We start from the raw sequence: 144179 nt of genomic DNA, 5'->3' as shown, positions 1-144179 counted from the left end.
TTATTCAGTGTCTGGTAAATCTGTTAAATTCATTGTCAAGGAAGGTTACCCAGACTAATATTGCAGCAGGACACTTTAAAGGTGCTGAATCATTGTATGACCACTAACACTTCTAACTCCTTAAGCTGTGTGAAATCTCAGACTTCAAATTGTACAAAGATAACAAACCACTTTTCACTGCTGTTTTCTTCCTTTATATCAGTGGCTACAGTTTGTCTTCAAGGTGCTTTCTGCAGTAAAGCACTAACCAGTGAGAGGATTTTCAAGATGAAAATCTTCAACTTGGTAGTTCCATAGTTCCTGTATATTTTACATGCACAAAAATTCAGCCATACTGTGAATTCTGTTATAGCAAAAGAAAGAGAAGAAGTTTTTTTTTTAAATTCAGACATTTTGACATGGTTTGATCTTCAATGTTGTATCAAAATCTGTAAAGGGTCAGTCCAAGTAAGCTTCTCACCAGAAAAATACACACAGTCTTCTTCTGGACTATAATGACACTTTCAGCTTGCTCCAAGAAATTCAGCCCTCCAAAATACAATTTTCAGCACTCTTTGATAGGAAGTAAAAAAAGGATGTTTTTGTACTACTTCTCACACAGCCACTTTCAGATAAAGTCAGGGCTTCTCGCTTCTATCAGCTTCTAAAAACTTTAAGTCTATCTGAAGACCTTCCCCTCAGTCAATGTTAAGTCACTTCTTCTCCTGCAGTCTTACGTGCACCAGACTTCTAAATTCTTCATTTCTTTCTAAATAGTCTTTTAAATGCATATTTGCTATAGAAATACTGTCAAGTTCTCATGTCCAGCCATGAAGGGTTGTGGTCATATTTCCTGTAGTAGAAGTTCTGAAAAATTGCATTCCAAGATTGTATTTTATATTAGGAATATGAATTTTCTTTTTTTTTGGAGGGGGCACTTACTATGGGGGGAACAGCATATAACTGTATTCTGTACAATTAGGTCACTTCACAACTGTCACTTGCATTTGCCTCTTCATCTCCTTTCCCCATAAACCAATCTACAACAGAGACAAAAGTAAAATTAGATGCATCTCAGAAGATGTAGAGATCTTTTAAGAATGGGGTAAAGGGAGGGTCCTGTCACTGTGTTATTTGTTGTCACAGGCATGAGAATCCCAGGATGGGATTCATGGCAAATGAAGATGAGGAAGGCAACTGTTAAGGAGAGTAAAGCTTTTGACAGTAGAATAGCTCGATAGCTATTCTGGATGCAGTGTAATCATCTGTAATTGTGGTTTTCAAAGAAGGGTTCCTGTGCCTACATCTGTCTTTCACTTTTCTTTGCTGTCCAGAGTGCTTGAAAGAGAAGTAATTTGGCTGTTGTTTTGTGTGGCCTATTGATTATACCCTTCAAGACTGGTCCATTTCTAGAAAGTTCACCATTGGTGTGCAATATTGTTACATCAGATATGTCCAGAAAAGGCTGCAATCTACTGCAGTTAGTAGCCATGTAAAATTAGCTGTGATTTTCAACAAGTAATGTCAAGTTCTGGAGGTTTTTAGGGTCTTATTTTTCATTAAAGTCCTATAATTTTTATATTTTTAGTGCTTGTGTCTCTAGGACTTTTCAAGTGGCAGTTACAGGCTTTGGATAGACATCTAGAATTACAGAAATTGGTTTGTTGCAATCAATTACTCTCTGATTTAATAGTGCAGACAGTTGGAGACAACATATGACTTGGTCAGGGTTGGCTTTCAACACAAATAGGAACATTAACTGACTTTGTTGTAATTCATAATACTCAGAAATGTTTGTCCTCTGCTTGTTCATTTTAAGAGAGTGGATTGATTTGTGGCCATGGTGTTAACTGAGAAAAGGGTAACTTTGCAATGGATTTGGCTCAGCTGCACTGGCTTACCTGAGGTGGATGAAAAGTTGTGCTGAGGTATCTAATTTTCTGTAAGGTAGGCCAAGATTTTTTTAGATGGGGGAGCAGAATTTCACTTTGTTACCATTTCATAGGAAATTCAGTCAGCATTGCTTCTTCCAGACTAATTTAAATCTAATGTCCAGAATTTTTATTGTGTTTGTACAAATTCAACATGAAATTAAGTTTTAAAACCCCACAAGGGTGTACAGCAGCACAGAGAACTTTTCTTTGCAATTTATCACTGCTCTGCCCTGATGATCTGGCTGTTCAGTGGTCAGACCACCGACACAATCTGTTGATCTAATTTTTCTGATCCCATCTCTTTCCCACCCTGCTTGGCAAGGAGCAGTTCCATGTCACCCAGTGCACACATGAGCTGACACTGCATCAGCACTCCTGGGAGAAGCTGCACTTTGGTTCCAAATACGGGCGCAGTAATATTCTTTGTTGCTCCCTTAAAGAGATGACTCTTTTAAATAATAAAATGACAATGCAAAGACTAGAGGGAAGAGCTGTCACAGCCTAATTGAAAGTTCGTTATGATGCTTACACCATTATCGTAAAACTCTTTATCATGTGTCTGTAAATGTGCAAATTAAAAACCCAGAGGTAATTTTGTATTTTATCTGCATTAAAAAAAGATTGTGAAATTATCATCTCTTTCATAGTTAAATAACTTTAACCTGTATGGTGACCTTTGAATATGCAAATAACATAGCTTTGTTGGATGGAATACATTTTGTTAATTGTAACAGGGTAAGTAGAGAAAATCTGAAGAAAACAGGAATTCATTTTAAAGTAATCATAGTGGAAGGTTTATGAGATAAGGAAAAAGGAAACATTTTATATTTATGTGCAGGCTCAGAAGAATGATTGTCTACTGGTGTTCAAATTTGTGACTCTGCAGCCGTAATCAAAACCAGCAGGAGAATTTCTAACTTACATCACCAGCAGCAAACTTGGTGAATACATAATGCATGCCCAGAGACTTGAAGAATTCCAATAGGTTCTTAGATAAGAGAGTGCTTTTTTTTTTCCTTTTTTTTTTTTTATTTTATCTTTTTTCCCTCAGTTTGTGAGGCATCTTTGAAAAAACTTGATGCTGTGACTATGAAACTGAGCAATAATTAAACATTTTTCTGCAGGTCAGAATGATCATTTTCACATAAAGAGGGAGAGAGAATGTAATGAACACAAGGAGAGAATAAGTTGCTCTTAGGCACAGTACAAGTTGGTTTTGAACAAACCTGTCTTGTCTCTTGTGCACACAAGCATGCTGCCATGCTATCATGCTGTCTCCAGGCCTGCTCCCTTCCCTGTGCAGGTGTGCCCAGGGACATTTTGAATGACTATGTCTTGATTTGGTGATCTCTGGAATGAAGTGGGCTTGTATTTCCCTTTCTATCTGTGACCTGGACTAGAGACACCAGTTTACCTCTCTAGAGGTCTCCAGTGGGACTCATGAGCTTCTACATTGCTGTGGCCATTCTGGAGGGCACCCATATCCCACATACCATTACACACCCAGAAGCAGCAAAGTTTAAGCAAATTTCACCACTGATCTCAACAGGAACAGTTGCAACCCCTCCATGTTATTTATGGCTGACTTGCAAGCAAAGGTTTGGAAAGAGCTAGTAATAAGGTCTGCAGAATACAAGGCTTTACTCAAGGGATCCTGGCTTGAAGGTATGCTTGGTAGTTAAGGCAGGGGAGGCTTGTGCTTCCAGGTCACTTACTGCTGGGCTTCCACTCACTGGCAGAGTGGCAATTCATGACTAGGCAGAGCAGACATCAGTGTTACTGTAATAATGGTGCTTTTTTAGGCAGCTTGAGCTCTGTTGGATTATATATAAGAAAGAATGACAGAATCAAATTCCAACTGTAAATCTGAGTGAATTCCATTAATGTATTTTTTAAAGCATTTACGTAGTTTCATAATTTCCATACTAACAAATGTAAATTACAGTCAAGTCTTTCTTTCATCTCTCATTTACTTTTTTGAGTGTATTTGTTCTCCATTGAGCTACACTGTGACCAATTCAGATACATTGCTTTGAGGCTAAACTGTTTTGTAGTACTGCTGCGTAAAATCAGAAGATAACCTCCTTTTGTTTCACTGGATCCTGCAAAACTGGCTCTTTCTCACAGTAGATCTTTCTGATTACTGCTTAATCTGTAAGTTTTGACAGGAAGTTAGACAGACTTGGAATTAAGGCTCCAAAGGGCTGCAAGCATGCTATGTTTTGACTGCTGTATATGGATATTTTTAAAGGCTGAAAACTATGCTGTCAGTCAAAAATACATATTAGCAAAATGTGGATTCTCTGGCTAAAGTGTGAAGGGCTTTATCAAGGGGCATGGACATTTTTAACAAGGAAAATCCTAAAAGACAGGGTTAATCAAAATGTCGCAAAAGAGCTGGCAGTAATGTAAATAATTCTTGATGATATTTTGCTGTAAACATTTTTTATAACATTCATATTCTCAACATCATAAAGAGAAACCTCTTAGGTTGTTATGTACCAAGAAGTGCAAGAAAGTATATGAAAGTAGAGAAAATTGAATTTTTACATGTAGGTAAATTATGGACTGCTGGTTGAAACAGTTTAATATTTGCACCTGCCCTGGTAATGTTTCATGAAGAAATTTCAGTGCTGCCATCATGCAGGTCAAAGCAGTTGAATTTTCTGTCATTTTCTCACAAACTCCTTCCTATAGGTTTTCATTCCAGAGCTCAATATTTCTGTTGTTATCTGGGTTTTGTAGGCATCCAAATCATAAAAATATCATTAAGAACTTGGGGCAAATTCAAATGGGCCAGACTTATTTCCTTTCAATCATGGAGTGCAACTCATTCTTAACATCAGCTCAGAGCTGAAATCAATGGGAATTGCATAGTTTATGCATTTCCTACTAAATTAAATCTCTTAGAAGCTATGAACATAACAAGGCCTTGAGGACTGTGAGCACAATAGTGCAAATGATCATCCCTGGAAACTCTCTGGACCTCCACAAGTTGGAGAGGCCCAAGAGTCTTCCTCCCAGCCTCCTCCTGCTGGCTGGGGACAGTTCCTGGGACATCACAGCTCGAACACCCACCCTGGGGCTGTAGGGGAGAAAGCTGTTTTACATGGGTCAGAAACATGCCAGAAACCATTCTGTCTGCCTAACTCCATAGATGTTCACATTCAACTGCCTACAAGTGCGTTAAGGGCATTATTTAATTCATTCCTGTGCTTCAGTGCAGCAATGCAGGGCCAAAGACCTGCCGTGAAGAGGCATAATCCAGCTACCCATCCACTGCTTTATGCACTCCTGGGAGTACAGGCAGAGTTGTCTGGGCAACAGCAAGCTGCAGGGGTTTCATGTGGTCTGAACTAGGATCCTGCAGGCATCTGCCTCAGGAACCCTTAATGGAAATTTATTTGCTGTGCTGGAAAAAGCTTTGTTAGATAAGTACCTCTGTGTCTTATCATGTATTTCAGCTTCCTTGGCAAAAAAGGTGATTGCAAAAGTGATTGTGGTGGTGTTTGGATTACTGGTAATGGAAAAGAAATTCTGTGTACTTTTATTTATTTTTGTGTTGCAAAGATAGATGACTGCAAAAGTTAGAAACATGAGCAGAATAGTAAAAAAACATGTTTGCTACTGGATTCTGGGGAGTATTCATATGCCAAAAGTTCATTTGTGCCCTCATACTGATAAGAGGCTTATCTCAACAGGAAAGTCAAAGTGCAGACGTAAGAATCTAAAAAATTTGAATTCACTAATGTTTCTACCTGCTGATTTCTAGACATGTTGAAGGAGAAAGTCAGCTGGGCCATTCCTAAGAATGTATGAAAGATTCAGTTGCCTATAGCATTCACTTGCTCTGACTTTATACTAGCAATAGGAAATCTATTTATTGTTGCTGTTCCTAAAATGGAGCTGAGCTGCTGAGGACAGAAATGCAAGTGACAACTTCCCACGCATCTTCCTGTTTCCTCTGTTACCAAAGAAAGGCAGACCTCATTTAATCATGCCTACTTGAGTATTCTTATCCATTAGGGTTAAAAAAAAAAAGGAGTGCCACCCTGTGAGAAACCAGGGTTATCTCTTCCCAGAAGCTTCATTCTACCAGTGGGCTCATTTACCTTTTCACAACAGAAGAGCTAATTGTACCTCTGAAAATGCAATGTTTTAATATTTGCCATTATTAGGTATAAAAGTGTAGCTATACATTAACAATTCCTGTGACAGAACTGAGAAGCAAACTTACTTGTCTTATGCCGAAAGGCTGCATTAAAAATAGGAACAGATTATTACAGAAACTTAATAGAAAAAAATCTTTCCCACCACCATATGGTTGTGATATAACACAAAGTGTTTTCCTGCCAAGATATCACATTACAATGGCAGGCTGCCAGTAGCTTCTCTATTCCTCATTTAAACAACAAAAATATCAAAAAAGAATTCTTTGGCTGAATGAGGCTGTTGCTTATAAACATATACTATTGGCTGGTACTCAATCTACATCTCAGTTTCTCTAGAGGGAGTCCATTTCAACTGTGTTTTATTCAGAAGAGTACTGGAAAATGGTTTATCCAGCTCAGATGTTCTAGGACATTTATTTCTATTCCTAGCCTTAGAAAGAAGAGGTCTTACATGGCTGCAATCATCTGTTCTGATTTCTAGCTCCTGCTTGAACTAATTTTGATGATGTAAATTTCAAGCCATCCTGGTCATCTCTCCTTGTCTCTACATTAATACCTGTGCAGCTTGAAGAGGTGTGAGGCCATTATTTTCCAGACAGTTTGGTAAGGTTCATTTGTTCAGTAGAGTTCAGACTCAGAAAAGGCTGCTGAACTATACCTTGTCTCTGGCAGGACATGCATTTGTCATGGCATCTGTAGTTGCTTCTTAAGGCTACTTTATGTGGTTAGTATATGTGGCATCAAATTGTACTTTCTGTGTGCTAAAATGAGGACACTGGGAACCTTCTTTCTTTCTTAATACCTACAAGTAGAAAAAGCATAGTGTTTTAATCACACATCCTAAGGTAGTCACTAATATCCCCAGCACCACAATGCATGACTAGCTGGCGATACTCATTCCTTACACAGCGATTGCCCGCGGTGGTGCTGCTGTATGTTCAGGAAGCACTGGATCTCTGTAACCACAGGTACCAGTTCCTCCACCTGAAATACCTCTGGGTGAGCACCTGAAGTCTTTAATGAGGACGTGGTTGTATGTTCAGCCACATCCTCAGACGGTATAAATTGCTTTTTTTAAAAAAAGAAAAAGCTTTTTTTTGGCCTTTTCAGACATCTCCAATTTTCTACTTCTGAGCTGTGTCTACTCTACTAAGTAAAATGCTGTTAGAACTGGTTACTTTGTGACCTGAAAGCATATCATCAGGACCACAGGATATCTGACTTCATTACTGTTCTCTCTGTCTTTATCTGCACCTTTGTTTCTGTGAAGTTCCCTGGAGATGATGGATATGTATCAAACCAAATAACTGTCCTTCAGGGGGCAAAACAATATTTGCAAAATATTGAACAATTTGTCTTTAGGCAAAATAATTTCTTAGTGTGTGTTCTTGCTGAGCTTTCAGCCTTTTTGTGCATAAGGGTCCTATTTTTTTGCTGTCCTCACCTCCAAACCAGTGAGAAACTGAGTGCAGCCCAAAGAGGTGCTTATATTGCACTACAAATAATTTTCCTCAGTTTCATCTGTGTTAGTATTAGTCACAGGTAATTTCATTTTGTGTGGACAGACTAAAGTGATTAGCCACATTTAGATTCATGTGGATGCTGACTTGAGCTACATTACATAGCTGGTTTTCAGGTGCAAATGGTATGGTGGATGATGTAATCTCATGTTCTAAGTGTCTTATCGTGGCACTTTGCTGCTTTTACTAATAACTACATTGCTTTTTAGTTCAGCCGATTTAGATGAAGACTGTTCACACATTCTTATTCTCAGACAACTAATGCTGGAAACCTTTGGAAAGCAATAATGAGTCATCTTGGATACTGCATAAATCTTTGACAATCAGCTTGAACAAATCAAGAATGATACATGGAATGATAGACAGAGGTCCCCATGGCTGTCAGCTGACCTGAGGGGTTTCCATTTCCTTGCTGCAAAGAATTTGAAGAAGTTGTGCAACCATTATGATTGGCTGTGAATTGTAACAGGTCTGATCCTGTCATGCTCTGAAAACCTCTGAAGTAGTTTCTATTTAGCACTGCTCTGCTGTGCTTCACACTGTATCTCGTAGCCTTCTAACACATGAACCAAGGGCACAGCAGAGACTCACGTCTCTGCCTGCAAGAGCCCCCCTCCCTTTGGTCACCTGGCTCTGCAGATGAAGTTCTGTGCTCTGGAACGGAGAAGATGCAGTGACCATTGTGTACAGAGCTTCAACAAGAATTTATGCTGGCATGCTTGCAACAAATTGGAAGACTGCTTGCTGGTAGAGGCTCAGGAGAAGGAATAACAGCACTTTTTTTATTTGCACTTGTAGTTTACTGAACACTGGGGGCCCAGGCCTAGACATGGTCTTCTCTGTGACAGCGCCGGCTGTCACAGAGATTGAGGGTGTTAGACCAAGTGCTAAATCTTGGTTCAGTAAATTGCAAGACAAAGAAATTTTGTTAGATTAAGCACAGTAAGTGACACATCCATTTCTTGAAACTCAAGTGTATGAAGAAATTAGCAAAAAATCTGTAGCCTCCAAAGGAAGAGTGATCTATTTGAAGAGATGAATAAAGATAATTGTAATATCAAAGTCTGCCAGAACCAGAGAAGTCGGTGGCTGAGACACACAACACCCTGTTCTTTATATAATTAATGACTGTCAGAAATTATTATTGATCTTTAGCAAAACTCATGTTTACCCAAACATGACTTTCCACTTGTTATGCTGTTGTAGTCATAGGGCAGCATGAACAGCAAACTGTCCACTACTGACTATTCTGCACCTATGGCCTGACAGACTGGGGTGGTTTTAGAAGACCCTCACTACACAGCTGTGTTTGTGCTCTTCATTTCTAGCCTCTATTATCTTCCTTTCACTGTGGCTGAAAATATGAATATAGACAAATAGAAAACTAGATGAATCACTTGATATTCAGGCAAGCTGTGGAGCCCTTAAGAACTTTATATCTTGCAAAAATTGCCAAAGTGGGGACTGTAAGTCACTGTAAAAAAAAACTCTTGAATCTCAGACCTCTCTCTAAAATGGTGATTTAATACCATTTTTTTTTTCTCTGCTCACAAGCCAGCTACAGCAGTACTAGTTATTCCTTGTTAATCCTTTTTCCAGACACATTTTAATTCAGTCAGAGCCCAAAGTGGATGAGGCCAAAGAGGTCTTCACAGTCATTACCATGTGGGATCCCAATCCTCTTTGATATTAAGGAAATAGAGAGACGTGAGGAGAACAATGGAAAACTGGCAGAGGTGCTGTTTTCTGCTGGGGGAAAGGGTTCATCTCTCTTTGGTCAATTCTCTACTCCATTTTCTCATCAGTGTCTCATAGTCTCTTGCTCCAGTTGTGAGCACTTATTTTGAATAAATTTGTTTTACTTAAACCATGAAAGAATCCAGCCACTGCTACTTGTCCTTCCTGGGACGCTTTCCAAGTGCAGGCAAATCAGAAGAGCTTTCTGCTGTTCTGTTATGCACTGGACAGAGATAGCCTTGGATAATCTTCCTGTCATATTGTGGGAGGCAGCAACAGAGAAAAGAGTTTCAAGTCAGTAATGATCCACTAAATGCAAGCCTCGTTGTTCAACAGTTAAGTATAGAAATAGTTTCCTGATCTGGCTCTTTCCAGTTAGGTTATGTGGATTGTCATTCATCAGGCAGTAAGGCAACACAGCTGAGTTTATGCAGCAATGCATAGCGCCTCCTTTTCCCTGCCTCTGCTGCTTGGTTTTCTGCTGAATTCAATCAAGGAGTTACTAATTGCCACCAGGTGAGCCCGGGGAGCTGCAAGGAGGAAGGGAGGGACTTGGGGAACTGGCAGCTCAGAGGGTATAAACTTCCTGTTGCAGGTGGGGAATTTGCTTAGGTCAGGTGCTTATGTGTCTGTATGTACTCTTGGGTTCTTACATATGCAGTGGACCACCCTGGCATGGTAAAAACATTTTCTCTTCTCTTGTGTTGATAATGAAATTGTGAATACAGGAGCTGGTTATTTTGTAAAGTTTTCCTATGCTCTTGGTCAAGGCAGACACAGAAGGATGTTAATCATAAGGTGTACAGTCCCACAGTAAAGGATGAGGGAAGACCAAGCACCATTTTCTAAACTGGATGATTTAGGAGGATTAATTTGTATCTTGAATGCAGTAGAGGGGAAGATAACCCCTTCTAATGGGACTTTGTCCTTTTAGAATCTGTCCTGAAGGTTTCCCATATTTACAGGACAATTGAAAGCAAAGGTATCATAGGTACAAGTGATGATTCCTACTTGTCCTTTCAACAGGGAAGGTGTGTGGTGTGAAGAGGTGTATGCTATTCCATGGCTGTGTAAAATTGTGTCAAAGTTGTTAAGGAAGGGTTTGAGTATGGTAACACTGGGGTTAACCAGGATCTCTGCCTGCTCCAGAGTAAGGTGTAAATGCATGCTCTGTTTCTAACTGAGTACCCTTCTGCTCTCCCTGCTTCCCTCCCAGTGCCTATGGCCTCATTACAATAGTTTTGTGTATATAAGAAAAGCACTTGCAAATGACATTTAATTTTATCTGAATTGTTACTGAGTTTTTGAAGAAGACATGCTCCCTCACTATTTCCTTGAAATATGCAGGCAGAGGGTTTAGCTGCATGTTTTTGTAGGAGCTGAGAACCAGTGGTGATATCCCATTTTCCATGTTCATGTGACTATTTGCTTCTCCTAACAAAGCAGTATCTCCAGTTACAGTAACACTGCATTCCACCAGGACAAGGGTGCCTATACAGCTTCTCTTCCCTTTAACTAATATTCCCAACTGCAGGGAGATGAAGTGGGATTTACTTTTATTTTCAGGGTTTTTTTGTAGTTTGGGGCCTATCTTTCAGAAAAGCAGTAACAAGGGATCCTTGTCCATGCAGCTCCTTGGAACCAAACCTGTATAGGAACAAGGGGATGAAAGGAATCTTGCAGGATGAAGAAAAAAGGTAGAACAAAGAGAATTAACTACTCTTGCTGCCATTATTACTCAGTGAAGGATTTTTTCCCTTCATTTTTTATATGTTTTCTTTTTTTAAACGCTTGTACAGTTCAAGATCTTACTTTCCATTAAACTATTAAGAATGACTCAATCTAGGATAAATTCCTTCATGCTGTAATTTGAGTGTATTATTTAATATTGTCTCTGCTTCTGCTTAGACCTCTGATCTTGCAATGTGCTTATGACACTCTTGTGGGATTGACCTCACCACACTGTGAAGCTGTGGATTATCTCTTGTGGGATTGGGTTGTCAATTCAACAATGGGTCTTTTTTGTTTTTTCTAGACACTGTGAGGGCAGTATAAATCTGAGGTAAGGAAGAAGTGCAAGTAGAAGCAATTGTTTTTGATGACAATAAAGTAACCAGAAAAGAGTCTGAAGCCTATAAATAGGACATTACACAATAGAAATTAAATAATGGGAGGGTAGGGAGAGTAAAACACTAAACGTGGAGAGCGCATGGTGTTTTATAACCACAGGACATGTTTTATGCTCTGTTGTGGCTGTATTGTATTTGAGATCCAAGAGTTACTGATATGCTTCAGACCTTTTAAGATCTAGCCATTCTGTGGGGAAAATACTGCTTTTTCTAGTTCCTAGTAGGCACCACTTTTCTTAGTGAAGCACAATGAAATTGCTTTTCTAAAAAGGTTTGGTTTTCATGTGATGTGAACAGTTGGTGTTATGGCGCATCTGTTGAAACCACAGTGCCAGGCCCTTTAAATAGCAAAATGGAAATTTGCTGAAGTTCGTTATTGGAAACACTTCCATGGAAAAGCCACTTCTCAAGAAGTAGCTTAGATGTGTAGTCAGTTCCTGTTGTGTTTCCTTACAGGCCACATATTTTTCCATTTTCACTGCTTTAAAGAGAACCTTGGCTGCAGAGCTGGCTAAAAGGACAACTTGGTCTAGCAAAGTTCTGTCTAGGATAAGCAGTATGGAGGTAGACACAAAAACATTTGGTGCAAATTAAAATGTCATCAGCTGGGGAATTTTTAAAAGGAGGTATTAAATAAAGAGGCTTCATGTGTGATATTCCATCTACCTTTAAAACACAAGCCTTCAAGTTTTTCTGGAAGAAATACTAGAAGTCTTCCCTTCTATATCTTTCGTAATTTCAGAAGGATACTATTTCCTGTACCCAGCTAACAACCTGAAGGGAGTGTAACTTCTGAACTATGATATTGGTAGCTATGTTACATGATATTTTCTGAGGAATTGCTCTGTGGCTTTAAGGACCTCAGTAAACTTCCAAGAGGTGAGAATAAAAACTTTTCCAAGGCTAGTTTTATGATGTTGACTGTTTCTAGGCCAGTCTACCTCTTGTGTTTCATGCCCTCTTCCTGCAGTGGAAAAAGTGATGTAGCTGGTCCTTTTTAGTAAGGAAATGGGCTTGAAATCATCTAAGAGTGTGCTGTTGAGGTAACACAGTCAGGAGAAAACAAAGAGCCCTTTTAAACCCCCTAATTGTCCAATTGTGAATCCTTTCTAGAGTCCTAGAAAACTGTATCCAAATGTAGTCTTAATTTCAAGTGGCTAAGTGTTGATTACTGTGATGCATAAACTGCAGGCACAGTGTGAAGCTTGAGTGTCTTCTCCAGAAGCAGCCCAGCCTCTTAGTATGCTCTTTCATAATGGTGTGTGTAGGGCAAGCTCGCTAGGCAGCCCCTTAATTTAATGGCTTTTCCTTTGTGCAGTGCTAGAGGCTGGGATTTCTGTCTGCATGTTTATCCATTACCTCACTGTTTGTTGGCCTGTGATAGACCACCACCATGGAATTTTCCAGCCTTCACATGGTTTGCCTAAGCTTATCTTTTGATGTAGGGTCTCTCTTTATTCAATTCTTTTCATATTTCAAAGGCCTTGTCCCACTTCAAATATCTCTTTTGAACTTACATGTTATTGTGGGTTATACTTGCTGCTTCTTTTAATTATAATCTACCTGTGAGGTTTTGGGGTATATCTTTGTTACTACAGTAAAGCTTAGAGCCTTCTGATATAGGAATTAGTGTTTCTTTATAATGTAACTTTAGAGTCAGCAATATTATATGAGTGAAAATACAGTTGCATCTGAATCCTGTGGAAAAGAACCCCCATACCTTTACTCACATAAGCTTTCACTCCTCAGCATTGTTCTTTCAAAAAAAGGGCATCAAAATCTAAATATCTCTTGGGTGCATCTATTTGTCAGAATACCCACTTGTAATTTCACAGTGTATATGTATGGATTTTAGGAGAAGTTATTGGGGGCTTCAAAGTATCCTTAGACTTCTGCATTCCTCTGTTGCTGCTTCTCCCATTTGAAGTTGTCTCCATGCCAGTTTAGATTTCTCTCCCAACCATGTGTTTTGGCAGGTTCATGCTACAATCATTGGCCCATCTTCAGTTGTAGTGAGCTTTAATTTGTCTCCCTGTGGAGCCATGGCATCTCTTCCTGTCTGAGCTCTTGCAGGGAACTGCCTGCCTCTGTGCGGTTTAGGTTTCTCCTCAGCACTTGCTCTATTACCTAAAAAAAGGTAATATTTTGAAGATGTGTAGGGGAAAAATTAAAAATGCAAAATATAAGGCGATGGAATTGTGATAAATATTTTATGGAAGGCATATGTATTTCATAAAGATTATTTGGGTCAGTTATCTTCAAACCTTTAGAAGAACCCTGTGGTGTTATTACAGTATTCTATATTTTGGAGTGAATTTTTATGCTTGTTCTCTGTGTCAGCAGTCCCTACAAGGTTATTGAGTATTGTGCTCAAAGGGAATACATTCGTTGTAATCAGGCTACTGCAGTGTATTGCTATTCTCTGAAAGCAATATTAGTATGAATTGATGGTGGTATAAGGGAGACTTCTGTCTAGCCCCATTAGTTTAAACTTGGAGGATGATAATCAAAAGGAAATGCAGTAGTGAAATCTAGGTTTCATTATACATGATTGCGAATAAAATTCTGCAAAATCGCTGGTTGATTTGTTTTAATGTTTGTGGATTGCTCTAACCTGGCATCTGTTATTGTCAGTTAAGAATTCCCAAGCCATCCTTTACAACCACACTATATTTTAACTCATTTTATTCGTCTCACCTTCTCCTTCTCACTGTTCTCTAGCTTACACACTGTACTGCAACACTGTAAAAGGTGCAAAAATTTACATAACAGAGTGGCAAGCGTGTTTGTCCTTCTAGAACACACTCTACTGCAGCACAAGTACCTTGTAGTGTAGAAATTGCCATAGTAACTACTCATTTCTTATTGATTAGGTGGATAAAAATTCTCATAATATACAAGCAGAGTAACTTGCTGGCATATGGCTTCAGGCTACCCCTGTGGCAAATCTTACTTATGCATTCTCTCATTTTTCTGCATGTAAGAGTTTTTAAAAATGAATTAGTATTCCTTGGATTAGACCACAAAATAATTTTCTTTTCTGCCACAATGGAGCTTAAATTTTAAGTTAGACTTGATATGCAGCTCCTAAGGCAGAATGTTAACTTGCACTGGTTTCTTACTAGATTAAGACAACTAGATTTCACCTCAATATGAAATCTGGATGGAGAAAGAAGCAAAAAAGCCACCTCCCAGAGTGACAGAGAACTCTAACTGCTTCAGAGCTGACCTCTAAAGAGTGAAATGCAGTATTTTAGTTTGGCAGTTGTGATAAATCTTTTTGGAAAGTGCTTTTTGAATGTTCTAATTGGTTGCCTGAGAAAATGAGCCCTGTCTATATGTTTCTCTGGTAATACTACAGCCATAGTAGTGCTCTTCAGCTGTGGAATTGTGAATGCTTGCTGAAGGCAGGATGAGGCCTGCAGTGAGTTATGGTGTCTGACAGCTGTCTCGGTGCATGTGCTGCGCTTGCCGAGCATCCCATTGTCTCTTGCAATCCCGAAAGATGCTCCAACAAGGCTTCTACCAGGTTTGTTGTGAAAGACAAGCTTTTTGTGAATTCTATCAGGGGAATGAAATTGTGAAGCACTTAGGCAGGATGTCAGATAAAATTAAGCCAAGCACATTCTTCAAATGTGAAGCATCAGTTTATTCACAAGAATATAAGATGAAAGAGCAGCAACACTCAACCAGTTTTTTACCCTGTAAATCCATTCTAATGTTCTTCTGGAGTCTTCTGTGAGGCCTAGGTATTCGTTGTGATTATACTCATTCTATCTGTTATTATTTTAGGATAATATTAGTTAGATGTATCAGAGACTGAAGATTTTAGAGCAATTTTTACTTCAGCTCTTCCAAGCTGCTATTACAGATGTTGTTCATGCAGACCTGTTTTACTTGGCTTGGAGGCCTTTCTCATCTCCCAGAATTAAAAATGCTGGGTTAGGTCATCACTCTTATATTGGACCAGCTTTCGACTCTGTTATCTTTACCTACAGCCTGACAGTCTCATTTCAAACTTTGGGTGACCTTACAGTTTGAAAGAGATAATCCATAGGGCTACAGGAAATGATGCTGCTGTTCCATTTAGTCCTCACAGAGACACTATTCAGGAAAAGATTCTTCTCCCTATAGTAGGCTAAAAACAAATGGAGGAAATGCATTGGCAGCTGAAGATAGCTTTCATCTTTAACAGGAAGAAATAGGCTTGGCTATTCTTAATCTTTGGCTTGAATTCTTGTGTGCTTTTGTAAAGACTTTTACAGGCAGCAGTGGGAGGTGCAGTGTTTAGCATGTTTTGTCTGTGTGCTGAGATCTGGAAGGTGGGCCCAGAAAGCAGGCAGAAATGTGGATGAACAAAGAGCAGTATGTAGAGGGTGAGGTAAGGGTTTAGGTAGGTAAATGTTTTTTTATAGTTACATTGCTTTCACTCCCATGCCTTTTACCCAATCTGAAGCGAAAAGACACAACGCAAAGGAGACCAAACTAGGAAAAATTTGCACAGAGGATTTCAGTGATACCTTCAAGACAGATTTGAGATCACTGAATTCCTGTCCTAGCACCTTGCTGGAGATATTGGAGTGGAGCTGGCTGTTGAGAACCCTTCCTGTGCTGTCACTGAAGGGCCAGGAAAGGTTTTTCAGAACACAGTTCATGTATGATTATCTCAGCCATTAATATCTGTTCAGTTAGGGGTCTGTACTGCTGTATTTCCCTGCTGGTGCAGTGACCAGTCTTGGGTAAACATCTCTGCTTCTTTTGCCACTGTGAGCCACTTTTGTTGCCTCACCACTACAGACTAGGAATGATGGTTTTTTTCCTCTCATAAAGGAGAGACTTGCTTCCTCATATAACAGCGTGAAAAAAGTGGAAAATTGAATCCAAAGACATAGGGGCCAGGGACTCTCCAACCTGCTGATTTCAAAGCTTGCCTATTTTCTATTGACACAGCATCAGTGAAACAGCATTGCGAAGTTTTAAACACCTTGTGCTGGTGTTATGTTCTAATGATTGCCTAAAAGACTTTATTTTTATAGGGCAACTAATTCTTGGGTAAATTTCATTCAACTGAGGAAGTTTGCATGGAAAGAATATATTCCAGGAAAGTTAATAGTTTGTTTTTTTTTAAATCAGTGTTATGTTCAGAGTATGGTATGCTTAGTATTTAAGTTTCAAGATACTTGTAATTCTTAGGTATTTTCTGTGAGTGTTTTGGAGACATCTGCAGCGTGTTCTTACTGGCAGTCTCACAGATTGCTACAGAAATAAAAGCTGCATATTGGGCATTGCCAGGTGTGTGTGAGGGTATCTAACTGCATGTATGCATTTGTGTGTGTATTTAAAATGCCTCCTGTGTGCAGATATTAAACGTGTCCTCTTGGGGATTGCAGTGTGACTTGCATACTTGGAGGCAAAGGCTCTGAATAAAAAACCTATCCAGAGCAGAGTGAAATTAGCTGCAGTAGCTTGTGGGTTTTCAAAGCAATGGCAGCAGTCAGAATCTGGCCTAAGTAATTAACTTACGAAGCATGGAAAGGAAAAGCAGCATGTGGAAGATATAATTAATAGGAACATATAACAGTCAGCTCTCACATAATAAATTGGCAGCTATGCCTGAGGTAACTGCCTTTTATTTGCAAAATGCTGTTGGAATTTTTTAAAAGTAATTGCACATTTTCTTCCATTTCCACATGGTCACAGAGAACATAGTACAGCACAAATACCAACAGGAATGCAATAAAATCATCGCTGTTGTTTGTTGTTTTTCCTGCTTAGGGCTATGATCTTATTTAAGCCAATGTCCAGAAGAAGGGAGGAATACATTTTAGCTCAGGAAAAGACAAGTGGTAAAACATTTTAGTGAGGTTAATATGGAATAATTTAGAAGGACAAGGCAGGAACAACCAGAATAAATAACAGTAAATGGTCAGATATCTGTATGCAGAACAGATTTATTAATATGTTCTCCTGACTTGAGTAAATAATGGTTAAGATAAATGTTCTGAAGTTCTTCCATTTTGGAGGCTTGAATTTTCCCCATCCAAAGGTTTACTGCAGCTTTTCCTGCTATGCAAGCTTGGCATCTTTGGGTGCACCACAGATTCTGGCAGATCTTCAGGTGAATCCAGTCTACCCCTTGCCTAGTGCAGATCTCTGGAAGGCTGTGAGATGGCTCCCCACCGTCAGCTGCTGCTTCAGCTGCCTCCAACAGCCTGCTGCAAAGCACAAAGCTGCAGTCCCGCTCCAAACATTTGCAACAGGAAACTGAGGAGGGCTTGCAACTGAGGTTTGCTGCTCTGCCCAAAACATGCAAGTTACTAGACTTTTTAATTGCCATTTCCAGGCTTCTCAGTGAAGTAGAGGGAGCTGCATGTCACTCCTACTGCTATCTGGTGTATGTGATTCCCCTCTGTACCCAAGTGGGAATTTATCATACTGCTTTGTCAGTCTGGATTTTCTTTTGGTTTTAAGCAGTCTGATTGCCATCGCTGCAATAGTGAAGAGGAAAAGGGAAGTCCAAACCTACTTTATTGTAAACATGAAGAGGATCTGGCCTCTATTGTCTGTCAGTGAATGAGGATGGGATCTTGTAACCACCTAACACTGGAGTGAGTTCTTAGCACCATAAACATAATTAGAAGCTTTACTGCTGTTTAAAATTGAACAGCCTGAAGACCAGGAAACAGAGTTTGCTGGGAAATATTCCTGCTGTAACCAGTCTCTGTACTGCTGACCCCAGGGGATCTTGAATGTGCTGCAGGCTGAGTCTAGTAGGCAGTTTGTTGCTGAATGAAGACTTTAAATAGCGAGTTTAAAAAAAGTACATCCTTGCAATTTTTGTGCTGATGAATTTAGAATGATGTTCTAGCAAGCTCAGTACACTCCAAATTAATTAGCAGTGATCCTTTTAACAGGATAATTACTATATCAGCAAGTGGTAAACTCAAAATGAATATGAGTAGTTCCGGCTTGCATCCACAAGGAAGAGCTGTCTGGTGGTTCTACCAAATGATTCTAAATTCATCCCAGTGTGAAAGGTTTTAGACAGCACAGATCATCATCAGAACTGTCACTTTTTTTACCTCTAGACTTGAATTAAAATCCAAAATGAAGTTGTGTTCCATTTTCCATATGTCTACCTCACAACACCATGGCAAGTAGTGATTGGCTTTTTAAAACTGCTGCTGGAAAAAAGGCTAAAAATAAGCAGAGAAGGTGTTGCACATTATTACTACTATATAAACGGTAGACAGGGCTATGAAGCATGTGATACTTCCTTATGGCTGTGCATTTTCTTCCTTCATAATGGAAGGGTCTTATCCTGCATAGAACAGTAAGAACTCACAAGTATAAACACATGTTCACAACTTTGGTGTTTGGGCTTTTTAAACAGATTCATCTTTCAAAAAATAAATGTGTCATTGTTTATCAGGCTGTGGATAAATTAGTGTATGACTGCTGCAATGATGGCAGAAACACTTCCATTCAGTCCTGAAACCAAACCCTGGTTTTCAGATAGCTGAGGCTTTAGATTATAAGGCTTAATTTGGTGTTTCAATATGGGAAAATACCTTAATTAGGTCACTCTATATGCTTTTCTGCTCTCTTTCAGAGTGGATGCAGGAATCTGTAAAAGCACCTGCCATTTTCTGTGAGAATATAATTTTCAGGCAGACTTTCAAAATTCACTTAGCTTAGAGAAGCTGAGAGTAAGATAAGTTGAGCAAATGATCTTACACTGATCTCAAGTGTGCTCTTGGGAGACATTGGGGCCCATGTTGTTCACTCCAAATGTGAAAGTAGTAAAGTATTAATAATTAGCCTTTTCTTAAAAATGGATCTTGACACTCACAGGCCAGACAATCTCTCAGGTTATTTCATGGGACCTTGTGGTGTTTTACAAAACATGAAGTGCATGCCTGAATCCTTTGGCTTAGATTGCCTTGAGCAGCAGTGCCATCTTCTTTTTACAGAGAGTCTGTGTCTGGGTCAGGCCATTTAAAAAATCATACAAAATGGAGACATTTAAAAAAACTGCCTCAACTGTAAAATCAAGAGGAAAAAAGTATTTACAAAATATTTTGGTGAGGTTTTGTCCATGTGTGTTGTATGTTCTAACTGGTAGAAATAGAAAGGCAAGCAACTCTGTAGTAAATGCCTGTAGCAAAAGCAGTTGACTTCTAGTGATCTGGGGGACTGCTTTTTTCTTTTTGTTAAGGTTTAGGTTATTCAGACCAGGCAGGTTATAAAAGTCTTTTGTATGTAGTTTCATGGTGTTGCATAGTTCTTAACTGAATCCAGCCAAAGATGAGGTAACATCTGAAGAAGGTTTCCTTAAATTTCTGGAATGAACAGTGTTCTGATGTCACAGTAACATCACTAACATGTCTGCACGGTTGTTGCTGCTGAAGTTCCTCCTGTACATGGCAAACATATTGTTCATCACACTGTAGTTATAGCCCTACCATTCTAGTAGAGCTCAATGCTTTTGTGCTTCCTATAAAGGACAACCTTGTCCTTCCACTTGAATACAGGCAAGTAGATAGGTCAGCACAGTGCCACCAACGGTAATAACCTATCTTGTTAGTGCTCCCAACCTTTCTTGATACTACAAACTATGGCTACAAAAATCCCTGTGAATAATATAATATGGAACTAGTTAAAACCCACCATATAAAGGAATTTTAAAAAGGTCCCATTTCTAAGAATTTGCTTGAGAAAGTTCCCCTACAATTTAGAAGAAATTAATATTCTCTTGATGGAAAAGATGACTTAGGCACTCAAGATGTATTTGATCATAGAAACTGATGGAGCCCTTCTGAAGAAGCTGTGGGAAATGCAACTTCTTCCAAGTCAGTAATTCCTCAGTGATCTTCTGATGGAGCTTGGGATTCCTCTTTTGGAGGAAAAGCAACAAACTCTTTCATTTCATTCTCTTGGCGACCAGTAGCATGAGCACGAGCTTCATAAGGCTCACATGGGCAGCAACAGACTTCTCCTTTCCTGCTCTTCTGCAGAACGGTGGTACGGAAGTCTAAGGTTATCACTGCCAGCCGATACAACTGCAGAGTCACAACTAAGATATTCTTAGCTGTAAAAAATACCAGCATCTGATTGAATATTCTGAAGTGGCCCATCAGAATTGAACGCACAATGAAGAAGGGGCCATCCTGTATGAAAAGGCTGACGCCAATGTTCCAGAGTTCCGCACTGTACCTGCACAGCAGCAGGCTGGGGATCCGCCTGGCCGATGCGCTTGGTTTGCAGCCAATATGTTGTACTGCAAGGAAAACAGTCATGTTAAAGCAACTTTGTGAATTGGAGCCAGGGTTGACCTAAAGGGCACTCACAATACAGGGTACTCTGGGTTATAAATGCATTCACCTGTAAACTGTGCAACTTATACCATACCTAGTTTCTGGGATGTTTTTCAGCAAAACACACTGAACTCTCCTGAGGCACTTATGTGGTCTGGCAAACAGGATTAAATACCACTTCCCCTTTTGTATGCCCCAAATACACCAGAATTTATACACGTCTACAACAAAAAGCAGAAAGAGATCACCTAATGATTCTTTACAGCTTTCCCAGATCTTTTATTTGGTAAATGAACATGCCAGACTGGTATGCATCCTTAAGAAAAAAAAACTGTGCTGAAAAGGAACAACCAGTGCTGTAGCACTTCCATTTTCTTGCACACTAAGACATTGCTTTTAAAATGTTCACGAGATAGCCTTTGCCTTTTTCATATGTTATAGTAAGAATAAGGCCTGTCAGTGCCAGGCAATATTGAGCATTATGTCGTTTCTGTCTGCCATGTGAGGCTTGAGGCACAGTTACTTGTTCTTGGCCTTGTCAATGTCACACAATGCTGGAACTTGCATGCATGGGTTTCCCTTGGCTGTAAAAGTGGTAATGGTGGGCTCAAATGCTCTCTATGGTGTAGTGGCCAGAGAAGGAGCATCAGAAGGGTTTGTGGGGGTAAATTTGGCTGTGTCTAATGGAAATACACAAAGCTTAATTAACCTGTCTCTTGGACAGGGAGATTTCATTGGTTTAAAAAACATTACTACTTGTGATACAGTAACAACTGCCAAACATTGCAGCTTGCCAAAAGAATTCTATTGTTTGAGTAATGCTGGGGCGGGGGGAGAAAGAGATGAGACTCAAATGGAAAATGAGTTGTAAAATGTAGAAATTTGCTAAATCCATTAGGCAAAGCTTCAGCAGCAGCTAATTTTTTTAATATGCTTCTGTGCCATTGCTGTTTAATAGTCCTAACTGCACTGCTGTAGTCTAATCATAAGTGCCTAAAAATTTCTTTTACGTCATGTTTGATGTAAATAAACATTCTGATGCTTGAACAAAAAGTACTATCTGTGCAACTGTATAGAATCACCTAAAATAAACTGTACCCATAGTAATTTCAGGGAAATAGGTGTTCAGTAATTTAATTTTTAACTGGTAAATGTAATTAAATAAGTGGAAAAGCAACAGCTAGAGGAAAAAAATGAACAGATTGTTTAAGTGCTATTTGAATTTATTTGTGTGGTGGTGATGTATATAGGATGTTTCTTATTTGGTTGGTTGAGGTTTTCTTAAACTTGACTGCTGTGCATCTTTAATAGAATATATTTTACTAGTAGCAGGAATTTTAGCTATGATAAAGCTGAAATGTGATTGCATCTGATTTTTTTGGAGGTGAGCTGCTGAGCTGAAATGCTGAAATATTTTCCTAACTTCCCTGTTGGAAACAAAGCCTAACGCTGTCCATGAAGAAAAGACTAATGAACAAAATAATATTTCAAGAATTGTAATTTATTATTTTAGTCAGTGTGTCAGCCTAGAAATCTATTTTGTATAGATGATACTGAGGATAATGCATTTTTGGACTGCTACAGTTGTTGCAAACTTGTTGTGATTGGACGCCAAAATGGTTGGAACAGATGATAATCCAGACAGATTTCATTGTTCTTTTTGGACAGGGAGAAGCCTTTTCTGCCCAAGAACAAACACAGCCCTGAGCTGGCAGAATGGCTGGCCCTTTTAGATTAAGATAACAGTGTACAGTCCCAACATCATATGGTCCTTTAGGTCTCCAGTGAGTAGGTAATTTCTCCTGCGCTTTTGCCTGTGCTGTTCGGCGGTTCACAAGTGCCTGCCTCTCTATAGGGTTGAGGACCTACCCAAATTTGAGGCATAATATAATAGACCAGCTCTGATGTGAGAGCTAACATAGTGAAGTTTAAGGCAGTAACAGGCAGCTGGAGCAACACAATAGTGTAATCATTTTTTCCTTTTCCTGAATGTAGACAGCTCTATCACAGAGATCAGAGGTTAGCCAGAAACAAGTGTTTCCTCAAAAGAAACCACAATGAGCTTTCTTCAAAAGATGCTGTCATATGAATTCCTCTCCACCAGAAGTCCTTGGTACAACCTGTAGTGTGTGCACAGCCACAAGATGTACCAGCAAAAACTTAAGAGCATTTTTTATCTATTCTTGTCTGTGTGCAAGTACTAACCTGCAAGATCAAGTGGAAACTGTAACATACTCCAGGTCCATACAGCAAGAATTGCATTTATGAGAGCGTAATTCTTCCTATGGGAGGGGAAAAAGTGGTAACAATGAAGATGCAGTTTCCTTATGAGATCACAAAAATGCTTCCTGTAGTGTTTGGAATGTCATTTGAAGGGTAGTTGAGTGAAACAGTGATTGGTTTATTTATGTGTGCTTTTACAATGCAACGCTAAGGAAAACAGAAGCACCTTTTTGTATGTGATTTTTGCTGTTAAGGCTTACATGTTCCAGCTGTGTAATTACACTAAAGAGCTGAAGCTAATGTTTTAATAATAAGCATATGAGAATAGACTCTGTGGCTCAGAGGGGATATTTTCACCCTTGTAGTGATTGCAAGCCTGAAGCTTCTCGGAAGGACTCTTTTCCTGCTCTAAAAGCCTTGCTATGACATTTACAAAAAATAAAATAGTATTTGTTAGAGAGGATGAACCTCTTCTGTGACTCTTTCTTTATGATGGATGTTCACAGCTCATCTCTCAGCAGTGTGAGGGGGAGGTGAGCTTACTTTCTCTGGGAGAGATCACAGTGTTGAAAATTCACACCAGACTGTGCCGTTCCCTTTCTTCTTATCTTTGAACACTTTGTCACTCTACCATGAAGCACACATGAGATAACCAAAGAAGCACCTTGGAAAATGAATCACTTAAGCCAACTCTAGTTGCTTCCTTGCCCATCTGAAACAATTCATTAACCTAATGGAGGCTTACTGTGTATGCAGTGTTTCAGCTCCTGTAGCTCCTAACTGCCTGGCAGTTAGGCTGCTCATTTGGCTCTCTGAACGCTTTCATTGTGATGATGTGACACGCTTCTCTGCTTGGCAACACATGAGTAATCCCTGACAAAGCTCACAGGACTTTGACAGGGGGAAAGGCAAGAGCAGACACACAGAGCCCTTCAATGTAGCCTTCTGTTTCCTATGGGAAATGCAGTTTTACCAGTCTGAACACTGCAGATTACACAAATATCGTCAGGAAAAAATCCTTACCGAACATCCTCAATGTCCAAGGTCTCACTAGCAAATTCAAGTATATCTGCTGCCGTTCCCACAAACATGAGAAGCAGCTGAGACAATTGATCCCGGGTGATTTCAACTCCAATGGGGAGAAGCCATCTCCCAACTACTAGTAGCAGTAGAAAAGTCTGGTGGAGGGCCAGTGTCCATACAGTCTCACAGATTGTGGAGAGCTGATTGACAAAGACTTTAGCCTGTTTAAAAGACAGCAATAATATACTGTAACTTCAGGTGACTGATGTTAGAGATACCATCAGAGACTGTATTTGTCTTTGAGCCTGCTTTTGTTCTCTTTCACATTGTATGAGAACAAACAATTTCCATCTGTCAGGCCTGGTTTAAAAAGGCACTTTAATACGAACTTTGGATTAGGAATATCAAATCTTTCTCTGTGTACTACTCCTCCTGTTCTCATTTTTCAATTGAGCTTTATGCTTTGCAGACTCATTACCCAGGCACTTTCTAAATTCAGTTACTGAGATTCACAAGAGAATGGTAGGGTTGCCTCTTCTTTACGCAACAATAGTATGCAGCATGCTGTATTTTCGCAATGTGGTTTTCTAAACTACAAATATATATAATATACAAATATATATAATATATATTATATAATATAAATACAAATATAATATAATATATGTCCTGGGTTGTTTAGTTTATTTTTGGGGTTTTGGCTTTTTTTTTTTTTTTTACTCACAAGGTGCTTATCTCTAATTGTCATAAGACCTTTACCAGAAACAGGAAAAGGTGCCCTACCGTCTGGATGATGTGGTGATCTGTTCCCTCACTTCCATGACTGCTCTCTCTGGATTGATTGAAGTCTTGATTGCTGACATTGACCTGAACAGCCCCAGGCTCATTGCCACAGTACTGTTGTGAAGAAAAACATGACACATGTGTAAACATCCTATCCAGGGAGCAGATGTGCTCTATGGCTGTGTCCTGTTTTGCTGAACTGCAGAGAGTTCATTTGTGAAAGATATCTGATATTTACAAAGGTCCTCACACTTAATGTAATTTCCCTCTTCTTCAGAAGGGAGGAATTCCTCTCACGAGGACAAGAGTGATGTGTTGGTAGGGTGCTGAGAAAGTACAGGGTTGTACTGCAGAAGAGGATGCAAATTCAAAGGCCACTGGAGTGGGTGACATCTCTGTGCTCTTAAGTCTGCACCCTGTGAATATGATCTCCTTGCAGCTCTCCTGAACTTGCTACTGGATTCCCTACATGGTCTCTCCTTGGTTAAAACAGCCAAATATAGTAAAAACTGGTCATGGTCAGGCCCTATATTCAAACTTGTTCTCAAAATATCTGCTTCTCTTTTCTGCTATCCAGGAAAAGTTCTCTGAAAACATCATTGTTTCATTTTTCTGTATGACTTCCCTCAAGGCTGAAAATGAGGTAGGATATTTGGGTTGTATTCTCCCCTCTCCTGCCCCTGCTGTGCCTCATTTTGTAAGGAAATTCATAGGATGAGGGGTGAAATAAAGGAGTATTTAAGAGAACTACACTTGTATTGTTCTCTATCCCTTTGAAATAGAATAAAGGGTATTTTTACTTTCTGCAAGTACACAGTGATCTGGGAAATTGAGTGTTGGCTAAAACACTGTTACTCCAACTACAGTAAACCAGTGGTAGGTCTATGTTCTGTCTGCAGCACTGTCCTGCCTTTCTACCTTCACACCCAAGGCTGGCCCAGGAGCAGTTGGGGGGCATGGCTCCAAAATGTGTCTTCATAACAATCTGTAACATCTCTTTCCATTGTAATAAAAAGAGGATAATTAGAAAATCAAACCATGCTGTTACTAAAGACTTTTATCCTGTCCTATTTTTGCTAGACAATTGCAGATTATTTGCATTTCTCCACTGGGCCCCCCACCATTTTATTGCATGGGGATTGATTTTCTGCAACAATTGGAATGTGTTCAAGAGCATACTGAGTAGCTGTGTTCAGCATAAAACCTGACAATATAAGAGCAACATTTTTCAGGAAATTTCAAATTCTACTTTGATACTTCGCTTGGTCTCTGATAATGTTGCTCAGTATCTGGGTAAATGCTGCTTCTTGTCTGACCTTATGGTAGATAAATTTCCTGTGACTTGAAAAATCTGGAAAAAATGTCAGTGCTTGTTGCTTTTAGAGTTGGCAGTAGACAGTCTTAAACTGAATGCTTGTTTTATTTGAACAGTGGGTGTGAGAGTCTTGAAAGATTGACACAGATGTGGGGAAGATGATATTTCCATTTAGTCTAAAGTTCTGGGTATGGAAACAGTGAGATGGAGAGGCTGGTACTCTCTGCCTGGCTACAGCCTTGTAGGGCTAATCTCCCTGGGTTTGCCCTTCAACTAAAGGAGAGAGAGGGAATGGCTTGTTCAGAGGATATTTTGGAAATGTAACTTAATTGGTGCTCTGGAGAGGCATCTGTATCTGCTGCCTACAGAAAAACCCTAAGGTCTGTGGAGACCCACCCCAAGGTCAAAGGCAGGCTGAATTACTTCCACTGGCTGTGTGACACAGCTGAGGAGACCACAACCTAAAAATTACTGCATAACTGTCCTAACCACCCTAGAATACTAAGAAGTGAAGATCAACAAGTAGCCTGGGTAGGGCCAAGGGATGACTCACCTGTGCAGGAGGAGGAAGGCTGACTCTGACAGCCTTTGGTTTGTCATTAAGTCTGCATTTAAGCTCACCCCTCTGGCCCCTTGCCTGGTCTGGCATGGTAATAGAAAAGCAGCCATGAACCTGTACAGAATTTCACATCCAAGGCTGAGAAGCTGCAGGACTCGGCAGCTTGACCGCTAGAAGAGGCAGAAGAAACCATGCCATGGCTTGCAGGGGAGCTCTTTTTCTCTTGTGGCACAAAGGTGCAGGAAATACTTCTAAGAAAATTAATTCACATTGTAGGTGTCTTTCCTTCTATGTCATTTTTGTGAGTACTTTCAGCTGAGAGGTGGGTTATTGTTTCAGAGCAAGGCTCAGTGATCTTGGACTGACTGGCAAGCTCAGGGCCAGTCCATAGCTCTTCTCAATTGCTTCCAGGCAGGAAATGGAAATCTGCATCTGCAAAGCCAGTCTCCTGCTTTTTTGTTTTCTTTTTTTTTTTTTAAGTAGGCTTCTGTTTTTTTCATTTAAGTATGTTCATATCTTGTTTTGGTTTGCTCTTCTCTGAATATTTCATAAGTGGTGATTGTGAAGTGATTCACTTGAAAATTTGGAGAAGAGCCTTTATTTACATCATGTATATGCATGTAAATAGGACTGTTAGTGCCAGGCATATTTACTTATTGATTTATAGATGTGCAGTGACTAAATGGGAATGTGGCAAGAAGCAAGTGAATACTGTTTTACTGTTTCATGGGCATTTGATAAACATGGTTTGCCTTTTTACTACTAGACCTCAGTTAATCCTAAGTGTTGACTGTGTACCAAGCTAAATAAAACTGGTGTTGTTTTAAGGTTTTTTCTGTCCAAAGATAAAACAGGAAGAAGCTGTACACATTTTGTATCAATTCTTACTTGTCTTACTTTCTTTTGTTTCTTCTAAGATGAAGCTTACATACCCCTGATTCATAAGCCATCTAATCAAAATGAAAACGCTGTTGAATGACATGGTGATGTCCCAGTGCATATCCTGCAGAGAAACTCACTGCCAGTGCATGAGGAACACCTGAAATGCCAAACTAATTCAGGCAATTTCTGCTAGCATCTTATTCACAATCTATTATTTTCAAATAAAGCTGAGGTTAGCTAAAACTTTTCATAATGGGGCCAGCATTGGGGTGTAAAATTGACACTTGAATATCAGGGTGGAGTACCCTCAGCCTATTAATGTGCATGGAGGCTGTCAGTCTGAGGACATTTTGGAAGAGCCTAGCCCTTCCCTGGAGCAGGCCCTTTGCCAAGCAACAGGTACCTGGCTTGCTGTCTGTGCTTTGCTGCAAACAGTGTGGCTGTCACTATGGAAACACATGTGATGTCAGAAATTCAAAGCACTCCTGACTGCTTCATTTTGCTCATACAGGAAAGCTGAAATGTAAAACATGAAAAAAAAGATTATCTAAGTTGTTTTCCAAATTGAGGAATATAATGGGTATGGCAAGGAAGGAATGGTGAAAGATGTAAGATCACTTTGAAACACTCATTATGGTATAATTTTAGCTGGTAAGAGAATCCCACTGCAGAATGAGGCAGAGGGAATGGACAGTAATATTCACTATATTCCCAAAATGTTCAAGTTAAGGCGGTTAAAAATAACTACAAGGTTTACCAAGCATCTGTCTTATTCCTGACTGGAAGGCCGTATTGACTACAGCCCTGGTAGTTGGGTAAGCCCTATAAAAGCTGGTCAGTTACTGCTTTCTGTGGCAGTGGCACACTAGACATTTGCAAAGGTAACAGAGCCCTGAGATCCTGAACATTATTATGGAAGAATGTTTGGGTTTTTTAATTGATTAAGTGGTTTCAATTTGCTTGACAGCAAACAGCAATTTTTTCCTCTCTGTACAGTTCAATTGACTTTATCATCTCTTCCCCCAAATACGTTCCCACAAAGCAGTAGTTTCTACGCAGTCAGTATTTCACCCTTGATATATGAATGGCATTATATGTCCAGTTCTGCAGTACACAGAGGCAGAATTGCCTCTGTCTTCAGGAAGAGAGCCTGCCTATTAGCACCTGCTTTAAATAACAGCACTGACACAAGCAGCTGATGCTTCCTGGTAAAGATTCAACACGAGATCAAAGTTCTACTGCCTTAAAGACCACACACTGTTTTCATAGTGTATATATTAAAAGTGTGGATCTAGTCATCACATAATTACCCATTCTGTTTGCATTTAAATAATGAAATCCCTGGAATACATCAGTATCTATAGTAGTGCTAGTCTGGGTGCTGTGTTTAATTGCTAGGAAAGCTGCTCCCCTTCTGGAGGTATTGTTTTTGAATCTGTTAGATTGTGTGTTTCCAGAACTCTCTATCCTATCTCTCCAGGTATAAACTAAGCTGTTAACTTGATATACTCCCTCTTTAATTCACCATAGCAGTACATCAATATGAACAAAGTATGACATGTTCTAACATCATTTTGGGAAATAAACTGCTGCCTTTCACTACAGAATTAGCCTGTTTCTTGGACCAGATTTAACTATGACAAATGTTCTCAATATCCACATTACCTGTCTGTGACTGTTTAAGGAGATTTGGGAAAACAAGAAGACAATAAATTCCTGCTGCTGTATTTAGAAAAAGCCTGAGGCATTTTTAGTGTAAACACAATTTTGAATATTTGATTATGGTTCTGTGGACTCTAACAATGTTTCAAAGGAGAAAATGAGGCACTAGGTCTTTTTAGTCTAATTTATGTATTTTCTTCTGTTACTTTTTGTTCTTGTTCCAATCAGAACCTTTACTGGTATGAATGTAGGACACTGTGTATATGCAAATACTGGCACAGGCAAAATTTCCTTTTCACTGCATGGAAGTGCTATAAGGGCTTGAAGCTAGCCTGCATGACGTTGACTCAATGAGACCTGTTGGGTGAAGTGGCTCTGTTCTGGCCCTAACTGGCCCTTAAAAATTTTACCATGTTCTTTAGTCCTGAATTGGAATCCAGCTCCCCCCTCTCCTAGATTATTACGCAGCACAAAGAAAGGAAGGATATAAACCCTATCAGACATATTTCCAGCTGTGGTAACAATCTGTGTGTTCTCCTGTGTTGCAGCAAACATGAGGTAACCTGAGTTTAAGACCCCTTTCACTGATTCCTGTCTCAATTTTGACTTGCTTGAAGTTGTGGCATTTGCTTTTAAACACTGTGAAACTCACTTTATTTTGCAAAGGCCTCTAAAGCAATGAAGATCTTTTACCCTACTGAGCAAGATTCATGCTGGTAACCTGGGGATGAAAGGCTGTGTTTTTCAAACTTGTAGTCCTCAGTTTCTCATATAAATACAAATAAATGGTCTCATTTTTAGCTAGAAAAGAGGCTCATTATCAGATAATTAGGAAGTGCACAATAGTCATAATATAGCTGTAGCCAGACTGGGACACCCACCAATATGAAAGAGAGAACTGGAACAAGGCTTAGCAGACTTCTGTCTGCATGCCTGAAGCCAAACCATCAAATAATGCATCCATTTCAAGCTAGTCCATCTTGTCTCATAATAAATACCTGAGTCCCATGATGAATTTCTAGTAGCCATAGTGATGGTACTATGCAAATCAGATATAAAAATATTGCGGGTGAAAACCTGTGAAAGAAAAGAAAAGATATCTTGGTATTATGATACATCATAAATGCTTTCCAACACAGATAATGTTTGGATATATGATATCTTGTGGCTCTACCATATGGAATATTAAGAAATAGGGTAAGTGCAAATAAGAATTGCAATTCTTGCTGGATTGCTGTGCTGTATGAGTATTATAAATAATAGGTTTACCTGTACCTCCGTCTAAGGTCATATATGGAAATTTATTAAAAATTTCTTTTTTAAGAACTGACCAAAAGAACTTTGTTGGCGTTTCTATCACAGCATTTTCTGTATTTAAAAAGCCTTTTGCTAACATGCTCTTTCTGATTTAATGAAGAGTGAATCAGTGCATTGAGTCACTTCACTGAGTGATGCTGAGATAAAGGTTGCTCACAATCCTGTGCATTGAAACAGAAAAGGTAGAAATAGCATCAGTTTGCCCAAAACAAGCACTGCTTTAGTAGGAGATCTTTTAGTTGCAGGATGTACATTTAAAATGGGTTTATGAAATTGAGTCTTGTCCTTGTTTCCCCACTTGTGCTAGTCAGTGGTAGAATTTTCTGGTTCTTCACTCCCTGCCAGTCTTTTATATAATTGTGATGGGTTGGTGCTGGCCAAATGCCAGTGCACCCACGAAAATCATTTATTCAAATAAAACTAGCACAATAACTGATGTTGATGAAGCTTTATTATCTTCAGCTTCTTTAGCTGGGTTTATTCAGAAGTAATGGAGAGGTTTCATGACTCCTGCAAGTAGTGGTTCTTGTGAGAGAGAATTGCTGCTCTTTTCTTATTAAGCACATGACATTTGATTGAGGTGGGCTTTTTTGGCCATTCTGTACTTCTGGAGTAGGAATGAGGTGCAGTGCCACAAATTTTCCATCTAGCTCTGCATGCTGCAGTACGGACTGTGCATTGCTGCAATGCTCTGGGACTGGGCAGTGGGGTCCAATTCAGGACATTTTCTTGGTTCCTTTTATCCTGCCAATGGCACATTCTGCAAGGAATTTCAGCTGCTTATAAGTATGCAACTGCAGCAACATTTTGGCCAAATGTCGTTGATTTACTGTTTGTCCCTATGTTGAATGTACCTTTATTTTGGTAATCATGACTTTTCCAGTGAAGATTAAGTATTGAGGAAAACAAAATATCCTGCTGCTTAGGGAAATTACTGGGTTGCTGAACTGCTCTGAAACGTTTCAAACTATCCCCTCTAAGATGGTTTGGGTTTTAATTGTGTTTTTTTGTTTGTTTTTCAGGGTTGAGGGGGTGTTGTGTGTTTTGACAGTGGGTTTCGTTGTTGTTGTTAGCTTTCCTTTTTCCCCTAAAAAAAAAAAAAGGCTAGTGATTGTGTGGGGTTTTAGCCTGGTTATTTTGGGAGAGAACACACCTCTAATTTGAATGGAAGAACTAACATTTTACAGTATTTCCTGTAAGACTTCAGCACATGAAAAATCCATCCAGCTGGCAGGTTAGCAATACTGAGCTAATGATACCACATCAGACCAAGAGACTTCAGGGGCTTTAACCCTGCCTTTCTTTCAGAAGGAGCAATCTAGAGGAAGTATTACATGGCCAGGCTCACAAGAAGACTTTTTTTCCACATGTGCTGTTAAATGTTTTATGCTGGTGTAATAAGTAACAGTTCTCTGTCAATAATGAACAGAGAGTATGAAGGTGTTGGAGGCAGGAGTCCTGCTGCACAGTCTGCCCCTTGCTTGGATTGGTGATTGCCTGTGGAGTTGTTTCTACAAATGCTGATGATGTTTATTCTGTGACTGTTTTCCACTGGAGCAGAAAATTATCCTGATGCAAATAGATGCTGGCCATTTGTCTACAGTTCTCACCTATATATGTACTTTTATTTTGCTGCTTAAAGTGTTGGACCACATCAATTTTCAAAATTTTCTTCTAGATTAATTTAGCCCAGTCTTCTGTGTATGCATCTAACATGGATCTGCTTTTGGTTTCTATTTTTGTTTGAATTTTTCAAAAGCTCCATTGCAAGTGCTCCTTCATGAAGATTCTGCTGCTGCCTCCTCTCCTAAAATAATTGTTTCTGCCTATCTCATAACTGCATTTGGGGCTCTGGTGCTGTTCAATTTTCCAGTGTCCCAGACTTTATCACTGCTTTTATGACATTCAAATTTAGAGCATTGAACTCGTGTGTGAATTGTCACACAACACTCCTTCTGTTATAATGACTTTCACAGGTTGCAATGGGCAGGATTTTAAGAACATGGAAATACTCCAGGGCTCTTTAGTCCTGGATTTGTCTCAAGGCCTGCCTGCAGTTTGAGTTTTTAACAATAAAAGGTCCTAGTGAAGTCTTGACAATTAGTTACACGACCGCCTCCTTTTCTCAGAGCATTTTATTTTGGCCGCCTGAGTGCTGATGAGCTGTAGATGACAGCAGTAATTCTTTAGATGCATGTAAAACCCCATGTGCTTGGCCAAGCTCTGCTATGACTAACTTTTTTGTTCATTTCTTGGGAAGCCTTTCACGCATCAAAGTTCCCCTCTGGAACAGCCTCTCAAATCCAAATAGTTAAGCCACTCTTGCTATATCAAAAGAGTGGTTGCTACTCATCTTTTATTTTTTACCAAGTTTAGCTTCATGCAGTAGCGTGGTGTTAGCACTGTTGCACGGAGGAGAGAAAGGGCATCCAGTCCTAGGGAAGGAGGTGCAATGCAGGGCACGGCAGGACGGGTGTAAGATGCGGGGCATTTGCAGGGTCCCTCGGCACGCTGTGCCCCTGCAGCGCGCAGCCCCAGCCCGCTGTGGCTCAGGAGGTGCCCCCAACCCACAGCATCCACCGCTTGACTGCAGCAAGAGGCGCACACAGCCGCACAGAGCGGCTCCCGCGTAGTCTGCTGTACAATTGCCCCTCCTGAAAGCCCTCTGTTTGGCAGTGGACTAGCCGAACTCTACCAGCTTTCCATCCCTGCCTCCCGGGAGCAGCCGCAGAGCAAACGCGATCCCTGAGCGCCGGGCAGTGCCGGGCCGGGGCAGCCCCTGCTCTCGGGGGCAGCTTCGTATCTGCAGCAAGGTACATGCAAAGAAGCAAGAGGGGCTCCGGCGGAATATGCTCACCATTTGTAGCCTCTGCCTTGCTTAAACTTGAGGGTGAGCCCTGTCTCCAGGCACAGGAGAAGATTGAGCAATGCCAGCAGCCAGTACTTGGGTTCCTTCTTCACGGCAGTCACTCTCCAAACCCCGATGAGTGAGTGCAACACGAAGAGCAGCCGAGTGACCAGGGCATTGAGCAGCACCATGAGCTCCATGCCGCAGCACCCCCTCCCTGCGCCCCGCACCGCGGGGGCCCGCCGCTCTTAGGAGCCCTGGCGAGTTACCTTGGCAGGCACCGGGCAGCCCGCGCCTCGCCGGCACACAGATCGCTTCTCCTCCTCCATCTCCACAAAGGGGCCCATTATAACAAAAAAGAAACAGCATCGCCCCTCCCCCAGACTTCCTGTAAACTTTTTGAAGGGGAAAAAAAAAAAAGAAAAAAAAAAAAGACACGCTTGCATGCTGCTCGGTTTGCAGGCTCGGCGCAGCCCTGGCCGGCCCGAGGCAGGGGTGGGGAGCGTTGTTTCTGTCTCCTCTATCATCGGCTCAAGGACCGAGCGCGGCGAGATTTTCCCTCTCGCCCATTTACCATCGCTCTGCAGCCCCACTTGCTGCTTTCGCCTCGTGCATTTCCAGCAAAGGCACAATGAAAGGCACGTTATTAATCTGAATCGTTTTTGCTGAAAGCTCCACTGCATTTCTGACAGTGCAAACCAAGCCCCTCTTTCTGCTCTCCCTGAAAGAGAATTCATGTTTGGGAGCTTTTAAAATCGTTTAATATTGCAATATAGAAAGCAGAACTTCTATGTTTAGTTCAATACTGTGTGAATCCCTTGTGCAGCACAAGTCAGAATCTGAAATCTAGTCAAACCACTCTATTGTATGATCTACACCCTGCTTCAGGACTATGAAGCAGGCCAGGTGCAGAACTCCAGAAACAGGGATGAAATCTGGGCTAACACTAATTTTACCGAATTGGTCAAGGCATATACAAAAAAATGCACTGAAGTTTGACTGTTGGGTCAGTTACCTCTAGATGGACTTTTTGTATCCTGTGGGAAAGTGTAAGAAGTATAGAATTTGTTTTCAAATTTCCTTAATGTTTCTCATAGAATATAAATTGTATCAGAATTTACACTTGGGTAATCAAAGAGAAATTTCATCTTGGTCAAAATTGGCACTGTGTTGTTTCAGTTTTGTATTAATTTACTGCCAAAGCACTTAAATTGAGACAGCCAATTATAAAATGCAAGTGGAGAATCAAGTCCATGTAAAGTACTGTGGTGTTTCAGAGGTCCTAATTTCCTAGAGTTAATTTTAAACAATCCTATCCTATTTAAACACAAGATATTCTTCTGAGAGTTGTGACCTTTCTAAGAAGGTATTTTTCCTCAATTGCTAAGATCCAAATTTTCCTTACTGCAAAGCCAAGCCTCTTCCTTTATGAAGTGCTGGTGCTGGCCTGCTGATATCCTTGGGGGCGGGGGATAAGGGAAGACTTCTTTACTTTAACCCTGCCCAGAAAAAAAAGGAAAACAAAAGTCCATTCCACAGTAGAGATGACTCGCTTGGGAAATGCCTGAGTAAATAAATGGACTGTGTAACATGCCTTTTTGAAGGAACAAAATCAAGCTCCTCATGCTCAGAGGAAAATGAATTTAAGTCAAGGACCTACTATAGATAATCTCTGCCAATAGCCACCCTGCCTTGTCGTGCCTTGGGTGCTGCTGGTTCACAGCCCTTCCGCTGGTGTTAAGGTCAAATGCAGTTAAAGAGGAAACCGGGAGCAGACACATTGAAGAGATTGTTTAAACAAGATATTGCTCTGTGGGAATGCTTCATGTCAAATGACTTGGGGGATTGGTATGTCCTATTGTTCATGGAGATCCTTACAGGGCAGACAGATGTCACAAAACTTGGAAAGATGATCAGTGCAAGATTCTCATGATACTGTGCTCAGGAAGGATGCAGAGAGCTTTGCTGGGAGCTAAGTAATTCTGCCTATTGAAGACATGTGGGACCTGAACTGCTTAACAAGGTAATTGTTAATTAACAAGGTAATCATGCTTAACAAGGTAATCATCAATGAACAATACAAACTTCATATCAGTGAAAGTCCCAAACTTAAGTAGGAAGGAGATAGAATATTGACTCTGACTACTTGGTGGTGGACCACAATGGCAGCACAACAGGCTGAGTAGAGGGGGAAATACTCATGGACATCTTCATTTCTTTGGCCTAGAAGAGGCAAAGATTGCATCCAGACTTCACAGAGTACATTTTTAGATGTTTCAGTGGCTGTTTTGTGGAGCAGCTGGTTCAGGAACCCATGAAGGCATTGTTTGACCTGAATCCTGAGTGGTTTATGGGATATGATGTAGGGAGTCACAGCTGAAGAGGTCCCCTGAAAGGGGGATCTAAACGTGCTTAGATTTGGCATCCTTTCAGGAGTAAGGCAAGCCAGAGTTCTCTACCATTGCTCTGCTCAGCTTCAAAAAAGAAAACTAGACACAGATCAGCAGGCATGTTGAAAATAAGACAGATGGAACACCTAGCTCTTTGCAGGGAGTGTGGATATTGCTTCTGTGAATCACATGGGAAGTGCAGAGATAATAACTGTGCATGAAGGGAAACTTGAGAAAGAGTGAGAAGAAGCCAGCATTTGCAGGGTGAGATTGCAGGAGCAAGAAGGCATTCTTCAAGAAGCTGAAATGCTGTCCCAGCTGAAGAAAACTGAAAAAATTATGAACTCTAGCATGGACAAGCATGGTAGGGCTGGCTGAAGGAGTGTGAGGGACAATTAGCAATAAAACACAGTAACTAAAATGTTTGTTATCTGTTGAAACATGTCATGACTAGGAAGTCTGCCAGGGAATTGTTTGGTCAGTGGACAGCCAGGTGGCACAGAAGCCCTCAGGGAGTGGTATTGCTGGGGGCAGTGGAGTCCTAGCATGAGTACTGATGTACACTGTAGTATGGGAAACCACTGACTCCTGCACAGAACCTTATAGAAGGGGGTTTTTAGGATTTTTTTTTTCTCTGACTCTTTATGTTCTAGTGTTCCATCAGTTAAATTCTTTCATAGTTTCTACTGATGTGCATCTTAGACTTGTCAGGCTAGGTGATCATGGGCTAGAGAATTCTTGAGGGAGAAACTTTGTTTACCTTGTTGTAGTACTCTTTCCCTGAGGATGGAGTTAGGTCTAAGGCGGAATGCAGACAGAGGAATTAGATGGACCTTTGCTCTGACCTGAAATGGCTGCATTAGTAGAGATTTTCTGATGTCTGAAGAAATTGATCCAGAGTGGGTTGTAGTTGGTTGGATCCAAGCTGAAAGCAAGACCTGTGTCTGTCTGTAGTGTTCTAGTAATGATATATTCTTTCCCTACCTTTTTTCTTTCTTTCTTTCTGTCTCTTTTTTTTTTTTCTGGAAACTCTGGTCTGTGTTTGGGAACCTTTGAGAGTTAATGTTTGCAGGAGCTGCTGTACTCTGGCAAAGCCTGGACACAGTGGTGTGAACATGCATCACACTATGTGGGATTTTCATCCAAGACACCTTGGCAAGATCTACTGCACAGCTCTGCCGCGTAACAGCCAATTGCAGCACGTTTAATGCATTTGAGAAATGTTAAACCTTACTGTGCCCCCAGCACCAGTGACCTTCTTTTTGCAGGAATAGGGAATCTGGCACTTTAAAAACTGTGCCACAGGATCTCTGTGCTTGCGTTGAATAATTCCTGCCTTTAGGCCAAGTCACTGTGCTGATTGCACTAAGCAGACTCCATAACTGTCAGAAATGTGAAATTGCACCAGTTCCCAAAAACAAACTAGACTTGGAGGTTGTTCACTAGCTGAACGTGAGTCAGCAGTGATGGAGGGTCACACTGGCAAGTAGATACAGAGCTGAAACCTGCCAGTGTCCATCTTGTGTACTTAGGAAGGCCTTAGCTGAAGTGCTGCCCTACCTTGGCTCAGTGAGGGAGGAACCAGTGGGGAAGGGCAGGAGTGTTTCTATAGTAGGAAACTACTTAAACAAATGGTTCTGTTTCAGATAGCTAAAGTGACATCCTTGTCAGGTTGCAGAGCTTATAGAATTACAAGACCCCTGTTCAAGCACCTGGAGGGACTCCAGTTTAAACTGGAGTGCAGGGCTTAGGAAATCTTGTGAGCAGGAATTCCAGAACAAAAGTTCTGTGAGACTTTGTGATAATATGCAGTGTCTTTTTGTTCTGTTTTAGGGTGTTTTGTTTTTTTTTTCCTCTTTGTGGGAGCTCTGAACAAAGAGTCTCAGAATTTACTTCTCTTGCTTACAAAATGGGATGTTTTAGGCAGTGAAATTTGGGGGTAATGGCTAGTTGCCTTCTGTTCAAGAGACTCTGAAGATTTGATTAACAATATTCATAAAGAAATAATTATAGGGTATTAAGCTGGAAGAGACCAGGGATGAGAATGGGTCATAAATTCAATGTGAGTCAGCAGTGTGTTCTGCTGTGAAGGAGGCACACTGGGATGTATAAACAGACCTGTAATGTTCCAAATTTCAGTTCTTTCTTCTGCCTTCCTTGGTGCTGGGGAAAACCTCACTAAACTGCCCTAATTCTAGTAATGCTTTTCCAAGGGAAAGCTGACAGGATAGAATGTCCAGAAATGGACAAGACTACTGAGGAAAGAATAAGATACATCATTCAGTGTAGAGAAAAGAAAAGTGAGGGGACATGGAAGTGGCCATGTGTTCAGGAATAGCCTGTTCACCAGTCCCAAAGCAGAGGGAAGGAAGTGAAAGGCTTAAAGAGGAAAAAAGGAAAAAATTATGCAGTTAGGTTTCTGGAGACATATCTTGCTAGGAAGGACAGTGAAGCACTGAAATAGATTGTGGAGAGAGATGTCCATGTCGCAGGCTTTTAAGCACAGTTTAGGGAAACATCTGTCAGGGATGACAGCAGTTTAGTTGATCACTTGGGATAGAGGGCTGACTAGATGATCTCTGGAGGTTTCTTCAAGTCTTACCTCCTAGGGCTCTAGGGTTTGTTTCTTTATTATCCAGTCATTGTCTTGAGTCTCTAAGGAAGTTTCTTGCTAAATTAAATCTGTTTAGTTTTATTTGCATAGGGTTCTTAAAGAAGAGGAGATTGTTCTGCTTTCTCAATGCTTGACTGCAAAGTGTGAATAATTATGACAGCCTTATAAAGAGATCACCACAAGTGGCAATTAACATACATGTTGAAACAAATGGGAATGATTTAGTCGTACATGTGAAACAAAAAAACCTATCCAATTCTGTCTTAAGTGAAAGCCTAACTATTTCTGATCAAATTCAAGAGGGAAAAGCCAAATCTTTCAAAATATGATATGCGATAGAAGGTACTAGCTATAGCTCAGTAAGGGTGTGAAGGAAATGGATAAAGGAGTGAAAAAAAACAGAGTATAAAAAGATTAGCTCTCTAGTAAAGAGCCAATATGATTGAAGAAGCATTAAAATCCCTGCAGGAGATTTACTGAAGACTCTGCCCTGGATTAGAATTTGATATAAAATAATTTAACTGAAGTCATACAATTTCTATGCCATTTGTAGCTGAGTTAATAGCATATGTTCCTGGAGGATTACAGTCAATGATTAAGGAAATTAGGTTTTGTTTGAATTTAATTTAGTTGTATAAAGCTGCTACAATAATTTACAGCTTTGATATTTAATATTTAATAACCCAGATCTTAAAAGAATCCGAGGTATAGCAATGTCATCATATATTGAAATATTATCCCCATAAGTCATTTATATTTGCTAGTTGAGAAGAATGTTCATCAACTAGATGGGCTAAAACAGAGCTACTTGATGAAAAACCAATGCAGTTTTATAGGTAGTGGTAGTGAAATTTTTCTGTATCCGTTATCCAGTAAATCATAATTCACTTAGAGAACTTCTCAATCTCAGTTTCAGTCTTCATAAGAATATAACCGTGATAGTTTTCTTTTATCTAATTTCCTAGCTTTTGGCTTTATGAACACTACAAATCCTGTCTGTTCTTTCTTATAAGCATGCTTCTACTGCTCCCTCCTTTCATTTAAAAGAAGTAAAATGCTCAGTCTCCAATTTAGCAGGGTACCCTGTTTCTGTTGAGAGAAAAGGAGGCATGTAAAAACACCCTCATCTGAAAAGCAAGCCCCGCTATTTTCAGACACCTTTCTATTTGCCACTAAGTTTATAAGAGCCACAAGACATGGTCCAAGTCCCCTCCATACTGAGGCCACCAACTGCAGAATCCAGTCTCAAAGTATTCATGTGTGAGCTTATCATCCAAAGTGCAAACATGCACCTATGAAGCAACAAAGCAAAAGGCTTCCAGCTGTCAGCCTGCTCTCTCCATGCTTCCCTTCTTGTGTTTGTAGCCCTTTCTCTCCTCCTCTGTACCCTTTCCTAGGAGGAGAGGACCCATCAAATGGTTGGCTGTTTTGGACAGCTGCCACCTGTTGTGGGCCACTGCCTTCCAAGACTCAGATCTGATAAAGGAGGGTGAGCTTAGCACAAACCTCAGCTCATTTTTAGTGCACTGTGAGTCCAGGCTTTCAGAAAGGAAGGTGGAAGCACTGGCAGCCTGGGAAGACAGTTATGAGTGGCTGTGGGTCTGCCACAAACACCGGGGTCCTGGCTGGAGTGTGAGGTGCTGTGAGCTGGCAGAGCTCCAGACATCAAAGCTTCTGCAGCCCTGAAATATGGCAAAGAGGGTGTGTTTTCCCCTCTGATTAAAGCTGGGAGAAAGCATATGAGCAGTTTATAGCTCCCTACAGTTATACATATTTTCTGTTGGTTTTATAGTTCAGAAAAAAAAAAAAAAAAAAAGCCCTCTGGAAGGATCATCTTTTTCTTGAAGAACAGAAAGAAAAAAAGGAAAAGGTTTCAGGTATTTTATTAGGATTTGTAATTCCTCCTTCAGCCTGGGCTCTATTTCTGGGAACAGTTCTGCGGCACTGTATATTTCAAAGAATAGAAGTAACCTTGTTCTGCAGGTACTGTTTCAACCATGACTGAAGTGGCAGACCTAAAGTTACAGTGAAAAACTGTAGCATTTCTCCTCAGCAAAGAGAAGAACTTTACGTTTTTTGCTAGGAATCCTTGAATTGTCTTCCCAATCATTCTCTCTCCTGTTTTCCCATGTAAAGATAACGTGATGAACTGACTGGAATAATATTGTTTGTGTTTGGGGCAGAAATAAATGGAGGCTGGGCACAGGTTCCTGGTACAGCTATTGCCAGTGAAAAGGCCAGGCTCCTCTCACAGATGGAACACAGGCTAAATATCTCAGGCTTTAGGCAATGGTTGTCAAGACAAGCTGTAAGCTGAAAACTGGTGGCACTGTTTTTGTTTACCCTCTGCATAGTCTTAACAATTAAGTTTTTCCTCCATGGTCTGAATTTATTGGAATTCCTATGAAAGTGTTTATTGTGGCACCCAGCCTAAACTAATGAGTCTGAAGTCAAGCCAATACAACCTTGTGTCTCCCTGCAACTTGATTTCTTGGGTGTGGTGTCTTGCTGATTACAAACATGTGCCTCTGATAAATTCAACAAGTAAGAGGTATGACAAAATGTATATAAAAGAAAATCCCCAAACCTGTAATGTTTGGGCTGAGTACCTGGGTACATGTATTGGGTCTGCTCTCACAAAACCAGGCTGTATCTCATCAGGAGGCTCATGAAGGACACTGGTTTCTATTCTTATCTGGGCCTGATAAAATGTCATTTTAAAAAAATTTTATTTTATTATTTTCAATGATGTACAGGTTGTGTGTAGGCCTTTGCTATGATCTGTGCTCAGAACAGTTAAACAATGGTACTTGGCTATGGTCCTAGCAAGCCACTATGTTCCCTGATGATATTGGGATCCAGTGATGATCATCTACATGTATTTTTATGTGTATTTTTATATACCTGTATAGATTTTGTCAGTCCCCTGACACATGTTCAGAATTTAATGAAGAAAATAGTCATGAAGCTGTGTGCAAAACTCCATAATATTTTTACAAGCTAATTAGTTAAGCTGACTTTTTAATCTCTGTGCTGGAAGGGGCTGAAAGACAGGACTGTACCACAAAATACGGGTTGGCAGATTGGGAAATTATTTCACAAGTGCAGCCAGGGGCAGGGGGGGGCATGTAAAGAAAACAACTGTACCATCTGCAAAAACTCTGCTAATCATATTCATCATCACTGCAGTAGGAGTATAATGACATGCGTCTTTTTCTGAGAGCAAGACTTCCATAAACCTGTCCAGATGCTTAATTATGGTCTGTTGCACTGGACTGCTATAACCTGTGAAAAGAAAAAAAAAAAGGTAGAGTAGATACTCCTTTTGAACTGGAATTGTGTGCTGACTTTCCTGTCCTCTTGTTATCACTGAAAACTTCCTAAGGACAAAAATTTCCACATCTTTGCAAAATATATTCAGTTTTACAAACAAGCTTCTTCCTAAAGGCTGCAGTTTCTGAACAAACCATCTGCTCCATCATTTTCTATCCTGGCAAAAAGAGAGGCTGAGTGTCAGATTTATGTTTTCCTGTGATGTTTACCCATAAGTTATTAATACCTATCTGACACCCACAGAGATCTTCAAACTTTTTTGTTGAGTAAAACAATATTGCTGACTTGTCTGACAATATCCAAAAATGAGTGAGCATTGTTTCTGATCACTCCCACTGTACAGCTCACGATGCCAGTTTGTTTATAAATAATGTCATCTGTTGTCTTCTCTTGAGTGTTTTATCCCATTAAATATACTTCCCTCATCCTTTATTTGAGACATCTGTCTATGCTGGTCCTGGTATGCATAATGACTTGAGAGATGTGAATAAAGAGAGCTTATATGGTGTAATAGGCACATCCCAATATCTTCTGGAATTTAGACTCAGCAATGTCACAGTGTGGTCCTAATGGTCTTTAAACTGCTTTGAAGTCAGATGTCAATTCTGAGTACTGCTGATGGGAAAAACCACTTAAGAAAATCCAAAAACCTACTACCCAAAAAAAAACAACTAATGATCCCAGCGAAGGGCTACTAATTCTTGTGGATTTGTTAAGTCTGATGAAACAGTCTTTGAAATAGCAAAATTTTTCTTGACAGGAGAATCTTCAGCATCTGGCAAGAAATAATGAGAGGTTTTAGACTGAGTTTTGTAACTAGTTGCTGACATTTCCCTATTTACTATATACTAGTAACAACATTACAGGGTTCAAATGAGATGGCAAAAGAAAGGGTCTGTAGTGATAGGTCTGGCATGTGTTTTTATGGCAGCTTTATCCTCAGACTCCTTCAGAGAAAGGTTTAGCACTATAACCAAGTATTTACCCTGCTAAATAAGTCATAGCGCATTAACCTCAAATTTGTTTGGAGTTTTTTCTTATGGTAGTGGTGATGGCTCAGTTTTGGGTTGGTTTTTTTCCAAGACCAAAAATTAACTGTTTCTATCCCACCAGAGTGGGATTTTAGTTATGCCATCTTCCTGTGAAGTTTCTCAGTGGGGCAAGGTAGTCCTGTTGCTCTTTGAAAAAGCTTGGCTGATTAATATTCTCCAGCAGCTCTGTGTTCTGGGGGTCCCTTTGGGATCTACTCACCTAGTGTTCTTTAACTTTGTAGGAATCAAAGTTTATCCGAATGCAAGATATTTTTAGAAATCCTACTATTGGATTCTTTTTGTCGGCAACTGAATTAGTAAACAGAGGCTATTTGAAAACAGGATTCATAAGATCCTTTCAGGGTCTCAAGGACAGACAACATGGTTTTTAATGTGCTTGTTAGAAGAATTGAGGGAGGTATCTTCGTCACGAAGGAACTTTTTTATTATTTTTGACTGCATCAAGTAAAACCAAAATCTTTTAGAATAAGCCCGTTACATTGTAGATCTCAGTGTGTCAGCCCAAAGACAGAGCTGCTATATTCACAAGTGCTACAAAATGGACCACAATTAGAGTTACATCAAAAAAACCTTTTGTTAGTAATTGCAGCTAGTCTGAGTGATTTGAGTTTTAGGGGTTTGTTTTAGGTATCTGAGAGGGGGGTTTTGGGTGTGTGTTTATTTGCTGAGAGTAGGAACCAGGGAAAGAGAGGTGAACAAGGATGGTGGAGGCCTGATCAAGCTATTCCACAGGGGTAGTATAAATCATGGAAAGGTACGTTATTGTGAACTGCAGCCCAAAATGCCCAGAAGCTCAGGATCCTGATTTACATCACTCTGAGCTAAAGACATTTTGCCAATTCTTTCATTTCCATGGTGAGTCAGGAAATATTTAGTACTTTTCTTGACCATATTTTGAAATCTTAGGCTTTTCTAAAAGTTTGTCTAATACTGGCAGGAGAGGCCTTTGCAAGTCAGATATTTGGAAATCTTTATTCTTTGAATTCACAGAACGTGTGGCTCCCAATTGTTGCAGCAAGGAATGTTGCCTTGTGTGACTCTGGATTGCCATGGCTGTTGTAGGAGTCAGATAACACACAGCAGTGGTAGATACAGAGAATACTGACCAAAGTGACCCAGTAGTGCTCCAGAAATGGAAACTGCCCTCAGTGTGCCAAACCTGAAGCATCAGTGTGACAGAAGGGCACATGAGCATAAAAATCATAAATTTAAATCATACTTTGAGGAAATGTAATACATGTGAATCCTGTCCATATTGTGAGATACTGATGTTGCAATGTAGTAGTTCTGGACTGGATCCAGTTTCTGCGTAAACTTTATAAATATATTTAACTCATCAACTAATCTTTGCCTTGACAGAAATTCTTTTTTTCTTGACTGTCTTATACATGTTTGATGGCAACAAGGAACTGCAAGTCTGTGAGCTGTCATGCACAAAGGAAACAGATTCTTTCCAAATATGCATCTCTGGAACAGGAAAAGTTCTACCAGAAAGTGACAGAGGGTTTTTTTTTATTTCTTGTTGTAATTATTTATGAGCATGTGTATTACATGGATAGGGTGGTAGTATGAGGAGTATCCAGGTATAGGCATTTATGGTTCTCTTTTTTTGTCATTGTATGTTAAGAGCTTTCCTGTGGCACCATTTATTTCTGCACAGTATGTTTAATGAAACTTAATCCAAACTGATCATCAATTCAAAGGAGTGAAAGGTAGTGGGACTGGGATTTGACTGGAAAATAAGATTCAAACTTGAATATGTGTGTTGCTGTGGACTCCAAAGAGCCAGGGAGAAAGCTGATGTACCAAGTGAAGAAAATAGGTGGTGTTAGCATGTAATGAGAGGTCTCCTGTAGGTAAATTAGTATAATCAAAATAGGCACAAGTTGAAAGAGGCTTCTGTAAAGGAAGAATTGATCTTGGACAATGAGAGTTAGACTTTGAAATCATAGAATGATTTGAGTTGGAAGGGACCCTAAAGATCATCTGGTCACCAGCTCACCACCACAGGCAGGACACCTTCCATAGACCAGGCTGCTCAATGCCCTGCCAGCCTGGCCTTGAACACTGCCAGGAATGGGCATCTGCAGTTTGTCTGAGGAGCCTGTACCAGTGCCTCACCCCCCTCTCAGGGAAGAATTTCTTCTTCATGTCTAGTCTAAATCTACTTCGCTTCAGTTTCAAGCCATTCCCTCTTGTCCTATTACAGCATGCTCTTGTCAAAAAGTCCCTCTCCAGACTTCCTCATAAAATGACTCATCTGCCGGTGCTCCAAGTTCAAGAATCTTCCAGTGTGCTGACTGGACATGCATTCCTGAACTTGTAATAGCAGTCAGTTCCTGAGCCTGATGAGGAACCAGAAAGGCAAGATGCAGCTGAGATTTCAGATAAGGCAGAGTTGTAGCTGTGTTGGAGATGTTGAAGGGCAGATTTACAAATGCAGCAGGGACTGAGAGAGGGCAGCATTGTATGTTATGATGTCAGTAGTGAAGCATGAGTTAATATAGCCAGTAACAAATGTAGCACATTGTGTGGTGTCCTAAAGGGACATAATGCATACTCTGGAGGATGTGGATGAACTGTCCACCCATTCTTGGCAAGCTCTTCAGTTTTGAAGTCCTACACACCAAGGTTACAAAACTGAACATTTAAAAAATGAGGCATTTGGGAACTGAAACCATAGCCGCATTATGCTGTACATAAATATGATTACAATCAGAGTTGAGTAAAATAGAGTAGAAAGAATTTGTTTCTTACAATCTGGAGTCACTGGCTCTTCCATTTGTATTTTGAGGAAGTTACCCAAACGAAATAGAGAAATCATGGGATTACTGATTCAGTGGTACCAGAGATGTTTTCCAAACTGAGCTGGGGTGGCGGGATTGGTATTTGATGGTGGTTTAGTGTTTTGTTGGTTGGTTGTTGTTTGCTAGCAGCTGTGCTGCAGGTTTGTGCAGGCTCTCAAACTCATTCCAGCTTTCTTCTCAGAAATATAAACAGCTTTTATAGTGTCAGCTTTTTATAAAGAAAAGTTATTTTCCTTCGTGCACCTGGCTTCTTCAGTCTGTCACTACCAAAACTTTGTGAGCGGGGAGGAGGTTATGTCCACACTTACCATTGATGCCTTTTACCTTTTAATTCGTAGGATTATTGTTTTCCAAGAGCAGGATTTTATTCGTTTTAAGAATAAGATATTTATACTCTGTTATCCATATATTGTACACTAATAAATTTGGAAGAGGAAAAATGTCACAGTAAAGCATATTTAATAAGGGACATTTCATGGAATATGGAAAATATCATAAGTCAAAGTAACTGGTCTTGAAAAACTGGCAACTGCTATTGCTATAAATACAGCTGTACCAAAGAGGTGGAAAAAGATGTCTCCATGGAGGTATTTAAAGGTATTTTAGTACTTCTGTCACTACAGTAACTATATACCATCCACAGGTGCAACTGTGAAATGTTCATGTGTGATAAAATAGCTAAATAATAAATACCAAATAATAGTACACAAAAAAGTATTCATTTTTCTTTTGCAATGTATTTATTATATAAAACATGCTTTAAAATAGTCTGCGACAAACTTGCAGGGACTTAAATTAGGATTTTGAATGGGTTCATTCCATTTCTTGCATTAGCCTTCAAGAGCAAGCTTTTAATGGACTTTTGACCTCTCTCGTACTTGCACATCAGCAGGTCTGAGCCCTTGCAGCAGGGTGGGCAGAGCTGGCCCTTGGGTGTTCTCAGGGACCTCTTCTAGACGTGATGTCTGTGTGAGCAAAGCTACCAGCACTGGCACGTCAGCTGTGTGCTAAAGCTTGGGCAGACAAGCCACTGCTGTGTTCTGATGCTGGCTACTGGATTAAACGTGGCTTGATGCATTGCTGTGTTCCTGTCTGAAGCCAGTGCAGAAGGAAGCTAAAGGTCAGACTAAAAATATATTGATGAATCAAAACCTTCTTCTGGCTCTTGAGGAGATGTCAGCCAGGAAATCCCTGTGTGTGTCTGGAGCAAAAGGAAAAAAGCATCTGGGGTGGCTTTTCTCCTTGCCATGGATGATGCTGTATCACTCCAGGTCTTCAAGGACAACAAATGTTACATGTAATGAAGTGATTAGTCAGTGTAAAATTAGAGGCTGAGCCTGCATTGCTAAGCCAGAGACCAGTTTTCAGACATTTCCTTAAAAAAATACTCCTGGTGAAGTTTTAGATAGTGTAATTGAAGCTTCATATTGCAGTCCTAGAAGAATCCTGGAGTTTGAGGAGCACCCTCCAAGCTTAACCAATACAGCTGGTCTGAGGTGGTCTTGGTGGGCACTGGTGAGAGGCTGTACTTCAAACTAGAGCAAACTCTTTGCATTCCAGTTCTTGTCCAGCTGAGGCCTGCAGAGCAGTGGATGCGGCAGTACTGTGAAGGTGATGGACACTGCTTGTCTCTTCTTCCATGTGGCCAAACATGGTGTCCCACTACCCTGCCATGCCACTGCACAGTTAATGGTGATGGACAATAGATGGGAGGCAGGGATTTCAGTTAGCCAGCAGGGAAATTTATAAATGCCCTTGTAATAAGCTCAGCAGTACCTCACCATAAAGCCTTGTGAATCTTGGAAACTCCAAAGAGCACAAGAGTCTCCTCACCCCAGGAGTTCCCAGAGCACATCAAGCCTATCTTCACTCTGCTGACTTATTACTTGGCATTGAATCAAGTTCTGCTCCTCATTCATTCTATTCAGAAACCCATGGCTTAGGCTCAGGCCTGGTAGACGGTAACTGACAGCTCTGAGTTTGACATCTTTCTCTTCAGACCTGATGGAGCATCCTTTTGATCAAGAGGTCAGTGCCAGAAAGTAGACTTTCCAAAAGGGGCGCTGTAAGAGCATGTTATAAATTACCCCAAGAGCTAAGGACCTTCAGAGATCTCATAACCTTTTCCACATGTAAAATACATCTCCTTGGTCTTGGTTCCTCTAAGATAAACATATAGCTGTGTGCAGTTTCTTTTCTTTTAATTTCCTACCAAAACAAAACTCTTCACAGCAAATGCTTTCCCCCTTGAGGGATGAGAGTACTAATGACACATGACAGATGTTAGTCATGGTTGCTTTGTACACTACTGGAAGGCACTTGGGTGCCACAGAGATGTTTATAGCATAAGAAGTTTTAGAATAATGCAATTGGAGCTTATGTTGGTATTTAATCACTGGCTTTCAGGTTTTTAGCCACTAAGGTGACAATTATTTTCAAGCCATGTGAAGGACAGGTCTCAGGGAGAAAAATTAGTTATTTCTGCCTTACATCAATGCATTAGTAATAAATCATTTAAGTTCAAGGAAACTTGAAATCCAGTCCATAATGGTGAGGTATGAGAAGTGAATGCATGTGAAGGGGGAAGAGCAAATTCAATGGTCTACTGATGTGAGTCTCTCATGTTCTTCCCTGGCCCACTTGCTGTGCTGATAAAGATGCTAATGGGCCTCTATTGTGCATGTATCTATTTTGATAACCATAATGCAGGGGAAAAAAAGCATTAAGTTGAAGTGCTGCTTCTGCAGAAGACAAGAATATTTATTAAGCTGTTCTACAAAAGACAGATCTGGGCTCCCAGCTAAACACTGGTTTCAGATGTTAAATTCTAGATATTGCACACGTGGCATGACCCTTGTCAGGGATGAGCTCAGGGCCTGTAATTTTCATCTGATTCTACAGTCACTGGACACTACCTGGGTGAATGCAAATGCAGGCAAGTTCCTTAGCATCCCAAAGGGAACTTTCCCTCCTAGTCACAAGGCTCAGCAATTCTTGTGTACAACCAAGTCCATAATGCATCTCTCTTTCCCAAAGCCTTGTAAAAGATGATGGCTCAACTGCTAGCTAGCAGATTTTGACTGTCATTTTAGTCAAAGACATACAGCACGCAGTTTTGCATGCCTCAGCAAGAACATCTGTTTGGCAGCTGCTTCTGGTTTCAAGTCAAACCTCCCCAGTTACTACGAGCTGCAGATGAGAGAAGTTAGCTGTGCCTTGCTTCCAGTTGTGTTGTGTGATCAGCTTACCAATGGGGCAGCCAGTGATGTGGAGAGCACTCACCAAGTGTGGCTTTTTAGCTGTTAGATAATCCACAATCTGTATTTCTATAAGAAAATGGAATATATGCAGAAAGTGTTTCCAAATATCTTTGAACTGATCACTTGTTTTCAGGTTTTGGGGAGAAAAGATCTCATCCAGTATCATGGAAGAGCCCTGAGTATTTTTGTAGTCCAGGAAATATCAAAGTACTTATTTAAATGCCTTGCAAAAAAATCTGTGTTCCACATAGAATATTACAGTCTTTGTTGCTATTTGTATTTGTTCTTTGTAGGAAGAGTTATGTCTATAAAATGGCATTGGAGAAAAGGACTTGTTGCAGTAAATATTTCGATTTTACCTTGTTATCACATCTACGAGGGTTTATCACATGATAAAGAGGTTTCCTGGATCCTGGCATACACCACAGTTTTCTTGCAAAGCACAGTATTAAATGGCTTGTGGAATAAATGAGGAGCTGAGATGTTTTTAGAAGAAGAGGAGTTGATATAGCAGATTTGCCCAAAGAGCAGCTGGGTAACAAATGCCATTGTTCAGTTCTTTGGCTGTTGTAAGAAGGTGCTTGTTTGTCTGGTTGTTGGCTAACTCTTGTTTGCCCAGTAGCCTGAGCTCATTTACCTCAATGAGCCTTCTGTGTGCACAACAACTGCAGAAATGGAAAACAGATATCTGAATGCAGCATCTCCCACTGATTTTCAGCCTTCAAGAGAAGTACTTGCTGCTAAAAGGGAAGTTCAGAAAAAAAATGGGGGATATAGGTATTGGGATTGGGATTCAAACTACATGAGATTAGGGTAAATGCTGTCATTAAAGGTACTTTAAAACAGTTTTCTCTGAAACTAATTAGCAAGGGCTTTTAATTGGTAGGGGCATATTTTTAAGGACCTCTTCTTTAATCTTTTATGGTAATCAGGCTCCCACATTTACAATTCAGCAGTGTTCTTCATACAAATAACTAGATAAAATTCTTAATTAGATTATAGTGACTGTAGGAAAAAGTTGTTCTAAAAGTGAAATTACAGACTGTTATGACTAATGCTGTAAAAATTAGCATAAAGTAGTTCAGACCAAATTATCCCTGAGAGTTTGCAATTAGGAGCACCTGCTATTAGTGCACTTGCTAAACTTTTATCAATTAATCATTACTTCCTTGAATAACAAGAACAAAACTGAATGTTGTGAATATAGTAAGAATGATTAATTGCTAGTTGTAAATTGCTGACTAGCTCCATTATTACTTCTACTTTAAAGACTTTCAGAAATGTGTCTATCAGTTTTATGAATGCATAAATTACACTAATGTACTTGGTATCATTTGGATTTTTTTTGTCCTACTTGGCTGGTAGCATTTGTTCTCAGATTTAGATAAGTCAGAGACTTTCCAAGTGTGAACTGTGTAACAGAACATTGTTTTTACCTTGGATTTCTTTTTCTTCTTTTCTCTTTCAAAACAGACCCTAAACTCAGGCTCCTAAATGCTGGGCATCTAAATCAATGACTCTATTAGTTCTTTTGAGTACTGGATATAGAGTAATTCCCTCACCTGAGGACATTGAACTTTGACATCTGGAAAGATATTTAGTGTTATCATCATTGCCTGAACTTACCTGTTGGCTCCAGCTTTGTGGTGCAGCATTGTCCTGCTTCTTTTTCAATACATAAATTAACACATGAGGGAGTATTACAACACTGGAGGATGTTTCAGTATTTTTTTTCAAGAAGCCTCTGTTTTCATGGGTCTTAGGCATTCTGAAAAGGTCAGTGAAGTAGAATACTAATTAATGGTTCAATAAATGATGTTATTTGAAGCATTTTTCTTTATATTAACTGGGGGTCGGAGTAGATGTTAAATTTTGCCATTTCATGAGTGCTTTTATTCCTGCGTAATCAGAGGCATTGCAGCTTTAATGTGAATTGAAAAAATCCAAACCAGAGACCACAGCATTACCACTGATGCGTGAAACAACAGCAGGTTGCCAAAATGCATGGTACTATGTTACCACATTCATAAGAAATATACAAAAATCTGGAACTGATCAAGAGTTCAAGATCAAAATAGCTAGAATTGTTTATCTTGGCTGTTCTGAGATGAAGTCACTACATGGATGGAATAATTCTAAAGTGCAGCTTGTAAAAACTGTCAGAAATTAAGATTTTACAAAGCTGGGAAAAAAAAAAAAAGAGGTTGGAAATCAGCCAGCAGGGGAAAAAAAAATCCAAAAGCCAGGTATTTTTGACATGCCTCAGAGATATAAAGGGAGATGTTATGGGTGAAAGACTTTTCTCATTCCCAGATCATCTGAGCTGTAAGGATGAACCACTTTCTAATAACCCTTTAGCTTCCTAGCATAAAATGTACCTGTCAGTTAAGTCTACGGGTTTCATTATAGTGCTGTGGAACAGTTAGTGCAGTTGGTGTAAATATTGCTTCAATTACTTAGTACCCAAATGGAGACAACACAGGAGCAGCAGAAAACATGTAGCTGTCACTTAACCTAGCACCTGAAATGTTCTCCAGCTTTAATCACGTAATAAATGAGAAAATAACAGCCTTTGTCCTAGGTATTGCAGTCAAGCTACTTGACACAGAGCTGTGGCAATTCCTCCTGGGAGCTCTTGGTGAGCCAGGCTCACTGCCTCTCCACAAAGCGCCCCTCTTTCAGAGCATTGGGGTTCCAAGCCCTGCTGAAGTGAACTCTCCTTTGTGATTAATTCCTACATTTCATGAAGGAATTTGAAGGCAAATACCACGGTTATGTGAGGCACTTAGCATGTTTTGATAATATATATATGCAGAATGTTCAGTTATTCCATAATACAGTTATAGAAGTTATTCTGAATGAAAGTATTTTACTGAGAGCTTAGACTTGAGGCATGTGAACCATGGAGGTGCAAAGTGGAGCCCTGTGGGGGAAGCCTGGCAGTCATCAGAGCAGAGGTGGACATGTAATGCAGAAGCACAGTGAGGGAGTCACCAGCAACACCCTCAGGAAATGCAGTTGTCATTAGATAATTTCTTCTATAATTGATAAATGGGCCAAACGTATAGTTTCAGCCAACAGCAATGAAAATTACAAAGCATCTAATTATGATCACGCTCAAAATCCTAAAGATTTTTGCCATTTGTCTTGCTGCTGTTTTCTTAGTTTCCACCTTAAAGGTCAGGTACTTTTGACAGATGAAAATTTTCTCATCCTATACCTTATCAAACATAAGACAAACTGAATTTTTGTTTTTAAATGAGCCATTTGTATAAGGTGGATGTGTGCCTGCCTTCTTCTTTTAAGTAGGCTCAGGCTCTTGTTTTCTGCCTTCCTCTCCCTGTATGGAGCTCACTCTTCCTCTGCACAGCTTGCACAAATGAATCTGGTTATCTATGATACAGTGCTGAAGCCTAAGAACAATCCCCTTGTTTCCTTCAATATACCTTGGATCCCACTCATATTTGCACAATGGTGCAAGTAAGAAATAGCTTTGGTCATGATGGGTGACTATCACCATAATTCTTACTCACCTGAAGCTCCTACTACACTATAATAAAAGAAATGGGTGCTACGGGCTTTGCTCAAAAGAAGAAAACAAATCCTAAATCCTTGGGACAGGTGCTGAGCATAGCAGCACTGATTTTAAAGAAGCTGCAGTGATTGACACGAGTGGAGTATGTAACCAGATAAGGATATCTAGGTCACCAGGGAGCTGATGTTTCAAACACTCCTGCTAGGCATCCCCTTTGGCACTTTGCTTGGCCTAGCTGGGGAGCAAATAATGAGGAAAACAGTGACTCAAGTGACCACTGTCTAGCACTTTTCTCTCTCTGCTTCTCTATATTTACACAAATCATCAAATATTTAGTTTTAGCCTGTTCAGTCCTTTCTCTTTGAAATATAAGGCAGGAAGTGTCACAAGAGTAAATGTCTCTCATGAGAATTTCAGCATTTCCCCACCTGGACTTGGTTGAAAGTTCTGCTACAAATCCTGTTCTTGTAATACTGCCACTTTACCAAACAAACTTACCAACACTTTACCAAACAAACAAGTATCTTAAATATTTCCCCAACAATTTGTAATACAATTTCATGTTATTTTAGTTTTTAGGCCAAAGAATGCAGCTGCTCTCCCTTTAGTAAGCTAATTCCCCATATTTTGACTACTATAGGCTTCTCTTTTTAAACTGTGCTGCCATGTGGCTGCATTTGAATTATGCTCATAGCTCATTTGGAAAATAGTACATGAGAACTGTCCCCAAAATGCAGTGCTAGAATATGAGTTGAACATTACTTTGTGTTTATGTTAGTGTGTGTGATTCATATTTTGGGGGAAAATCAACATATATGTTGGTGGGCACATATCCAAAAAACAACTTTAGGTGCCAATGCTGTTCTTGTTCGGTTCTGTTTCCACTGATCTTGCAGCAAGCAGATGGGTGAGTTCTTGTGCTCCCGCCACAGACCAAGGGATCCCCTCTCCTGATGCTACATCAGCACCTCCATTTCAGGCTGTGATAGGAATGTAACTGGAATCAGAGGTAGTGATGGTCCTCAGCTAGCTGGCTGTGCACTCAGATCAGAGCCACTTGGCAGAGGTCAGAACAGCCCCATCTGTGTGCTAGACTGCTCCAACCCAGTCTGCTGAGGAGGATGGGTCCAAACCAGCAAGGACCACTTCTGCTTACTCAGTATCAAGGAAAAATAGTTGTACTTTACTGATTAGTGGAGAATGTTCCTAATATATGTGTGTGTGTGTGTGTGTGTATATGCGTGTGTATGTATGTTAACGTTTTGTAAATCTAACCTTTGGAATTCTTTCAAAAATCGCATTGCTATTTGGATCAGGTTTAGATTTGTACAAACCTGTCTGGTTTTTATTGTTCTATACTAAATAACTGTTAGCTCATTTTGCCTAAATTTAATGGCATCATAGAAGTTGGAGATTATCAAATTTCTAGGTGTTTCGCCAACTAGGAGAAAAGCTATCATGTCACTTGATAGATACTATCGAAAGTCACAGAAAAGTAGGAGAATCTACAACCAAAGTTTGCACATTCCATCCCATATATTGAAGCCAATCAATTGCAACACACCAAACCTTAAAGAAATTTGTCTGTTACCCTGCTAGTTTTCCTTGGGGCTGAATGAGTTAGTTTCACAATACTACCCTTTCTGATCTTTTTCCTGTGATAATTTAATTGTTTTTTACAGAAGGTCTCTTGGAGATTGTCTGTTGTGCCGTTTCACTTTGTCAAAATTTGTGGGAATTTGAGGGGGTCTTTGAAATACTGTTATAGTCAGGGCACATTCCAAAGCCCTCAGTGACACGGCAGAGACTGAAGTACATGACTCACTGAGTAAATGTGGCTCATGCTAATTGTCTGGGGACCTTTGTTCTAGTAATACATTGAGTTTCCTGCTCTGAGATCAGTTTAGTCAATAAAAGTCTGGTTTCTTTGAATGCAGGAAATAATTGAAACCCAAAACAGATCACTGTAGTGGACATCTTAGGAACCTCACAGAACAAATGAAATTAGGTTATGGGCACAGGCCTTGTTAGAGGTGACTGACTCTATTCCCTTCTTGAAAAAATTGTTTCAGTTGCACACATGCAAGTGCTAATTGCTTTGCATCATTAATCCATTTTTCAGTACAAATTGGTCTCATTAAAATTGGCTGGTAAGAGTCAATATGGCAAACTCTTTTAGTGAAATATGTTGCTGTGTGCAAACAGGCAGTCTCAGACCTGCCCTTGCTGACTGGCAAGGCAGAAATTGGAAGTGCTCTGTTGCAGCAGTAAGGATTGCACTGCATACCATGCAACACTACATCATCAGTCCTTACAGACAGATACTGCCAGATCTCTGAAAATACCCTGGAAATGGTTAAATTCACAAGGACAAACTTTATCCCACTGTACCCTGCAAGCCATAAACAGCAACAATGCTGTAATTTCTCAGATGAGAGAGGTAAACTGTGGTGAGTGCCAGCATGATTTATAGATCTTGATTTGTTGTAGGCAAAGGGCAGCGTGTCTTTGTGTCATGTATAGGTTGTGCATATCTGCAGAAACAATCACTATTTGACTTTACCCTGTATTCCTGAGTAGCTCCATACTCAGTGCTGTTTGCCTTCAGCAAACATTTTTCACTGGTTTGCATTAAGTATTTTCAGTGATTGATAGTTTTCTTGTTCCAGGATTGATAAATGTGAATCTGCTTTCCATCTTGGCCTAAAGGGACCCTTGATGGAGTGGAGCTTTTGGGGGTGTTTTTGCTATAAGCTTTGAAAAGAGACTGAAAGATCTGATGCAGAGTCTCTGGGGAATGCAATTTATAATGTGTGGCTTGGTCTGTCACTCATTATGCAGTATAATCAACTAAGTGACCAGTTCAGATGGGAATAAAATCACTGGCAGTTTTCTCAGAGAACATGAGTAGATGAATATCCTTTGGCAGACTCTTAGCCAAACACCAATCTGAGAAACAAACTATGCTGTCTTTATGAGTGAAGAGCAAATTCATGGTCTGGTAGAGGAATGGTGAAAAAGAGCAGTGCAGAAGGGGCATCTATGTGCAGATCAAAGCAACTGTTTTGCCAGGTCTTCAGTGATAGCAGATTTTGGCATCTTCACTAGGAATAATGGTTTGAACTGTAGAAGAACATAGCTGCAAAGTTAGGTATGTGTGAGAGCTGAGTCAAACCAGCAGGGACTGTCCCAAAAAAACCCATGAAATATGCAGACCTTGGAAAATATGCATATAGTTTGGAAACAGCATTCAACATAAGAGGAAGCTCTCATCTAAGTAACAATTAAGGCTTAATATAAATGATTATTTACACCAACATATCCAAGAAATTTTTAGCAATGAAACTGTTAAGTGAAAGTAAACAGAATTTAACAGAAACAAAAAGAGCATTTAATGAAGAGGATTTAAAGAGGGCAAAAATCCATTATGAAGTTACCAAAATAAAAATAAAAATTTTCTGATGATCATGTAGCTTTTGTATCATAAAAATGTAAATGAGGAATATTTATTGCTAAGCCAAATTAAAGACTCAGCTAAACATGAAGTATGCTGCCACACTAACAAAATAAAGTTGTCCATGTCACCAGTGGAGAACAATGGTAATTCTTCAAGGTTAGGGTGGCAGCTCTGCCTGACACTTGTAACCTCTTCCTTTTGCTCTGGTGGATTCTGCTTTCCCTGGTGGCCTAAGAGATCTCATATCTCCTCTTGTGAATCAGAAGAGAAAAAAGCATGCAAAGAGGTGAAATAGTTGGTTACACACATGAAACAGTAAATGATGTAGCTGCTGGGGCAGTAGCAAAGTTGGAATATAATGAAATGTTTTGTTTAATTATGCAAATGAGATAAAGCATAAACAAGAGGGCCTGAAAGGAAAGCATCTTGAAAGGGAGGTAGGCAGGGGTGGAGAAAGAGGAGAAGTGTCTTGACAGGTGGTTGGTTGTGGGAATAGTGAATTAGAGCAGCTCAACCAGAAAGCATAATATACATATGTTTCTCACTTCCCAAATGAAGGGACACCTTTTCAGGTAGTGTTTGAATGGCAGTGATTAAAGAGGATTTTCAGCTTAAATGCAAGTACTCCAGTTTCCTGTAGATAATGTTGGATATGAATTTGTAGAGGGTATCTTGCCATTTACTAGATAGCAAACTTGTTTGCTGTGGAAGGAAACAGCATCTTTTGAACCCTTTAAAGTTGTTAAATAAATGTCACAAGGAAAATAAAATTTAAAGAATAAAGTACTGATAGGAGTTGTAGAAGAAATTATATACAATAGGGTTCTCAAAAGATGTTTTTGTTTTGTATAGTAGTGGTATTTGAATTTTTCAAAAAGCAATTTGTTTAAAATATCAGATCCAAAAAACCTTTGGGTGGAATGTTAAAAATGCATTAATTTAAGTTTCACAGTGAATTTTCACTTGTGGGCTAGAGGTTATTTAGATATTTACTTGATGTAAAACTTAGTGATGAGCTGTTTTTCATTGCAGGAACAAACACTGTGATCAAGAAAAGGAAAACCACATCTGCACTAGAACTAAGAGTAGTTGCTGTTATTGGCTCTTTAAATCCAACCCAAGCAAACAAAAATATTTCAGCTATTATGTCTTACTCCAACAGGCGAGCACGTTGTATCTGCTGTTGTTGGCAAGCTGTGAAATAACATTTATAGATCAATTTACATTACTTTAAGCAAAGTATTTCCAGTAGATGCTTTTAAAGATAATTTCATTCCAATCTGCTTCTTTATCCTCTATAGCAAGTTTTGCTAAGATGTTTTTATGCTGGGGTGTGAAGGCAGGCTTTGTTAAATCCAGCATTGCTAAGGACAAGCTTTCATGCATGGACTCCACATGCACTGATTATTATCAGAGATAAGTTTTATACTCCAGAAACCAGGGAAGCTATATAAAATGAAACTGGGAGGTGCCACTCAACCCTTAAGGCTGTGAAGAGAAGCTAAATAGTAATATACATGTGAAACAGCCACTTGGATTCTCTGTGGGTTCAGGGCAAGAATGAGCAATTTTTTGGTGCACTTTGTGATATCTGTTCCCACAGGGGTAGTGCAGGCTGGACACAATGAGGTGCCTTTGCACGTGCCAGCACCTGACCCAGTAACCTGGTATTTCCTCTCCCTCCCCTGACAAGGTGCTGAATTTTCCCCACACAGTGTGATAGCTTTTTTTAGGGCTTTTTTTTTTTTTTTTTTTTTTTTGAGGTTTGTTTTCTTTTGCTGTTATCCTACCAACAGTTCAAGCCTGACAGAAGTTTCCACATTAAGTTATTGGCCATTCCAGATTTGAACCAGTATTGTTCCAATATTTTGACTGAACTGTGACCTGTATCTTCCCATGTGCAGGCTGCTCCTCAAGACTCAAACAGGATGAATGTGGGTTACCTAGTATGCTTTCATCCCATTTTTTTCTGGAAAGTGAAATTTTACTATATATAGCACAGAAAACTGAGATGGAAGTCATGTTTCAGGAATTTCTTTTGCAGCCTTTTCTTTTTTTTTTCACCTTAGCCTTTACTACTTTCCAGAGAAAAGAAGCTAAAATGACCAAATTGAATCTCTTTAAACCTTTAATCAAAGTTTTGGAATGAAAATAGAGAACTTTAAAAGTCAGAAGTCTTATCTGCAGGAAGCAGCTAATATCATCTATTCTTTAAAAAATTATTCATATCAAACTGTTAGAGCAAATTTTCTTTGGGAAAGGAATTGAAACAAAGTAATAGTGTGGGGCTAAATGCACTCCTTAACATACCTTGATTTTACAGAGAGTCAGAGCGGGTGCAAAGCAGCTGAATGATTATAGAAGATAAGAGCAGCAGTGGTTCAGATCTGTGACCTGCCATTTAATTTCAAGATCCAGCAAAAGCCTCTTCTTGCTCCCTCATCTTTGATTTTTTTTTTTTTTTAGTAGGAACTAGGGAGCAGAGCTAGGGATTAGGATACCAAGCTGCCCATTTCTCTGGCAGCCTTTAGTTGCACAAGGAGCAGATTCTGCCTCCTGCAGACTCTGTGGGCCATCTGAGTCCTGTGCATTGGAGGGGAATGGGGGCTGCTGTAGGAGACCAGGCAGAGCACTTGGGACAGGAACCAGGCTGAGAGATACCAGGTCCTGCCAAATGCAGTGGAAAACTGGGGTTGTGTGTGCAGGAGGAGAATGTAGGCCAAAGTTACCAATTGTTGCCTCAAGATCACCAGTAACAGAAAAACCAACTCATGGAAAGGTGGTATTTAAGCAAATACCCCAATACTTTTGGTTTAATGCAGTCTGTATTTGGGTAGGGAACACCATGCTGAACTAGTTATTCCAAGCTTGTGTTTCATGCACTGCAGCTTAGGCAGGCCAGCAAACAGTTTGATAATGACACATGAAATATCTTTGCATATATCTGACAGCTCATTGGGAGAATATCCTGTAAAATTGATCACCTGACTCCATTACTCAAAAATAAATTGAGTTGGTGTAGTGAGGTAAACATTGTTACAGGAAATTAAATCCTCTGCATATATGGCAATATTTATTTTACATTTTGTGTGCTTCAATAGGAAATGAGCTCATATTTATCTTCACTCCATGGCAAGATGAATTAAGCTCCAGAGCAAGTACAGCATCAGTCTCCAATGGTTTTCAACCTAAAAAGCTGTATCCCTGAATCCCTATTGCCTTGCCTTACATTTATGCTCCTGCATAGGATGGAGAGGGAAGAAACCCTTTGAGATGCCTTTTCTGCTTGCAGGTTTACTTGCTGCAGTGTTGTTGAGGAGGGAAAGGGGAAGTAAGAGTAAGTTATTTCTGCATTAACTGGAATAAATTGCCCCCTTGACTCTCCTCAGGTGTTTGACCAATAGGACTTTTTTGGCTGCATCTTCAATATCGTCAGAAATAAAAATCTTAATATATCACTCAGACATTGGGTAAACTTATGACAATTCGGCACATCATCTGGATACACGAGTGAAATTGATGTTAGGTCTCACTAATCAATCTAAATAACACAATAATACTAAAGAAAAGAAAAACCCCCACATTTTAGAACTTATTTTCTTCCTTTCTACATTAATGTCTTCTTTCTGCATTAGAAATTAATATAATCTGTCTTGATCTGGTCCTGCTTAAGTGAGCAGCAAATTGCAGAGTGGAATAGAATACGTGTTTTACTCCATGTCTTGAACTCATTGATTTACTGCACTTTATTCCTCATTCATATGACCCCAGTGCCCATGACTTGCAATCAACAAAACACAGTTATCCTGTAGAGCAAAATGTGCTGGAGGAAAGTTTGCAAGTTTAGACCTTGTAAGGGAAAGAAAACAGTGAAATGAGAAGTGTTTCTAGTGATAATTGAGTAATACATATTTGTCATATGTTAGAGTTGAGTGACCTTTTTTTCCACCTAACTGTAACACTCAAAAATGTGATAGCAGAGAAATTATCTTATCCTGCTTCTTTATTCCTAGCTCAGTAGTTGTTTGGGTTCCACAATTTAAAAACTACTTTCTCACAGAAAGCCCTTATCTAACATATGACATTGTCTCTGCAGTGACTGAATGCCTCATGAGCATAGAGTGATTTTATTTTCATAATAGCAGCACCCTGAGCTGAGAAAATTTTCAACCCTGCTAACTGGGTGGAGTAGAGGGAGAGAGAGGAAATGAAATGCCTTGCTTATTTTTCTCAGCTAAGTGCTGCTGAGAAGCCTGTCTTTCCTTCCATTGTTTGTAAAGAGGCTGTGATTTTCACAGATGCTAGGAGGATCTTGTCTCTGTTGGGTGGGGAAAGCTGGTTGGGCCATTGGTGATGTGGGACACAAAGCCACCAGCACACCAACATTACTTTAAGAAGTAAATATTGAGCCTGGTGACGGTATGAACAAGTGGGGCTGTAAGGTATCAGGCTTTTGAGGCTCAGAATGAAACTGCGAACATTCCAGTTTAGCTAAATTTAGTGCTACAATCAAGTAGTGCACACCCTTTCTTCCCAGCAGCACCTGCTGCCCAGTATTTTCCCTAACATTTTCTTTCTTCTGCGCATTGCATTAAAAACATACCTTAATCGACTCTACATCAGAAACCTGCCCTGGTGGCTCAGTAACCACTGTCATCAGCACAAGAGAACGAGTCACCTTGTCCTGGCCACGTGCAAGTGTGCAGAACTGAGGTTCATGTCCCAGTCACCTTTGGCCAAAATGCTGATGTAGGTGTTGCAGCCAAGGACACATCTGCAGAGATGAAGCAGCCCCAGTGGAATGTGTTCTGCATGCTCTTGAAATTGCTACTGTGAAGTCCTCTTACCTTCCAGAGCAAAGAATCTGGCCAAAAGCCTTCCTGTGGCTATTTTAATCAATCTACTGTGAGAGGTGGCTCACCAGCTCCTTGAGGCCTAGGATTATTTGACTGCATAGCCATTGTTTTTACACAGTCTTTTCTGTATAAAAATGAATACTCAGCATCAAGTAGGTTTTTCACCTTAGCTGCTTGTTTTGTTTTGGTTTTTTTTTTGTTTGGTTTTTTTTTTTTTTTTCCTAAAGCTCAAAGTATATTAATAGGTATCCAAAATGTATTAGAAGCAGAGTATGCATGTGTTTCTGTTGTGCTAACAAATACTTCATTTCTTTAGGCCTCTCTTTCTCTTCAACTTTTCTTTCCTCTTTGTAGCAGTTCTGAAGCATAATGCAACTGTTTTCCAACCTGTCTGTAACCATGGTTTTAGTTTTTTGTTTCCTTTGCTAATGAAAAGAAAAATCAAATCAATTTTATGAAGCTACTGGTAAAGTACAGAGAGCATTTACTGTAATTAGGACACTGCATTACAGAAGTGATCTAAAGAATTCTGTCAAATGTCATTGCTCTTAGTAAAGAAACTACAGAAGTTGAAATGGAATTCTGAAAAGGAGAGTTGAGTAATGTGCTTAGCTGTTCAATCATGTTGACTGATGTACTCTTGAGCTGTGTTTTAATTTAACAAGTTGGATTTTCTTTCTGCAGTAAAAGATTAGGAGAAGTCTTTGCTCTAAACCAGGTAATTCCACACTATCATGCTCTTTGTTTAGCAGCTGTTATGCCACCCTCCATTCATTCTGGCAGTTGGCACAATGCAGATAATGATGAAGTATGTGATGACAAATACTTTCATTGTCTTATTTCTGACTGATTTCATATGCCAGATTGTTCAAACCAGAGTAAATGCAGTGCTGATTAGAGTCTGATTTTTGTTTCTTTTCAAGTTTATTTTGAAGGAATATAAATTTTCTTCAGAATATGTCTGGTCCTTCAATCTTATCTATATGGATATATCATTAATTCATTGGAAGTAGGTGCTTATCCTCTTGCCATTGTTGATTGGATTTGCAAGATTGGAGCCTTAATAAGAACCTGTGTATTCTGCAGTGAGGAAACATTGTATGGTGAAGATCTGCTCATATATAGCACCGTTTGGGAATTAATCTTGCAATCAAAATGAATGCAGGATTAGCTCTGAAACCTTTCTTCTATCTGACACACACTAACCTATGTGTTTAGGAGCCAGGCAACTGCTTTGGGAAAGTGGAGTCATTGTTCAGTTGCTATGAGCTGATAAATACACAGTGGTAAAGGCTTGGCCCTGGCTCTTCCTTGCCTTGATTCAGAAATGGTGAGGGAAAACCTGCACTCGAGACAGAAGTCCACAGTTAATGGACTCATTCAGACAAGTTTTTTCTGCTTACTCGTTCACCGTGCCTGTTCTAGGCCTGCTTGAGTTCCTTGTATATTGACTGCACATGTGAAACCCCTCATTCTGTTGAGAGGAATTTAACTTTCTGTTCTTCCCTCCATCCATGAGTGAGATTGTGTCCTCTTTTCAGCACAACTGTGTGGTCACAAAGCCCCTGAGCAATGCACAATATGGAGGTGGTGATTTTGTGTTAAGTATGTTATTTTTTTCATCCCTTACAGAAACATTTCCTTAGATGGGGAACTGTCTGAATTTTGTGACATCAATCAAATGCTGGTTGGGTTGTGAAGGAACTTATCCCCATAGACACAGAGTATTAATACTGAATATATCAACTCAGTCTCTCCTCGATAGGTGCAGAAATTTGAAAGAAAAGGATCAAGCAGTTCTTTAAAGTTCAGATCCTGAAATAGATAAATTTTCATCTGTCTCCATCTGCCCTCCCCCCACTTGCTACTTAAAGATCTCTAAAATAGCTTTAGACAGAGAAATGCATTGTAGTATTTTGGACTCACCTGGTTTGAGGATAAAGTACACTCTGCAGAAGAAATAGGAAAAGAAAGTGAAAAGAACACAAGGGCAAACATTCAGTGATGATCAAATGTGCCATATTTGTAGACAGAATGTCAGGGTGAAATAGATTATTATGAAGCGTGAAGAGCTGGAAATTTAAAGAAAAATAAAAAGTATTCTTGAGAGTTAAACATTGAAACTTTTTTGAAAAGGGGCTGGTGTTGTAATGAAAAACAACATCTGGCTGTGATTGCTAAAATTTGATTGCAAAAGGAAAAACTGATTGGTGTTATCTCACACTGATAGACATTAAAAAAAACTTGAAAAAATGGACATTAAAAAGGAAAGTTAGACAGATGTAGCAAAGCAACAGCTGTTGGAGATGGACAAGATTTCTCGGGGGACCCATTGCCAAGGAAATATAAGAGCCTTATTCTGATTGCCTGCTGCTATAAATCAGCATTAGCTCCACTGAAGTCAAACTTGTCGTGACAGTGCAAAACTGGCATAAGATCAGAAATAGGTATGGAAAACAAAGTAAAATAATAGAATATGGCAAAGTTCTATCTGGATTCTAATTGGTTTGGCATTTTTGTCACATGTAGCTGGCTTTGTAACCATATTTATTTTTTATGATTGATGAATGCACTCAAATATTAGCAGTATGATCATATTCCACCAGGTGGATCACTCAGAGGACTATTCTAGACACAGGAAAAGGAGAAGAGGGTAGGCACAGGTTCAGGTTCATCTTCTTGTGCAGTACCTCAGTGAGAGAAAACCAGTGCTTACCTATTCTGAGGGATAAATAGGGGTAAGATGGGGGCAGAAGGATGACTTGAGCCTGCTGTGCTTCTCATCTTCTTGAAGGTCCTCAGTAATTGTTTCCAGTGATGGAAGGTGGGTGTTCCCCAAACCAGGACTGAGGCATGCCTGCATCCCCAGCTCTGGAGCACTCTCTGAGCTTTGCAGCCCCACAGCCTCGTGGCAGAGCCATCGGTCAGTGTGGTGAGCTGCCCGGACTGGGCAGCAGGAATGCCCCCTCCCTGCTGCTGTCAGCAGTTACACACCCAGTGCTGAGGCTGCTCTGCTCAGTGCCCCCAAGCGAGGAACTCCCTGCAGGCATCAGCTTCATCCCCAGCTGTGGTAAAGTAAATAAAGGCTACAAGGAAGAAAACATGCTTCCCAGCCAGCCTTTCTTATTACATTTTTCTAAACAATTCTTTTGGTTTATAGGGAGGGTTTATTTTTCACTCTAAACTGTGACTGTATGTTAAGGGTGAGCAGTTTCTTCACACCTTTCTTTAACTTGCTGTAAAGAGCCCGGGTGGAGGTTGCTGTGTTCTGGTGAATAATCCTTTTCTTCTACATCATGGACAAATACTGGCTGCAAGACAAAGAGCTGGAAGTGAGTGCGAGCAGATTTATAAAGTTGCGATAGGGGAAGGGGAATATGGCAGAATTCCGAAGGGACAAAATATTGGAAAATCAGACTACATTTCCAAAATAATTTTTAAGAGGCTGTTGTTAGTGAACGTGTTTTAACACAGTGTTTGTTTCTGGGTGAAACAGAAAAGGATATGCTCATAGCACCTGATGCAGTTCAGAGAAAGGGAGCAGGGATGGAAATGATTAGGAGAGAGTTGATATTTAGAGGAGAATTTGCATGGTCTGCTTTACACAGAAGTCTTGCATTGGTAAAGCTGAAATCAGGATGTGCACACACGTGCCAGTTCAGAACAATTTACTGCATCTCCTGTTCTGAGTGCTGTAAAACCATAAGGATCCCAGAGAGAGCAGCCCCAAGCACAAGCACAGAAACACAGCTGCCCCAAGCAGTGACAGCCCCCTATCAGTGCTGCCCCACAAGCATGGTGTAGAAGCACAGAATAGAATTTCATTCCATTGTATGTGCTCTCAGAGAAAACGCAAGATTAAATAAGTCTCACCGCTGCTAACTACTGGTTAACAGTAGAAAGGATGAATGTTCTGCCTCCCTTTCTCATCAGGCAGTTAACTGCACACATCCTTTGCCAAACACATGCACTTTGTGCTTCAGCAAATTTCTTTTAGTGAGAGCAATAGGAGTAATGTGGCTCATCAATTGGGTTTTTATCCTGTTTCATCAAAATTCTTAAGCTTTCTTTCCCCTGGCTTTTTGTTTCTGAATCTTCCATCTCTTCCTCCCAGACTTCTTCCAAAGAGCATGTTGTACAGTGCTTTTCTTCTACGGAAACCAGATTTATGGGATTTACAGCATAGGGGGATCTGCTTTGCAGTGACTGTTAGCCCTTGGGTATCAATAGATGCTTTCAATGTGAAGGAAGAAGAAAATCTGTTCCCATTTGTATTGCATGTTATTGTTCAAAGTCTGGTATTGAGATCAAGGGGGTCACCCAACTGAAAGTTATCCCATAGCAGTGTGCTTTCTTGTTGTACAGCAGAATAGTTTCCAAACAGATTACTGGCCTTGGCAAGAAATACCAAAAATGTGTTCCAAACCTTAATAAAATAATCTTTTTCAGGAAACTAATATCATCCAAGTAGTTCTGAGGTTTTAGATGATAAGGCAATAGCACAAAATTAATGTCCTCCCTGTTTGAATTAATTTATGCTAATTGATTTTAAATCTGTTTTGCGGTATTAGGAGGCCTGGTACCTGGTTAGTTGGTTGTTTAATTCTGTGTGCAAATCTGCCATTCCTGCTTTCTGAACTCAGGGATTTTTGTTTTAATGTTTATCACCTTTACAGAAATGTGCTGTAATTGTTTTTGGGTTTTTTTCCAGCATAGGGTATACATGTGGGAATGTCTCTGCTGGACATCTCAGTGCGTATCCAGTGGCCAGGTGTAGGTAGCCCAGTGTGCCTCTCCCCACCACCCAAGCTGATGCTTTCCAGTCTGGAAATCCCTGCCAGCCCTCTCCATGGCCCTGACACCAAGGCAGGTTGACTTGGAGCTGGCTGGCATCCAGTGGTTCTCTGTGCAACCAGGACTGCCTCTTTCTGTAGATGTAGCTCTATGTGACCTTACATTTACACTGTGATGCAAGTAAGCCATTTTGGTAGCAAACATTATTCATACAATGATATTTCAAGTCACTATATTATTTCTGACATTGCGCGTTATCTTGTAATTTTTTTTTTCATTTACAGAAAACTCCTTTTCTCTTTAATTGTATACCAAATGTACCCATTCTCAATGAATTTGAACTCATGGCTCACTTGGCCTTCATAGGAACATAAAGAAATGGTGTCTGCTCTTGAAGCAAAATTTCAATATTTGGTTGCTATTCCAGTTTATTACAGCTGGTGTCAGTCATAAATCCTCTCAGACTTCCATCCTTAAGTGGAAAGCTTATCAAATGACTGATTTCCATTTGCTTTATTGTTTGCCTTTAAAATACTCTAGAATGTTAATAGGTTTTAAGCAAAAATTCAGCTTCATTTCATCAGACTCAAAGCATGGAGATGAATCTTGCCAGGCTTGTAGTACATTGTCACCTAATATTCAGAAATAGTTTATCACTTCTTGTGTTCTCTGCCACATACTTGAGGTCTCATCCCTTCCAAAAAGTCAAAGATTTCCTGTCTGCTGCAGTCATAGGGAGTTTTTTATATGAGGGCAGCAATGGATAAGATGTCAGATTGCATTGGATACTGCAGATCGAAAGGTTAGCATTGGGAAGCTCACCCACATGATAATCTAATTAATAATTTAAAAATTTTTAAACAATTTTTTTTATTGTGGCAGAGCCTACCCCTTTTATTCCTGAGCAATGACTAAAAAATTGCATCCCTGAGCTGGAATGGAATCTTGCTCATATTTAAACATTAGCTGATAATAATTTTATGCATCATGTAAACCTTTACATAATGAAGTGCTTTGGCATTCATCTCATGCAGTAATATTTGCTTTTTGATGACAAGCTAAACTGTCACTGGTGTGTGTAGCATTCCAAATGCCCTCTAACATTACAGCCTGATTTGCTTTGAACTGTGTGGTTGCATTTAAAATTAATAATATAATATTAAAGCACTTATTAGAAATAGCAATTTCTGAATGCTTAACCCTTCCCAACTGGAATATCTGTGGGTTAAGTGTGGGTTTGATCTAAAGAAGTGGTATTTTCCTATTGTCTCTCAAAGGTCTTTCTCCCTGTTATTCCACAAGTGAGTTTGACCCTCAGTTTGCAAGTCCCTATTCTTCTTTCCTTCTCATATGCAATGTTCTGTGACAATAGAAATATAATGTTCAACCTTGGTTTGTCTTGTTAACAGCATGTGGTTAGAATATTATGCTGCTGTTTCAGTCACATTTTTACACTTGTCCCCTACTGTCTTGGCTGGTTGCCAGCATGGTGATTTGTGCTTTGTTTGCCTCCAGATGTGATTATTGCTTTTCTTTCCTGGATGGGCTCTCTGAAAGAGTTCTTCACACATTAAAACGTTGAAGCTCTTAAATCAGGGACTTGCTTAAACTAATTTTCAGTGAAAATGAGTATAAAAATTCCTAAAGGAACAGAAAACACCTGGACAAAATTTTGATTTCAATAAAAATTGAGAAACTAAGATGTCTTGGCTTTAAAATGATGATGTAGGCTATTAGAGATTCAATATAACCTCATCTATTTAAGTGCAGCCCTGGGCTATATTTTCTAGTCAAGGGAAACTTTTCTGTGCTGCTTAGTAGGTTTAGTGAAAACTCACACTTTCATGGTGAAAAGACAGCTTAAACATAAGATTTTTATAAGGCTTTGATTTCCTTCTTCTCTTGCTTTAAAAATTAGTTTAATGCCTATTTTAATACATGTTGAACTTCAAGGAAGTTATAACTTAATATTCCTAATCAGTGCTGCATTCAGAGCACTTGACCTTACAAATATATTCTGTTTCAAGTAAGACTCCCTTTCCTCTATTTCCCCAAGTATCTGCAGAAAATAGTTCACCTCAACAAGTTATGATCATGGATGTTGAAGGTGAGCACAAAAATAATCATGCTTTAGAAACCACAGCTAAGAATTTTGAGTTAAAAAAGTGCTAGCTTTTATCCTTGGATTCAGCCCCTCCTCCCCACTACGTGTTCTCTTGAGTTTCTTGCATTTAATTGTATCTTGCCTCTGACTTCAGTATGAATGATAGACTAGCATAGTTTTCCATAGGATGTCTCAAGAAAATGCATTATTAATTTGGAGTAAATGTTAATATCTTTGTAGGAAATGGCTTGGATTCAGACATCTGGAAAATGAAAGCATTATGTATTGACCTACTGTAATTTGCTAGGATGCTGGTAACTTCTTATTCATTTTTCTTGGTACCAGAGGAGAGAGTATGGCATATAAAACCAGAACTGCTTGTACTGTATTATTTAGAACAGTACTCCAAAACCAGAAAAGAACCACTGCAGCTATAGCTAATCAAGCAAGATGCATTCCAGTTCTGCAGCCTTTAAGTACATGAGGTCAACATGTGTTCACTTGGAAAGACTGCTTCACTTCTGTGAAGGGGGCAGATCACCTGTGTAAGCACATACAGGTGGTGCAAAACTGCCCCACCAGTGACTGGCATTTGTGCTTTCTGCAGAGCAACTGCACCAGTTAATCTCTGAAAGTCCCTGACCCGAGGCAAAAAGGGCTTTTTAAAATTAAATAAATAACTGAAGAAAACTATGAAATAACAAGGTGCATGTCTAGCTCAGATTCTATTTATTAACAGCAGAACTGTGCACCACTAGTTCTTTACAATGTTTGTGCTCCCTTCAATTACTTGCTGAGAGCCACTCAGATCCAGCCCTGTGTCATTGTTTGTTTTGCACAGGAACATGAATCAAGTCTGTCACACTTTTGATGTAGCTGCCAAGTCAAAGCACAGTCATTTCAAGCACTTAGCAAAACCCCTTCCATGTTTTCTGCCAATGAAGACAGAACAATTTTTGCCCCTTTGCTTGTTTTTATCACTCTGTAGAAGATTAATTTAAAAGTGACATTTATTTGTCAGCTGAAAAAATGATGTTTCAGGTGTTGTTTTAATGATATATTTTGAGATTTACAAAGTTCAGATTTTGTTTTTGATTTCAGGACATATTGTTTCAAAAAGCATAAAGTAAATATTATAGCCAGCATTTCATTTTTGTATTTTCTTACTTTGGTAGTTCCTTTTAAAATTCCTTTATTTGTAAGGAATCAGATCTAGCAATTCCAGGAAGCAGAGGTTTGGCAGGTAGATGTGTACTGAATCCCAAAATACAGTTAAATACAAGCTATCCCAATCTCTTTATGGCAGAATATTAAGCTGACATTGTCAGTTTAATTTCTTCAAAGGCATAAATGTCCTTTTGCCCCAGGGACTCCAGGAAAAAGGTATTTTCAGTTTCGGTCATTATGCCAGGCATAATAGTCTCTTTTCTGAATTGGTGTTATGGGCTTTAAATAGGAAAAGTAGTAGCATGCAGACTGTGGTATATAGAAAAAATCCATGCATTTTAATTTGGGAGGTCTGTAATGGGCAAAAGCTCCAAGACAATATCTTGTCTTGGAGCTTTTGTAAAAACTGTGGTAAAACTCCAGCCCTGGAAATTAGGTGGTCTTTTTTCTGTATGTAATACTGTTAATCTGGCAGTTTTCATTACACCTTGGATTTGGTTTTGCACTCCTTAGAGTTCAAATCAGTCCTAACTGAATAGCTGACGCCAATGTCACAGTTTAAGACCAAATGACAGTGCAGAGACTAAATAGATTTGGGTATCAAAGCACTCCAATCAAAACTTTATGTAGTCTTTGAAATTGCACATCTCCCCTGTTCTGTGGAAGAGTAGGCACAGCCCAGGAAAGAAATCAGTGAGTTAGCTTACTTGTTCCAGCCCTGCCATATGTCCTCCTTTAGCTGTGACCATCCTCTTCTGCACAGGTGTCCCAGGAGATTGAAGCCACGATCCCAAACCCTTCTGCAGGGCTGTGTGTCCCCTGGCTGCTCTCCCTGCAGGGCTCCAGGCAGAGAATGACTGATTTTGGCCTGGCTGGTTCTTGCACTCAGTGCCCGAGAAGTGGCTTGCTGGTGCTCAAAGTCTGCTCCTCTCCAGGGTAGGTGACTTCTCCACTCCCATAACTAAATTACTCCCTTATGCTGTAGGGTTAAGCTGCTACAGTTTTCTTTAAAACATGTCTGCGGTGAATTTCTCAAACCTCTTCACAATCATTCTGTAAGTGTCAGGTACTGACCTTGGAATTACTGGATTTAGATTCTCACTTACAGCCATCAATTTCTCTGATTCTTAATAATAGCCATCAACAGTTAATTTTCTATCTCCCTTAGTACATTTAAAACAAACAAAAAGTTAATTTCATTGCTGCTGCTGACATTGGCCATAAAGCTCCAGCTGTAAGCTTAGTGCAAAAAATGAAATGAAAATCAACTGCACCAACAACCACCCCCACACCCCCAGCTCCACTGAAACAGCAATAAGAAAACCTGTGGCTTTGGAGAATGCAAAGATTTCTCAATTTGATTTTATACAATTTACTTCCAATAAACTTCACAGTCAGGAGAAAAATTTAAAAGTTGCTCTGTTTAGACCATAATAAAAAAAATAAAATTTAATGGATTCATTTGCATTTTTCTGTCAGTTATCCATGATTCATACTTACCTCTTGGAATGCAGTACACAGATGAGTCATACAGAGAAACAGCCTCTGCATAGGAAATTACACTGTCATTTGTAAGTAACATTGCTTTCCCCAGCTGAAACAATGATGGGCCACAGTAATCACAGAGAAATCTCCACTGATTTGGAGCACTTGTTTAGAAAACCCACTCCCCTCTGTGTGTGTGAAACCAGAGCCTGTCTCAGAGCGTATGAGCATGCACTTACTATCTCCCATTAGCTTTGGGCATCCTGGGAGCCTTTCAGGATCACCACTTCAGCTAATTTTTGTTGTTGGGGTTTTTTGGGGTTGTTTTTTTGGTTTTTTTGGGGTTTTTTTGGAACATGATACATTAAGGGACACCGTTTTTTGGGTTTTTTTTTTTTTTTTTTTTTTTTTTTTTTGGAACACGATACATTAAGGGACACGTTGCACTTTGGTGTTCTGACTGAGCCTCCTTGCAGGGCTGTTCTTCCCTTTCTTGGAGCCCTGTGTACGCCTGGAGTTAGGCAGTCAGACCTAACTCCTTGTGTGCTCCACACAAACTCCTCCCTTAGCACACTCTTTGCAAGCTTGGAAAGGGGCTTGGTGAGAGCAGCAAAGCCAGGAGCATGTGCCAGGACAAGGTGCCTCGGGGTGGAACTGCCTGTGTCACATCCAGGGGCTGTCCCACATTCCCCAGGGAGCTGAGCAGGGCTGGCCCCAAGAACTGCGGCTGTTGAAGCATCCTGCTGAGGGAGATGGAATTCCTGCTGAGGGAGGTGGAATTCCTGCTGAGGGAGATGGAATTCCTGCTCTTGTAAGACCTTTGATGAAGCCATGTCCCTTGTGCATTAACATGTCCTCCTAAAATTTCTGGAGGCATGTTCTCTTTTTATGAGACCATCATTCAAGACTGAAGGAATAAAGCCCAAAAGCTTCCTTGTTTTTCCAGGATACTCTTGAATATTCCCAAATGATGGAAAGAGAAGAGAGAGAAAATACCATACCAACAGCATCTGTTGACTGCCAAATGTGTTGCAATTCTCTGGCCTCTTAAATAAATGCTGTTCATATGCATTGCAAAGCCTGCAAGAGGAGGAATTAAACATACCAAGATTTGAAGCCCTGTACTCAAAAGGCTGAATATCATTTAGACTGTGGGTTTTGATTTCAAATATGAGTAAACCACAAATTTTCCAAATCTGGAAACACAAGACTGCACACCTTTAATCACTGGTATACAGTGTACCTGATTGGTATTTTCAAAGCATTAGTAAAACTCACAGAGGGAAAACAGACATGAAAACTAGAATGTATGCATGGAATATCAGTGATTATGTTATATATGCATCTGAGATTTGTGCTTAATTCAAGTCAGGATCTAATCCAGCTCCCATTAAGTCAGTGGGAATTTTGCCAGTGAAAACAATAGTAACAGGATCTGGCCAAAATAATTTAATCCACCCTCTTCAGCTGCTGTGCTCACAGCAAGAATGTTGCCATTAAGAAGTTTATATGGACATAAATATTCACTTTAATTTCCTAGAGTTTGTCTACTTGCTTAAAATTGCATTTGTGATTAAAAAAAGAACAACACTGTGTACTATGGCAGCATTTTAATCACTCTAGGTTCAGGAATAAATAGAAAAACATCTTAAATATTTTATACAGATTATATTGCAATTTTGAGTTAACAATTTATTTTGGAGTTGTTTATATCTTTTTCATTCTCTGTTGGTTTATTTTTCTTCTGTTGGTTCAGGTTTCCAAGCTACTCTGTGAGAGTGATTGTGATGGGTTTGGAATTTTTCCTCCTATAATCACATTCTGGAAAATTGTCATTATGCATGTTGTGTCATTGAATTGCATCTTGCCTCCTGCTGTGATTCTCTTTCAGGAGGAGGAAAAGTTTAGGGCTGTCATACTAATACTATGTTTAATGGACTGCTCTAAGCATTTGAAGGATGCAAGAACATTATCATGGGGAAGTCTTTAGCAGCTGAAGTGTTTCTGAACAGTATTCAAAGGTTCTACTGCACCAGACCCTGCTTGTCAGTGCTGCCCTCTCCCCATGAACTCCATTAGAAGCTGCACTGACTGGGAATTGCTCTGGTGTAGCTCCTTGGCTTAGAACTTCCTGAGGGAGAAAAAGATGCCTCTTCTGGAGACCTGGTGGCTTGTGCCCCTGTGCCTGGCATCTTATCTGAGCTGACCACCCTTAAATCTTCTGCTCTGTGCCCTTCTTTTCCTTCCCACTGCAGGAGCAGCAGTGAGCCCTGAGCTGTGAATGCACTGCAGCTGCAGTCAGCCCTTCTCAGAGAAGGGCAGCACTGATGCGCTCCAGTACAGACTCCAGGATGGCTCAGGAGTGTGGGGAAAACGCAGTTCTGCTATCGGCAAAGAGCTTGGGAATCTGTAGGAGTTGACCAGGAGTGGCACTGGGGCAGCTGGGGCTGTGGCAGCTGCTTGTGCTGCTCCCAGGATGCTGCCTGACTTGGCAGGCTGCCCCGTGTGCCCTGCGGGCAGCGGTGCAGGGATCATGGCACCTCCCGCGTGGGGCAGTAAGTGTGGTTAGCACCGTGTGTGCTGCCTCTGCGGGGCTGTTCCAGCTCACGACCCCGCTAAGCAACTGGGTATCTCCGCCTTCTCACAGGACAAACTTTAAGTTGGGTTTGCTCTAGGTTTTTTATTCTTTTCAGTCCTTGGATGTGGTCTCAGTGGTGGTATCCAAACCCTTCTCTTTGCCAGTCCTGCTGACTTTGATATTGTGGCTCACTTTTTCTTCCCCTCATTGTCTAGTCTTGCTTCCTAGGACTGTCTCTGTACAGCAGTATAAAGATATGTGTATTAGCTGGTTTGGTTTGTTGGTTTGTTTTTTGTGTTTTTTTCCTTTGAAATTAATATTATAACTGCAGAGGCTGTTACCCAGGAAATATTTGGATCATTTCACAGTGGATATCTGAATCCTATTAGTGGGTAGTGAAGGTTACAAAATTCTGATACTCTTTCCTAAAAATACTTGTGAGGATTTTATGAGTGCCCCTGCAAAACTATTTAATTTTGTATTCTGACTATCTGGTTATAAAGTTGATTTTATATTAGATTTGGTTTATGAAAGAGACAGCAAAATTCAATGCATTGAATTAAAATCCTGAATAGAAAATATAAAAGCATTCCTCCTGGATATATTGAGTTATGAGTTCTGTGACTGAACATTATTTTATATTTATATTTGGTGAATTATTTATTCCAAATAGATTAATTATAAAGATGACTGAAAACAATATCTCCCAATGTAGAGTTGCTTGATTGTGGGGGTGGGTGGGTTTTTGATTATCTAATCTATTGAGAAAATCCATGTGTCTTTATTATACTACTTAATGGCCTCGAAACACATTACAACAGCATAGTAGTTTATTTATAGCTATATAAAGTTGAATTACTTTTAATGAGACATTTGCATACAATTATTGCAATCACACTGAAATGGAACAGCTACTTCAGCACATTTTTGAGACTTTTGCTCAAGAACTCTGAGGATTTCCCTTTGCAGCTGCTGGTAAAAGTAATTTTTTTTTTACTCATGCTCCAGACTGTGGTACATGCTCTACCACTGCTTCTGGAGGGAGGGAGGCCATGTTGCTCCAAATTAAACTGTAAACACTGATTCCCCTGAGAAGTCCAATAGGCTCAGTGCAAAATATAAGCAACTGATATTTTTATGGATGTCAGCTCTCATAGTAAGTCTGTTTTCTATTTCAATTAATATTTTGCATAAATCAGTATCTTAGTAAAATAAGCAACACCACACTGAAAAGAATACAAGGCAACTGTAATTAAGCCATATGTTTAGTAATGTGCTGAACAAACAATGGAAAAAATTACTCTTTGGTTACTAAATCAATTGTAATCAACCTTATTCCGCCCACTCCACCTCTAGGAGCTGATAATACAGCTGTAGATATCAGGAACAAATCCAGCAACTAAATTAATAAAGGAAAATTGGTGGTTCAGCTACATGTGTCGGCACGAATGTATTGCTCCCTACAGCTTTATCTCTACAAACATCTTTTTGCTCCCAGAGGGCACTTTAAAATCCATACTGGTAAAATAAATATATAGAAATTACTCAGCTTCATAATTACAGCATCATTTAAGAATTTCTCTGCCTTTTGCCAAACGGGTTGAAATATGATGGATTATTGCTGGCAAACTATTTATCTCCAATAGTCGAAGACAACGTATGGGCTAGTATTGCTTTAATTTATACCCTGTGGATAAGGCTGTGGAATATCTGGTTTGCTGTCAGGCAGCTTGTCAAGCTCACAGTGAAGACCTGAGAGAGGGTATGTGTGGCACAGGGGCTGCTATCACATGGTGCAGGACAGCAGCTCAATGTGCTTCTGCCACTTCAAGGTAAATTCTTGATAGTATAGGGTTATCTTTATCAAACCTTCCCTCACAGATGTGGGCAGAGGCATTTCCTGCCTACCAGAGTAAGGGGGAAGATGCAAGGGATGGGTTTAACCATCAGAGCCTGAAGCCAGAAATTGCATTCTAGTTAGCTTGGCAACTGGTCACGGCTGCTGGCTGTTCTGCTGTGGTGTATCACTGGTTCCTGCCAAGGAGGAGTGGTGTTGAAAACCAGGAAAGCATTGAAAATGTGCCTGCTCCATGTCCATGTGGTCACAGTAAGGAGCACAGCAGCGTCCTGGGCTCAAGGCAGCCCCGCTGTGCCTGTCTGGGAGCCAGCGTGCACAGAGCTCGAGCACACAGAGCCCTGATGCATTTCAGTGAGTGCAACACAGACACGGCTGGAATACATATACAGGCCTTTGCAACCCCTGGGAAATGCTACAAGGGGATGTCAGCTCACTTCCCAATGGCTCTGGTTTGGTTATCCTGCAAATTGCAGTGTTCATGTATGGCAGGAAGTGTCTGGGAATTCATTTCAGGTGAAGCGCACACAGATAACGCGTTTAATGCTTTTATCTTGTTAACCTGTGACTATTAGTCGGTGAACTATTTAAAGAACTAAGTGCTATTTAACAATAAAGGACATTTCCTTGCCAGCTATTTAATACTCTTCAAAGAGTACACATGGCTTATGGGCACAAAAAAGAATGAAAGGAAGAAGCAAAACTCTCTAGTTCCTGGGTTGAAATTCCCTGGAGGTGTTTGTCCAGAGAAGGAAAATCCAGATCCCCAGAGCTTATTCCTAAAGAGAATGTAAAACTGCATAACTTTTCTGTATTTCCTATGTAAGATTCCACTAATCAGGATTTCCTGGATAAGGAATGTCAGCTAAACCTTAATTTTTGCTGGCTTCCCACAGAGAAGCGATTATTAAATCCAATAAATACCTCCTACAAATATATATGTGCAATGCTAAAAGTATAATTCTTATTGTAGGAAAAAAAGCTTTACAGCTTTACTTGTAATTTATAAATATTAATGAAATAATTTTTAGTAGAACCGTGTGAACTTAAAAAATATTTAGAAAGCGTGTGCAATTATTATATAATGAAATCAGGAGTTTGAAGGAAGTGGAGACAAATCCTGAAAGAAAATTTAAGTTTGCTTGGAAGGTTTTGATACATATCTTCAGTGATTTTTAAAAACATTTTGAGTTCTAAGTTACATTAGTGCCTTGATGATATTGAAAGTCTTGAGTGCCTAGTTTTATATTAAAATAATTTTTAAAAAACATTAGTGGTTTGATCAAAGCCACAAAAAGTAGTGAGAATTTAAGAGCTGGAAATGCAAGTTCTTATTTTCATTTTTTAAATTATTCTGCTGTAACCAGCCTGTGTGCATTGGACTGACTTTGCTCCAGCATTCTTTACTCCATAAATATACAAATGCCGTGGGGTGCCAGTAGGTCCAGCTTTGAATATCCAGTGAAATTGCACTATAGGGTCTGTGGATGATGAGGTATCGTAGGCACAGACATCACTGGACCTTATGTATCCAAGTTAGATGAAAATCCAACTGCAGCACCAAGCTCATGTCTCCTGCTCCTGATTTGAATGTTTGGGTATAGAGGCTATAGCAACACCTAGCTAAAAACAACATGAAACTATAGAGAAACTGCAGTAGCACAATTGTCAGTGGCTGTGGCTGCAGATCTGCAGTGGGAAGTGGAATGGGACAGGTGCCCTACAAAAGCCCAATTACTTCTTTCAATGTTCTATTGTAAGGTAGTCAGAATAATAAAGGGTATGCAAATAATTCTGGGATTGGAACACCTTGGAGTTCCTTTAGCATACAACTGCTCTTCTAGGGAATTATTTGGGTGCAATAGCGTGGATTCTGCTGCACCAAGGTAAGGCAGGTTTACTGATGAGAAGCAACTGGAGGACTCTTGATAAGTAAGTACATCTGTCTGTACTACGTAGGCAGTGAAGGCAAGGGTTAAAAACATCCCACCAGTTCTCAGCAGACCTGAAGTCATTCCAGAGTGAGTAGCTGCCTACTGCTTCTTGCATTCCATCTTTTCTTTATTGGCAGATGGAGAGTATGGGAAATATAGTGATTGCATGAAATAAACTCAGGTGTAGCAAACAGACCATGTGGCAGCTTGTTTGAGAGGTCAGGAAGGGGTCACATCTTGTCTGGTGTCATTGGCTGGCACGGGGCCGCGTGTCCTGCGAGCGATCCTGGAGTGTTACATTGACAGAGGTGATGCCAGGAGGGCTCAGGCAGCTGAAGGCTGGAGGGTGAAGGGGATGTGAGTCAGCCATGAGCCAGCCGCCCTCCAAACGGCCAAAGCTGCTTCAGTGCTGCTGCCAAGACACTTGAGGAGTGCACACAGCTCTACAGGGACACTGGTTACTGCATGGGAGGGGATGCTGGAGGAGCTCTTACACCTTGCTCCCTGGAATCTGCTGGTGCCACAGCTCTGCTCAACTCTCTCAAACTGTGCTTCAACCCATTTAAGTCCTTTGTGTCTTACGGTGGTACAGGCACTGTGAAGTGAGGGATGCTCAGAGGAATGTCTGAGTTGCCCCAGCTGGGCCAGCAGACTGAGATGTGGGGCATCAGTTTCTTCATAGGAGTGGAACCATTGCCCTCCTGAAATTACAAAAAGCTTGGTGGTCTTAGTGTGTTTACATAAATTTAAAATAGAATGAATCAAATGGAAGTAAAAGATAAAGAGAACAAATGTGGACTTCATGAAGATTTATAACATGTCAAAACTAGGGAGAAAAATTTGCAGTAATGATCTTGCAGATGAAAATAAGTTACTTTGCATTACTAATGGACAGTTTATATTGCAAAGCCATTGTCCCATATTGCACACATTATAGAAACTCCTTGCTATCTCAAATAGATAAATAACATTAGCACAAAGCCAAGAAGATTTATAGCATGCATGAATCTCTCTCCATTACTCTTTTCCGACCAAGTTTCTGTAACTCTTTCTGTTGCATATGAATCACTTCACTGACCAAGCTAATTCATGGATTAACTCCTTTGGCTCCAGTGGAAGTACTGATGATTTTGAGGTGTACACTAAAACAGATCATACAGTGGGTAAATAGATGTTATAAAACAAAGTACTCATGCTAATTGCCAATGGCATCATCCCATCAACCCCAGAGCAAGTGGATTGTTCCTGGCCTCTGTTACAGATTTCTATTACAGACAAGTCATTTCTTTCTTTTCTTTTTCTATTGCTTGTGTTCTAAAGCAATTAGTTCCTTGGAAACTATTTTTCCTTTCATCTGGAGACAAATGCTATTTCTGCTTATGTTTTTATAGTTACTACCTAATATGACTTTGGTCATTCTGGTAGAAATGTACTGTTGTACTTAGACTGTCTGTCACCTTCCCACTAAAGATCCCAAAGCACATGCCCCATCTTATGCCTCCCAACACTCAGAAAGTATACAGGTAATTTTATAGATATTTAATAGACAAGAGGATTTCAAATTGTGGCTTGTCTAGAAAATTCTAGTGGGTTTAGAGTGCTTGCCTTTTGGGAATGATCCTTGCATATTCACATCCCAGATGTTCCTTCTGGTGGAAACCTGAGCATTGCTTGGTGGACTGTGCATCTTAAATGGCCTTTCTGTTGTGAGTGGAGGTTACATCAGTGCACTGATGGCTTGGTATGGGCCTGGGTCTGCTGCAACAAGCTGTTATGTTTCTCCCTAACATGTGTTTCACATCAATGCAGAATTAGCACATCATCACACAATTTATCAATGCTGGGTTCAGTCCAGAAAGGAACCAAATTTAAAAGGAAACTGCATATGCATGATTTCAGATTTTTAAATGGGAGCTGCTGCTAAAAGGCTCATAGAAAATCCTGGCACATACTGAGGTAAGAAAAATGTCTTTGCAGTTTTAAAATTTCAGATCAAAATTTTCCAGAGTTTTTAGCAGCATTAATCAAGATTTTTTTTAAAAAAAAGGCCTAAGTTGTGTTAATTATGCATGTGTAATGGTCTGGGAAATGTGAAAAATCTTAAAGTGATGAGAAAAGGGTTTGATGTCCTATTTAAGTTCATTGACACCTCCTTCCCCCAAAATTAACAGAAAGCTAAACTGTGCCTGAGCTTTTTAAAATGCATATGGACTGACACTACGTATGAACATTTTCAGTCTTAAAGGAATAAAACTGAGAAAATGGCAAGCAATCAGAAAAAAAAGTTATATTACATGCCTAACTATTGTATCTATAGTGGCCACTACTACTGCCATTATAATACACAAGAGAATTTGAAAGCATTTAGATTTGCCTTTTCAGCTGACAATCTGCCGCAGGTGCTGTGCCATTATAAATAACTATTCAGCTGTTATGTGTTATTGTCTAAATCACCATTTTGAACCTGAAGTATAAGCTGCACAACCCATAGATCAAATCTAAGAAATTGGCTCTTGTTTGCAATGCAGTTATTTTAAAGGAAGAAAATACCCAGTAAATCAAACTCACAAAGAATTTTAATTATGCTACTTGTTCCTAGGAGCAGTATAACAGTTTTACATTCCAATACTGTGTGCATGGGAAATGTAATACACAACACCTGTTAACAATACATACTCTGATGAATGCTTGGCTAAAAATTGGTGTCTGATTTTTTTTTAATTATATAGGGTGGAGAGAAAGAAGATTGAGTCAATTTTTTTCTGTAAGCAGACAAAAAGTATCTATTTAGTATAATGATTTATGTTTTACCATCAGATGAAATCATACAGGGAATTTTTTTGGTCTAATACAGAAATAATTATGGTTGTTCTATCATTATTACATGAGTGTTAACAGGATTTATGCATAGCAGCAAAAGGTGTAGGTAACACTGGAAAAATTGTTTCCATTATAATCCCCTACTTGCAGCCTCTGATTTTAATTCTTATTTGGCACCACAAATTTACATGGTTGAGTTCAACATAAAAAATGCTTTATTTGGATTGCTTTTAATTTCTCTGTATTTTCAACAAAACTTTTCACTGTGGCTGTGAGAAAAATATTTCTCTGGTATGTGTATAACACATCCAGTTACAGTTAATATTTTGAAATGCAGCAGAGGCAGTGAAAATTTAAATAGTCATTTATCAAGAGTAATGTCTGGCTTGGGTAACATGCAAAAGGTAGTTACCAAGAAGGAATGTGTGATCCATATGCTAGTGTAAAAGCAAGAGGTAGAAGAAAAATTACATTGCGTGTGATAAACCCAGGAAATAAAACTTTGGGTCAGTTTTGTGTAGGAAAGCCTATAATCATCTTTTGAAGCTTAGTCTGGTTTTGGAGCTTGATCTTTTCACCAAAGGGAGTTGGAAAATTTTCATCAGAGGAAGTGAAGATGCAGAAATCAGAGCTGAAAGAGCATCCCGATCCTCCATTTTGGGGACTTTTCACTTTTACTGCAGTTGAGTCTAACTGCTAATTTTATAAATAAGTAATGGCTCAGTCCTCCCATCCTCACTGTGGCTGAACTCCTGTAGCTTTGCCTGTGGATTGCTGAGCTGCTGCCCTGCTCAGGTGCCTGCAGTGCTGAGGTAGGGGAGCCCTGACAGGGATGGCAGTGGGCAGTGCATCGCTGCTTCTGAGCACACGAAAATGTTGAACAGAACAACTGGAAATATTACCCAGGCAGCCTAACAAAGCCGTGTGCTTCTGAAGACAAATGTTTCCACTGCAGGGTGCCCAGGGAACAAAGGGAGTCATGGCCTTTACAAAGTACACAAGTGGTAGAAATACTTATATACAAAGTCTGACTCACAGCTCATGTAAAAAATATGACAAACTTCTTAGTCTAATTCATTAACTCTAAATAATGTCCTTTCAAATGCCATCCCCAGAAGCAGTTTCTATTGGAGCTATTTTTTATCCTTTTGCCACAGATTGTTTTAAAAGAATTATGGGAAATGACAGCTGTAGAACTAAAGTTCAATTTTTCACAGATGAAACTACAAAATGCATGGAGTAATGTAATCCAGTCAGACAAGTGAGTAAATTATATCTTGGTTGCAACAACGCACCACTTGCTGAATATCAATAAGGATATGTTTCCTTCTTTAGAGTAAAAATATTTGCTGTTAATGTAAATGGTTCTGCATGTCCCTGGCAGTATAGGCACAGATGCCAAACAGCATTAAAACTGAGCAGAATCTCATATGTTTTGTTTGTGAGGAAGAGGAAGACAGCATTCACAGATGTTAAAACAAGGAAGATGATTCCTTTTTACATTGCTTTACCATAATGAAACTCCATTAACTTCTATCATCTTCTTTCAAATTTCAAGTAAATGAGAAAAGCATAAGCTCCAGTTCAAGGAACACTGTCAAACCATGCACTCAGTTTTTTCATTCTACTTCTAAATTTCCTAGGATAAGCATGTGGGCAACTCTGCTCCCTGTGTACCAAAATACCCCTATTCTCCATAACCCAAGTCACAAGTGTCAGCAGAGTGAGTATGTGTGAGCTGTGCCCCATCTTTCTCTTCCTTTGAATTTTGAGTTCCAAGATACTGAGGAACTCAAGGATGGGTTAGACTAATCAGATTTCAACTCTAAAACAGGCTAATTCTGCCTCAGCTAAATCAATAAATTACATTAATAAATACCTTATGGAAGTATTTGACCCCTGTTCTAGAAGAAACCCATAATGTTCCATATGACATCACATGTGGAGCTCATATGCAGTTAAAGTGATATTCTTAGCACAAATATATGTGCTGGCCTTGGGTCCTCTGCTCAATGAGTTTTTATTTTTACAAGAAGTAATATACTTAAGCTCTCTAGAGCTCTGCAAATTCATTTTTTACATGCAACTACATAATCTTTTTGGAGTGACTATGGACATTAACTCCTCCTTGCAGCTCTCTATAAACATATGCTTGCACAGCAGATATTTCAAATTCAGAATCCAGGAAGGAAAGTGCTCCCAGGACTGACTACTGAGTTATCCACCCTTTTATTTTAATGTACTTTGCCAAGATGACTCCATAACCTCTAATGAGTCAGGGAAGAAAAGGGGAAGGGCAATAACAAGCAGCTTCATTGTAATTTTAACCCTATTGCCTAGTGATCACAAAATAACCATTGTGCTTACATATTTAAGGAGACTACGTGGACACGTTCTTCCTGAGTGTGCTCATCCACTCCTTGGGATTTGTACTCTGTGGTTCCAAGTACACAAGTAGAAGACACGTGACACCAAACCAAATTTATTACTTGGATCTGGTGGCAGGGACACTTAGGATGTATTGCCAAACTGCAGAGTGACACATTTCACTTTCTTGGATAGACCTCTCTGTAAAATGGAGATACATTTGCCATACTGACTCTCCAGGTGTTGCTGCTGTGGTTGGGATTCTATTCCAAGACATCACTTAAACATGATGTTATTATGTCCCAGTAATTCAGGATTTAGTTAGTCCTTATTAAATAACTAAAGAAATATTGAGACATCTTGGAAGCTGTTTGTGTAGTCCAACAAACAATTCACAAATAAACAAAAAATACAGTCAGCTTTAGTATACAAGACAACTTTTGTCTGGAGTAACTATAGTCTCTCTTTTAAAATCCCCCTGTTATTTCAGCTGGATGTATTTTTTCACTTGCTGCCCTAAATTGTTACATGTTATTCTAAAAGCTGGTTAACATCACATGGAGAAGGTGGCAAAAAATCAATAGAGCTTCATAACAAAGGCATGAAAGGAGTAAAATATAAAACTTATGAAAGAAATTATGTTCCCATTTGGGGGCAAAAGTGCAAGAACAATGGAATCAGTGAATTTATACTTTTCTGTAGACTTTGCTGTGTTACTAAGATGTAATACTTCATGCAGTTGTGTCTTTCTATCTTCTTTGGTCTGCCAACAGAATGAAACAGTAGTTCAAACAGGAAAGTCAAGTTTTGTCTATCAAAAAGAAATTTCAAGAGAGTTTTCCCAGAAGATTAATGTCTCATCTTTCTCATGGAGTGAAATACATTCCAGTTCCTGTAAACTTGCCAAGATTAACAGTAGTTTATATCTTTAGAAAAGATACAGAGTAGATGGGAATCTGAGCTCAAGTGGCTGTCTGAAGAGAGAATATATACATATGTATTACATAGAATCAATACCTAAGTATGTGTTTAATATATAACATTTTATATAGAATATGAATATACGTACTCCTGTATTTTACAAGCTTTATTTCTATTTGCAATTATAACTTGTTAAAATTTTCTTTCTGGTGATTTTCATTACTACATTAATTGGCAAATTCTGTACTGCACAGCATGTCCTCCTGAAGAATGCAGCTCTGTCAATGAAACAGTTCTCTCAACAAACCCAAAACCCTACACTATCCTTATGTTAAATTATTTGTCCATTGTCACCTGTGTACTCATGGTTGTATAAGACTTAGGGGGCTTAGAGTCACTCAATGGTCAGTGCTCTTCTTTTTCTAGCTCATCTTGAATTTGGGACTTCTGAGTGGATTGCTCTGGTATGAATAATAACTATGAGGAGTCCTTGAGTTCTGTAGAGATTTTGGGTGTTGTTTTATCAATTGGTGACCTTGAGGGTAGGTAGTTTGAAACAGCTGTGCTCTAAATTATCCATATTGCTTTATATTATGCATCAGGTCTCATAGTTTAGGTTTTTGTACTAAAAGGTATTTAGAGTGGAGAAAAACCTAAGCTTTCTTAGTTCATTTTGTTGGTGTACTGCAATGTTATACACACATTTACATTATTCCTACAATTTAATACACAGTAAGGGGCTGTCTTGAACTACTGGATTAAATAAATTCCTATTTCTGCTTGAAGTTCTTGTTGGCAAGAAAAAGTACAGGTCCCCTGGAGATGGGTTACATGTTCTTTTAAGTCTTTTCTATCTAATTTTTAGGATTTCTATGAACCTCAATTCAATTTCTTGGCAATAGATATAGCAGTCTTCTGGCTATGATCAAGAAGAGAATCAATCTAAAATTTGCTTTTATCCTACATTGAGCCACTTCTCTTTATGGTGAGAAGATATTAGAATCATTGATAGAATACACATTTTACTACTTCCATTTCTTCGCACGCATATTGTTTTGAATAATTGAAAAGTTATGATTTGCTACATTTAACTTGGACTTTGTTATTGTTGGGCAGAGTACTAACATTACAAGTCTCTCAAAATCACTGTCAAGTCACATGGAAACTTTGCCTACCTATTCATTAAACAGGCAGGAAGAGATACTGAGCTGGATTGTGTTGACAGTGAGCAAAATAGAAGCAGCATCTCTCCCTAAGTAACTCAGAACTCTGTCCATCCTGCTGCTGATACACCAAAGCAGTTTTCCTCTCATACCTGTATCTCATTTTAATTGGATACTGCCTGAGAAATGGCAGAATTATCTTTTTGTTTTAAAAACAAGTTTCCCTGACAACTTGCGATTTATGTTTTTTCTTTTCCTAGTGCATAATCATGCCCAGCATTTTTGTGAAGGTGTGTATCTATATATGTAAAACAGAAGAACGTTACCTAGAGGAAATGCTGTTCCCTGGATAGAGTATCTGCAAAGATTGTTATAAAGGAGCCAGGAGGGGATGATTAATTACTGTGTTAATGCACTCATGTACAGTAAAGCAGGGCTCTTTATTAAGAGTCACGTAGCACTAATGTCCTGTTGCTTTCACAAATTACCCATTTGTTACTAGGAGGGTCAAACCCAAATACTGTGTGCAAGTCCTCCACATATGCCCGTGGTTTTTTCTCAATCCTTGTACCACAGGGCACGAGTATAAGCAATTTGTTGTCATGAGGGCTGGCAGTCAGGAGAGCTATACGTCCATCTGATGTTGATGTAACAAGCAAGGCTCTGCTAGGAATTTCCGTCTGCTTTTCATCCTGAATTTGCCTACGGCTAATTACTGTGCTTGGTGATGCTTAACTAAAAGTGACTGGAAATGTGTTTGCAATTGAACATTTTTATAGGATCTCTGTCAATAGGAGGTTGTTTCTGTGGGCCTGTTTTGTGTTACAAAACCTTTGCTTTGTAAAAGGTAACTTCTGAAAATTCATTCCTTTTCTTAAATTAATAAGTTTAATTTATTCCTGAAATGCCAAAATCTCTGCAATGAGTAACAAAATCAGACTGAACCACCTTGGTTATTAAAACTTTGGAAGACTTGTTGGAATATTTTGGAGCACTTCCAGCTGCTGGATGTGTTCCAGTTGCAGGTGGCCTGCACTATCAAAGCTTTGCTTGCAGCTGTGACCTTTATTCCCCTTTTGACATGGACTTGTGTGATGCAGGAGAACCTGCTCCCTGCCCAAAAGACGGAGTATTGTGACGAAGAGGAAAGTATTTCTACAAAGACAGCCGTGTAGCTCATTGTGCAGAGAGCAGTGTGGAATTGCTATAGCAGTGCATAATTAGCAAAATGAAAATGTGGCAACTTGAAGAAAATTAAGGGGAACAACCAGCAGTTTGCCCAGCCCCTGCCAGGGCTGAGTGTTAGTGGGCTGTGGTGGTTATCTTGCACAGGCTAGAGATGGCCCAGGCACCATGAGCTAAAGAGCTTTAATCAAAGAGAGATGATAAAGAAGTGTTCCTTCCATGATCCTCATGCGCTGAGTGATACCAGTCTTGGCAGAGCATCTCGCAAACCTTAGCTCTGGCTGCTTCTCAGACAAATAGAAGAGCACTTATGGTGTAAAGCCAGACTTTCAAATATGTTCTGCTTAAATGACATATTTTAAATATTAAATAACAGATACTTTCAGGAAACCTTTGCATCTAACAGAACTGCATCAGCGGAGAAAGAGCTCTGATGTTCTCTAACCTAGAGTCTCTTTGATGATTAGAAATCATAGGAAATCTATCATGGTTACCTGTAGTAGGAAAGGACTACATCAGTGTTTTAAGTTTAGTATTTCTGTGTTGCACTTAGAAGTTTTGCATTTGAAGGAAATCAAAAAGCCACCTTAAATATGCACATATACATGAATATGGTTTTGTAAACATGAAGGATCCACATGAAATTAGATGGCATGGCTTGATGCAACACTTGAATCCTTTTTTTTTTCTATTTCTAAGCCTTCTGACACCAACTATCCAAAAATCTAAATTGAAAAGTAGGAAGTTTAGGAGCTCACAACTGGAAATGTGGTTTGAGCTTCAATCACTGCTCAGCTTCAATCACCTGCTCAGTTCAGGTTTTGTGTAAGAGAGAATTCAGCCCTTTTATATTGAGCAAGAGAAACAGAATTAGCTCTTTCTAAAGGCTTTAAGCCCCCAAGTCTTTTACATTGAAAATGTTCATGGAAGTCAATGGGCATTTTCAGTTCCAGAGGAATCCAGGGTTAAGTCTAGGATCTACCTGTTACCAACTAGATAATAATGAATATACACAATGTTACATTGCATACAAATATCACACTTAATTCCCCAGTTTTAGCACCTTACTACGTGTAGTGCTTGCAGCTGTGAATAATGTTCTTATTTGGTTAGATTTATATACACTGTAAAAGGGGCAGTAACACAGCTGTGCAGCTATCAGCCACAGAGCACAGTACAAATTGTCGGAATTCACAGTTTGGGCTCTATTTCTTTAAAATTCACAGTGTGGGCTCTATTTCTTTAAAATACTATGAATAATTCTACAAAACACTGCAGGATCCAGCTCTCTGAACCTCAAAGATTTCTGACTCGTTTTGGAAGTGCGATTGGTCTACCTATGTCAGCGAGGGTCAGGGTGTTTGAGCAGGAACAGGAGCTGCAGACGTGTTGAATCTCACACTATACATCACAGTCTTAGTGGGTAATGGGCATGTTCTTGTCTCTTGTGCCCCAGCTAGGACACAGGTACTGTACTTTGTGGTTTGCACATTTTAAGAAACTGAGGATGACAACCTTCTGAAGGTGGCAAACTGCTCCGAAGCAGCGGCACAGCCTGAAACAGCTGCAGAAAATCCCGGGAGGCCTTTGCTTTATGTGGGGCACTGCAAAGAAGCTGTTTTGCCATACCAGCTCCCTCAGCACACCCACAAACTTTGCAAAGTAAGTTACCTCTTTCTTTGTTCTCATTACTGTTCACCTACCAAATGCTTGCATTTTATTTGATATTGCGGGTAACTGCTGTTACTGCTGCTGCATGCAATACAAAGCTGACAGAGAAAATGTTTCGACGTAGTTTTAGTTCACTACTGTTCCGAGTTCATTAAATAAAGCAGCAAGCGCTGGGCCGGGCCGCGGTGGCAGCGCGGCCGTGAGGGGCGGGCCGGGCTCTGAGGGGAGCGCGGTGAGGGGCGGGGCGCGGTGAGGGGCGGGCCGGCGGCCATGGCGGACAGCGTGCAGGTACCGCCGGGACGGGAGCTGTTTGTGTTAAATTGTCCGTGCTGAGCTGCAGCCGAGGGCCACAAGGATGGTGAGGGGTCTGCAGCATCTCGCTGGTGACGAGAGACTGCGGCAGCTGGGCTTGTTTAGTCTGGAGGAGATTGAGAGGGGTCTTGTCAATATATTTAAATGTCTCAGAGGTCAGGAGGATGGTGCCAGTCTCTCTTCAGTAGTGTCCTGTGACAGGAGGAACAGTGGCCATAAATCACATCACAGAAATCTCCACCTCAATATGAGGAAGACTTCACGTGGAGGGTGGTAGAGCACTGGAACGGGCTGCCCAAGGAGGTTGTGGAGTCTCCATCTCTGGAGAGAGACATTTGGAGACATTGCAAACCCCCCTGGACGCGTTCCTCTGTCACCAGCTCTGGGTGACCCTATCTCGGCAGGGAAATGGACTGTATTACCTTCACAGGTCCCTGCCAACCCTAACTATTTCGTGTAGAAAAAGCTGTGGTGTTAAAAATGCTGTGTGTATGTGTAAATACACGTATGTACATATAAAAATACACCCGTGTCACTGTCGTCGCCCCAGCAGTTCAGTGGGGACGCTGCCTGCCCCGGCAGCTCCTCCAGCAGAGCCTGCGGACCTGGGCTAGCACAGCCCGGGCGGGCCTGTCCCTCACCCCTCTCACCTCACCCGGAGCTGCTGCTGGTGTGCGCCTCCTCCACCTGTGACCTCCCACCGCCTCGCCAGGTTTCACCCGCCTACGGACTCCCCTTTGTAAATGTATGGTTATTTCTTGGTGTGTTGGGTTTGTGTGGCCTTGGTCGTAGGGAGCTACAGGAGTGGTTTCTGTGAGAAGCTGCTGGAAGCTTTCCCATGTCCACTAGAGCCAATGCCAGCCAGCTCCAGGACACACCCACGGCCAGCCAAGGCTGACCTCACCAGAGACAGAGATCTGGTTATTTCTTGGTGTGTTGGGTTTGTGTGGCCTTGGTCGTAGGGAGCTACAGGAGTGGTTTCTGTGAGAAGCTGCTGGAAGCTTTCCCATGTCCACTAGAGCCAATGCCAGCCAGCTCCAGGACACACCCACGGCCAGCCAAGAGACAGAGATGGTGGGATAACAGATTTTGGAGGGGAAAGAAGGAAGCCATACAACAGCAGCTAGATAAGAGGGGTGAGAGTATAGGAGATGACAGTCCTGCAAACACCAAGGCCAGCAGAGAAGGAGAGGCAGGAGGTGCTCCAGGTGCCAGAGCAGATTCCCCTGCAGCCCGTGGTGATGTAGCTGTGCCCCTGGGGCCCATGGAGGTCATGGCGGTGGAGACGTCCATGTTGGAGCAGTTCCTGGAAGACTCCCTGGTGCAGGGCACCCCATGCTGGTGCAGGGTTAGAATGTCTTCCCAATGAGGAGGCAGCAGGGTCAGATGCAACATGTGATGAAATGACTGCAAGTAATCTACCCCATCCCCCTGCAATCCTGGGGGGAGGTGGTAAGAGAAAATTGGGAGTGAAGTTGAGCCTGGGAAGAGAGGACGGGTGTTTTGAAATGTAGTTTTTATTTTGTGTTATTCTACTCTGATTTCATTGGTAATGAATTCTTTTTCTGCCCAAGCTGAGACCCTTTTGCTCATGACAGTAATTGGTCAGTGACCTTTCCCTGTCCTCATCTTTTCCCACAAGCCGTTTGTTATGTTTCTTCTCTCCTGTTCAGCTGAGGAGGGGGCTGACAGAGAGGCTGTGGTCAGCTCCTGGGCATCCAGCCTGGGTCAAACCACCATAGTGGGCTTTTTTGTGGTGGAAGGAGTCTCCTAATTTTTGGTTGTTGAGGGAAAGGCTTGTGGTTTCCTTTTAAAGAGCACTGGGGGAATGGAAGCAAGCTTACACTTTCCTTCCAGCAATATCACAGTTGTATTTCTCACCTTTCATTGCTTTAGGTAGCTGAAGTGCTTTGGACGATTTTACAAATCTACAGTGTTTGCATTAATATTTGCTTTATTTGCTTGTCTGGCCTCCTCCCTGTTTTTTTCCTGTTTCCTTTTTTGACTTCGTTGACAGAGGTGTGGTTTCTGACAGGCAACTCATTTCATGCTGCTTGTCAGGAGATATAAGAATAAAATTCATTCCTCCCAAGAATGTATGAGGTGATGCATCAACTCAGAATTTCTCCCTCAAGCCTGTCTATGTAGTTGTAGCTACTACAAGATAATTTTCTTCTGCTTGAACTGCTTTGTTGTCTCCACTTGGCAAGAAGTTGCTGTGACTGTTGTGGGAGTGATTAAGCACCTTCAGCCAGTGTCACGGTTGTGTCTTTGTCAGTACAAAAGTTTACCAGTTAGGTTTCCTTAAATAAATAAACCCTCTTCCAAGTGAAATGTGTTGCTAAGTATTCTGAATGCTTTATGAAAAATAGATGCATCTTTCACAGTGCGCTCCGTTGGCGCTCCCTGTAAATGTTTTGGCAGTTGGAGCAGCGTAACACTGGGGTAATGCAGTCAGATCAGAGTAAAAGGATACAGGCTGTGCTCTATGGGACACGACAGGCTGTCAAAAATATATTGTACATCTGTTTGAAATGTACTATTGAAATTTTTGTAGTTTTTATTTCATGGCTTTATAAAAAGAATCTTTAGAGGAATTCAGTGAACTTTTTTTTTCATGTGTTTTCTGTTCCTTATGTATTGAAGTTTGTTCTACACATAGTAGCTTACCTTTGTGATATTTATGTCTATCCTTTATGATTTATTTTTTATTGGAAACCATGTGGAATTGTGTGTTTTTATGAATGGCATTCTTTAGTCTCTAGTTTTGGCTGAAGGTAGCTTAGCATGGTCCAGATATAAGGTGTAAGAAACACTGTATTCTGGTACTGTTTCTTTATATAATTTCTTATATTTTGAGACAATTCCTTTTTATTTAAATTGAATACTTTTATAATTGTTATGACTTGTAATGACTTTCAGCAGAAGGTCTTTCAGAAAATCTGAATACTGATCTTATCAAGTCTTGCTGCTGCTTTATTTTTAACCACATTTTTCTCATAAGTGGTCTGCAGCTGTGAAAACATCAGTAAAATTTACTGTCATCATACATTTAGTCAACCATAAATCATGATATATGGACTGTGACATTTTTGAAACATATTTTTTTATTAAAAGGACACTATCATGTTGATAGTGTTCCTTAAAAGCTTTCTTTGCCTATAGGTTTTGTCTTTTGCATTTGACACATCTGCATATTTTCCTTTTGAAGATAGTTGAAATGAGTGCTGCTATTTTTATTTCCTCATTTGTTTGGTGACAAAAGAAATGTTTATGACTAAAAATAGCAACTATTGATCTTAACTTCCCATTGTGGGAGCGGGCAAGTGGGGCCTTTTAAAAACAAACAGGAACAGTGAATGTGTTTCTGTTTCTGCCTTAACTATTTGTGTAGAAAGCTTCAGGATTTTCTGCTGCTACTGAAGCATTTGACAGCTTGATAACAAAATGTGTATAATAATACAAATAACAGCCTGTGTTGCCGGTGTAGTTTGGTTGGGTTTTTTCCGTTCCCATTTTGATTAAAGTTGTAACTGATACACAGTGCTCTTCCAGGGTACATCTGCTCTGCTGTCAGCCCGGGCAGAGCAGCTGAGCTTGCTTTACATGAGCTACTGGAAAGTGGAGTCCAGTCTGATTTCCCTGGTAGGGCGAGGACAGCAGGATCTTGGCTTCCTTATGCTTTGAGTATTTGCTGCAGTTAATGAGATGTGCTGTTCCCTTGTGTGTATGTTTTTGGAAGCCATGATTTTGCAAAGCGTGATGGTGTATTGTCAAACAAATGCAAATGCTATCTTCAGCCGCTGCAGAAGGCTCATCCCAAAGGAGGAGTTTATTTTAATTCAGGAATGCTGGTGCTCGTTTCATTTGCTGTGTTTCAGGGTTTGGCCACTCTGGAAAGTCCCTCGCCAAAACTGCAGGTAGTGGGGTATTTTTCCTAGCCAGAGGTGACTCAGTACAGGTTTGGGGTTTTGAGATTCTTCCCCACCCCTGTAAACACTGAGGATTTTTGCAATTTGCTGTTTAACTTTATCACTCTGCTGCTGCTGATTCCTGATTCGTGGTAGTTTGTGAAAATTGACTGAGAGATTTAGAAGGATCTTACTTTTTAGTTTTAGAGTGCCTGGTTTGGTATTTTGATTTGATGCTGTTAGCAAGGGATGCCCACAGCATTTGGAGTAATGTATTGAACAGCCAGAAACATATTATGCATTCAGAACAGCTAAAAATCCTTCAAAGGAAAATAAAACTGTGACAAATAATTCTCCAGTAGCGGCCTGTATTTAAATAGGCAGTCTGCTGCTGGGAATGGGCATTGGTAGGATTGGTTTCAGGAGTTTTTTTCCTGACACATGAAGACAGCATTACTAGAACTGACTCACCTTGGATTACCTCAGTCAGTCCCTGCAGTTAACACTAAAATGAACAGTAAATTCTTTGACACCAGTGAACGCATATAAAAATAATCTCCCGGTGTTTTCAGTAGTGGGTAAAGAGACGAAAGCAATCAATCAAAATAATTGTAAGCTTTTAGTCAGGTGTGTGTGTGTAGGTTCAGTCCAGACAGAAACTGTCTATAAACACAGGATTGTTTAAATTATTTATGGACCTTCAATATTTTCTTAAACTACAGAAAGATTGCTGATTTTTAAAAAAAAATTAAATGATGTGCTTTCTCTCCCATAGTTCCTCATCTGTCATTTGTAACAGTATTTCTTCTTATCTGATACCTGTGCTTGTTATAGTGGACAGTGGTGCCCATCCTTATCATGAGCATTAACAAAACCAGTAATACATTGGTGGGAATGTTGCTGCTGGGAATGTTGTTCCAGCCTCCCGGTGATGAAATGGTTTTTGGGAAGCATTCCCCTTGCCCTGTAAACTGTTGTGGTTTCATGTGCAGATTAGGGAGCCTTATCTGCAGCACTGAGTTAGTTACAGCAGCTGCCTATCTCTTCCGTTTAAAGTGCAGCTTGTAAAATATTAGCGTTTCACTAACAATTACGCTCAGTACGATCTTGACTGGCTGACCAGTAATTTATATAGTGCTGGTCACTGTAAATACTAAAGTGTTCTATGTATTGAACATCCTAACAGAAAGTGAGGGAGGAGCAGTTTCCAAAACATTAATATCAGTTATTCATTTAATTCAGCCCCTACAGCTTCTAAAGAATCTCACGTTCAACAGGTGTCTAACACCACTTCAGGAAAGCATTTACATTTTTTTCTTATTTAAATATGTCTCTCAATAATTGTATATTAGCAGGTTGTGCTATTAGTTTTTCCCTGCAGCTTCAATTATAGCAGCATTACTGACTGTAGGAGTATTTTTTATGCTGTTTAAATTACTTCTAATAAAAGCAAGCTAGCATCATGCTTTTAACTATGTGAAGGAAGCCTTCGTTTATTTCATTCATGTTCTTATGAGATATTTTATCTGAGATTGACTTGTTTACAGTTGGGAACAATATTTTTTTCTTATTGAAGTGTATGTGAAAGCACTCTGGTAATTAATTATAGAGAAGAAGAATAGTCTGTCCACGGAATGAATGTTCTTTGTTGCTCTCAGTCTTGTTTGTCCCTCCTGTCTGTGGTGGCTCTTCAGCTAGTCCCAGGATTTCAGTACAACTTGTAGCTCTGCAGCAGCAGGGGGAGTAGTGTAGCTTTATTTGGGGGCTCGCCTTGACCGGCGCTGCAGTGCCTTGGTATCAGCTCAGAGCAGTGCTGGTCAGGCTCAAAAATCAGGAATTCTGCTTCGCTGTCCCTGTGTGAGCTGGAAGCAGGGTTCTGCAGGCTTTGCCTTGCTGCACTTCTCTAAACCCCAGGTCCTGCAGATGTACAAGTGTACCTGCTGCAAGCAATTTTTGTGGTTAAGCCGGGCAGACTCCCAGCAGGAGGCTGGAAGGCATTTTGGGACTGGATCAGCTACTTGATCAGAGCTGGGCCAGCACTCAGTGCCCAGCAGGGCTTTGTCCAGTTTGGTCTGAAAAGCCTGCAAGGATGGAGACTCCTCTGCCTTTCTGGGTTATCTATTTAATGCTTAAGTATTTTCATGCTGAAATATTTTTCCTTATGCTGCCCCATTGTGGATCCCTTTCAGCTGGAGCACAGTCCTATGACCGTTGTCCCTTTTTCCCCTGCAGTGCCCCTCTCTGAAGGGGCTGCTTCATCTCACACCTCACTTTGTTATCTACATATTCTATTGTGAAACAGTGTTAGGGGATTTTTTTTTCTACTGTTATTTGCATTTTCTGAAATTTCATTTTTTGTCAATGACAACGCAAAATATCATCAAATATTCCATTTTTTTCAAAGACCATTGCATTGTTAGTTCATGCTCACTTTGTTATTCCCTAAAACATCTACATCCTTCCTAGGAACAGTTGTGTCAGATCCTTGTGTAATATTCTGTTGCAGCAAACATCTTGGACTTTTGTTTGGCTAGGGGAAGGAGAGAGTGTAGACAGTAAATTTGAAAATGCAATCAGGTACATGGTGGAGAGCAAATAGCATAGTAATATTTGTGTATTCTTACAATATGTTTAGGAGAAAGTTAATTTTAAAATTTAATTATTGTGCAATCCAGTATCATGTTGGTCAAATTTAGATTCATGGATTCTTTTGCACCTTTAAATCTCTGTTGTTTTTACTTGCAAGTTAATTTAATCTTGTGCAACACATAATATGTCAGTGTGTTCCAATATGGATTTATGACAAAAATACTGTGTTCCATGTATCTGCCTAGCTTTTCTCTAGCGAGAATGTGTTAAGGTATTGTGTTACTGCTGTATAATTACAGCTGTCTTGCATTTTTGACATTTGTTGAATTAATCCCTTGCATACCTCCTCAATATAAAAATGTTATTTAGGTAAGTTACTGACATAATAAAATAAACATTTTTAAAATTACATTCCTATGTACATGTATGCAGGATGAAGTCCAAGATCAGAATGAAGACAAAGATCAGGGTGATGTAGGTGGAGAAAAGATTCCTAATAGGAGATTTTTTTCTCTTTCCCAAATAACTGCCTTGTTAGAAGAAGATCTGGAAGGAGTTGAAAAGTAAGTAGCAGCAACAGCAATAATAACAAAATAAATATAATAACAAAATAAAAATTGCAGACTGTTTGTTAGATTTCTTTTGTGATGGTTATATCGTTAGTCTTTAATTGTTCAGTTAAATCATTGATATTTAACATTATTCACAAAAGATGGCAGAAAGACTTTTGATCTCAGATCCAGTCTGGTTTACTGTTTTTCCTATATCTTTTAATTTTGCTTAGACTCCTTTATTTCCAATTGTATTTCACCTTGTTGTGGTTTCTGAATTTACAGTAGCTTTAAATACGCTGTAAACAAAATACTAAGATGTAAGTAAGAACAGACCAATACTGAGCTTTTTTTGGTAAGTCTTACTTTTTTTGCTAAAACATTCAAGATTCTGTACTGTAACATGAGTTACCAAAAAAATCAAAAAGGTCTTAAAAGTTCAGCAAGGGATGGAAAGCTTAAGAAGGCATTAGTAGGTCACCATTATGGTGCTCTGGGGAAGTAGGAGGCAGCCAAAGACTTCTGATGTCAGGCTGCCTTTGTCTTTCCTGTACCAACACTCTCCCTTGTTATTAGTGTTTAATAGCAGCTAAATTTAGGAGGCCAGGAGTTCAACCTGAGACTCCAGATTTATATTTGAAAAATTGGACTTTTTAGAAGTGCAAGAATTATTTAGGAGTGCTGTGTCTGCTAGCAGGTTCTTAGGGAATTGAAAGCCAAAGGGTTGGGCCGCTGGTCTAGTTTGGGAAGGAAGAGGTGGGGGGTATATAAAATCCAGCTTTGTTCCTCTGAATAGGTAACCGTTTAATAGAGATTAAAATATTCCTGAAACATATTCTGTTCTTCCTATTTGTCACTATTCTAGGGAGAAAAGGTTTTTCTGGGATTTTTTTAAAAGAAAACTGGAAAGAAAATTCGCCACCATCAAATAATAATAGAAAAAAATCTTTCCTTTCCTGTTTTCTCTTGCACAATAGGTCTCTTTAAATTTAGAGGAGACTGAAGTGTACAACTCATGGAGACTAAAATGTGCTTAATGTGCACAATTCTTTGTGCAACTTTCCCATCAAAATTAAAAAGAAAAGCACTGAAAGATCGTATGCTCTTTTAGTCTCAGCTGATCACACGTGTATTTATATATACATGCTGTACAAGGGAAATGTAAAGTATATGCTGTATCTGACTGGAAGGAGCATAGTTAAAGGGTATTTTATGCCCACTAAGCAGTTTAGCAGCAGCATTAAAATTTTGTTTACCACAGTGCGTTGTGTCTATTTACAAGAGCAGTTTGAAGGCCACAGCTAAGGTTAGAAAATCAGAATAGATCTGACTGAGTCTGAGAGTTTTGATGTCCTGCATTCCCATCTATCAGGGAGTTTTGTACTGCTGTCCATCTTGGTAAGACTTGAGCCCTATGAAGAAAGAAAAAGCAGGGAGGGTAACTATGGACTGTAACTGCCCCATCATTTCGCAAGCATGTACAGATCCTGTTGTCAGTGACATGCCTTACAGAATATTGGAAAGATGAGCACTGACATTGTTAGCAGAATCAGAGAAAATCTAAATCCCTGAGAAGCTCTGATTATGAAAACACAGAGTTGGCAGAAGCTTCAGAGAGAGAGGATATGGACTGTTTCAAACCTTGGAAAGTTCAGCTGGCCATGTTCCACTTCTATTCCAGGACACAAGTTAAGTGTTTTTAACCGACTTGCATGTGTGCAGCCATACAAATTTGTCATGCAGAACAAAGGAATACATGTTTTAAACAAAACTGATTGGATTATATGCTTTACTCTGTTAGCTGTTGAGGCTTTAATTAAAGAAATAAACTGATCTCTTTTGACAGCGTATCTGTACTGTGTTGGGTAAAGCCCTGAAAATCGAATGGCTGCTATCGGTAGGTTCGGGATTAATGTCCTTAGGAAGGAATGAGAAGGCAGTAGGGCTTGGGAAGAGCTTGCTTTTGCACAGGCGTCTAGAAACTCTGATCACTGGCACCTGTGTCCTCAGCTGTAGTTAAGAAGCCAAGGATTGCTTTAATGTAAAAATTAACTACCTGAGACATGGCCAAAGTTATACTGGAAGAATTGAAACCAAGTCCTAGCACAAATCCCCTCTCTTCATGTGGAAAAAAGCACGCAGTTATTATAAAAGATGTAACTAATTCTGTGTTTGGATAGAGTAGACATAAATGTGTCAGCAACAGTATGGCCTCCTACAAGGGAGTGTATTTTTTCATAAATTTTTCAAGTTAAAGTAAGTGGAAAAATTTTCATCGTGTGCCAGTAAAATGGGATAAGGCTCTTTTTAAATGTTTTGACCCTTATGCAAGTGCAATTTAAACTTCTAAATATTTTAGCTACTTTCCATAATTATGTGTTATATTGTTTGCATTAATTTTCAAATGTAATTTTTCATCATGAAAAATAATCTTAAAATGTAAACAAGACCTTATTACTACTGTAAAGGTATCTAAATCAGAGTGAAAGCATGATAGTGGAAAGTGGAGACTAATTGTCTCATTTCATCCCACAAACCAATTCCTGATGAAACACTTTTTTTCCTCTGGAATTTTCAGTGTATTTCTCTTTGGTTTTGTAATGCTCTAATTTTTGTTCTTTTGTTAGTCATATCTTAACACTTCAGTAGTTTTTGCTGAAACCTGCAGGCAATTGTTTACTTTTTGCTATGTCCTCTGATCAAAAATGCAATCTAGGAATTGATGTAGCTAAATTCAAGAAATTATGTACATATGCACATATGAATAATATAGCAACTAAACAAATGTTATGGATACAATTGCATGCAGACCAAGTAAGACCTTGGAATCTGTAATTTATTTTTTTAATTTCATTATTTTACTCTGCAATTTTTTTAGGAAGCTGGAAGAATTTCTGAATCTTACACAACGAAAGACATCTTTAAAAGAAACTATTTTACTAGAGTATTATGCTGCAGGATTTTGGTGGGGTAAAGAAATGAACTTCAGTCTTATCCAGCTCTCACGATTCTTGGATCTATTAAATTTCTCCTTGGAGAATGTCAGCAGTAAGTATAATGAAGATGTGTAAAATAAATATCTGAAGTGGAAGACAAGAATGTTTCCCAGTCATTTTATTAAAGTGATATTTAATTACAGGTAATTGTGAAATGATTTATTTTCCTCTCAAATGTTGGTATGTTAGACTTTGTGCCTGAAAATAATTCTTACTGGCAGATCTCAAGTCTTTTGAGTAGAATATTCCTCATTCTTTGTTTGTACAATATGTTGTACAAATGGTCCAGGTCCTGAAGAGACCTTTTCTTTGCTATGGTAAAATAAATAATAATTACAGTAGAGTGAGAGCAAGGAGCTCCTAAATTCCAATTCCAGCTTTCTCAGTGACTGACTCACTGTAGCCTTGGGCACATTTCTCTGCTGTTTGAGATATTCAGTACATCCTGTAGCATTACAGCAGGTGAATTACTTTTTTTTTATTCTTGGAGGTCAGCTCTCAGCTTCCTATATGGCAAATGCTGCACTTGTGGCACAGAATATATGTTAACTAAGGACTGGTGAGGGAAGTAAACTGGCATTGCTGCTGAAGATGAAAAATGACAATGAAAGGACTGTAGCTCCTGTGGCTATGAGGAAATTGGCCACAAAGCATGAAGCTTGGTCTAGTGGGAATGAAATAACCAGAAAAAAAATTGTATCATTGTCCTCTAAAACCTTCTTTGTCAGGGATTCTAATGCTTGTTTAACATTCACTTTGAAGGTGATTATGTTGAGAAAAGTCCATCCCAGAGGAAGAGTGAAAGGACTCAGCAGTTTCATTCAAAAGGCGAATATTTTAAAATCAAACTCAAACAGTCATTGTACTCTTTCACTGTAATTTAGTTCAAGGGCCTTTCTGACTTGGAATTTTGACAGAATATGTACGTGCTTTATGATCATTGGAATTCCAGTTGTCCTTCCTGTCTCCAATGAGAAAGTATCTTAACATATGCTAACTATATTACTATAACAATGGAGCAGGATGGAAACCCGTCACAAATTAGTTTTATGAGACCATGTAATGCATGTGTACACAACAGGCTGGTAGCACAACCACTTATTAAAACTGACTGACATTTTTCAGGAATGTCATCTTAGTTGCATTAAGCTTTACCAAACTTTTAACTCTTTAAGCTTAAGATATTTTCCATGGCTCTGTCTGCTTTTAGTGAATTTTTATATATAAAATTGCAACTGAACCAGTTCAGTGGGCTTGCAGACAGAGGCTGTGGAAAAAAACCCTCTATTTTGTCTCTTTTTTTTTTTTTTTTTTTTGTTAACAGGTCTGATGCCCTGTTGCTTTGAAGTAAAGATTTGGCAAGAAAATGTTGTGAATTTGCTTTTTGTTGGCCTGTGAAGATCCATTTAGATTTGGCTAAGATATACGTGGTTTTTAGAGAAAGAAAATGTAGTTTTTAAATGCTTGCAGGAACCTTGTATTTGCTTCACAGCCCAGGGCTGAGATGAATTTTCTTGTAATTACCAAACATTTCAACTAAAAGCAAAATTCTAATGTCTTCTATATTAATGACCCTTTCTTTTCCTTTCCCTGCACTGCACCCAGTCAGCCTGGAGAAATTAAGCTGACTTGGCCATAATAGCAAGAGTAGCATTTAGCAGGAAGAATGGGTTTAGAGAAGGAGAGTAGTGGAAATGTGTTTAAGGCAGGTAAAGCAGCAAGGAAAACTGGGGGTCTTGCTTGATGAGGAGGAAAAATGAGTTACATTATTTGATTCTCTTCTATCCATTGAGGGTAAAGTATTCCTTACCTCACAGATGTTCTGCATGAGTGTTCCTGAGACAGGTGGTTGGGACTGAAAATCAGGTGTGCAGAGGAAGGAAAGAGAAAATTTGAATGAGTTGGCAACAGACTCAGGGCCTGGGTGATCCTGTCAGGTGCCTTCACTTCCCTACAAAGGGTGATATTTCTGATTCTGTTGCTTTTCCTCATTTCCTCTGGCTTCTATTTCCTTTGCATTCTCTGTGTTTCTTTCTTGTCCCTTCCCATATGGTTATTTATATTGTGCTGCCTCTCTTACTGAAAAGTGGGGTAGAATTTTCAAGCCTTTGATTACTGTACCACTAAAGAGCAAAACTATAAAAGAAAAGAAGTCTTCTAAGTATTTTAATTTGTTTTCTGTACAAAAAACCCCAAGGAGTGTATCAGTAGAGACATAAAACAATGAGGAAAATAAATCTATTTCACCACTGGTGGATATTTCCCCCTTTTTTTCCTGTAGATTTTTTTAGACATAAAAGGAAAAGATAAATTGTATTTGAAGCTTTTTTTTTTATTTTTATTTCCAATGGTTCTAGTGATGGCAAAATCTGTGTGCAAATCAAAAAGATGAATCCTTTATTTTTATAGGTTCAGCAAGCACTGATACATTTCAGATTGTCCTCTTTGTCAGGACAGTTATCAAACAGAATTTAAATTCTAATTCCAACCTGTTGTGGCATTAGGTTTTGATTTCCAGGGTAAAAATGTAAAGTAATTATCTGGTTTGGAAGGATGCAAAAATGTCTCCAAGTTTGATGATACGTGCAGGGTCTTATGCATATTCATATTTAATCTATTACGACTGCAAGCATTTTAAAATACTCTTCTCCCTTTTTAATATCTGTTCCTGTATTAACGGCTTATGTTGCAAGGGGCATGGTCAGAAGAATAATCTTTTACAATTCATAAGCAGTAGGCTATTTTAAAGAAAAACATACTCTGCCTCTCAAATTTTCATATTTTTCTGCCTGTGGTTCTCTCAGCATAGGTAAGAGGTGAAGCTGTAGTATCTTGAACACCTATTATTGTGATCTTTCCATTGTGGAGGCAGAGTGGTGGTTTTGTAATGGAATTTTAATGGACACTTTATTGATGAGAATAATGGCAAGATGGGCTGCTGTTTGGCTTTTAAGTTTTGGCTGCTGTTGGCTTTTAAGTTTTTATGTGGTGGGTCATAACTAAAACTTCAAGAAATCTTATAATTAAAATGGGCCAAAAACCCCCATCCCACCTTGTCATGTTTATACATGGTTTTGTTCTTTGGGATTACTTTGCAGGCAAACGTATGACCTTGGGAGAAAATTTAAAAGAACTTGAAAGAGCAATGACTGGAATAGGAGAAACTGAGGCAGAAGATGGAGGTTACCTGAATTTATTCAGCATTGAGCAATCCAAAGCAATCATTGATTTCTTGGTTGTCAGGTATTTATTTCTACAGAATCTGTTTTTTATTTCATTAATCTAATATAGTGGGAAAATGACTGATAAAATAACAGCAACAATAAGAACAACAGCACCAACAATTTTTAAAATACTATTTTTACACTACTACTGCTATTACTAGTATTTTGCTGTTATTTTACTGGACACCTTCCTACTGTGCTAACATACTGCCAACACCAAACTTTAAATCATGAAAAAGAAGAGACAATATGCAAGGAGAAGTAAACACCTGGCCTCAGATGTCAAAGCCCAAAAAATAAATTTAGACTGGAGGTTTATAAAAAGGTAAGATTATGCTAAAAATATTCCTTTTGGGTTTTGTTTGAAGTGATAAAAGAAAACAGAGTAATGCATGGGCAATAATCTTGTTTTGCTTTTAAAAGCTACTTTTAGATTCCATCTGAATAAAATTGTAGATCTTATTTATCTTATTTAGATCTTATCTTGACTCTGTTACTGTAAGTATTTGTATGGCCTTGACAGTTATTGTGGACTGAAGTGATTTAAAGTTTTGTACTTACAGAATTAAGATTCTGATCATATAGGAGTCATAAAAATATTGTATTTCAAAATCAGCAAAAATCCAGTATGTACGTGAAAAGGTTTCATGAGAGGTGTCAGCTTTTAAACAGAGACACAGAAAGAGATGCAAACAGCAGTACATTCATTATTTATTTGAGGAAAAATCCTGAGTCTGATAGCAGCAGTAATGCCCCTGTATGAAGTTGTTACTGTGATGTGTACACCCCATTTCCACTGGAGCGCCGTGGTTAAGGCAGTGGCTGGACTGCCATACCCCTGTTTGCAGTACATGATGGACAGAATGGTTCTCAAGCGGTTTAACCACCCGTGAATGTCAGGGGCAAGGAGATGGAAAATTGCTAAGTTACTCCTGTAGTGTATGCTCAGCCACTGTACTGCAGCTGTAGCCCTTCAACCCATGTTCTGACCCAAATGGGGGTGGGAGGACTTGTGGCAGTTGGGCATAAAAATTGAGTAAGGTCATGGCTGATCCATATGTAGATTTGCTGGGAATTTTCTGACTGTTCTGTAGGAAAAATGTAACGCAGCAAAGAAGGGGTTTTTAGAGTGTTTCCCTGAGTGCAGAAAATATTTTCTCTTGAGGAAAGGCAAAATACTAGGGTAGCTATTAGACTTCAGTTTAGAGTACTTGGATTCAGGTGGAGATTTAAACCCATTGCAGGCAATTTCTCTTACGATTGGGCTATAAAATGTGTCTCTTTCTCCTACTCTCTGATTTTTTTCTTTTGTTTCTTTTTCATGGAAAATATAAAACACTTAAGATTCTTCCCATAAGAAATGGGAACATCACTTTAAATCTCAAATTTCTGTAGTCAAGGCAAAATAATGTCCTGCCAAGTACTAGCCCTAAACTAAAAGGAAACTTGGCATTTAAGATGTCTCAACTCCTTTTACTTCTGCCTTCCTGTCTGTCTTTTGTATATTTATATGGAACAAACGTTCTTTCCAAATAGCATGTCTGTAACTCTTGTGTAAATTATCCTTTGAGAGATATCTTGTCCATGAAGTAATTCCTTCACAAGTCAGAAGAATTTCATCCAAGAGATTAGGTGCTCCATCCTTCTTTGAACCAAAGTATTAGCTGGGCAGGAATAGAATGAAGCTGCAAAGCTGTTGCAGCAGAATGGTATTTTGGCCACCAGATTGTGGTTGTATGTCCAAACTGCTCAATTTATTAGAAATGGGTGCTGTGGCGATGTCGTGGAAGTGCACACACACACTGAAATGTATCATATGTGTCCAGTTTATGCAATCCATTATTTCAGTCACTGGAATATTTTTTTCTAAATAACAATGGAATTGGCACACTTAAATGGGTGTATTTTAAACTTTATGAACTCAGAAATAGTTTTGAGTTTTATTACAATTCAAATTAATGTATTAGTTCAATATATTTTTTCTTGTTTAATTTTAAATGATAAGCCTGTAGCTTTTTTTCTACTCAAGACAGTATGACATGTTGTAGTTCAGATCACATTTTTATAGATGAGCTGTAAACCCATGGGATTTATAATGGAAACAGGGACAAATGCTTAACCACATTGGCACAAACTGTGCAGCAAGTATAATGATACCTTCAGGTTTGGTGGAAGGTGACAGTTATCATCTTTTTATCTTGTCTCCTTGGGCAAACACACATCAACATAGCTCCTGACATTTTCTTTTCAGGAAGCAGTAGAGCTGGGGAAATATGTCATTCTTAATCACCTTCAGATTCTCATATGACATCATAAGAGGGCCTATTATTAACAATATTACTTACACAAGTAGAATTATTTCTGTCTAATTGCTAGAAACACTGGTATGGAATTTTTAAATTGTTCACATCAAATTGAAACAAAAAGGGGCATTTTGTATAATGCCTGATAGAAGAAAGAAAACCACACTCTTTTTTTCTAAATAAAAAAATGTTGATATCTGATTTATGTAATTTGATTTCAAGAGGATTTAATGGAGAATTTTTTTCCTTCATACAGGATTAGGTGTGCCAGGTTGAACAGAGATATTTTTAAAATAAAGACATAAAATTCAGAAATGCCAAAAATAATTACTTATATTTTTGGCTATATATTTCAAATTATACATACCTGTAGCATAATCCGTGGAGAATATCATAACACCTTTGGAGGGGAGGGGAAGGAAAAGACCTGACCTTTAGGTGCTGTAAATCTGGCTTATTTCCAAAGCACTAGGATAAGAGAACAAATTTGAAATATTAATTTCTGCCAGTCCAGTTGGAAGGATATATGACTTATTTCCTGTGTGTCTGTGATGCTCATAAAATATTTTTTGTCTTTTTTCAAATAATCCCTGTTAGAATTTTACCAAATTACAGGTGTGTATGAAAGGGGACATTTATTTACATGAATCAGTGTGAGTCATTTCCAGGTTAAGTCCTGAACTTTCTTTAAACATAATTTCTGTGTCTCCACTGAAACATGTCAGGAATTCTTTGGTGAAGTGCTGCAATAAAAATGTACTTAAATGAAATTGCAAATACTGTAAGAATTTAATTAATTGCCTGTGTGCGTTGGTTAGGGGTTTGGGGGAAGGCAGCCTCTAGCTGATGGCAGCCAGACTTCTTAAGTGGGCCTTGCCAGTACCAGTCTAAAGGTGTTGCTGACCCAGCTGATGGGTCTCCCAAGAAAAGAGCCTGGGTCCTGTCCCTAGGTAGGAAGCTTAGGAACTGGTTACAGATGTTCCCTGCAAATATTGCTGTACTTTTCACAGATACAGCAGGCAGGATGGCAAACAATTCTTGGAATCATTCTTCAGCCTGGACTTGCTATGAAATCACAGAGCAGTGTTTTAAATCATATGTCAAAATGATGTGAAAGAAGCCAGGAGTTCTGTATCATGATTGTAAGAGAAGAACTAATTGTAACGGACTGTGACAGACAAAACTTTTGGTTAAACAAATACTATATCATTGATCATTAGAAAAGGGAACAAAAAAATTATTTGACACATGTAAAATGGAAAGGTGTACATGTTTAAGGAAGATAAATATTTTAGTCCATTGACAAAGTCTATTTAAAGTTACTTTTGTTATAGTACACAAAACTGCTGTGTGTTAATCTATTTTTTTAGTTTTTCTTTGAGGAAATACTACACTGATTTTGCAAAGTGACCTTGAGAGAATAAATACTTCTATTCTTTATTGTTTTGGTGTTCCAAGATCAAACTTTCTCCCCGTACTGGCAGCCCATCCCAGAATCTGAAAAGCTGATTTGGCTTTGTTTCCTTCTTGTCTGCTATTGCTGATAATAAAGGCATAAGTATCCTGGTGATAAGTGTTTCAGGAATTACTTTTTTCAGAGGAGAACTTTGTCTTCTTGGAGTTCAATTTCATAAGGACTAAGTGGATGTATTTTTAAGTATCGCACTGTATTTTCCACAGACATCTGATAATAAATCTTGCAAACTAAATATGCTGCTTGTTGTATCTGAAGTTAAACAACTGTTTCTTTTTAAAATTTGGAATGTTACCATGCTGGAGGGTAACTCTTAGTTTAACAAAACTCATAATATTGTTACCTTTCCAAAAACTTACAGCTGTAATAGTCTATGTTATGTTGTCTTTCAGCTTATTTAAACACTATAAAGCGTATGAATACCTCTTCCACGGTCGTAGAGAGGAACCTGTGATAAGTAATGAGGTGAGTCATTTATATAGATGGAACTCATTATGCAGAGTTCCTTAACGAGTGCACCATGGCATATGTTTTATATTGCTCAAAGCGACTTCATGTCAACATCCCTGCATTACTAACGTAAAACGGCTGATTAAAGAGCGCAAGTTAAGATGTTTTGATCCTCATATTCAAAATTAATTTGGGATCTCAAAAAAGTGTAAATGCATTGCTTGGTTAAGTTGTTAGTTGTGTTAAATCAGGAACACTTTTGTGTAGGTATTTGTTAGTTGATGCATGTAATTTGAATTAGCAAAGTGAGTCTACTCTGCTTTAAAATCAGCAATCAAAATCAAAAAATGTTCTGTGCCGTGCCTAGTCTGACCACAGCCCTAATAGACATGTATGCATGTGCATGTACAGAGTTCTGTTTCTACTGTAGCCACCAAGAGTTAATTATACTGGCTATAAAGAAAGAAGCAAGCTAGAAACTGAGCATTTTGAAAGAATTCAATTAACAATAGTGAGTTGGCATCACTGTGAGCTTTGTCATGTGTTCAAACTTACACGTGAAAAAATACATAAGAACATGTGGTGATGCAAAACATGGCCTTTAATCAAATGGACAGGTTCAATTAATCAAATAAACCTTCCTTTAGCCTGGCTGTGCTTTTTGAGGGTATTTGTTATTATACATTAAAAAATATTTGCATTTTAAATTTGTATTAGTAGTCAACTGATTGCCCAGAGGGGCACAGTAGTGTATTATTTTTGATGATGCTTATATTTTAGCTTATCAGTACACAATGAAGTTAAAATTAGCACGCTGGAAAAATTCCTTTACAATTTCAGCGGTATTTTGACTCTGGTGATGTGGGATAATTGCTTTCCATGTTGCTTTTAAGTAGCCATATTATAAAATGACTTCTCTTGACATGGATGCAAATATTTGGAAATTATTCTTGTCATTTACAAGGTGGGTTAAAATTCCAACTATGATGAAATAGGTGTAAAAACTGTCAGTACAAAGGTAGAGCAGAACTTCAGCATTACTATGTTAGGGTGGGGGTTTTGTGTTAGGTAATCAGATCAATGGGTGGTTAGCACTTCTTAATTGCTAAAATCGATTTTAATGAGGCTTTGATTAAGTAATTCTTGTGTAAACTTGAATCATGAATCTTAGAAGGTTTCAGACTAGCTTAAAGGAAAGGTGTTTGTGTTTCCTGAAGACTCCTTTCTGGGTGGGTGAGATCATCATGCACTGTCCCAGCCGCAGGGCGGGGGTTGCCCTGGCAGGCTCTGAGGCAGCACCATCTCTGCTGAGGGTACCAGCACCTCTGGGCAATGGTAGGAGTGGATTTCAGGGAATGAATTTGGTGATGATCCATCCAAGCAACAAGTGCCATCTGCAGCTACAACTGTCACAAAACCCTGCACGACAATCTTTAACTCCTCTATGGCCTTTTCTTACCTATGATGCCACTTCACTTTAATCCATCTGTTTTGTATTCTCAGCTACATGGCAGAGAGCTTTTAATTTGTCCAGCTACACTCCAACACCCAAGAAAATCAATACTTATATTCTGTTAGAGTTCATTTTTGATAGGGTGATGCATTGTTCTTCAATAAGTAAAAGTTTAAGGTATTGAAGCTGCACATACAAATTTATGGCATTATTTGCACTTATTTTATCTGTTAAAATGTGAGGAGAGGTGAACTCAGCAGAGTCTTCAAGTTCTTTTGCTGTAACTTTGTATTATTTAGTAATTCTTATGCATAAAAGAGATCATTACTTCTATTTTGCAGTCCCTTACATGAACAGTTTTTTGGGCTGCCATGGTTTGGTGTGTGTGGCTGTGGCAGGAGCACACCTGGGATCACTTGCTCTGCAGTGCATCTGCTCAGGGAATGGGAGATAACTGGGAAATCCATGTGCTGAAAATAGAGAGTAAATTTGTGCTGAAAGTTTGGCTGCTGTCCTGTTATGTAGACTGGTGTCTTACAGGGAAAAAAAAAAAAAAGAAAGGCCACTGCAGGCACACCACAGCCCAAAGCTGGATCTGATCCTGACTCTGAGCTGAGTGCAACTAATGTCTAAGAAGTTTTCCTTTACCTCCAGGAATAAAAGCCTGTTCTTTTGGAACAGGACACTCTAAATTGTAATGGCCAGATTTGCCCAAATAACAAGAACTACGGTGTTCCAAGAGCTTAATTACAGCATTATCTCCTTTTGCAAATGAACGCTTTGAAAGAAGTCAGTGAAATGACTTGCTTCAACAGAATTGATTTGCTTCCACTGAAATGGCTTTAGCTCAGCGAGTATGTGTGCCGAAAAAATTACCTACAGAATAAAAGCCCAGCACCCCCAGGAGAAGATCTGATTCTTTAAAAGAGATACAGCTACAACAAATAAAATCAGTGCTGTAATGGATATCCTTTTAGGGAAACCACAGTGTGTGTTTTCCAGAGAAATCTTATAGCGATGGGTTGTAAAGTCATTGGAATTTTTTTTCTCTAGCACAGGCAATTATACAGTGTTCTCAATCAAGTTTCCTTTTTGATCTTTAACTGCAGTTATTTCCAAATGACCCTGTCATTTCCTGTGTAGAATAAAATCAGACAAGAAAAGGGAAATGACTCAAAACTCAGATTATGCATACAATATCTGTGGTCGTGCCACTTAACAAAATCTAAGTTATTTAAATATAGCACATAATTAGTGGAGCTTCACAGTCTGATTAATATTCTGCATTTGATGCAGCTAGCATAATAAAGCCACCTCTGTAAAACACAGACAGTGTTCAACTCTTAAAAAAAAGGTAACAAATGCTAGGCTAATTTAAATATATATTTTTTTTTTGCACTGGCTAAAGCCTTTAAACCTCAAACTGCCTAAGGTGATCATATTGCCTAGGAAAAAAAAAAAGTTAAAACAGAAAGACATGAATGCTTGGTTAGATGATAAAACACACATCACACTTCTAACCTACTTTGACAGTATTTAAAATTTAAAACTTGCCTTTCTAGCTATCAAATCCCTTACTTCTCCTTCATTCCAGATCTACAAAGACCTATATATTATGTATGCATGAATACCTGTTAGAAAACATGATGGTACAAGGAATTGCTGAGAAGTGTTAAGATTGCCAAGTAAATTCATTGCTTTTTTTTCCTGTTACTATTATGAGCAGTTCCCCCCATTTAGAATGATTACAGAAGAAGCTGTGCTTTAGCTGTTCTGTGGCTGTGATCCAAAATGAAATGCAAGCAGTGCTACCATACCAGAGTTCTTCAGGAATATTGCTGCTAAAGATACTGGTTTTTTCCCCTTCTGCCTGTTTTGGACATTTTGCTCTCTAGCTGTGATTTAGTGCACCTATATTAGCTCGCAATTTCAAGGAAAGCAAAAGGAGTACAGACTAAATATTGATGTTCAGGGAGTCAATGGAGCAATTCCTATTAACACGTCAGATCTTAGAACAAAGGTTTAAATTGTTAATACATGAATTGTGTAGAAGTTTTTATTCTTTTCTATTTCTACATTTAGTTAATTTATTTTGCTTTGATAGGATGACATATTACACAATATCTTGCAATTTTTTTTCTCTCATTTACCAATTGTACCTTATACTGCAGTTCATGGTTTTTGCTGCTCTCTGTTGTGTATTTTTGGATAGTATGAGGCTAAGGTCTTTTGGGATTATGTCTGCTTTGAAACATTTCCTAATAAAAATAATGTGGTTGGTAAATCTAGTTTTATTCCTAGTTGCTTTAGCCAGCCTGATGGAGTAATCTACTATTTTATGGCCCAGATGACTAGCTAAGTTTGACTTCTTGAAATAGTAGTGTACAATGTAATTTTCTTTAGAGATGTCATAGTGGGTCAGGTTGCAATAAAAATATCAAAGATTAAATTTAATGGCAGTGCAGATTCAGTATTATAGCAGTCACTAGATATCATCCTCTGTACTTAGAGTTCCAAACTAGTTTCCATTAATGCTTTCATTCTATGTACTCCCTACTTTCTGAAGCATTAAGGATTTGGACTGTGTCTGGTCCTTATCCAGTTATGGGTTGGGTTGGGATTTTTTTTTAAGTTTGAACAAAATCCCTTCTTTGTTTGAATTTAAGGAGGTGGATAGGAAGAATATGCTTTTTGAAAGCTAATAAAGCTTTTTTTTCTTCTGATGGCAAAAGCCCTAAAATCTGGGACTTGACTTTGATTCGTAATCCTCATTAGGTGTTGCATATTTAGGTTGGTTAATCAGTCATTGTTCAAACGATTTTTCTCCATGACTTCTTGAGAACTGCGTTTTAGAGATGTATGAAACCAGAACATTTCCATAAGCATATCAGTTCACACTACAGAAACTCATTCCCCAGCTAATGGAGTGCTTTTCAAAGCCTGGAGGTTTCAGATATTTTTAGTGCCTAAAAACCAGTGATTTGATGTTTTGTAGCTTTGTTTTCTAAATATCACCATGGCAAAGACATCAAGAAGAGCATAGGACTGGAAGGGATGTCTTCAATTGTCAGCTCTCATGCTGCTTTCTCTTAGGGAAACATTCATAATCCTCTTCAGAAACCTATCAAGCTCCAGTTTAAAAAGTTAATTTTTTTTTTTTTTTTTTTTTTTTTTTTTTTTTTTTTGTCTTTGCTCCTTCAGTTAGGAAGTACCCTAATGCCTGGTTTCTGTAATTGTTACAAAACTCCAATTTCTGGTCTGCGTGTGTTCATGACAAGCTTATGTGCATTTGTCCTTGTGACAATTTGTGCCAGTATTGACCTTTAGCTCTTGTTCCATCCCCAGTGTTTATAGTGCATAAAGAGACAGCAATCTTGTTGTCAGCCTTCATTCAGCTAGACTAGAAAAACCAGCCTTCTCTAATCTTTGCTGTAAAGGTGGACTTTGATACACCTGTGCTTACATCCATACCCGCTTCTTGTCATTCTGTTGGCCTTCTTCTATAATTGTTCCACTTTAAATCGGTTTTGTTAGAACATAAGTGACCAAAACTGACTTTATATTGTTGCTGAGATAAAGCAAGGCCTTGTAAAATATCAATAGTGCTTTCTTTTCGTCTGCTGGGAGTAGCCTACATGATAGGTCCTAGAAGCATTTCATACCTGTATCGTGTGGCTATCTCATTGTGCATCTGCTATTCTAGTTCTCCTTTGTTATTGTATTTTCTAGCTGAGGTACTCCCAGTGCACTATAGGCTTTAAAAAAAATATGTCCCCACAATGTCACCTCCCAATTTGTCATTGAATACAAGAGTGAATAGACTTCAAGGGTGTTCAGTCCCATCTGTGTGGTATTCCTGCGCACTCATAAATTGATCATGTCTATCACTTTGCTTTTGTCTAGAAAATTATTTATTTAATAAACTATGAAATTAGTCTGGCATCATGTATCTTTGATAAGTTGATGTTGTGTTAGATTCCATTTCTCTTTCATTTCCATGGTCTTATTTAGTTTTTCCTTCAAAACATGTTCCTCAAGCCTTTGCTGCTATGAAGATCAAAACCACAGCTTCAGGAGTAGGTTCATTATTTTCTGATTGTGGATGTTTAAGACTGGTACTTGGTCTTTTGATGTCTGAGAGGAAATTTTTGATGCCCGTTACAGCAGTATACATACCCAAGTCCAGGTTAGTGAAGTAAGCAGCTGGAGAGCCAGTGGGTTTTGGACAAAATTCACAGATAACCAGCCCTTTGATCTTGAGGCTTGCTATGGCTGTAACCAAAGATCTTGAAGGACTTGTGATTAGTCTGAATGAAAAGTGGAGTCTGTTGGACTTGTATGCAGTGCTACTTCAAATATTTAAGCATCCGTTGTCTAGTAGAAACAGCCTTTGTTTTCCAAAGATTGTGTTGGTATACTCATTTATCGGTAGGGCAGCTACAATGATGTTTAGCAGTACATGTAGGTCACATGCTGATGGTCTTCTAATGAACTTTTAACATTCCTGAGTTTTGGTAGCTGAACTGCTCTGCCCTAAGAGCTGGTGAGAGCTCCAGAGAGCTGGTGGAATTCATAAGCCAGTGCTGAGTACTTTTACAATGCTTTAGAGAATGATTAACAAAACGTTTTTTGAATTATTTTCTTAGGAAACATGAAATACAAAACAAGCCTGCTTTTTAACTCAGTAACATGCGTGAAGTCACGAAAGAAAAGAATTCAGGCAGGACAAGTGCCAAATAGCTGACATGGGCTGTGCCTTCAGTGTGCTGAGCATCATGGTTCTGACCCAGCCAGAGCTTCAACAAGCGCCTCTTCTTAACATTTTGGGAGCTTTAATTTCAATGGACCTGTTCACACACACAGAATTAAACTGAGAAGTGACTGGGGTCACATTGCTCAGCACCCTGGAGGATGAAAAACTAAAGATACTAGAGAAAAAAAAATGAGGCTCATGATCACTTTTTAGTTCAGTTGTACAACTGACAAAGCATCGCATTTTTTGACTGTATGATGTTAGAGAGAAGGAAAAAAAAGCTTGAATTCTTGGCAGGAAAACAATTCTGGAACTATGCAGGAATTAATATATACACAGATGTGCTCTATGAGGTTTTTAATAATTTGTTTAGAAAGTGACTTGATTTCCATATGTATGGAATCGTGTGTGTGTTTGTATGTATGTGTTTGAATGTATGTAAGCATACATAGTTGTGATAAGAGCAGTGATGACTTGTTTATTTACTGCAATGCAGGTCAGGTAGGAACTGTAGGCTTTGACTGGAAGGATAGTCAGTACATTAATGACAGCTTGTTTCTGCTATTCATCAGAATGTTCTATGACCCAAATGATGAAGTGCTCTATCAGAAGACTACAGCACATTTAAAAATGGTTATCAATCAAGATGTAAATTTTAATAGAAGACATTGAGATTGGCAGAAATGTATTGACTTGGAGAAATTTTTAGGTGGTTAAACAAAGTAGCTGAAGACAGACTATTAGGATATGAATTTTGTTTTACTTTTCTAGTATTCCAGAATAGCTCACTCTGTTAATGCCTTTTATGAATTCTACTTGTTTAACTTGACCAGCATGAAAAAAAAGTACTTGGAGCTGAGCAAAGATCAGTAATTTTGTTTCATAGGAGAATCTGATAATTTTGCAGTTTGATTTAATTCCAGTTTAAAACGAAAAAATAAACACTTAACAGAATTGCTATTCTTACATGTCTGTGTTTAAACTCCCTGACACAAAAGCAGTGCTTTTGAAGATAATTTCAGAGCCCCAGCTCCATCATGGTGCCCTACAGCGTAGTTGGCTCTGCTGGAGCATGACCAAAATGATCTAGGGGTCCTCAGCTTGTCATAGGGCATGTTGCTGGGGGGACAGGAATTTAGAAAATAGGATTCTTTATCAGCCAGTGTGGCAAACCATTGGAAGGGCTTTGTACGTAAGCTGGTGAGAGCCAGGTAGGTCGCTGCTGGCACACTGGCAGAAAGTTATTTGCACAATAACTCAACTTTAGAAAGTTCAAAGAACGTAACTTGAAAGGAATCTACTTAAAAAATAGAGGTACATTTTATTTTGAGTCCAATGCATTATGTCTGCTGCAGTACAGTGCTGTTTTCAGTGTTAGTCTTCCATGTAATGTAGCAGGGATCAAGGAGTTATTCAAGAATGTGCCACATTTTGTTTATATTTTGGTGGTTCAAATTTAGCTGCCTTTTTTAAAGTTGTTTGCCAGCAGGTACCATTTTGGTGCCTCTACAGTTTGACTTAGTGGAGGCTGGTTTTCCGGAGCAGATGCCTTATTTCCAAGATTTCCTGCATTATTTTTGGTAATTGGCAGACAGAAATCCATGACCTTAAAGTACAATTAACAACTGTTTTGTACCCATTACCTTTATCTGCAGCTTTTCATCATCTTGAAAATCAAATTGTATTCAGAAAAGTATTGGTGGAATGGGCAAGTGATGTGATATTTCATGGGCATGTATCCCCACGGGTGAATATTTAAGTATCAAATTCATACATCTTGTGACCTTATGTTATGAATAACATGTTGACCTTATTCATATAAATAAATAGCATGACATTTCTTTACCATGATGATTTATAATCAATATACATTTTAATAAATTTTCTTCTGTTTAGTTGATGTTATGAGGACAAATGTAATCCAAGTCTAAATAACAGACAAGTTTTGCAATCCTTTAAAGTTCCTTTTTAAAATTCACCAGAAAGTCTGTGTCTTCTAATACAACCTTGAATTTTACAACTTGTCATGAGATACAACATAAAGTATTTTTACTGAACATTGAATCTGATGTATTTGAATATTAATTCATAAAACATTATTTTGATTTCCTGTAAATATGCTAACCTCAGCAAAATATAGTGTTACTCATCAGAAAGCTAAGTTTTATAGGATGTCTGGTTGGTATTTGAGGTAACTTATATTGCTACTTAGGTTTACATTTAATAAACCTTAGCTAAGAAAATTGTTTAAATTTCAAAGGAAAGATAATAAATAAAATGAGGGCATCGAATATTAATGTGAACTGTGCCTTTATTTTGTTAAAGCATTCAAAGTTAAATAGTGGTGGTCTGTTAACAATCTAGGGCTATTTGGCAAGTCTCTAAACTTACTCAATAATCAAAACATAAAAGGACAATGGAAACTTTTCACAATAAAAGAAAAAGGAGTTGAGTACAGAAACCAAACAAATTATTCTCTGCTTTTTCTTGGTAAGGAGGTGAACTTTATAGGAAGGGCAGCAAGCTCTGTGTTAGGGTTGCCTTTTCCTGCCTTTGTTATAAATTACATCTGTCTGTGAAGAATCCTCTCCAGTTACTTCGTGGTTCATGGCTACGGGGGAGGTGTGCATGTCTATTTGGAATGGGGCAGAGAGAGACAGATTGTGGGGGAGTCTTTTCATTTTACTGGTTTGTTTTTCACTGAGGAAATGGTAATTCTAAGCATTAACTTGCCTTGCTTACTAAATATACAGATGGATAAAATTCCTAAGGATCCAGCTGTGTAAATAGAATATTAACAAAACAACTGTTTTCTTCAGCATTTGTATTATTTGTTCTTTGAAGCTTGTTAGACTTTTGGAAGACTTCAGCACCATTTAGGTTCAGTGTAATCATTCAAAATGTTTTTATTAGGGCTTAAATGAGGAAAACATTTGGCAAAGGGATGGAGTTTATCCAAAGCATAATGCTTGATTCTTTCATGAGAGTCTGAATACACTGCAACAATATTGTAAGGCACCAGAAATATGGGAATAAGCTGCCAAATGGTACTGGAAGGAGAGCCATAAACATACCCAATATGTTGGGTGTAGTGTGCTCTCCATGCCCTCCTTCCCCTGCCCCTGGTGGGCATCCAAAGAGATCAGGCTGAGGTAGCCCAGGTGTGGCAGTGCAGGGTTCTGGCCCCTTTCTCTCCTGTCTGCACAGTTTCTTTCACCATTTGATCCTAAGGCTGGAGTCATTTGCAGGCTGCTAGCGACAGAGCAAGGTGGAAATTCTGTCCTTCTAATTCTGTCCTTCTGTCCCCTACTTCAGCGTGGGCTGATGGCCAGCTCCCACCAGCTCCAGCCCACTGAGCCTCATTCTCTCCTCTTCTGATTTGGGAAATAGGCTCCCATCTGCCTCTTTCATCAGTCTTAGCTAACCTTGTGCTGCCTGAGTCTCCCACAAATCCACTGTGTTTCTGTGGAAGCTGAGACTTCATTATGTGTTTTGAGCACTCAGAAAACATCAAATAGGTAGAATATCTCCTCAGGGCAAGCTTGAAAACACAGCAGCTGTAGCCTTTTGCTGTTCTTCACAGTTAAGATTATTATCTAAAGTATTTTTTGGTTTGGCTTACCACGTGCACTGTTGAAAATTTGGTAGTGAACTCATCCTGAATCTCCTCTTGGCCAACTTAAAGCAAAGAGAAGAAATACTTAATTGTTTACACTTAATGTTTGCTTTTTCCTACTTGTTGGAGTGGGCAGACTGTTTGGCTGACCTTAGGATGCTTATATGGTGAATGTTCAGGTTTTTGGTTTTTGGGGGTTTTTTTAGGCTGATTTTATCGTCATATTTTGTCCTCTGACTGCAAAGCCTATGTCAGAGCCCGTGTAGGTTCTGCAGGGTTACATTGCAGATAGTGTTGTGTCCAGGATAATACCTAAACAAATATAGATGTTTTTGGCTGAAGTACCTCAACATTCTGCTTTCCAATTTTATGAGAAATGGTCCTTTTGACTTTTCGGTTGGTTCTACAAGAATCCCACAGTATTGTAAATATAGCAGAAAATATTGTTACTATTCCCACAGAACAGGTCATTCTGCATGAATTGTATGCTGATACACGTATGACTATTTCTTTAGTATTAGAATTCCTGTGCTTGATGTGTTGTTTCATCATTCAAATAATACTAGGTAAGGAAAAATATCTCCTGTGCACTTGCACTGTCGTTTATTTTCACTGTGCATATCAAATTTGGCTTGTGAACACAATCTAAGGAAATGGCATAGATTGTAAGTGATGAAGATGAATGTTGCATGCTTCATTTATAGGAAGGGCATCCAAATATGGTCTCAGAGTTGTGAGAGCATCCTGTGCTTGAAACGTCTTGAATTTTGCATCGATCAAGGCTGTGGACAAGTTTCAGCATTAACAGGCTGGAATTCAGGTCTCTTTCTAGATTTACTGGATATTGTGTTTTGTGAAAAGATTGCAATACATTGCAACCAATGCATATAGTACTCTTATATAATAAAATGGAAGAGTGCTATGGATGTTCCTTAGAGATCATTCTACTTTGAATATCTGCTTTACGTTCTCTCAGCATTTTTCTTAGCACTCATTTTATATTCATGGTGTCCATTTATCATTTTTGTCTCTATCTGTTATACATTTAGGATCTTACTGATTTTCTTTTGTTCTAAGAAAGATATTGTGCCAGCTTTTTGTATTCCTTAGGAATTAGGATGTAGTTAAAGACTTACATTTGGAGAAATGTTAAATTACCTGTAATGGTCAGATTTCCAATGAAGTATTGAAAAGTTTTACTCTCACAATAGACTATTTTCAGATTTTAGTGTTACTGTTGTCTTGGCAGGTCTAGATTAAAAGAAAGTGAGGGCTAGAGCCTAGGTAGCTGACTTTGGGGAGGGGAGGGGGTGGGAGGGGATGGTTGGTTTTTTGTGTGGCTTTTTTTTTCCTCTCTTTTTTTTTTTTTAAATAATCCTACCATTGGTCCCTGCGGTGGAATTTCTAAAAATGTCATTATGTTCTGTCGATTTTGAGAATGACCCCTTGAGTTTATTGATACTGCATGCATAGAACTGTGCACTGAACTGTTCATTTCTGTTTAATAATCATTTTGTTTGAGAAATCAAGAAATTGTCAAGGTGGAAATAAGGAGCCAAATGTTACTTAGTTTGCCATGACACAGATTTTATCTTTTGTCCTTCCTCCTTGCTTGCAAATAGAGCTATCTGAATTACTGAATGTAAAGTTAATATCCTTTTCTTTGCAACCCTAACACGGCCAAACACAATAGGAGTAGTTAAAGACAGGATTTCAGTCTTATCTCTGTGTTTCTGAACTACTGCTGGTTTGTCTTCAGTTCCTACTCTTGTTATTCATACTGGTTTTATTGCAGTATATTTAATTGTCTCTTTGTTCTGATCAATCCTCAGTTAAATGGGTAAATAATAAAAGAAAGAAGGTACATAATCAAATTACCAGCAGTAATTGGTCAGTCCAAGCATTACTGGAACTTTACAGTGGGTGGAAAAAACAGGGCTTTGGTATCAGAGTCAAGAAGGCCAAGCCTTTAAAACTGACAACATAAATACATTGCTACATTGGCACATCTTTGTGAATTTAAATTACAAATTATTGTGCATAATCAGAATCAGAGCAACTGGAAAATCATACAGCATGGATAGACTTTATTAATTTTGGATACAAATGGAAGACATTAGACAAGCTTAGAAATCTGACAGACTAGGAGAATCTTAATATTTGACAAGTATAAGATAAAATGAGAATTTGTCTCCTGGATTGCTGGGGTTTTTTCTTTCTTTCATAGTAGTGGAAACATTACAAAAACTAATAAGCAGCAAACCATATGCATTAGAATAAAATGTAGTAGTCTGTGGTAAGGAAGCTTATTTGGGTAATGGAAAAGTTTAAAGGTTATACATTAAATCGTCAGCAGAGCATTGGATGTTACACAGGGGACTGAGTTGCTCTGGGAATTGGGAATTAAGGCCTAAAGTTTTTCAGAGCTTGATTGCCATTTTAGTACATTTACAGCTTTGCAGACCATAACGTGAGTTGCTTTTGTTTCATTTTGTAGTGAACCAATGCAATTAAGAAGACAAATCTGCTTTCTTCCTTAACATTTATCTGTTAACATACTAGCAATTTTAGTAGCAAAATAAATTGCTTAATCAGATAGGTACCAATAACTCTAACCTATACAGACATACAGAATTTGATTTTTTTAAATTTTCATTTTCTCCTTCCACCGAATCAATTGGAGAAGAATGGACAAAGAGCAAAGAAAGGGTAGCATGACTTAACAAACTAAACCCTGCTCTGTGGAATTCAGTTACATAAAAGGTCATTTTTATAGATTTGTGCTACTTAGAGGATTCTGCCTGTCAAATCTGATAAGATCAGTATGGTGGGGAAAAATTAAAGCTGCTCATGAAGAGTACACTAAACTTGACCAATGCTACAATAAATAGTTGTGTTTCAGCAGGGTATTGCAGCTTCATGTTTACCTGGCTTTCGGGTTGACTTTGTCAACTACTTCTCAATTAAGATCCAATTTACTCAGGCTGCATAAAATCTTCGATGTGACACTAGTGTGCTCCGGAACTCTGTCTTCAGGGAACAGTAATTTCTATTCATCAAAGACATCTTGAATTTGAAAATTAAAGAATTTGGGATGGTGACTTTTAGACAAATTTTTCATGCGATCGTGCATGAGAAGGCTTGTAATGTCTGTCCTTCTGTTGCTGTTGTCAGGTATAAATTTTGAGTGAGCTGCTAAGATTTACTGTTTAATTCGTGTTTTCTCAATCCACTGTGCCCCAAGTAATTTCAGGGGAACTGCCAGCACTGCATAGAACGTAAACACTACATTACCATGGTGTGTAATGTGGGCCTCAGACTGAAAACTATTACATTGAAAATACTCTCTCTAAAATGCAAACATCCCATATTTACAGCTGTAGAAAATACTGCTACAACTTTGTGATGTGTGGGTGTGTATGTGTATGTGTAAGTAGAGTAGAAAGTGCTGTATTGGTTCATCCTCTAGGTCATTCCCAAATAAGACTTCATTTGAAAACATTTTAACTAATTGTGCTTTGTATTTTCTGTAGTGACTTAAGGAGCCTAGTTAGTTTTCAGCATTAAGAGGAGGTTGCTGCAGTATATCTGCAATATAACGGGAATTATATTTGTTAATGTACTTTGGGAGCATTTAAATTCTAATCACGCAGACGAAAGGAAATTTCAAGTGATGGCAAGTAAATTTAAATTACACAACAGTAAAGACTTTCATACCTTTGAAAATATTTCAGCACTGGCTTTTTTTTTCACTTGCTTTGATTATCCATGATCACAGCAGCAGAATTCTATTGCTGTTGCCATAATTTCTGAAGCATAACTGTGCTAACATGAAATATGTATATATAGGTACATTTGCCAACTTGTTTTAATTTTGTCGTTGGCTTTCCACCTCATATGTTGGGAGGGGCTGCTGATCAGTGCAGTGGCTGAAGGAGAATGCAGAATTGTTGCAGGAGAAAATGAAGATAAGCAGGCAACATTTGCAGAAAAAGTAGGCACTTTTGCTGTGGTTTCAGGATCAAGAAAATAAAACCTGTCTCTGTGACCTCTGGGAGCCCTTTGTGGCCATGCAGGTGTTAGTGGCGCACAAGCACTGTGTAAAGCAGGATTTTTATGCCACATAAAATAGTCAGCTTTGTCCTTGTTGAACAATCCTCTGGATCAGATCTCACAAGCTATGTATGTCCAGTAATCTAATGGATATAGCTTGGCTTCTCCTGCAAGCTGGATCTTGGCTAAGGTAGGAAAATGCTATACAAGATATGTAGTGACTGTGGAAGGGGAGGACAATTCTTTCCAAGGAAGTATTTTCCTATCCTTCTCAAGCTCAATGTCCTCCTACCATGAGTCTTTTCACCTCTTCAGCAACACCTGCTTATTGTAAAAAAGAGAGGAAAGAACTAAGCACCACTATGACCAAAAATAGAATTCACCAATTTTTTTTCTGTGTTTAACCTCTGTTTTTTTAATCATATGCACAGCAAGAAAAAGGGGATCTTCTCTAGCAACTTGTGAACTATGAAGCTGTGCAATTTTTTAGCTAGAATCATGCTATCATTTGGAAGTAAACACTAGACCTGTAGATATTTAATTATTTACTAAATTTTGAGTTATGCTATTCTTTTAATTATGTTAATCAGGCAGGCTCCAACATTGCAAGCCTTAGGGCTTGAAGTGCAATTTCAATGCTTTGTAATAAATTTGCTGAAGTTTGGAAAAAGATTAAATGGCTCAGTATTAAACATTTGCTTGATTTAAATTTTACTAACCCATGCACTTTATAACTCATATTCTTTCAGTGCAATGTACAGCCCCAGCAGAACAACCATAATAGTAATTGTGAGTAAGTGTTCCTTTTGTACACAGGTTTTGCTCATAGACTTGATGAGTAAAGGCCTGGCTACTGAGGGAATGGTAAAGATGTATTGTGCCTTGCACTTCAAGGTCATTGGTTCAAGCACACATCATTAAAGGCAGAAACTTAACATCTGACAGGTACTTCAAAACATACATTAAATGACTTAGTGGTGTCAGTGGAGACCAGGAAAGGAAACAACCAGTTCAGTTACAAGAAAAAGGGTAGGAATAATGCACACCTCCAAAAAGGGGGAGGAATCAGGAGATTCCCAATATACCCCTGTCTTCTCCTGCATGCAGTCCCAAGGGCTTTAGTCTTTCTTCAGTCTGGAAAGGTTGTAGCCACCCTGCTTGTTCTCATTTGATGGCATGAACTTAATTGAGTTGAGCTGGGTAAATACTTAGGTGGAAAAGGATCCAAGGAAAATGCAGGTAGAAGATGGTTTGATGATGAATAGTGAACCTGGTTTGGTGCTGCACAACAGGCTCTTTGAAGGGAGCTGCCACACTGATATTCTGGCCACTGGTCATTACCTCAGGCATATAAATCACAGGCAGAGAACTGTTGGGCATGGTGTCCTCATGACTGCCTTCAAGTGGGTAATTACAGCCTGCCAATGGTAATTCCCCAGAAAAGTTAATCGCATGAGGTGCTCTTTCTTTTGATCAGTTGTGCGGTGTGATTGTTGCTTAAGGCTTATTTAAAGAAGTAGCTGCTTTTCAGTGATGTGATTCCTTTATGTGAGACCTTTATGAACGTTAGGTGTGTTTAGAGGAAAGAGTTTGTGGAACATGGCAGTGACTTTTTTATTAGCCATTTAATATTTAGTTGTCAAAAGGAAGTAAATTGTTTCTGTCTGCTCTAAAATGTGCATTCTTTTCCCTGCAGCTTTCCCCCTTCCTTTGGTCTTGTTGTTGTTATTGTTTGCTTTGAAATCTGGGTTGACACTGGACCCAGGATGTCTTTACTTAATGTATACATAGGACTTAGTGAAAGAAATTGTTTCAGCCTTTATAGAAGAGCCCTGTGACATTTCCTCTGTGGTACCTTTATTCAGGAACAGACCAAAGAGGGAGGGGGGATCAAAAAAAAAACTTCACCTAAGTAGTTCCTTTATTAATAAGCCCCCTTCAGAACATTTTGTGAGTAAGAAGGAAAATAAGGTGAGAAAAACTAGAGAAGGAGAAACTCAAGCTCCTAGACAAATGAATTTCCAGAAAAAAAAAATGGAGATATGCAACCCTGGCTTGGTTTGGTTTGTTTCTCTTGCCCTTTAGCTCTTGTTACTTGTAGAACATAAAGTTTTTATACCTTTGGAAGATGTTTTAGTCACAGGTTTTTTATAGTTTTAATATGAGTATACATTGAAAATACCTAGTAATATTTTACATTTAATGTGGGACTTTCTTTTTATTCTTAACACTTCACTGAAGCAGAAAGCATTTTGGAAGAGCTCTTACTCATCTGAGCCACTGAATTAGTCTAATGTCGCAGTTGTTAATTGATGGGTGGTTTCACTTAGTTGTAATGGGGAAAAGCCAGTGGAAGATTTTGCAATGGAATTTTATGAATGAAATTGTAGTTTACTGTTAAGTAAGTATGCAATGCTCAATGAAATGATCTCTGAAACTTTGGTAAATATTTTATTCAATAACCTTAGCCTATGGTTTGTTGGTTTTTTTGGTTTTTTTTGTTGTTTTGTTGTTGTTTTTTGGTTTGTTTGTTTGTTTGTTTTTTAATGAGGAGAGTGAAGTTCTAACTGTCTTTTTAAAATTTAAAATGTCAAAAGCTTCTGTATAAAAAATATATTTTGACCTCTAGGTATTCAAGCATTGCAAGAGTAGTATTTCTTTTCATAAAGGATTCTATCTAAATCCACATAATAACTTTTTTTTTTTTGTAAGTAGACCAGGGGGAAAACATGCATAGGATATGTCAGTTCTTTTCTGAAAGAAAACAAGATAATTAATCCCTCACTTGCACCCTGTTTATTTTTACTCCAAACTCGAATAGAAAACTTTTTTGACATAAAAAGTAGTTAGGTCTAAACTTGTTGTCGTCTCTGTTAGAAAATTACATCACTTCTAAGTAATTTTTAAAAAAAATTCTTCAATCTCAAGTTATGGCAACCTGTGATATTTAGTTGGAGGATCTTTAGGATTTAAAAGAAAAACAACAGAACTTTTATATTTCAAAATATTAGTGCATCAGCTTTATTGGAAAAAGCTGAAATTGTTCAAATGATCTCAGTAAAATAATTTGGACTACGATTCCCGGAATGCTCATGAAGCTGACATATCTACATGTTCTCAAAAAGTCATAATCCATCATTCTGATGCTAGATCGATGGATTATGACTTTCTGATGTCAGATCTGTGAATTAAGGCTTTTTTGAGTACAGCCTGCTATCCAATTATTGCCCCTATTCATATATTATAAATCATTATTCCTTCACCAGGTAGTCAGCAGTTTCTATTTCCTGAAGTTTCAGAGCCTTCTTTTTTTAGCCATTGTGGCACTGCCATTGAGCAATCAAAAATGGAGAGCGCTGACCTGAAAAATAAAGCTTCTATCACAGCAAATTGTTGAGGGAGCAACAGTCGTTTCTAATTCTTCTAGTTTCTGTTGAAACAAATCTTATCCCCTTCCTGCACAAACAAGCAATATAATAAATTAGTACAAAAGTCTGTAGTTGGCACATATTGACTTCATTTTTAAGTGCTCATGCTTGAGTTTCTTGAAACTGATGCTTTCTTCTCAGAAGTTGCCATTTTTTAATGTGAAGAAAAATCAGCTTCTAATTTAAAGCTGAAATTTGCCAGCGTGCTACCTTAAGTGACTGCGTCTATTAGGTGCTGTTAAACTGAAACTCCTTTGAATGAATTATTAATAGAGTTAATAAACTTACCTCTGATGTAACGAAATGTATGATAAAAATAAAAAATGCTTTACTGCAACCAGTTTAGGTGTCAAATCAAAACACATTTAGAACAACTTTATTAAAAGATGTTCAGAAAAACAGGAGGAGTTGTTTTAGGACCTATCGTGCACTTCAGAAAAGTCATTAAATGAAATGTAATCATGCGATGTTGGAGAGGTATCTCAACAGATTTCTCAAGCTAAGGGAATTTAGGTCTGGTCTGTGTGGATGGAGAAAATCAATAGCATGATCTTGTTGGTTTTTATTTCATTTTGCTGTACTGATATTCTTCATTAGGATGCAGTTTTCACAGTAGATGGCTGTGCATAAAATATACCCAGTCAGTACATTGCTGGTGGAGTAGTTGTCAAAAAGGATGGTAATCGATGAAAAGGAGCGTGGTGTAATGAGCAGAGTAGAATTCACCTTTATACTATTTGTTCTCGTCCTGTGACTGTTGTGAGAGAGCTGTCACAGCGCTGGCTTGTACCTCAGTTTCTCCTTTGGGTGGCCACATGGATTCTAAAATCTTTGTTCCAAGGACTGTTTCCTTGGCACTCTCTGATAAACAGGTTTGTGTATCTTGTGTTACCCCTGTTGCTCTTCAGTCAAGGATGTTATCAGAAACTACATGAGAGCGTTAACAGACATTTTGCATGTCCTGCCATTAAGTAGTTGGGGGAGCAGTTTGTAATATTTTAATATAAGGGGAAACTCTGTCTCGGCATATTCATCTCATTCCTTATTGTTTATTTCAGGAGTTCTGGTCACTAATGGCAACCTTGCTCTCACCTTCCTTTTCCTGTTACCTCTTTTACATTTCAAATTTTGGCCGCCAAGACTTCCAGGGTGCTGCAGAGCACTGGAAAGAGGTGGTTTGTTGTGAGAACAGAAATAGTTGTTCTATGAATGCCTCTGCAGAAAACATCATTTCAAAGACAAGTGCCAGCACAGGGATGGAACTGGGGTGGGGCTCCAGAGCCTTCCTTGTTTCAGATAGCCCAGTTCTGCTGGTGGCGAGTCGAGTGAAGCTCCTTCTGCCACCCACTCAAGTCTGCTCCAACCCATTTTCAAATTTCCTGTAAACTGCAGATGCCACTAGATGGAGACATAATATTTTATACACTAGTGGCTATACAGATGGTAATCAAACCCACCAGCTGCTGCCTGCGCATTCCGGGCACCTCGCCAATTTACTGGCAGTATGTTGACTGGGAAGCAGACAGTGACACACTTTGATCGAAAAGCTTGTATGATGATTTTTTTTTTGTTGTAATATTATTGTTTTTTTAAAAAATGATAAAAGAGATCAAGATGTGTATCTTGATCAAAGGGTACTGCTGTCTGCTTTCCCATCAGCAACTTCTAATTTATAGAAATCAGATTGCATGGAAGGCAATCAGCAAAGGTTTGAGGTCTTTCTTGTTCTCACTGCCAAGTCATGCTGACAAGTGAGAAAATTAAAATCAGAGAAGGTAGGGAGAGAACTAGTAAAACACTGGTTGAAATATAATTATTTATAGTTCACAATTTTAATAATTTTAAGGCTGTTAAAAAATCCAGTTAAAGTGCTCCATTTGTCATTCACTTGTATTATAAAAGCACCTTAAGGTCTTTCTCTGATGGAGAGTGTTGCTTTGTGACTAATTTCCCATGGAGAAAGAAATATATCTATTACTTGTTGTCATGGAAGTATAACCTGTCTCTGGTTCTGGGGCCAAGTTTTCAAAGGTACCTCCTATCAGCTCTGTTTCTTCCATATGGAGCTGTGCATCCAGTATGATTTATAAGGGTGTATACATAATACAATGGACACCTGTAAAGAACTCTTATAAACGTGAAGATACTTTGTACAGAGGGACTTTACTGAAAATTTGTCTATTATACTTGGTAAGGTCTTTTCTCTTTAGGGTCTCTAGTTGAGTCATTTTTGGTTTCAGCTCTTGGTATTGACTCCTTCTTTAAAAGCCTATTTGTAATTTTATTTTTCAGTCCTTTCAGGCTTAAAAAACAGTTAGCAGTTGCATATGTATATACGTGTGTGTGTGTGTGTGTGTGTATTGACCGTGTTTCCATGCAGGGGTAAATATTTCTGGCCACCATAAAAGCATAAACCCAGTGGCAGTGGTGAGAATTGCTTGACCTAATTTTTAAAACCAAAATGGAAAATGACATGATAGAAGGACCTGGGATATGTGACATTTTGTCTTGATGGACCAAGGGACTATTGGAGGGAAGAAGCTTGATGTAGGTGAGGAAGGGGATAGGGCCCATCTCCAGGAGTCTTCAGAGTGTGACCTTTGATCTGATCTCTGAGTTATGCTCAGCCTTACTGCCTCTCCTCCACCCATGAGATGTGGTTGCTGCTTCCCATCACTCTTGCTCTTTTCCTCCACAGCACCAAATGAAGTCCTGTGTCCTCATCCAGCCTGCCTTTCTCTCTGCTGCCAGCTAAGCTTCCCAGCAATTAGTGATTTTCCTATCTTCTCCTCCATTTCTCTCCTTGGCAATCCAGACACATTGGATTTTCCTGCTGAATGCTTTCTTCTAAGGGTTAGATCAAAAGACAGCAACTTCAGAGTAGGCGATGTTGTGTTTCTGGGTATGGCTCTGCATTCTCAAGGGAAGATGCTGCCATCGGGTGCTTGCTCCCTCTAGGTATTTATGACATTGCTATTTAGGAAAGCTGCCAAGGAAAAGGTGCTGCTGAAAGGAATAAATAAAACCCTTTGGCATCATTGCTTCATTTTTTCCCATCAAAAGCTGACACATTGTCTTTATCTCATCAGGCAAACTGCGTGCAAACTTTGTGTTCACGTGTTCTTTGCCTATTTTTGTAGAACAGAGTTTCTCAGAGAGACAAAGCACAAGGGGAGGAGAGGAAAGGCTGCAGTGTACAACTCAATGCAGTACCCTTTAGCTTCACTTATTCTATGGCTGGCTCAAGATTTTCACTCCAGAGGTGGATGTGTTTGCTCTCTGTTCTGAGTTGTGATAGAATTCTGTATCACAGATACAGAATTCTGAGTTGTGATAGAATTTCTGATTGTGGAAATATTTGAGCAAATGTTAGATTTTTGTTGGTTGTGCTACTTGTGCGTATGGTAATTTTCTGTAAGATGTAGTTAAGAGAGTTTGTAAGGGATGAGGAGTTAAGAGACTCTTTTAGGTTGTTTTTTAATTGGAGAGAAATTATTCAGTAGAAATGTTTGTTTCTTCTCATGCATTGTTGAAACAAATTCTAAAAATCCACATTGGATTATGTGATTTGTCATGAGCTTCCTAACAAGTCAAAGCAGAATGAGATTTATGCTATTTTTCAGCAGAAACCATTTCATGCCCCAACAGAAATGGAAATGACTGTTCTCATAAACCTTCCAAGTTGAAGTGGGAGGAGATAATCTGCAAGGAGATGTTACCTTCTCAAAAACAACCTCACATCATCCAAGGTGTGGTTGGCTTTGGCAGTTTACCAGGAGGAAGCTTTACTAGATTTCAAATCACCCACCTAGGCAAGCTGTGCTGAGGCAAGGCTTTGTTTAACTCCTGCATTCACCAGACCAACCCTGCCCCTACCCACAGCTGCATTTCTATCTAACGTGAATGACAGGATTATAAGGGAGAGTTAAAACAAACACAGGCACTCACACTGAGATGCAGCATAAACAATTTTATGAACACACACGTAATCAGAGAGACTCTTTACATTGGGGCACGAAATCCAAGTGTCACGTAAGGGAGGGGGGGTTTCTTTACACTAAGGGGCCATGGTTACAACTCTGCAGATTGAAATTCCATAGAAATGGAGTTGTAAAGAAGCACTGATACCTTAGACTTATGTGAAGGGTTTGTGTGTGCTGATCAAATATTCTGGTGTTAAAATAGACTAGTTTCACATAGAGAGGTGACTGAAAACTGTAACTCTGAAATTTCAGAGAGCTGGCTTGCTTCTGCATTCCCATACTGGGAAATGTATGCTAATGGCTTAATTTTTATGATAAAAACATGAAAAATAAGTCCTTAAAATAGTGTTGAATCCATTTTCTGATAAAACAAATTTGTTTTCCCATTTGTGATTAAAATGACCTACAGTAAGATTTTTTTTTTAACTAGGTGTTAATTAAAAATATGGAAATTGATTTAAAAAACCTTGCAGTTCACAGTGGAAGAATTACCATAACTGATCTGTTCTCAGAGCCATGCCTATTCTGAGATGTTTTTAAGATGTCTAAGTTACTGGTTGTTTTTCTGCATGATTGTTTCCAAAGCAAAATGTGATTCCAATAAAAACAGTAATTGAATTTACAGTCCACAGGACAAATTGTTGTTTTAACAGAAACTTACACACTCAGGCAAAGACCTTATGTTTTAGGTCTAATAACAAAGAACACAAGCTCCCCATTTTTATGTGGCCATATATTGTGCAGTTTTCTAATGTGGCATTTTTTCTTTTAAAAAAATCTATATTGTATTTTTTAAATTATGTGAGCAGTTTTTTCCCCCTTTTAGCTCTGGATCAATATTCCTTAGGTTGTGTTGGTTTGGGGTTTTTTTAAAGCAACCTTTTAAATGTTAGTGCAGCTATTTTCTGTAGCATCAGCTGGGGATGAATCAATACAGACAAGCCTGTCCACATCTAATGCACCTAATGACTGAGAGGAGTTTGGAGAGAGTTTGTTCGTCTGGCATTTGGTGCTGAGAGAACGTGCAGAGCACAGGGCAGTTGTGTGAGGGGCTTGTCCATGACCAGCCTTGTGTGGAGAAAACGCTGATTTCAGAGGAAGTGGGTAGGAAGGGAAGGCTGTCCAAGAGCAGTGGCAGACAAAGGCAGGAGGTGGGACCTCTTTCCAGCATCAGGCAGTGACTGCTCTTTATTGTACCAACAGCAAAATGCTATTTTTCTGTGGTCAGACTTTCTCTGCAGGTGCCCCTGGGCTCTACTCGAGCCCTTTTTGTTCTGAAAGGTGGAAGGATTAAGTTTTCTTAGGTTTTTGGAATCTTGGTCCTTTTTTCCTGTTTAGGTAAAGCCTGAAGTCTGTGCTTGCTGAACGAAGAGAAGTTTGGTGGGGCCCAGCTCCAGGGGCACATAGGCTGCTCTGAACTGGTGTGTGCAGAGCATGAGACACACTGGAGATTCACACATGCTGGAAACAGCCGTGCCCACATTAGCGGGCTTTTTTTGGAAGTCTTAGAGCTGACCTGAAGCCCTGTGGAACAGTAAGAGTTGGTGAGATACTGCTGTATCTCGGATGTAACACCTGGAAATAACAGTCCGGGATAGTGCCAACAGCTGTGTGACTCTTCCCCTAGACACTCAGGAGTGCAGGAGGAGCACGTGGCGCTGGTAATAATCTCTGAGTTCCTACAGTGACCATTTGAATAAAAAAGGAAGTATTTCATACTCCTCAGCACCAGGCAAACCAGGGACCCTGGGTGAGGAAGCCAGATTTCCTAGGTTCCCCTTGGGAAAAGAAAGAGCAGACTGTGCTTGCTGCAGTCCAGGGCAGGTACATTAAGGAATTTTTAGGTTCTTAATTCATCTTAGTTGACTTCGTTGACTGTCTCTCAGGAGAGGCAATTGTTTTTGCACTTCCTGCAAGCAGGGGTTTAGGGGGTTGACAGAGCCCCTAAAGCAGGTGTGATGAATACCAGCCCCCCAAGCAATTTAATTCTTATAGGCTATTTTGTTGCCAAAGGCACATGCTCTCATGCAAATTGGTTTTCTGAGAGTATGGAATTGCAGCAAGTATTTACAAAATGTTTGAAGCCTGGTCCCAGATAGAGGTACAAAAATGCACCTGGCCGAGTTTTGTTTCACATTTTTATCATAATGTATTCAGCATTCATATTGGTTCTTTACTGATAAAATGTGGTAGAAAAGATGCACAAGTGTAAAGCTTCAACCTGATAAAGGTGGATGCCACTGCCTGTTGTTCATTGGGTTCAACAGAACTTACTGTTATGGTTTTCAGATGTGATCATATGAGTAATAAAAGGGCCTTCATTTTTTAAAAACATCTGTAGCTCTAGATAGGTGTTTCCTGTGGGAAAGGTGCTTGTGGGTTTTTTTGGTTTTTTAAAATGGCTTTAGATCCCTGTTGATTATGACTGTATGGCCAGAATAGGAGCTGGCTGTTCTTTGCTTGTTCCATGGCTTATTCCATGGCCCCTTGAAGTAGAAAGTGGGGGGGTTGATACTTTGGAGAGTCCAGACATGCAAGAGTTGCACTTTCAAGAACAAAAAAACCAAAATCGTTCACCCCTCCTGAAAATCTGTGTATTTTTTTAAATGTACTTTAAGGTTACATTAGCCTTGAGTATTTAAAATTATGAGACATATCCCAAAAAATAATGAGTTGCTTAAAAATAATTGTTTGGTTCTTTTTTCTTGTAGTCTAGTTTTTGAGCTTTCAAGATTCATGTTTTCAATATTTTCTCTGCAACCATAAGAGCTAACTTTATTTTTAAATGAAAGCTGAGATTCTCTTGTAATCCCATAACTCTAGGAGATTCGGCAATGCTAAATGCAGTGTGAATTTAGAGTGACCATTCCAAGGTGAATCATTTTGTGATGTGTTCTCAGCATTAAAGCCAACTGGGGATTTTTTTTTGTCTTGTATTTTGTCTTTCTAAATAATCTGCAAATTGGCAGCAATAATTGGAAGCTTGGTAAAAGCAGTAGAAAACAACTGCAGCCTAGTAAAATCAGGGGGTTTTGTTGTTGGCTTTTTTTCCTGTATGTTAAGATAGATTCTTACAGAATCTAGGTATTAAGGGCACTCTGCATTAAGATATCTCTAGAGAGGAAGGCTTTGGTTGTTTTTGCAGAAGCACCCTTTTCTACTCAGTCAAGCATTAAAATTGGCAGCAGTTCCTGGAGTAGCAAGAAAATCCTGGTTGTCCTCATGTAGTTACTGAAAACAGTAAGAGGATATGTAAAAGCTTTAACTCCAAGTAAAAATATTTATAACTGTGACATTGTATTTCCTTACAGTAATTTATGGGCAAAATGTAGGAAAGGAGGAACACAAGCTATAAATAACATTTCTTATGTAAACATAATGGCAGTAGAAAATTCCTTTTATTTAAAAATTAATATTGATGTTCATTAATATAAATTACCACATTTCAGATGACTCTGATGTCCTTGAGGCCAGATGTCACTGACTGATTTACAGCTTCCTGGGGGGAGGAGGAGATCCTGTTTTGTCAATGTAGGCACCAAATTGCTTCGAATAGCTATTTTAGACTAGATTGTTAGCAAAGTCAATTCACAGATCAGAAACATGGAAAACTCTTTTAGAACATATTGACTTGGATTTTGAAATGCAGGAAAAAGAGCATAAAGCCTACCTTTGACTCACTGAACTTCTGTCTCTTTTAGGAGTAGTGGTTTGAAAACTCTTGCCCAGGAACATGCGCACAGAATTTCCATGTGCTTCATTAGCAACCAGGGAATATCCTTCAGAGGCAGAGTTTTAGGCCTTCATTGATCTTAATTCTACTTTTAATATTAATACAAGTGTGTGTAGCGAGGGTGTACAGAAGGAAGCTCTGCCACCTCAGTCACACCACAGAGATCAGGTATCTGGATTAAATTTTTGAGTGCTTCATAAAATCCTTAAGTCCTTTGGACCTCGTGAATTAAATTGCTGCAAAAGAGGATGGCAGAGGCATTTGTAGAGCTGTCAGGAACCTCCTGTGGGAATGCTCGTGGGCGATGCCTCTGCAGGCAGGTGGAGTAGATTTGTTGTGTTTGCATATGCTGGCAGGTAAAAGGGGGAGGGATTAAAAAAAGCAGGCTGGTTTGAGTCAGTGCATCTCTGTCCATTAGGTATTCATTCATATTCAACCACATGAAATACAGGCATCCAACAAACCACCTCTTGTAAGTGTCTTTTATTGCAGCAGCTGAAATTCGGCACGTTTGTAGGTGTGTGGCCCTCCATGCTTAGTGTGAATAGCAAACTAATGTAAAGCCTGTATTACAGAGTTTGTTTGATAGCAAAGCTCACATATATATGAGAGAAATCTGTGCAGGCCTCTGGTAGGATAAGGTCCCATGGCATACAAGTAAAATGTGCACAGGTGATATGAATATAGAGAATAATGCACAAAGAACTCTCTTTTTGAAACTCATCTGCCGTTCGTGTAAATCAAACCTATATCCATTGAAAGGCTTGGAAAGATACTACAAGGCTTTAGAAGGGGTCCATGTTGAATGTGGGATCTTTTTTCCAATCCTTATAAATAAATTATTTTCCTGTGTTTGGTAAGTTTAGCTGCAGAGAATTTATGTTAAGACTGTAGAAGGGAGTACAGAATTTCAGGTAATGTCAAGCTGAGAAGGTGGTTTTAAAGTATTTCTGTGATACAAAAGCCATCTATCAAAGAGGCAAATCACCCCCTCAGTCTTTTTTCTCATTTATGAAATAAGTAAACATAAACTCTGAATTCTCATTTTCAGCAAGTACGTTAGTAAAGCCAAACTGACCTTGACCTTAGCTTCGCTAATTCCCAAACTCTGATATTTATTCCTGGAGTAGATTGTTTCCCTTCATACCACATACATAAATACTGCAAACCTTTCCAGTGCCTTGAATTAGAGTGTAAGTAAATAGCTAGTTTTAATCTACATAATGTTTTGAGAGCAGACATTCTGTGCTATGACTATTAAGATATTCCCAGCAGCCATTTCTGTAATACTAAAACCTCTTATATCTATTATTAAAAGTAACACTATCAGCCAGGGCTTGTTATGTGCCACAGAAACTTTAAATAATAAAATACAGCATGGATAAAATCTGCAATAATAGTAACTTAAGCAAAATTAATTTAAGTAACAGATAACATCTGGGAGAAAATGCAGTGGTATATTGGTAAGTTATACAAAGCTAATTTTATAATAACTACCACATCTGTGGAACTCACTTTTAGAATGCTTTACCAATCTTCTTTCCTGTTATTATTCTGTTTTAGAAATTTCCCTGTGTACTATTTTTCTGTCTTTTCTCTGCCTACTTGTAAAACGGCAATTTGCTACCTCTCAGCAACAAGAAAAGTGTGTGAGTTTATCTGTGGAACAACACACTTTTTATACAAACCTGTCTTTATACACACTTGTACCAGTAAGAATTGCAGAGCAGGGCTGTGGCACGGGGCTGTGCTCTGAGAGCAGTGTCTGCACCAGCTGCAGTTCTCAGCTGGGCTGGTGCCACTGGGCTGGGAGGTGGTGCTGACCCATCAGTCCCAAGTCAAGCTGTGCTCACTTCTGCAGCCAAGCGGCCTCCTGGCACCCCACCTCACCTCAGAACTGATAGGAATAGTGCACCTAATTGTCCCTTCAGTCTCTCTCAGAGCAGCTGACACTGATATGCCAGCTACATTTGTGCAACTGCCTCACAATGTCTTTATGTTTGAATTCCTGTGGACCCGCTGGACCGCAGTGTGCAGGAAAATATTGCCAATTAATTTTTAAGGCATTATCGTCTTGCCAAACTGTTTCTCACATTTCGATAGTTATATTGATTCAAGAGGACACTTTGAGTAATACATCTTTGTCATAGTGAATAATGCTCACATAATGGCAAATCTTCAGGAATTCAAAAAAGGAGAGTGAAGTTTTTAATGTAGGTCAGTGGAAGTAATTCACCATAAATTTACTCAGTCTTCAGAAACTAGCAACATTTTTTTAAAGCTTCTGTGACTGTATAAAACTTACTGTGTCTCCTTCTCTGTTTTTAAATAGATTTTACTACAGAGCCATTGGTGCTATTAAACATGAGGTTTTGTTCAAAGGAAACACAAAGACTTAATTGTATTTTTAAAGGAAAGTATTGCATCAGAAGGATTCATTTAAATACGTTTGTTGGCTTCGGGCTCTCACCACAATTCATTCGTTCTAATTTTCCCCTGGACTTGTTAAGGACACAATGTATAGAAAGGAGCAATGCAGAATGGCATTTTTAGGTCACTATATTTTGGCTGTAAACTGTAGTCCTGCTCATAAACTTGTTATTACTAAACAAAAAGCTTCATATTCTACATTGAAGTTTCACAGTCTTTAAAAACAACTTTTGGCTGAATGTTGGGACTATTATGGCTCATTAAAGAGACTAGTTCTGCTGTAATTTAGTTATTTCTTAATGATCCAAGGGTTATTATTAGACATGGAACAGATGAGTAAAGAATGGCTCTCTGTAAAAAGACGCAGTGAAGTAAAAATATTATTCAGAAAAACAGAACCTCTGAAAATCTTATGCATGCAACAAAAGTGTATTTGATTGGTTTGGAATTGATTCTAAAAACATGGTCTATTTTTATTACATAATTTGACCTTTTTTTCAATTTGGACTGGAGAAAATAAATGGAATTATAATTTAATCTAAATAAAATATATATATATTTAGTTAACAGGTAACTAAGCAAAAAATATTATTTTAAGGAAGTAGAAAGTAATTTTGAATTGTCATCCACTTCAACTAATATTTTTTAATAAGAAAATATAAGGTAAGAAAATTGAGATAGTTGCTAAATTAAAAAAGCTCTAGTTTTTTTAAGAAATAGAATTTGAAAACAAAGTATCTTTATTTCTGATAAAAATACAATTTGAGCAAGTTTTTTCATTTTGATTCCAAAAGCAAACTTTCTGACTATTTCTTTTGTGACTATGTAGGCACTGACAAAGTGCTGAAAATTTAAATTACAAGTGATAAAAGAAAATGCTTCTATAACTCTGTTTTTCTCCTCAGTTATAATCTGCAAATCTTTCTGTCAGTCTGTTAGGTTCTTATAAACATGAGCTAATGCTATCTACCTACTTTACTGAGCTCACACATAACAGAGAACCTCGGAGGTAGTGACAGAGTCCAAACAGAAGTTGTGAATAGATTTAGGACTACAAAAGAGATTTTTATTGTAATGAAGTGGCTAGGTCTGACTTTGTATTTTCAGTTGTTGCTGTCATTTCTGCAGATGTATAGAAGCTTTAATATTTTCAGCTTGTTAACTGCAGCAAGTAACTAAATGACCCAAATATCAACCTAGCTAGAATTTCAGAAGTATGAGGGAATTAATTTATGGGAATTGCAATTACCCTGATGTGAATTAATGTCGTTTACTTACACCATCCAAGCAAAATCCTGTTTGTAATCGCTGACTCAGAACTGGAACATCTGCCTCGTATTCTCGACGGGCACTTTCCCTGTAGAGGCCCCAGCACACCATTTCAGTGCTGTACCCTGCTCCTTGCTTGGTCACAAATGCCTTTTTTCGCCCTATTTGGCACATGTGTTTTCTGTCATCCATTTTTTTTAAGTAGGACACAAAGCCTTGTCCCTTTAGAGGAAACAGGGCTGCTTTTGCATCACTCCTGAGAACCTGAGCATGGACTTGGTGCTTCATCCAGCTGCTCCAAGTGGGAAAAGCCATGCCCTTGTCAGGGCATTCCTGGAGCTGCAGCTCCCATGGTCCCCCTCTCTGCAGTGAGGTTCCCGTGGTCACAGCAAAGGAACAAGAAGCAGCAAAACTTGGACCATTAGCAACTCTTAAATTATAGTTACATATTAAAATAGTTTCCTTATTTGATTTAGTGTCACTGCAACTTCACTCCAACTGACTCCTTTGATACTCCCCTGCAATTCCAGACTGCAACAACGTCCCTGTTCAGAAGTGACAAATTTGCAGTGGGAAGACAGAATGTTACCTAAGCACTGTGTTTTCTAAACGTAATTATCCACATGAGTAAGAAGCTGTAGTGTTATGAAATTATGAAAATCATCTGTTCTTTCCAAGCATTATAAAGAGGGCCCCTTGAGATGCAACTAGAAATTAAAGCTGATCTATAATCATTTTCAGAATGCTTTCCAATTCTGAGCACCTGGATAGTAACAGAAAGAAAAGGTATTGTTTTTTGCTGTTTGCCAACCATTTCATTTCCATAAAAAAAAAACCAAAAAAAAACCCAAAAAAACCCAAAAAAAACTGCAAGAAATCTCTGAGCAATAATTAAACATAAATTACTTTCTTCTCTTTCCTTTTTTTTCCTATTTAATACTACCAGAATGAGATTGAACTTGACCAACCTGCAGTTTCCCCCTCGGCTTCAGCAACAGAATCTCAGGTACAGTTTTGTTCCTTTTCTTTTTTTTAGGGGGGTGGGGGGGTGTTAAGCTGTTTTTCTATCAATTTCCATTGGATCCCAGTCACTGATGGTATTTATTCTCTAGAACATAGCATGCATTCTCTTCTAAGATGGAATGAAAGGCTTTTAATGCATTAATCAGTCAGCAGAGGACATTTATTTGAGTGGGCCCATCTGGGCTCTCGCCCTGTGGGAGGATATGTCTGCCTGGCCTGGGCAGCGTGAGACAGCCACGATGGGCTCTGTCAAGGCAGTGCTTCCCAAAAGCAGCTCTGTGTGTTGTTGCCTCTCCTTGTGCTGGTGCTGCTGGGTCTCAGAGAGGGCAGGAGGATGTTCTAACTCAGTGTTTCCTCTGGCTGGTTGCTGCTAGGGGTCTGACCGGGGGGATTACCTGCAAGAGCCCTGTCCGGAGGCAGCATCTTCTGGGGCGGATGCTGTAGCTGGAGTCACTGCTGAAGATGAGAAGTCTGCAGTGTGTGAAATCCCAAATGAAATTATTGGCAACCTTGAGGTACTATTACTAGAAAGCTATTCACTAATTCTGTCTATGGTTAATTAGCTAGCTCAGTCTTAATGAATATAAACTGTGTTTGTGCTAAAGCTGGCAAAAAGCACATCCATATGCTGTAAAAATGTGAATTAGCCTCTATAAATAACTCCTAGTTTAGTCAGCTTACATATGATAAGATAAAAAAATACTCAGTAATATGACAACATATATCTTCAGCCTTACTATGTGTCAAAAACACAGTCCAAATCCTGCTCTCAGTGATGTCAGTGATAAAATTCCTTCTTGGGGGTTCAGGACCAGCTGCTGTGCTGGAGTATATGCAATGTGTGCTTAATATAAATTGTTAGATGCATCTATGTCACACATCCTTCAATTTGTGTAAGAAATGACTCACTTATGCCAATTTTAGTCTTTGTCTGATAGGTGTGTGACTACACAAGAGCTGTCCTAATGAAACAGATCAGCTGTCAGTGTGTGGTCTTCAGACTCTGAGGGGTCCATGATTTCTTTCTGTGAGGTTCATGGAAGGGAAGGAAGCTACTGTCACTGGAATTAACAAGAAATTATTGAAAGCCAGAGAACATATTTACTAGAATAGATTTGCACCAGGAAGCTGCTGGAATTTGGTCTTACTGGCAACAGCCAGGAGGCATTAGGCACTTTGAACTTCAGATACAGCACATTAGACACTATTGACTAAGCAACAGTTTAATAAATACCTAATATTATCTGAAAATACTGTGATATTGGTAAATTGCTTTACTTGGACTATGCATCAATGGGGAATATGAATTAGAATTATTATATGAATTATTATGTGAATTAGAGTAGATCAGATCGACCTATTTGAGTTCATATTCCATTTCAACATGTCTTTAGAAATGGGAGGGAATCTCTGGCCTGTGTTATCTCATTCCTGTCCCTATCAATAGAAAAGAGTAAATACCTGGTTTTCACTTGACCTTCATGCCATTAACATCAGTGCGAAGAGTTTTTTTCTTTACACGATTGCATAGATGAGAAAAATGTTTGTTTTGTTTGGGTTTTTTTTGGGTTTTTTTTTTTTTTTTTTTTTTTTTGCAACTCTGGCTCTGGTTTTTTTTTTTTTTTTTTTTTTTTTTTTTTTTTTTTTTTTTTTTTTTTTTTTTTTTTTTTTTTTTTTTTTTTTTTTGTTGCAACTCTGGTGGTATACAAAGAAAATAATTTCCCTTCAGGTTTTAATTCTTTCGCTAGTGTATCATTCTCACCTGTTTTCTCAGTTTCTTGACCTCCCAAGAAATCTTATAATTAGATTTTTACCTGATTCATGATCAAACTCCTACCATTTTTTGTTATGTGTGAAATATGGTTTCACAATCTGCATTATGTCTCACCATATGCATTAACAAGCCAGCTGTTGCTCTAATTGAGTCTAGAAAATAACTTTTAGTTGGATATCACAGTGCACACTCAGTGGTCTCAGCAACAGCCATAGGAAGTGTGCTGGCAGACGATTTTCAGTGGAGGTAGGACCAGAGACAGAGGTGTGTAAAAACTGGAGAAGAAAAGGCATCTGGAGTGGCTGGGAGTTGATTAGCTTAGAGAGTCACTGTTCCAGCAACCAAGTATACACATCACATAAAGGGATGAAGACATATTTGTTGATTCTTGAATTGAATATGGTGAAGGCCATTTCCAAAGATTAAAAGTTGAGAATGAAATTCCAGCCTTTTTGTTCTAATCTGAGCTACTGAAAACTTTGAAAACATTCCAGCTGCGGTTACCCATTGATATATTGCAGGATAGCACTAATAGGTATTTCTAGGACTGACAAGCCACAAAGTTCCTAAAATGTCAAGTTACTGCAAGTGCTTCTGGTACAAATCCATTTGCTTTATCAAAATTACCTGAATTCCATTAAGAGTGTAACTCTGAGTTTTGGAACAGTTTATGCAGAGTTTGTAAAGGACATGTGAGCCTGTCCCAGTTGTTTAAACACAACTTTATGACTCTTAGAAATACTGTCATTGCACTCCTTCCATTTCTCTTGTATTTTTGCAGTGATCAATGCTCATACTGAAAAATATACGTAAATTACCCCTAAAACACCAGTGTTTGTGGCCTTTTTTCCAGTGATCCCACATTTCCAAATGCCATACAATCAGAGATTGCTATGCATTATCACTGCCAAAGATTTCATTAGAATACATCACAACCCCTGTACCTTCCCCACAAATGTTACATTGCAAATCAAACACTCAATGTCTACAGCAGTTTGGATTTCCAGAATGAGATGCATATTCATAATTGTGTTTGTAATTAAGACAGACAAGCAGCATCACAGAAATACGTTTTTTTATTGTTCATTTTCAGTAATGCTTTTTAATTCCAGCACTGTTTCAATAAAACACATTACACTAGAGAACAAACATCTGCAGCAAAGGCAAACAGTAGCAACAACCAGGTCCCAAAGCAATTTTTCTGATTTGGTGTCTATTGGTAAAGGCTGTCTGAGAATACAGGAAAATTAGCCTATCTCCCAAGACAAGGTTACGTGAGGAATGGCTGTCCCAGATCACTTCCTGCTCATGGCAGCCATGCCATCCATGGGAATTGTGCACGGCAGCGTGATAACGTGTTATCATGTAAGGACAGACGGGAGCACCGTTCTGTCTGCAAAACAGGAAGGTGTGGAGGATAATGTCTGCCTTGCTGCTCCACGCTGTGTCAAAACCACAAAGACAATGTGCAGCCTAAGATAGCTCCATCATAACCACTTCTTTCTCTGATTTTCTTTACAGGCAGACTTAAATGAAAAGCTGCAAATGCATGAAGAAGCTTAGACTTGGAGAACAGAAAAATCGAAAATTCCTAAATAGCCAGATAAGAAAGGTGATGCTGGGTTTTGCAGGAATTGGGCAGTAGGGGATGGCACATTGAGAGGCTGGCTCACTACCTGAACCAAATTATTTTTGTGTAGAGGAAAATGGTTCTGTTAACATTTACCTGGAAGTATTTCATCCCAGTTCCTCAAATTTACGGTGTTCTGACGGCGTTGTTGCTTAGTTTAGACTTAAGTTGGAGATTATAAACAGAAGGACACATAATTAAAACATGTTGAAGTTCAGTTTATTTCTGAATACAAATTCTAACTTAAAAAAAAAAAAAAAGCTGCAGTTTCACTCTCCCAGTTGTGAAATACTTAACAGTTTCTGCTTTACACCTATGGTTTTTTTCAGGAAATGTTGCTACAAGGAAAATACATAGAGGGAAAACATTATTTTGAGGCACTGTAGATATAATAGGGAGAGAATTTAATTAACATGTAATTACGCACCTTGCACTGTAGCTATTCATTAATAATATGTATGTTATTTTATTTTAATTTTCTTCCTAAGCTTTAAAAAAAATTTAATAGCTTACACTTTCTTTCAACCATATTAAAATTGCATAACTGAAGAGTTTGCACTTAAGATTCCAAGAAGAGTTTCTTTAGATTTCAGTGGATTTTTTTCTGGAATGCATGTATCCTTTCATCTGAGAATGTTTCCATATTTTGTCAGACATTATAGAAATGTTTCATGCTCAAAAGGAATCCAATCAAATAAATGACCTCAGAAGAACCGGTTGAGCATCTCTGTTTCAAACTTGCAGCCTGTATTTGTTGTGTCACAGAACTCTGTGCCCTAGCAAGCATGTGAAATACAAGTCACACTTTGAAGCATAAAGGCTGGATTGGATTGCATGTTTAGTGGAATACATGAGAAACAGAGTATTTTATTCATTGCATTTTCATATTTATTTACCACTAAGTAAAAAGTTAGATTTTGTTTAATTTCATCCTCATTTTTTGGTGTTGGCAAATGAAAAATTCAGCTATTAAAAGGTGACTGTTCTGCTTTGAACAATGAAGGAATTATTGAGGCATTATTAGTTTTACCTTTAAAAAAATATTTTGATTCCTGGTTATATTCTTTGTTGTTTTATTCCTGTGAAGTATGATTTTTTTTTGTTAACGAAACTTTCTGAAATCAGAATGTCCTTTATTTTGATAACATAAATCCATCTCCCAAGACATTATGCTAATGTCACCATTTCCCTAGTTTTGAACTCAAAGGTGAGAACAGAACTTTTGAAGAGAGCTGTCCATATGACAAAGAGTATTTAAAATACTTTTTAGTGAAAATGTGTTATTGGCAATTTAGCATTGTTTAGCACTTCAGACCTAAATCTGAGGGCTGCAACATTCCTGCTGTAGTGCTAAACAGAAAGGGACTAACTATGGTTTATATTAAGACCAATGCTAAACAAAGACTTTTGCCCGTAGCTCGCTCTCCCTCTCCTAGATTTTGTCGAACCTCTGGGAAATTTTAAAATGCTTTGAAGATGAGAAATAGTGTATGAACCTCAAGTATTACTGTGATGATTTGTTAGCAGTCAATCTTAGTACATATGCATAACAGCTGAAGTAGTGCAGAAATCCAGAGTGAAGTCCAAATCCCACAAACCGTTTTCGTAACCAACTTTCTGCTGAACTAAATAATGCTACCAATAAAGAATAGACGCTGGGATTTTTGGGGAGTGGGAAGGAGGATGGTTAGGAGCCTGAGGGAGGGAAGATGAGTAAAAGGTAGACATAGCATCTCTCTAAGCAGTCAGAGTGTGAGTTCTGACACAGCATATGAACATTGAATTGAAGAATTCTTTAATGTCTTCAGAATGTTAATATGAAATGCAAAACATCATGCTTTGGATAGATGGGTAGGAACAAAATGTTCAGATGCAATATGGTGCATTAGGAACAGTCTCCATTCTGTATTCCTGGCTTTCCCATTGGTTTAAATCAAGCTTGCTGTTTCTCCAGTCTCTCATGTCATGTTGAGTTACTGCTGTAGTCATCTCTAAAAATAATTATGCTGTCATTCCTTGGACCTACACTTGAGGCTTTGGTCTTACTATCTTTGAGTTTTTTTGGGGTTTTTTTTGCCACGCTGTTGATCTAACAAAGTTCTTTACAATGCACATACATAGCATAGTTCTTAACAGGTTCCCACCCTACAAAGCTCTCAATTTAAAGCAGATAGGTCTTGTAGAAATGAAGGGAGGAGATGTTGTGTTCTACCTTGTCTGCCAGAGAGGTGGTGGTTTTCCAGGGGTAGAGGACAGATGAAACAGTATAGTTTCCCCTATATAAGGTATAGTTTCTCCTATATAATATTAATGCTTTTTAGCATCTTCATGGCAAAATCCTGGTCTGTACTAGCATTTTATAATGAGACAGCGCACAACTAGTAATTATCCTCTGGTAAAAGAAAGGGTCTATTTTCAGGCAGTGCTTTTCTGCATTACACTGACAGTGTGATGGAAGTTTAGATGGAAAGCAGCTTTTCTAGTAAGAAGCTGGCTTGAAAGTGATGGGAAAGGAGACAAAAAGAGAAGACAGTTTTTTACCTGTTTTATAGTATTTTTTCATGACCTTTTCTTCTCAAGCATTTCTTCTCTTCTTTTGCACTGAATTTTGATTTGAATTTGAAAATTGCCACACTGTTTCCTTCCTAAAATTGTAACTGGCATTCCTAGAAAAATTGTTTTCCTAGAAAAGCTGCTGTGCGTAGGCTTCAAATTCAGCTTTTCATAAGTGAGAATAAGGCATTTTCTTCAATAACCTACACAGCCAACCTGACCACAAAACATGGGCAAAGTCAGCACTGGCCTGCTTCAGTCGGGCTCTTCAGCACATGATCCAGCTGACACTCAAACATGTTCATCCAGATGGGCATGTTGCACTTACCTGAAAAGCCTCTGGAGCACAGGTTTGGACCTGGGCTGACCCAGAAGGGATAGAAGAGAGAACCACAAAGTTCTGTCAGCTGGTAGTCTAGGGGGGGCTGTTCAAGGTGAAATCCCCTCTGCTTTTCCACCACCTTTCACAAGGAAGTGACAGCAGTGACAAAACACTGTGCTGCTTGCCACGAGCAGCTCCAAACTGAGCATTTGGAATAAGCATTTCAGCCCATTTTGTTGTGGCACTTTGAGTGTGCAGAGCAAACTTTGGGCTCCAGCAGTTGTGGATTCAGATCACGTGTACAAAAAAAAAAAACCAAAAAAAAAAAAAAAAAAAAGAAGAATCAAAGGATAGTTGCAGTGACTCATGTAATTGTGAGTCCCATTCAGATGCAGAGCCTTAAAGAGGACATGAAATTAGTAATGCTGCAGAAAGAACAGAATGTAAAATATTTCCAGAGCAGAAACAACCTGACTTTTTGCACAGTGGACTGCTTTAAACACAGTAGTGCTACTCTAAAGGCTGTGCTGTCCTTGACTTAACAGAGGGTGCACTAAGCAGGAGGTTTGTTCATGCACAATTCTTCACTCACTGGGCCTGCTGGGAGTTGTGTTTATTTTTAATGTGTTTTTGAATGTTTCTGCAGCTGACTCAAAGAACAGAAAAGGAAAAGGTGAGTTGTTACAAGCACCCCACCCAGACAGGGTAGGGGGAACAAGAGGGGAGACCTATGGCCTTGACATCAGGAGGCTGTGAGGAAGAATGGTCCAAAAAATTGTTCTCCTAAATGAGAATGGTACTTCTGTGTTCCTGGAGAAAGGCTGGTGGAGCTGTATCACTTCAGGATGCCAACGTGCATGGTCATTCATGGTGGGAGCCTCTGGAGGTTGCTTTCAGCACCTTTTAAGGTGAGCCTGTTCCCCCGGTGACTGCAAAGGTGGCATCAGGATTTTGCCTCCCTTCACTGAGGTTGGTCTACATGAGTATCTCAAAGTTTTCATTTCTCACTTTCCAGACATTTCTAAAGATCTTTCATACAACATTTTCTTGACATTTGAACCTTACATCTTTTAAACTTGAGCCAAGACAATTTTTTTGTCTATTTTTATGATTGTATTGATTGTAGCATAAAAAATGTCTTATCTGTGTAGAGCAGGATCCAAGTATCCCAAGCTGCTACCTTTGGCATTGGCTGTGGGAGATCCTTAGCAAGGAGTATAGGAACAGGGCATCCTAAGGGCATACCCCTGCCATGGACTGGTGCTTTAGAAACTTGTGGAGCCAGAGTATGCACCCATGGATTGAAATCGAAGGAGTTGGTCTAGTCCGTTTTTGACCTCAGCTGTGCTCCTGCCCACCATACTATTCAGTGGCAATAAGTTCCTCACTGTCATTTTTGTGTTGTCAATGAACCCCAGCTGCAGTGGATACTGAAGGCTCAAATTTGCTCAGCTCAGTGTCTTTCAAGATCCTCAGCTGTATTGGTGGCTTGTATGTCTGGAGAGTGGATAACCAGGAAGACACTGACTTTTCATGTACAGCAGGAGCAGCCGAGACCCAGGTAAGAGAAAGCATCTGTCAGTCTCTACAAGACTCAGCCAGCATTTATGCCCTGTTACTGTTTGTCACTTCTTTTTGTGCCATATCTAACTTGGATTAATCCTCCTGAGCAGAGATGCATCATTCAGTCTTCTTCTGTGTGTCAAGGGACACACAAGTGGCCCTGCCTGGACAGAAGGATACTGACAAAAGGAGGAAAAATTACCATCTTTGGTCTGTCAGGCAGACAGCAAATAGTTTGCTATTCTAATCATCAGAGCAGTGAGTTTCCTTGGAGCATGTAAGTCATGAATTACCACGCAGCTCTGAGAGGAAACTTTGCCCTTTGATTGTTTTCCAAAGAAATGTTCTCAATTTCTTTACTGCCAAATTCATATTACAGATCATGCTAACAAATTTTCCCAAGCCTTCTTGACCTTCTCCCTCCTTTCCAGTAGTAGAAGAAATTTCACTCATGGCAGGGAGATGTTGAAGATTGCTAAATTTTGCTGATTTAGGAACAGAGTGAATGAAACAAGCTTAAAAATATGTAGATAGCGCATTTCAGAATGCAGTTAGCTCTGCTGGTTAGGAAAATGAAACTTGTGATAATTCTGCTGTTTGACAGTGTGTTAGAAAATTGCCTGCTAAATGGGTAGGTGGGGAGGCTGCACATGCTCCCTTATGATGATGGCACAAGTGTGTGTATGACCCTGGGGGGCCCTGCTTTGGGAGGGTATTGGTTTAGGTTTATTTTTCTCATTTTTCCTGTAAGTCTGTGCCTGTTCTCGCCGAAGTAAGACAAGGTAACAGCAATGCTTTGCTTCAAACGAGGTGTTTTACGTTGATTGGAGCTTGGGGGGCTCAGTGTTCAGTAGCACCACTTTCTCTGTTACTGACTCATTTGTAAACAGCAGAGTGAGCCTGAGAGGCCTCCAGCCTGAGTTAGGATTTTGGGGTGTTTTCTGAATGAACAAGGTGAGAGGAAGACACCCCTTTGCAGTGCTTCCCTGCTGCTGGCAGTTTCGGTATGCAGCTGTCACAGGGCAGTTTTGCCACTAACCCCAGTTTTTTATTAGAGTTTTCTTACCCGGCATCTGTCTGGATAAAAGAGGGATGCAGATTTTTGTGTTGGTTTTGCTCTGAGACCATTCCAGCCTTTTTTTGAAATGTCGCATTTCAACTTAACAAATCTCTGGATCATGCAGTTCTGATGCCCCAGAAACCATTTTCAGTGACATACTACAAAAGCAGGACTGATACAGATCTCTTGACTGCATTTCAAAGACATACCTTTGGATGACAGGGTTGCAGATGAGACTTTAATTCTGTAGAACTCAGTGGAAATATGTTCATTTGCTACTAAAGCCTCTTGCTTTAATTTTTTTATCTTCTATTCTAATTTTCTGTGAGTAATATAGATAGGGGGCTGATCTTCTATTGAAGTAGGGGGATCAATTATTCAAGTGAATTTTGTTACTATCAATGCCAATATTTCTGTGAAATTATTATTCTGTAGGGCTACATGAAGGAATGTCTTTGTTATATATGTCAGCTTTCAATACTGTCTCACTAATATAAATTATGAGGATGATTTTTAAGCCCGTGATCTGAGTTTTACTAACTCCCTACTCAGACAAAATGCTTCTTGATCTCACTAGGCATATTTACCGTGGCGTGGCTCAGGTGTGCTGGAGCTGGGCTGGGCCTGGGGCTGGGGCAGCAGCCAGTGATGAGCTGGGGGAGCTGGGCAGGAGCCAGGACAGCCAGGATGAGCCCTGCTACTCCCTCATGGTGAAAGGTGGCTGCCACACCACGGGAGAGCCTCACTTCTGCTGGGGGTTGTCTCTGAGTGAAACCAGAGAATCCATCAGGCTCAAAGCAAGAATCGGGATCTGTTTGCACATCCCTGCATTGCGTCCTGAGCAGGTTAAACACGTGTGTGTGTGTGTGTTTGTGTGATGGTATTGAGAAACAGAGTGATTTAGATGGATGCACATTATTCCTCAGCTCTGTGTCAACAATCAAAAAAGAGCTTTTGGATTTATTAGTTCCCAATCCT

At 39.1% G+C, this 144179-nt stretch overlaps 2 protein-coding genes across 2 annotated transcripts; one reads left to right on the top strand and one right to left on the bottom strand.

Annotated features, from left to right (window-relative positions):
• Nucleotides 1-20251: 20251 nt before the first annotated feature.
• On the bottom strand, nt 20252-33740 carry TMEM26 (transmembrane protein 26). Its single transcript, XM_041404829.1, has 6 exons — nt 33410-33740; nt 30234-30312; nt 24818-24931; nt 24035-24255; nt 22994-23070; nt 20252-20751 (listed from the first exon to the last, which is right to left on the bottom strand). The coding sequence occupies exons 1-6, from the start codon at nt 33598-33600 to the stop codon at nt 20336-20338; spliced, it is 1098 nt and encodes a 365-aa protein (XP_041260763.1). The 5' UTR covers nt 33601-33740; the 3' UTR covers nt 20252-20335.
• A 53263-nt stretch (nt 33741-87003) lies between these two features.
• CABCOCO1 (ciliary associated calcium binding coiled-coil 1) lies at nt 87004-138416 on the top strand. The gene is made up of 8 exons (XM_041404951.1): nt 87004-87036; nt 93993-94123; nt 96990-97159; nt 100206-100350; nt 104501-104573; nt 134223-134282; nt 134674-134814; nt 137595-138416. Exons 1-8 carry the CDS (start codon nt 87019-87021, stop codon nt 137634-137636), a joined length of 780 nt encoding a protein of 259 aa, XP_041260885.1. The 5' UTR covers nt 87004-87018; the 3' UTR covers nt 137637-138416.
• The last annotated feature ends 5763 nt before the right edge of the window (nt 138417-144179 follow it).

Source organism: Onychostruthus taczanowskii, unplaced genomic scaffold (genome assembly GCF_017590055.1).
Source record: "Onychostruthus taczanowskii isolate IOZ18803 unplaced genomic scaffold, ASM1759005v1 scaffold22, whole genome shotgun sequence".
Taxonomy (NCBI): Eukaryota; Metazoa; Chordata; class Aves; order Passeriformes; family Passeridae; genus Onychostruthus; species Onychostruthus taczanowskii.
This window is presented reverse-complemented; position numbering and strand designations above follow the sequence as displayed.

Excerpts from the sequence above, each read along its gene's own strand:
- TMEM26 (XM_041404829.1), bottom strand. The coding sequence starts at position 33,600 with ATGGAGCTCATGGTGCTGCTCAATGCCCTGGTCACTCGGCTGCTCTTC. Across the intron at positions 24,256-24,817 it reads ATCACCACATCATCCAGACG|GCTAAAGTCTTTGTCAATCA; the intron begins GTAGGGCACCTT and ends TCTTTTAAACAG. Across the intron at positions 20,752-22,993 it reads GTTTCCACTTGATCTTGCAG|TACAACATATTGGCTGCAAA; the intron begins GTTAGTACTTGC and ends TTTTCCTTGCAG.
- CABCOCO1 (XM_041404951.1), top strand. Across the intron at positions 100,351-104,500 it reads ATTGATTTCTTGGTTGTCAG|CTTATTTAAACACTATAAAG; the intron begins GTATTTATTTCT and ends GTTGTCTTTCAG. Across the intron at positions 134,815-137,594 it reads AAATTATTGGCAACCTTGAG|GCAGACTTAAATGAAAAGCT; the intron begins GTACTATTACTA and ends TTTTCTTTACAG.